At 36.8% G+C, this 144179-nt stretch overlaps 1 protein-coding gene across 1 annotated transcript; it reads left to right on the forward strand.

The window, feature by feature from the left end:
• Nucleotides 1-19628: 19628 nt before the first annotated feature.
• On the forward strand, nt 19629-120647 carry usp54b (ubiquitin specific peptidase 54b). Its single transcript, XM_030121937.1, has 19 exons — nt 19629-19838; nt 37302-37394; nt 50587-50721; nt 54680-54793; nt 56877-56959; nt 61992-62097; nt 70100-70246; nt 77505-77654; nt 78169-78361; nt 78573-78755; nt 79137-79356; nt 84887-85276; nt 86814-86941; nt 87804-87962; nt 101757-101904; nt 109548-110380; nt 111200-111327; nt 112991-113122; nt 118360-120647. Exons 1-19 carry the CDS (start codon nt 19683-19685, stop codon nt 118444-118446), a joined length of 3585 nt encoding a protein of 1194 aa, XP_029977797.1. The 5' UTR covers nt 19629-19682; the 3' UTR covers nt 118447-120647.
• The last annotated feature ends 23532 nt before the right edge of the window (nt 120648-144179 follow it).

Raw genomic sequence — 144179 nt, forward strand, 5'->3', positions numbered from 1 at the left:
TCCCATTTCTTTCTTTAATAAACAACTGTTTTGATGATTGATCATCAATTTCACAAATTTCTTACAAACAAAAGTCTAAATTTGATGATTCCAGCTCCTTCAACATGAATATTTTCTGGTTTCTTTCCTCTTCTGTTGCCATGAACTGAATATATTTTGGTTTTTTACAAAATGAGACATTAGAGGACAGTATTTTAGGCCATTTTCTCACTTTAAAAAAACAAACAAATAACTGATTAATCAAAACTGTTAGTTGCAGCTTCATGTCTTAAAGTTTCTTAGTTTTTTGTACTTCATTCCTTTCCTTCACTCTTTGTTCTTCAACTGACAGCTATTTAAGATAAGATAAGATAAGGTTTTGCTTTAGGACAGTTTACAGTGTTACTGCAGCAAACAGCAGGAGCACTAAGAACAGTACAAAGGTATTTGAGTCATCAGTTTTAAGTTTAATTATTGAAGAAAAACGTCCAAATTCTCAGATTTGATCCTCTTTAATGTGAATATTTGACTTCAGAACCAAACATTTCACATTTGGGGACAGGATTTTGAGCTTTGGGAAACTCTTTTTCACTATTTTATAAAGTTTTATTAAGCAAAGAAGTTGGTTTCAGCCTTTCCTTTCCTTTCCTTTCCTTTCCTTCCTTTTTTCCTTTTTCCTTTTTTTCCTTTTTTCCTTTTCCTTTCCTTTCCTTTCCTTTTTTCCTTTCCTTTCCTCCTTTCCTTTTTTTTCCTTTCCTTTTGCTTCATTTCCTTTTTCCTGAAGTTTCCTTTTTTTTTTTTTTTTTTTTCCCTTTCCTTTCCTTTGTTTTTGTTTCTTTTCCTTTGTTTTTGTTTTTTTTTTTTGCTTCATTTCCTTTTGTTTCCTGAACTTTCCTTTGTTTTTTTTTTTGCTTTTCATTTTGTTTTCCTTTCCTTTCCTTTGTTTCTTACCATTTTGTTTCCTTTCCTTTGTTCCTTTTCATTGTTTCCTTTCTTTTTGCTTCCTTTCCTTTCCTTTCCTTTCCTTTCCTTTCCTTTCCTTTCCTTTCCTTTGTTTCTTACCATTTTGTTTCCTTTTCATTGTTTCCTTTCTTTTTTCTTCCTCTCTCCTCTCCCTCCTCTCCTCTCCTCTCCTCCCTCTCCTCTCTCTCCTCCTCTCCTCTCCTCTCCTCTCCTCTCTCTCCTCTCCTCTCCTCTCCTCTCCTCTCCTCTCCTCTCACACCCCCAAACCGGGTTCCTCTCATCCTCATTTTGACCTAAGCTGTAAAAAGCTTGCATGTTTCCCAGCATGCATTGTAAATAAGGATGCTTATGTAATAGCCTAAATATTAAGCAAATATCACACCCCTTTATATTCCTACTAATAGGATTGGGCGTGCGCATGTACCGCGGCGATAATGGGTTGCATCTAGGTTACAGTGTACGCATGCAGTTCTCACATGTATGCTGTAATGTTGGGGAAATGACCTTGAAGGTTGCGGGAAAAAAAAAAAAAAAAAAATCGTGAGTGTGGGCAACATGCTCACACATGGCGCTACACGTGTTCCGTGATGTGGTCGTCGTGAAAACACACGGTCGTATATAACCTGTCTGTAGACGGAGAGTGGGGAAGAGGGAGAAGCTCAGAGGGGAGGATGAACTCTGGGCTCTCCCTATTGTCAGCTCGGGCTATTTGAAGTTACACATAACCCAGTTACAGGGAAACCACTGGATGTGTGAGCACACGCATGTACAGGGAAGTTTTTCGGAAACGCAAAGCGAAGAGACAGAGATGAATGGAGCGAAGAAGCGCAGAAACTGAGTGAGAATGGAAAATAGAGGTCAATGGAAGAAAGTGAGAGACGGAGGCGGGAAGAAAGTGACGGAGACAGAAGGAGAGCAGGACTGGTGTTTAGAGGTGATACAGGGTGTCCGCAAAGTCTGGACAGTTTCACACAAAAAGACCCATCTGTGGAAAAGGTTGCAATATGAAAAGTACATATTGGAGTGTTTTTGTCTCGTTTAATACACCTGTATATAGTCATGTCCCCATCTGGATTTTTTGCTTCTGATCGGATTTTTTTGGGATTGGTTTTGCTGATATTGATCTGATACCGATCCGATACCGACTTTTTACAATGAAATTTTGATTTAAATTTGGAGTCATTATTTATAGGACAAGGTTCAAAGTTTGAGTTACATTTTAGTGACATTAAGGGCAAAATTCAAGTTCTTGGTTATGGACTGAAAATGTATCAGTTTAGGGTCAAATTTTCTCAGTAATCTGAATCTGAAATCATTTATGCAAAATCTTTTGTGGTTTTCAAATCACTGAGCCTTTATTGACACAAGGTTGAAACTAAAAAACATGAAATTTGGCCTATGCACTACTTGATTTAACTATTTAATTTCTGTCAAAAATTAAACCTAACATGCTTTCTTCTCTTCATCTGTGAGTTTTGAATCCTCCCCAGGATGGCTTTCATCTTGGCATCTTAGCCCTATCAGTCAGTCTGAAATAAAAAAAAAAAAAAAAATCAATTAGGCATTACTCCATAACATGTGTCAGAGTTGTTTTATTAGTTGAACTACAGGGTGTCCCATAAGTCTCCATACATAGGAGACATAATACATATGGTTCTAACATGTATTTCTTTATTTTATTCTTTATAGTTCTTCAGCAGTGGAGGACACACACTGAAATGTGTTCCCGACAAAATGGCAGTCATATAGAGCATATTATATAAATAAAAATGGTTTATGTCAAGAAACGTTTATTTTTCCTATGTATGGAAACTTATGGGACACCCTGTATAAACTGCTATATAGAAGCCTTCCTAAAGTGATTCTGGCTGCTTAAATTGGCGTCATCATTGACAGAGCAAGTCCAAATCTAACAAATTGGTGGGCAGTTTCAAAAACAATAAAAAATTTGGTTGTAAAAAAAACTTGATCTCACTTTAGGATAGTAAATGGGCCTAAATAATATAAACTAATTGTAGCCCATGTAGGTGGGCAGAATTGATTAAATTTTGGAGGCTAGATACTGAAAATTGAGTGAATGCAAGTTTTTTTTTTTTTTTTTACAATGGTATGTATTTTTTTTTGTCACAAATTAAAAACTGATGGGGGTAGGGTTAGTAAAAGTATTGATTTGACTTATCTAATATTAGAATATATTTAATTGTTGGGTAATGCTTTATTCACAACAGAAAAAAAGAAATAGAATGGTGTATAATACATACAGATTTATGATAATATAAACTCTACATAAAGAATTTTAAGTCAAATTCTCACCTAGAAGCCAAAAAATCCAAACCAAATTGTCACAGGACGTCTTCTGAGGAACTGGCTGATATGACATCATTGACTTTGAACTGAAATGACTGACATCCCTACCGGTATGTGGGCACCATTAAGGCCCATTCATGTTCGCTTTATGTATGCAAATAGGTACTTGTCTTTCAAATGTTATCCCGTGTCACTGCCTTCATACTTCCATGTGACCATTGCATTGGAAAGAGCGTCAGTCCACCAGAGGCACCACTCTTAATTAACACACTGGCCCAATACTGTGAAGAAGAGTAGTTTTTTGAGAAGTTTTTTGAGGAGACAAGAAGAAGCAAGTCAATAATAAAACATGGTGACGACAAAGGATGTATTACTCATGTGGATACTAATATTGATATTGAGAGGGGTACTTATTGTAAATATAGTAGGTTGTCACTAACTCAAAATCGTCATAATGCTGATGCTAGGTGTTATGTCTGTATCAGGATGGATAAAATGCAGAGGATGAATTTCCCTACAAAGATAATTGAGTTAACCTTTAACCTGTTTTTTGAGGAGAAGGAAAGTCAATAATTACAAATATGACAACAACAGAGGAGGTATTACTAATGTGGATACTAATGTTGATATTGAGAGGGTCGTTATTGTATATATGTTGGTAGTTTTTCACCAACTCACACAGTCGTTTGTTGAAAAGTTCTGGAATTGTCTGGAAATTGATTTCTTCAGATCTCAACACTGCTCCCTATGGTTCCCAGTGGTGCTGCTTGGTATTTTTGTTTGGGTTTGCATCTGCAAACTCCCAGAGGACGGACAGAAATACAGACATAATGAATGCAGAGGACGGACAAAATGCTCTGTGTGTATGTATGCGTCTTTACAGTAGAGCATAAATGGACTCTGAGTTGCATGAACCACATCCAGACGGTACTGGATTTGTTTCCATGTTGGCTGTAGTGTAGCCTCATCAATGGTATCAGTGATCTTTTACTTCAGGTCGTTGATGTCCCGCATTTGTTGGATACACGATATCTTTAACATAACCCCATAGAAAGAAATCAATAGGAGTGATATCTGGTGGATGAGGTGTCCAGGGAATTGGGCCATCCCTTCCAATCCACTGGTCTGGAAATATTTGATTTAGGAACCCAATGTGGTGGTGCACCATCTACCTGGACAATGATGGTTGGTTGAAGGTCATCCAGTTGTGGTGACACATATTAAGACAAAAGGTCAAGGTCAACATTTGAGTCATTGATCTCATTGAAGCAAAATGGATCAATGATTCGATTGCACATGATTCAACAATGTGATTAAAAACTTGTGATAACCACCGAGTGCATAAAACAAATCTGATTAACACATCTCATTAGTTTCTTTTGTAATATTTCTTTTAAATTGTAACGAGACTTTGTGGACACCCTGTATATACGCCTATGGAATGAGATAAGGGAGGAGGGAGGGGGGGACGGAAGGGTGACAGACGGGCCATTGTCCTTGGGGACAGTATCAGGTCTTTGTTCGACCCTGCTCCACACTGGTGACACTGTCGCCGAGTCATAACCCACAGCCCCAGTCCAGTCAGGGTCCACAACAAGGGCAGGAGGGTCGATTCCATTTATGTCTGAGGCCAATTTTAGGCGTTTAAATGGAGCTCCTCATTAGATGGGAAGAACAATAATCATAAAATGTGGAAATCTGCTACAAAAAGGGGCATCAGGCAGGTTTTTATTGTTACATGATGATAGATAAAATCATATTGGAATAGGTAACAACAAATATTGAGTATAGCCTTTACTGATATGATTTGACCACCTTTTGATCTTATTTGAAGTTATGTTTTTGACCATTTTGCAGATTTTTGTTCTATATTTGGTCCCTACCAACCTGAAAACAAAACACTATAGATGATTTTTTTTTTTTGACAGATATTTGATTTCCAAAGTATGAATTAGAAAACTCATGAAGGACAAATAAGGCCACAATGTAGGTAATTAATAGAAACATAGTTAGAAAAATGCATTTTTCCATTTCTATCAGGTAGTATCTTTCTTTTTTGTTATTAAAAGAGAAAACAAAAATCAATCGTTTTTCAAATTTGGTTAGTGTTTTGACACTGAAAAAGAAAAACGCCTTGAAATTCAACTTTAATTCTTCTGTTTTAAACAGAAAATCAATTAACCACTGTTTTTTCTTTTGTTTCTGAAAAGAAAATGCAATTACCAACAGATACACTGAAAAACAACTAGTTTTTTTGATTTTTGAATTTGCACATGATTAATTTTTTTGTCATTTTTTCGTTTTCAGTCACTTCGTTTTCTGAGTCATTTTTTTGTTTTCTGATTGTGGATTCTCAACTGAATATGAAAAGAATGAATGATACAGATTTGAAGTCCTTGCCTTTTGGTCGAAACAGAAGTAAATCTACAATGTTAATGTCAGTAGACGATCGACAACATTAAACAGCTCCAATCCAACCTCAAATGGTGGCAAAAACAACATGGCGCATGAGTTTTCTTTTGGTTTCATGAGGATGTTTTTGGTTTTTTACAGGTGAATGGAACTGATTCCAAAGATCACAGTCAGCTCTAACAATCCCACAATTACGTAATAACTGTGACAGCCCCAGAAAAGCCAAGAAATAGCAGGTTTTAAGATGCTTTTGTAGACTTGGCTCTCTCTCCTGTCAGTTGAGGTGTTTTCTCACTTTCCTCTCACTTTTTTTCTTTCATGTCCCTGCGCTTCCAGCTTCTCTAACAAACCCGTTCTTTTCCCCGACCCTTCCGCCGTCATTCCGGATCGGTAAACCACATGCAGAGCGTTTGCAGGAGTTTATCCGAGGACAGAATCTGAAGTGTGGCATGATGTCTGTTTGATCCCCTGTCGCCTCCTCTCTGATCCACATCTCTGCGATTAACGTAAACATCCAGTAAAAAATACCCATCCTGCCACATACTGAACATTGACTGAGAAATATCTCCACGTACGACAAACAGATAAACCAGTTTTTCTATTTTTCTCCCTTAATCTGAGTCCCATTACTGTTTTTTTTTTTTTCTTGTTTTTCACTATCATTCTGGTTCCAGCTCCGGCTTTTCCTTTATCTTTCAATTTGGTGCAGCACATTAGGCGTGTTTCGGTGATAAATTCTTACATCAGAGGACATTTTTATTTCCACTTGTGATTGGTTTGTAATGAGGGGCTTGTACTGTAATAACAGCAGGGTTCCGTCCAAATGGTGGAGTATTACGCTTTAAAACCGGAAAGCCGAGCGCAACACAACAAATTTACCAGCACTTTCTCTGAATCCTTCTAAACATGATGCTATTATTTGAGGTTTTTTATTGTTGTATAAGCTGAGATGCTTTTTTTTTTTTAGAACTGTTCGGTGGGTGGTCTGGGTGGAAATATCACAGCATTTCCAGGATGGATTACTGTGTCATTTCAAACACATTAATGTCACATTTACAGTTACGGGAAAAATTATTAGACCACCCTTGTTTTCTTCAGTTTCTTGTTCATTTTAATGTCTGGTACAACTAAAGGTACATTTGTTTGGACAAATATAATAAGTAGAAAAGCACTCGGAGAGCACAGACCTCCGCCAAGGCAGATCATTCTCCCCCTATCACCACCAAAATTTAATCATTTGTGTCTTGTGCCAGTGTCAACATATCCTGTAAATTTCATCCAAATGCATCCATAACTTTTTGAGTTATCTTGCGAACAGACAAACAAACAAACAGACAGACAGACAGACAGACAGACAGACAGACAAACCCCGATGAAAACATAACCTCCGCTGTTACACTTGGTGGAGGTAATAAACAAGGGGTGGTCTAATAATTTTTTCCGCGACTGTATGTTAGCTTTTCTGAGGTAAGACGAGCAGCCAGTTCTTTTATCCACCATCCAACAGAAGGTATGTCCATACTTTTCCATAAAAGTGCGATTAACTCAATGGCATTCTGATGTAAAACTATTAAAGTGAGTAAATGTCACAGCATTTTCAAGTGAAACAATATCAGATGCCACTGCACATAATTGTTAAAAGGTCAAAAGTTAATTAAGTTTTTATCGTCTCTGTAGGGAAATATTCTTCAAGGTCTTTGTAAAAATGTTAACGTCAACCTCGTCGTGTAGAAGATGGAACTCAGGAACAAAGACGTAACGCTGACAAATAAAAGCAACGTGATATCTAGGGATGGGAATCAATAAGAATTTAATGATTCTGATTCCATTATCGATTTTGCTTATCGATCCGATTCCTTATCGATTCTCTTATCGATTCTCATTGGGTGAAGGAATAAAAGAGTACAGACAGGTGTGTTTGCATGAACTGTCTTTTATATTTCCGTCAACACAGAAAATATAACATATGCAGTATGGACAAATAATAATAACAGATGATGCCCGGTTTGTGGGGGGTGTACAGTGAAAGTGAAACTACAGACTCTTTACTAATTCCTCTATTGCGCATTTCCACTACATGGAACAGGTTTGACTCTGCCTGTCTCCCGTTGTTGTGCACCTCATTTCCTTTCCCCTACCTTCGGAAACTTGTATCTGAGGGGGTACGACGTTTGTTGAACGCACCGGAACCAGAACTGGGCCCGGATGACGTCCTGGTGTTCACTCTGCCACTAGATTCACAAGCACCGCTAAGTAGTGAATCAAATGAATCACATGCTGTGGACAAATGTTTGAACACATTGGAGAGATTTCACCCTTTTGAAGAAATGGAAGCTTTGACAGTGTTCCAGTGGACCTGGTGTGGTCTGTTTGGACCGGTTCTGCCTCAACGCCATGTTGGCTATGTTCTGGCCAAAACAATGCAGCATATGCGTGACGTCATTGTGCATGCGCAACGAAGGCAGAATCGATGAGCGTAATCGTTAAGCAGGCAAGCAAACGAGTCCAAGGAATCAAGCTACTGGGATCTGGTTCTCAAAAAGAACCGGTTCTCGATTCCCATCCCTAGTGATATCATGAAATTGCGTAAATATACGGCATGTTACCTGTACGCATTACACTTTTCGTGGGTTGGTTCATGCCCCGTCAAATACCACGTACTGAGGGTTAGGGTTATGTGAACCGGAGATCTTGGCGTAAATTGACATGCGATCAAATGGCAAAAAGTCCAAAATACCTCTGTATAGCACGCCAAATGCTGTAAGAACTGGCGTGACCTACAACGCAATTTCATGAGATGAGTCTGAATAAAACAGTGAAAATGAGGCTTTTTCAGCTTTGGGTCTGCAGCTGAACTCATTTGGCTACCAGTTTTCCAGATTGACCGGCCTAATGGGGCATCGTACTTAACCTGGGATGAGTCTCTGAGCCTTGGACTTAACCTGTAATGATTGACCCACTGCATTTTAATGAGTTTTGTATTGACATGAACTTCAGCGTTTTCATTGTGAAGTCAAACACCATAGCATAGATGTGGGCATAGTTTGGTTTAAAGCCAAATGGATGTTTATGCACACAGCCAAAAAGGAAAACAGGAATGTTATTTTTGTCAACATGTTCTACTGTTTGATGCCAGCAATGTGAATTATTAAACTACTTTAATATCACAGTTATTTTTGAGATGTATAACCACCAGCCAAATGGCCCTGCACATTACTTGAGGATTTTTGTTAAAAAAATATTCACTTGTATTGCCATAATGCTTCAGTAATATCACTAGCAGAAATAGTAGTTCTGTTGCAGAAGAAGTTTTACCCTTAAAAACCCAAACAGCCACTGGTGACGAAAAGCATCTACTGATTTAAAATGTGTAATAATGTCTGATCCACTAATCCTATCAATCCATGTCAGTAATTGGCGTAAAATACGGTTTTTCATCTTTTCATGGTCATCAGATATGACCCATTTGGACGTTCAGAGGCTCTGTAGTTACTGTGGAAACACTGTCATCTTCTGCAACATTGATTCACCAGTGAAACCCATGGAGTTGGATCAATGACAATGGATGGAGGCACTGGGTTTATGATCAGTCAATGACAGATTTTACTGAAAAAGTCAGATTTTCTTCAGTTTTCTCCTTTCTAACTTCAACTTTAATATGAGCTTTTACAAATATCTACGAGATAATTGATGAAATGAACAAAAATTAATAATAAATCAACAGAATAGGAAGTAACATGAACAGAATAAGCAAAAAACTGAAAAAATTGAAGAAAAAAATAAGAAAATAAGCAACAAAATGAACCAAAAAAATAAAATAAGTAAAATGAATAAGAAAAATAATAACAGTTAATGATATTTTACTGAAAAAGTCACTTTTTCTTCAGTTTTCTCCATTTCTGATATAAAGACCCGCAACTTTAACATTGGCTTTTACAAAAATCTACAAGATAATCGATGAAATTAACAAAAATGAATAAATCAACAGAGTAAGAAGTAACGTGAACAAAATAAGCCAAAAACTGAAAAAAATAAGAAAAAGAAAAAGGCAACAAAATGAACCAAACAAATAAAATAAGTAAAATTTATAAGAAAAATTATTGATAATAGTTAATAATTTATTTCACTGAAAAAGTCACTTTTTCTTCAGTTTTCTCCCTTTCTGACATAATAACCTTCAACTTTAACATGAGCTTTAATGAACATCTACATGACCAGTGAATTAAATACAGGAAAATACTTGATTTTCACTAGAAAAAAATGCAAAATGAAGAGGATAATATTATAATAAATGGTGATAAACCACTTAGGAAAAGTTAAGTATAGAGTAAAAATATTTCGGAACTGCCACAAAAGCAGCACTGGGTCTTTATGGTTGAGTTTTATCTGGAGTAAAGAAGTGCCAGTATATGTGCGCAGTGAAAACAGCTGCCTGGCCTTAATCCTTCCAGCTGTGCACTCACAGCTTCTTATTGATCCACAAGTGATCATGTATTGCCACGCTGACACTACATCCAACACATACAAACACTGTAATGACATTATTGACCTTTTTTTACTCTAAGTCTGGATGTGGACCCTCCTTTGCTGTACGTTCTTACATTAACAGAATGTTAGACATATGCATCTTGTGACTTGATCGTAGGTATGGTAGTCTCCAACAGAAGGAGGGAATAAGGGAGTAAGGACCAGGGATGGCTGGGAAACGGTGAGGGCAAAGCAGCATTTATGTAGACAAAACGTCCGATTGAAACTGTCAGATAAACTTTGACATATATTTCTGCGCAGAGTGAGCTTGGTACATTTCTTCCCCATCACTAGTCGCTTTTCCATTGGACATCTGCGCAAAACTTTACCGATATTTACTAAATATCAAAAAACACAAGTGTGTAATGTTGGTTTTTCCATTAAATCACAAATGCAGTGATTTTTTGTTTATTTATTATCGCGAGATGACACGAAGTCATTCCACAAACATGGTGACGAACGTAAATATGGTGTTAATTTACAGATATATTCATTATTATTATATATTACCCCTCTATCTCATACTAAATTAAAAAATGATTGGGTTTCCTGGTGTGTCCACACATACCGACATATGTCTCTTCTTCTTCACTTGGTGTAATGTACGTCAACATCAGTTTTTTTAATTCACCTGGTACCAGGCCTTTATTCTAAGCAGATTTGTTTTATTTCTAATTTCTGGTGTTGATAAGTAGAAACGGTCCTATTTATTACCGACCCTTGTTTTTATTCTGTGATGTTCAAAGTACTGCAATGCACTGTTCCATAACACCTCTTTAACTATTAAAAAAAAAAAAGCAACAACCCTCTAGTGTTTCAGTGGATAGAACCATTTATTTCTTAATGGAGCTTTGTACAACCACCAGGGAGCTGGTGTAATAAGACACATACCTGCAGTGACTGAAACTGGACAGTAACACTTAGGATGAATAATATAGAAGAAAAAAACAAACAATGAAAATGCATAGGTATAGCACGCCAAATGTCATAAGAACTGGTGTGACATACACCATTTAGTGAGAGCAGTCTGGTACTTTTTATACTTAAAAAAAAAATCCAAGTATATGGATTTTTTTTTTTTTTTGCCACTTATCTGTAAGGAAGCAAATAAGGTAACTTCACTGACATTGATTTTCTACATAACAAAAAAAATGTTGAAAAATTGCACAAAAGTAAAGTCTTATGTCCAATAACACGTTATGGAAGTTTTTCTCTGCTGCTGGTGAATAATGAAATAGAGACATCTGCTGGCCGACAATATTTTATTTCTTTGTCAAGAAAGGTCAGTTCTGCACACAAGCGGCGATTGTGAAGAAAAGACAAAGAGCTTCTCACAAGGTCCACCTTTTATAGGGTGAATCACATTTGCAAGTGACACCTCCAGTCTCCTCAAAGGACCTTTTGATTGAATGATGAACTCATGGCTTTAACAATCAGTCATTTTGTTACCTTGCAAGAAAATGTACACACGCAGTAGGGGGATTTGGGTAAGGATATAGAAAAATTTGCATGCAGTGGGGGGTATTCGGGAAAGTTAGCATGTAGTGGGGAAGAGTAGTCAGGAAAGGATACGGGAACAAAGAAGGGAATCAGATGAAGAAGTTAAAATTCCATTACACACACTCAGGTTAAAATTTTGAATTTCAGAGTATTTCTTTGATTGTCCTATAAAGGGTTAAAGGTCACATTTCAGAGGAAATACAATCTTTCACAGCTTTAACCAGATGTTAGACAGCTTTCCCCCAGTAACATAATATCAGACTTCTCGCTTTTTATCATACACATTTTCCTGTGATGTGACAAACTCAGATTGGATTATGGATGTGCTGCCCCCTGGTGGACACAGATTCAGTTTGGGTTCATGTGTTTGTCTGTTCAGAGCTACCGTAGTTGTCATAATGCTACAGATGTCTTATCAGTTTAGTTACAGTTAAAGACCAGTTACTTTTGTTTTGGCCCTACAAACTATCTGTCTGTAAGTACTGTTATGTAATAAGATGTTAAATCACTGCTCATAGTCAGTTGAGGCTCTTTGTGTTACTAATACTTTTATTTTTGTGCATTAACGGAAGACTCTAATAGCGTTAGCATGCATATGGGATTTTCAATGTATTTCAGCATCGTGCTAATCACTACCATTAACTGACGTTTTTATTTGTATTTTTGGAACTGTGGCTCACTGTAAGTGAATGTTGTGTATAGTTACATAATACAAAGCAATGATACATTGTGTTTTGATGTGCTACACATTTTTTTGCTCATAAAAAATGAAATTATACATGATTTTAGTTGGTAGTTGACAAACACTTGTGAATACAGGATAATGGTTTATTATTTTCATGATTGGTGTTTTTTAAACAGTTGCTGCTTGAGGGGGGGTTGTTACTGCTTTTACTGTTTAGTCTGTTATAGCTTCCAAATATTCCATTATATTTCCATAAGTGCATCTGAATTTTGTTGTGTACCCTGTGTGTACACAATGACAAAGGAATCTTTCATCTTTAACCCTTTATAGTTCACTCATAGATTGGGATGTAACGATATAAAAATTTCATATCACGGTTATTGTGACCGAAATTGTCATGGCTATCATTATTATCGCGGTATTATTGAAATTGTGCTCAAAATTTTCAAAAAGTACTAATACACACTGAAATAATTTAACCAAGTTGTATTTAAAAAAAAAAAAAAAAGTATAAATAATAGACACAGTGTACCTTCTGTTGCAGAAACATTCAAATATTAACCCTTAGTGGTCTGAGCCTATTTTGGCCATTTGTCAGTACTTTTGATTTTGCCTTTATATACTATATAAACAAATGTTTACTATACCCATGTTTGGTATCTTTTTTTTTTTCAGCACAACTTCATTTACATCATCTGCCTATTATTTTTTCACTTTAACCTACTATAAAAACATAAAAGGCAGGAACCCCCCCCCCCAAAAAAAAAAAAAAAAAATCTGATTTGAAAAATGTATATAATTTATTGCATAAATAACACACAGATGCTTAACAAACCTTTTCAAAGACTTTAAAAGTGAACATTGGTTCCAAATATTAGGTAATATAAAATTAAAATTGTAATAAATTAAAACAGTACTCAAATATTTGATATAAAAGCATATCTTTACATAAGTGTTTTTTCCTCTAAAAGTGTGGTAATCAAACACGGTTATCATGATAATTAGAATTTAAACGGTAATACTAACTGTCTGCAATTTTACTGCGGTTTATTGTTATACCGGTAATCGTTACATCCCTACTCATAGAAATACTCTTAAATTCAAAACTTCAACCTTAGTGTGTTATTGGAGGACCTAACAAGAATGTGTTACTTTTGTGAAATTATTTATGCGATGAAGAAAATCAAGGTCAGTGAAGTTACCATATTTGGTTCCTTACCCATAAATGACAAAAAAAAAAAACACGTTAGGTGAAAGGAACATCACTTTTACAACATTATTTTCACTGTTACTATCAGACTAGGCATGTTTTTTACAAGGTTAGAAGGAGATGAAGAAGTCAGAAGTCAAATAAGCAACACAATGAACGAAACAAACAAAATGAGTCAGATAATAGATATTAACAAAATGAATAAAACATATGAATATAAACAACAAAATGAACAAAATTATTAAGAAAATGGACAAAGATGCACAAACATAAGCAGCAAAATCAATGAAAAATGAACAAAATGCGATAAAACAAATAAAAACTGAAGAGAACAGGCAAAAAAATGAACAAAAATAAACACTAATGAGTACCATGATGAACAAAAAGAGCAAGATAGATAGATAGATGTTAAACAAAAAGAATGACAATGATGAATACAAGCAACAAAATGAGCAAAAAATAAGGTACAAAATGGGCAAAAATGCATAAACATGTAAGGTGAAAGGATCATCACTTTTAGAACATTATTTTCATAGTTAACGTCAGACTAGGCATGTTTTTACAAGGTTAGAAGGAGATGAAGAGTCAGCGTCTATTTCTACATGTAAAATTCCGTGGTAACATGTGGAAATGGGCGTCCGTTCCGTGTGCGGCGTTCGTCTCGGCTGTGACCACAGGTCGCGGTTTCCTTATGCCACCCAGGGCAGGGTCAGGGAGGTTGATTGACTTGTGCCTTGACTCGCTCTGGCTTCTAGGAACTCTCCACCATCAATACCACATCATCATCATCACAAGCCAGACTGTGTGTGTTGAGTGTGTGTGTGTGGTCTCAGTTAATCACATGGTTCGGCTTTTCCCCCGCGTGCCTGCTGCTGGCCTATTTCCATGGTAACTACGCGAAGATGCGGGGACACGATCACATGAAACCTCACACACGTACATGAAGAGACTGCGCACGCCGGGCCGCCGGGAACGGCGCCGTGCGAGGGCTCGCCGGGGCTGGAGGCGAGTCGTACAGAGGATGTGTGATCGCACAACTCCAAACCCTCAGCGGGAGACACACAACACAACAACAACAACACACACTGTTACGCTGAGACAGAAGCTCAGGAGGCTGTTCTGGAGAGGAAAAATGGCACCAGGGGCAGGCGGCCAACACATTTAGAAAAGCATTAAGTACAGATAGATAGATAGATAGATAGATAGATAGATAGATAGATAGATAGATAGATATAACTATGATAGAGTATGAATATAAACAATAAAATAACAAAATAATTAACAAGATGGACAAAGATGTGCAAAACTTAGCAGCAAAATCTAGAAAAATGACAAAATGCTGATAAAACTGTAGAGAATAGGCAAGAAAAGGAACAAAAGAAACATATTAAAGAAGTACCTTTGACGAATAGAAAACCAAAATAGATAGATATTAACAAAATGAGTAGAAATTATGAATAGACAACTAAATGAACACCAAGAACACATGAATGCAAGCAACAAAATGAGCAAAAAATGTACAAAATGTACAAAAATGCCTAACATAAGAAGCAAAGTCCCTGAAAAATGAATAAAATGTGATAAAACTGAAGAGAAAGGCAAGGAAAATGAAGAAGAAAAAGAACACAACATAGGTACCCTTGATGAACAAAACGATAGATAGATAGATAGATAGATAGATAGATAGATAGATAGACAGACAGACAGACAGACAGACAGCCAGACAGACAGACAGATAGATAGATAGATAGATAGATAGATAGATAGATAGATAGATAGATAGATAGATAGATAGATAGCTAGATTTAAGCAAATGAGGCAAGGCAAGGCAAGTTATTTGTATAGCACATTTCAGCAACAAGGCAATTCAAGGTGCTTCACACAGGACATTGAAATGAAAGAACAAAAGAAACACATTTAAACATTATAAAAGAAACATAAAAGGTGATTAAAAACAGCAAGTAAGAAAACACATAAAAAAAAAAAATAGAATAACATAAAATAAAATGAAAACACACATATTAAAGTAAAAGTTGCAGTGCAGAGTTTCAAAGAGATATAAAGTTTAAAAAGTCAAAAGCCTTTTGAGTAGAAATTATGAATATAAACAACAAAATGAACAAAATGGACAAAGATACACAAACATTAGCAGCAAAATCTATGAAAAATGAACAAAATGCAATAAAACTGTAGAGAATAGGCAAGAAAATGAAGAAAAATGAACAGAAATAAGGACCTTGATGAACAGAAAAAGAAAAATAGACATAGATAGATAGATAGATAGATAGATAGATAGATAGATAGATAGATGGAGTTGCATAATGTTTCGACCACATTCACTCCTGTCATCCTCATCACGATGACCCCCTTCCGCCCCCACCCCCCCTCACCACCCAATCCCATGAGGCCATCCCAATCGCCACAGTGACGGTCCACGCCGCCTGCCTGCTCGCTGCAGCATCCCAGCGCCCTCTGGCCTTTTGCCAAGGGGGCGCTGTGGCAACGCATCCCAGCAACCAAGTGAGGGAGCTTTGCCAAAAACCGGGGAAGCTATAGGGGAAACAGCGGAGGGTTGGGTTGGCATGGGGGTGGGGGGGCGGGGGGGTGCAATGCGGATCCGTTAGCTACTGCCCTGTGGTGTTATGCAACTTCATGTACACACACCCACACAAACTGTGGGGTGGCAAACACACAAACACACACATACACACACACACACACAATACACACACACTCCACACACACACACACACACACACACTCACACACCACACACACAGGCTGCCTGTTTTTTTCAAGCAGACACGGAAGCGATGCTCGAACCAGCATAAGCTCCAGATAATGCCCCAAGTACCGATTATGAAATGACATAACAGATTTCTCCAAGCGGTCCAGAGTCATATCACTGATCAACGTTACCCAGACCGACACTGCTGTCTTTACGGTGCATCACGTGGTGGATAGCTGACCGGAATCTAACGTTAAAGTGGAATTACGCCATTTTGGGACACCAGGGGGTTGGAAAACATCAAACAAGCTGCCGGATACACAGCCAGTGTGTTGTAGCTAGCATGTTAGCAAACAGCTGTCTCATCACACATGTACCCGATGCAAACGATCATCATAATTAAGCCCGACGTGGACATGCTGCACTTGTTTACCTGAATGTTGAAAGGCTGCCCATGGGGGATGGAAAGAAAAAAACGAAAGAAAAAAAGCAGTGAACTCAGCTGAAGGTTCATATATATCCTCTGAAAGTGGACAAAAGACACTAACATATGGGTTTTGTCTTCAATTTTTAAAGTTTCAATTAGTTATTATGACATATTTGGCATCCAGGAACAACATCCGACAGCCATTTTGTTCTTTTTTTATGTGCAACATTGACTAAGATAGCATGTTTTCTAATGTGTTTGCAAAAAAATAAACAGAAAATGCACATGTAAAAGTAGTCTAGCTCCTATTTTTGGTTGGGTTTACAGCGTGTACGTGCTAATCTTTACGCTACAGAAGCTACCAGGCCATAATTTGAAGGAAGTTTGTATTTATTTTGTAAATTCTGTCGTTAATAAATAGAAGTGGGTCTAGAAATTTCTTATAAATGTTACTTTCTTGAAGAAATTTATAGAAGTGTACGTGTGTTTCTAGCATGTTGAAGTTTAGCCATATTATTTTGTTACCCAAGCTATTTCAGATTTCTTTACAATACACTAAGTTATTAAGATGTATTTAGAACCCAATTTTCCAGTGCTGATTTGGAGTATAAATAGCCTGGCAGGAACATTATTTATCAATTAATATTTACGAATAACATCCAATGGCCATTTTGTTCTTTTTTTATGTTTAACATTGACAAGATAACATGTTTTTCTGATGTTTGCAAAAAAAATAACAGAAATGCACATGTAAAAGCAGCCAACCTCCTATTTTTGGTTGGGTTTACATGCTAATCTTTACGCTACAGAAGGTACAGGCCGTAATTTGAAGGAAGTTTGCATTGTGGGAGGCCTTTATTAGTAAATTCTGTTGTTTAATAAATAGAAATAGGGTCTAGAAATTTCTTATAGATGTCACTTTCTTGTAGAAATTTGTAGAAGTGTACGGTGTGCTTAGCTAGCATGTTGAAATTTAGCCATATTATTTTGTTACCCATGCTATTTTGGATGTCTTTACAATACACTGAATTATTAAGATGTTTTTTGGAACCCATTTTTCCAGTGCTGATTTTGGAGTGTAAATTCCCTGGCAGGAACATTATTTATGAATTATTATGAATTATTATTTACGAATAACATCAACAGCCAGTATTTGTTAATTTTTTGGTGTGCAGCATGACAAGATAGCATGTTTTCTGATGTGTTTGCAAAAAAATAAACAGAAATGCACATGCAAAAGGAGTCAACCTCCTATTTTTGGTTGGGTTTACAGCGTGTACATGCTAATCTTTATGCTACAGAAGGTACCAGGCCGTAATTTGAAGGAGGTTTGCATTAGCGGGGCACCTTATTTTGTAAATTCTGTTGTTTAATAAATAGACATGCGTCTAGAAATTTCTTATAGATGTTACTTTCTTGTAGAAATTTGGAGAAGTGTACATGTGCATTGGAACTCATTTTTCCAGTGCAGATTTTGGAGTATAAATAGCCTGGCAGGAATATTATTTATGAATTATTATTTACGAACAAAATCCAATTACCATTTTGCTCATTTTTTGGTGTGCAGCATTGACAGGTAGCATGTTTTCTGATGTGTTTGCAAAAAAATAAACAGAAATGCACATGTAAAAGGAGTCAACCACCTATATTTGGTTGGGTTTATGATATCGTGTACATGCTAATCTTTACCTTAATAGGTACAAGTTTCATGATATAGTCCATGGCTGATGCTGTATACATTGTGAAGTTAAGTTGCTAATATTTAGATCACCGGCTGATGGGCCATCTCTGTCTTTGTTGTGTTCGTTAGCAATTTCGTCAAACATCTCCTCTTATGAAACTACTGCTCGGCTTCATTTCAAATTTTATATGTATCTTTCTTGGGACAATGTCGACAAAATTTGTTCACATTTGTGATAAATTTTGATTTTTGAATTTTTGAAATATTAAAAATTTGTCTTTACTTATAATCCATATTTTGGTGGTTTATAACAATGACATTTTTAGAGATATCAATCTAGTTACTATTGATCACTGATAGGAAGTCATATATGGACTTTCATTTGGGCCCATGACCTTTGACCTTGAGTGACCTTGAAGGGTCAAACTCAGGGTCACTAATGTCTAGATTTCAACAGTCTTCTTTTCCGAAACTACTGGTCAGATTCATTTGAAATGTTATATGTATCTTCCGTAGGACAATGTCTATAAAGTTTGTTCACATTTTTGAGAAATTTAGATGTTTCAATTTTTTTAGGAATTTTTCAAATATTAATAATGTGCCTTTACTTATAATGGTCCATATTTTGATGGATTATAACATAAATGTTATAGGTATCAATATAGTTACTATCAAACACTGATAGAAGTCATATATGGACTTCGACTGAACTAGTCGAGTTCTCCTCCAGTGAAGTACCGCCCACCACAGGACTCTCTAACATACCAGTAGAACCTGGCAAATTCAACTTGTTATTGATTCTGGGTTTTTTTTTGGTTTTTGTGTCTTGCAGGACTGAAAAGGAGCTAATAGAGCATCAAAGGCATCTCCTCATGGGAGCGACACTCCACCTAAATCAGCGTTCTTCTCACAGAATCTGCTAACGGATGCTTTGGACCAGTTCTCCTGCTAAATCCAAGGACCTAAAGAAAGAAAAGAAAACTCAACCACCGGCTAAATTTTTCAAACGTTCTAAAGTGAAAACACGGCTGTTGAGGGGGAGGGTTGTATGGGTACCGAATCCCATCCAAGACACACTCGATCTACACCCACCACCGCCGCCGCCGCCTCCCTTTCATTCCTCTTCCTCCCTTCATCTCCTCCTTCTCTACTTTTTCTCATTCTCCTTCTTGCTCTCTCATGGGAGTGACATAGAGGCCGTCGCTCGCTCTACTGCCCCGCCCCTTCCCCCGTCTCCGCGGAAACGGGGGCGTCCAGGTAGTGATGTCGTGGAAGAGGAACTACTTTGCGTCGGGTGGCGGAGCAGTAGGCGGGGTGCAGGGGCTGGTGAACCCGAGAACCATGACCTCCATCGCACCCAGCAAAGGCCCTGAGCACGAACCAGGACAGAACAGTTGTTTCCTGAACAGCGCTCTGCAGGTCAGTCATAAAAAAAACACACATATTTAAGATGTTTATGATTGTCCATGAGATTCACATAATCTCTGTTCATGAGCTGGGATTTTTTTTAGTGGTTATCATGTTGAGATGTGATACAACACATCAGTTAAGTGTTTCTTAAAGGTGCATTTAGTAGAATTTAATGACTCTTGCAGTAGTGGCTTTTCCATTGGTCATCTGCGCAAAACTTACCGATATTTACTAACTGTCAAAAAACAGAAGTGCATAATGTCGGTTTTTCCATTAAATCACAATGTGATGATTTGTTTATTTATTAACACGAGATGACACAAGAAGTCATTCCATAAACATGGCAACTAATGGAAATATTGTGTTGATTTACAGAAATATTCATTATTATTATATATTATCCCTCTATCTCATACTAAATTAAAAAATGATTCAGTTTCCTGTTTCCATGTTTGTTTTTAAAACTCTTCTTCTTTGCTTGCTGTATCGTCCATCAACATCGGTTTTTTGTATTCACGTGACTCTAGTTGTGGAAAAAGGTCTTCCATTGCAGTTTTGTGTGATATACCATTTGCACTACACCCAAAAGAAACACCTCTTGCCAGCGCAAAAACGTTTAATCGAAAAATGAGACTTTTGGCGAAATTGTCATTTTTTCATTAAGTAAATTTTTATGCACAAGTTATATTGAGGGTCAGTGGAAAAGCGACTACTGATTGCATGGTCCTAGATACCTCTGACTTCACCTTCCACTTACAAACATGTCATAAAAGCTGAAGCGATGTTATTGTTTTCTCCTCTGGACACAGCTCTAATTGAAAAGAATTGGGTTTGATCCTGAAATGTCAGTTTTTTTCTACACTGTGAATTGGATTATGAGGCGTATGAAGGTATAAAATTATTATGTGATGTTTATTATCTTTGCTGAGTTGTTGTAAATGCTTTAAAGGGTTACCTGTATTAATTCTACTTTGAAATATTAAAAATGACCTAAATTATCATCATAGTGTTTAGAATTAAGAGTTGTGAGGTTCTACTGAAGATGCCAATGTGTCGAATTGTAGAGATATGAACTGAATCTTGGGGGATTTATGTGACCACTAGAGGGAGTAGTGAGCCACTTTGACAGTCCTCTAATGGCGAAAAAAAATAAAGCAAGGCCAAGATGAGGTTGAGAACCACAAGACACAACTTTCAGATTAATAGAACAGACTGTGATAAAAATAGAAGCTGTTGTTTTCTCCACTAGACACAGCTGTAAATGTAAAGAATCTATATTATAAAAGCCAATTGGCCTCTGTGTGTGTGTGTGTGTCTTGGGATTCCACACTAAATCTGTACAGAGCTGACTGCTGCAGTTTGTCATACTTATGTATTTTTGGTCCAGGAACAGACTAGTGAAAATGGCAAGTTGATAGGACCAATAGTTTGAGAGATATTAGAAATTTTGGAATACAATAGCCTTACAATCATGTTACTACACCCAGAACGCTTTGGCAGTGACTGCTGGACAAATGCGATACAGCATGCACGAATACACAACAGCATAAAAACTACCACATCTAGAACCTGTGGATGCCCATGGGTCAACGCGCTAGTGGAGTTTGATGCTGAAATGTCAGGTTTTTTTCTACACAGGCGAGTTTGATTCTGAGGTTGATGAAGGTATAAAGTTATTATGGGATGTTGTTATTTTTTGCGAACGTGCTGTTTGTTGATCCACGGTTCAGACTAAACTGTGACAGTTCTGACCTTGTTTGTTGGATTCAAACAGATCTTTAGTTCAGCTACGACAACACAAACCAAACAGAACACAGAGGTGATTAGTGGTTTTACTGTGGCTGTTTTCAGTCTAAAAACAGAGCTAAGCTAACAGAGCTAAGCCAACAGAGCTATAATGTAAACTATCAGCTGATGCAGCACATGAAGATTATAAAGACCCAGTGGTATTTTGAGCGACTGTTAAAATAAGCATCTATGATTTTAGTTTGAAAAAGAACACCTGATGATTCCATAATACAGATGTGTGTAATATTTTATTCAGTCTGTGGATACATGTTGTTGATTTGTTGGTGATTTTGGTCCTAAGTGTGTTCTGGTACTGGACTGCCCCCTGCTGGTCAGAGTTTGGAATTTTAATACTACATTAGAACAACTATAAAACCTGTGATACATTTGGATGAAAACCTGTCTAGTGTTTGGTTTGACTCAACTACTGTAAAGCCGTTGTGGTTAACTCACAGGGACCCAGTGTGACATTTGTGGCAGTTCCCAAATGAATTTTTCTCTATATTAACCATACTTAAGTGGTTTATCCCCATTAATTGTAATATTATCTTCTGTATTTTGTGGTTTTTTCAGTGAAAATCAGCTATTTTCCAACATTTAAGTTACTGATCATGTAGATGTTCATAAAGGGTTAGAGCAAAGTTGAGGATTATTATATCAGAAATGGAGAAAACTGAAGAAAAGGGACTTTCTCAGCAAAATCTATCATTATCTGAACATAAACCCAGTGTGTCCATCCACTGTCATTGATCCAACTCCATGGGTTTTACTGGTGATCAATGTTGTAGAAGATGATGGTGTTGCCATGGTACCTACAGAGCCTCTGAATGTCCTAAAGGGTCATATCTGATGACCATGTAAAGATGAATAACTGTATTTTACACCAATTATTTACATGGATTAGTAGATCAACAGGGATTAGACAGTTTAGATCAGTAGATGATTTTGGTAGATGATGGATGTTTGGGTCTTTATGGGTTAAACAGAACCTAGTCTATCTGATGACATTAAGGGCTTATTATGAGGTAAATGAAAACACAACAGTTGATACCTGCAGGTGAATATACACTAATGAAAACATAATTATGACTTCTAGAATGTTTCTGCGACAAATGAAAGGAAAAACCTGATGGAAGTGGGTTCTCTGAGGACAAAGCTCTCATCTGTACAGCACCCAGAGCTCGTTGAATCATTCGATAAGTATGAAGAAAACATGCTGCGATCTTTAGAATCACTAGATCTCAGTGTGACTGAACACCTATTGGATGTATTTAGATTGATGTGTCAGACTGAACTCTCTATAACATCATAAAAACACAAATCCTGAGGTCTTATTAACACGCTTTATGTTAATTTTTCCTTAAATTTGTCACATACCTGTAGGGTTCAGAGAGGGTGAGTCTTTCCAAAATTGTTGTGTAGTTGTATTCCTTTCTTTAGACCAGTGGTTCCCAAAGTCCTAAACTGGAAATTTGGCATCTCCCCTCATTTTTGTGAACATAACTCCACATATAAGAGCATTTTTATGTCTTTTTAAATGTTCAAAATGTATAAGAATGAAGATTACACTTATTTTTTGTCAAATCAATATGATGAAAATGAAAATTTAAACATAAAAATGCGACAAGATGTGATGAAATAGTCAAACATGATGAAACAGTTGTAAAATTATTCAGTATGTGGAGTTAGAACAAGATGGAAAGAAAATGAGATTGATTTGAAGTCAAAGATGCAAAAGTCGTAAAAGATTTAAGATCAAAATAAGATGCAACAAGGTAAAAATTATTTAAAAGAGAAAGATGCAAAATATGAAAGTGACGTAAGCGATGCAGCAAAATGAAAATGATTTACAGGTAAAAGATGCAACAAGCTGAGAACGACAAAAGGAGTTTAATAGGTGAATCTACGACAAGATGAAAACACAATGTCAAAGATGCAACCACATGAAAGTGATTAAAAAGTAAAAAAAATACATGAGACATTAAAGATTCAACAAAATGAAAATTAAGGTAAAAGATGCGACAAGATAAAAACCATGTCAAAGATGTACTGAAATGCAAGAAAAATGGAACAACATGAAAACACTGAAGATGCAATGAGACAAAAATTATCTAATAAAGATGCAACGACATTAAAATGACATAAAAGATGCAACGAAACTAAATAATTTAAAGGTGAAAGGCGCAATGAGATTAAGGAGAGTTTAATAGATAAAGTTACATTAACCTTCTCATGTATAGTGGTCACTCCAGTGGACAGTTATTCTACAGCTGTTCTCTTGTATATTCATGGATTTGTTGTTTTAGTTCCATGCCAGCCAACACAGTGGACGCTCATGCATCATCCCATAAACTGGAATTCAGTCCATTACTGTAACTTTGCTGTTCTTGATAAACCTAATCTGCAGTAACATGTTTGGGTGTAAAGCAATGTTAATTGTTATTAGACTGTAATTACTGGTTGTTGTTTTTTTTCACAAAAAGTTTTTGTTTTTTTTGCATATTATCTCCATGAAGTGAATAATAAATAGTTGAGTAATATAATATAATAATAAATAGTATTAGAGTATGTTAAGTTGTGAGAAAACATGATTAGCAGCATTAAAAACGTTCTTATTGCATAGTTTTCCATATCACTTTCTGATATTAGGTTTTAAATACATGTTTCTTTGCTTCAAAAATTAAATGCATGACCTCCGGCTGAGTGGACATTTTTGTAACTCCTTAAAAACAAAAAAAAAAAACAACAACCTTGATTGCATTGTTTTTTTCACGCCTAGAGAGCAACAAAACACTCAGGAAATATTGACAAAGGTTCCATAATTCAAGCATGAAAGGGTTAAGATGAAAATAATAAAGATGCAACAAAATTAAAATCATTTATAGAAAAAGATGTAGAAAGATAAAAGAAATGACAAAGATGTAACAAATGCAAGAAGACAAAAGATTCAACAAGATGAAAACACTGAATATGCAAGACAATAAAATGATTTGATAAAGATGCAACAAGATGAAAATGACTAAAAGGTCTAACAAGAAAATTAGTATAAGATACAATAAGACAAAAAAAAAGATATTTTATTTGCAACACTAATTTGACAGTTTGTAGAAATGTATAAATTAAGTCTAGTCAAATGTTTTTCCTGTAAAAAAAAAAAAAGCACTGAAAACATTTTGGAGTCTCTGCTGTAAACGTTGGACACTTCTGCAGAACAAGCCTCATAGGAAGTTACTGCAGTTTTACTTCAATGCACCAAGAGAAACCACAAATAAAAGCAGAAAAAGTGCGCATCCACTGCAGCAGTGGTTATTAAAGTTTGCCAAGGATGAGATTAGCACCATATTAGCGTGTGTTTGCGTGTTTGGTTGGGTTTTGGCCGTGTTGTGGACATCCAGTTTGATGTAGATGCTACACTGATGCTGCTGCTGCTGCCGCTGCTGCATCTGCCTTCGTTCAGTCGTTCTTCACACACAAAACACACACTTCCCTCCTCCCAAGACTTCCAGCTGGCACAAATAGACCTCCACTCGCACACTAGTTCCTCTCGACTACTGGCTTGAACAGAAGGAAAAGCGAGAGGAGAGGGAGGTCGGAGAACGAAGCTGAAGAAGGGAGGTCTGTGATGGGGCAGAAGCTCGGGATAGATGAAAGAGAAGAAAAGTTGCTGAGGGACGACAAAGAGAAGACCGGAGGGATGAGACAGCATACAGTATGAAAAAAGCCAAGAGAACAATAAAGGCGATACCGTCGGGAGAAACAGCGGGATTAAAGAGTCAAATAAGGTAAGGGTTGAAGGGGGGAGGTGGGGGTGTGGGGGGGTGTCCGAAGCCGAGCATACAAGGCGGAGGGAAGGAGACGGGGATGGCGTGAAGGACGGGAAGTTCATTTGTGAAAATGAAGAAAACGCCTCAACAAAGCAGCAAATCAGCTTCAGCGAGGAGGGAAATGGGCCACTTCAAGGACACACATGTACTCACGCATGCACGGACAGAGGACGAGGATGTTTAGCAGGACACGGGATAAAACCAGACATCATCACAGCATCGACAAGTTCCTCCTGCTGGATGACACAGGGGAAAAGGGCTACAGCAGAAAATGATAGTTAATTAAGTTAGGGCTTCATCTTTGGGTGTAGAATCACCTCTTACAAAACACAGTCAGGTTACAACCAAACCATAACAAGTTGTTCCTCTAGTTTTCTCTGGAGGTTTGGTCTGTGTGTGATACTTTTCATCAGTGTATCTGACTAGAAAACCCTGCAATTTTCATCATTTTGCACCAAAATTATTCCATTTTTATTGTCTTGATACAGTTAGCGACCATTTGGGAAAATGAAGAGACACATTTCGGAATTGGTAGGAACCAAAGACAGAGCAAAATTCTATTGAGTGGCCAGAAACATAAGGTTAAAAGGTCATACAAGGATATAGAATCATGATGCATAATCTGAAGTATAGTTTTCCCACCAGTTTACTGGGGTTTTTGGAGGTTGTGTGATGCTTTTCATCAATGTATCTAGGGATGGGAATCGAGAACCGGTTCTTTTTGAAAACCGGTTCCCAGTAGCTCAATTCCTTGGAATCGTTTGCCTGCCTGCTTAACGATTCTGCTTATCGATTCTGCTTTCGTTGTGCATGCGCGATGACGTCACACGTACGCTGCATTGTTTTGGTCAGAACGTGGCCAACATGGCGTTGAGGCAGAAACGGTCTAAACAGACGACACCAGGTCCACTTACTTGTAAGACTGTCAAAGCTTCCATGTCTTCAGAAGGGTGGAATCCCTCCAATATCCTCAAACATTTGTCCACAGCATGCGATTCATTTACAGGAAGGTCACGTATTTGATACTCTACTCAGCGGTGTTTGTGAATGTAGCGGCAGAGTGAATGCCGGGCCGGTTCCGGTTCCGGTGTGGGCAACAAACGTCACAACTCCTCAAATACAAGTTTCTGAAGGTAAGAAGGGAAAGGAAATGAGGTGCACAACAACGGGAGACAAGCCGAGCCGAGTCGAACAGGTTCCACATAGTAGAAATGCGGCAATAGAGGAATTAGTAAAGAGTCTTTAGTTTCACTTGCAGTGTATGCCCCCCCCCCCCCCCCCCCCCCCCCCCGAACCGTAACCGGCCCGGCGTCATCTGTTATTATAATTTGTACGTACTGTATATGTTATATTTTCTGTGCAGAGATGGACATATAGAAGACAGTTAATGCAAACACACCTGTTTGTACTCTTTTATTCCCTCACCCAATGAGAATCGATAAGAGAATCGATAAGGAATCGGATCGATAAGCAATATCAATAATGGAATCGGAATCGTTAAATTCTTAACGATTCCCATCCCTAAATGTATCTGACTAGAAACACTACAATTTTCATCATCTTGGACCAAAGTATTACAATTTTATTGTCTTGATACAGTTAGCAGTCAATTGGGAAACTGAAGAGACATATTTTGGAATTGGTAGGGACCAAAGACAGAGCAAAAGTCTATTGAGTGGTCAGAAACATCAGCCTATAAGGTCATATGAGGATCTGTTTAAGGTAGAATCACGAGTCATAATCTGAAGTATAGTTTTTCCCTCTAGTTTACTGTGGTTTCTGGAGGTTTTGTCTGTGTGATGCTTTTTGTCAGTGTATCTGACTAGAAACACTGCAGTTTTTACCATTGTGGACCAAATTATTACATTTTTATTGTCTTGATATAGTTAGCAGCCAATTGGGAAACTGGAGACACATTTCTGAGATGGTAGGGACCAAAGACAGCAAAATGTCTATAAAGTTGCCAGAAACATCAGGCAAAAATGTCATATAAGGATATAGAGTCATGATGCATAATCTGAAGTAAAGTTTTCCCTCTGGTTTACTGTGGTTTTTGGAGGTTGTGTGATGCTTTTCGTCAATGTATCTAGCTAAAAACAGTGCAATTTTCATCATTTTGGACCAAAATGATTACATTTTTATTGTCTTGATACAGTTACCAGTCAATGGAGAGACTGAAGAGACACATTTTGGAGTTGGTAGGAAGCAAAGACAGAGCAAAAAGTCTACAAAGTGGCCAGAAACATCAGGCTAAAAGGTCATAGGAGGATCTGTTTAAGGTAGAATCATGATGGTCAATCTCAAGTATAGTTCCTTCTCCTAGGTTCTTGTGGTTTCTAGAACTTTAATCTGTGTGTGATGCTTTTCATTCTGCTATCTGGCTAGAAATTGCTACAATATTGTGACAAAATGTGGATGAAGTGAGGTTCTTAGATTGCAGCAGCCTATTTTATTTTGATGGGGTTTTACAGTCAATCAAAAATATTTCCCACTAGCATAATTCTACAACATCAAAACATCTTTGAAAATACACTTTATGTCCTCGATACAATTAAAGAGACACATTTGAGAGGACTTGTTAGAGACCAAAGACGGAGCAAAAAGTCTATAACGTGGCTAAAAACGTGTTCAGGTTAAGGCTAGGTGATCAGGAGGCCGGTTTTCCTCTAGTTTTCCGGAGGGTTTATCTCTGATGCTTTTTGTTGTTATATTTGACTAGAAACTTAATTTTTGCATTACTTTTTGGACTGAAATTATTACAATATTTTAATCTAGATGAAGTATACAAACTCATCCACAACTGTACGTACAGTTGCTGTGTTTCCATCATTGATCTAGATTGGTGTGGCCTATTTTGTTGTAGCCTGACTCAAAAACATTGAACCCACATGTGACAGACTTCAGGTAATTCTTCCTCATTATTTCAGAAGCAGCAAAACGAGATGTAACTCAGACTGTGCAGGTTGATGCAGACGAAACCCAAACTCTTTAGTACAGAAACACACTAAAGTATCGCCTTTAACAGACTGACATAAACTCACTAGCATAGTGACCTTGGCTAGCGTTGGGAGGTTTTGATGTCACAGTAGGAAAAGTAGATCATATATCAATTTAAGATTATAAAGATTGTTGTTGTCCTGTCTTTATTTTACTCCTATCCTCTGATGATACTTTGACAATGAGCTAACAGGGACATATATTATATTATATATAGATATACAAACAGTAAATACTTGTTTGGTGTTGATTTGGTTGTTGTGACCAAAATAAATAGTCAGTGAAGGTAGTAAATGCCGAAGAAGCCAGATGGGTAAATTATTAGTAAAAAAAAAAAGTGGCAGTAATGTGGTGAAAAATGCAAAACAAACCTAGTTTTTTGTATTTTTTGTGATTTAGCACTTACCTCACAACATTAAATCAGAGTAAAAAATGAGCGCAATGTGAGTTTTTACCCTTGGCCACACTGGCCGCAGGGTATTGTCATCAGTTGGTCATCCGTAGGTCCGTCCAAAACCTTTGGCATGCGCTAATAAGTCAGGCTGAGGGTTTTTATGGGATGAAAATGATGTAAAATATGGTTGTTTTAAAGTATTCTTTATGGTCATAATAGGACAAATTCTTCAAATCATTTCACAAATCTAGAAGCAGAACATTGAAAACAGTGGTCATGATACAATAAAAGTCATGATGCATGAATAGAATTAAGTAAAACTTCAAAACATCCAAACAGTGAAACAAAATAAACCCTAAAGACAAAAACTGCCACATAAAGAAAGATCTAAAGAAACAGTCTATGCCTATGGTCCAGGCCTAGACTGTTGTACTTGCAGGACCTGGTTGCAGATTTTGAGCTGAAGGATCAGATTTAGGACCAACTCTGCAGCATCACTAATCCTATTGAATTTATCGTGAGTGAAATGCCCTCCTCCCTGTTCTCCAGTCCCTGAGGGCCCCTTGAGCAAGGCACTTAACCCCCTGCTGCTGCAGCAGAGCCCAGGGTTATGTAGATGTGGGTAATTTAATGAGGCGCTGGAAAGTAAAGTGAACATGCTCAGCAACTTTTCCCTGAGTAAACAGAGGTAAAAGTAAAACAGTAAAGGAGTTGGAGAACATGTCGTGTTGAGGTTGTGGTTCAGAGGCTTTGGGTCTGCAGGTTTCTGCAGTTGTGCAGTCGGTTGTTTTGTTGATTAACCTATATTTTTAACTGATAATTGAAATTGAAGGTGGTTTTCCTTAAGTCATGAAGTAGCCAGTGCACTGGGGTCATCCTTTGTTACTGAAATATTTATGTGTTGACTTGAAAATCGCTGGAAGGTGCTCATGTATGAGTTTTTTGTCCTTAAATTATGCAGTATGACTCAGAAATTGCAGCTAAAACAGAGAACACTTTCCCCAGGACATATTTCTCCATTTGAGCTCAGATTTAATTCTTTTTGTAGGGATATTTTTCCATAAATTGTTAAAGACTCAATATGAGAAGTTTGTGTTGGAGTCTGTTTTATGCTAGGAGTTGGTAGTTGTTTTTTTCTTTTTAGCCTTGGCCCTCACCGCAGGGTATTGTCATCAGTTCGTCTGTCTGTATGCGCAAAAACTTTGGCATGGACTGAAGGTCAAGGGTTTTCAAGTGTAGGAATGTTATGTTTTTTTTGTTTTTTTTTTTAAATCTTACTGGCTGATGGACCATGAGCTATTATGAAGGTGTTGTTTCTGGCGTCGTCTTCAACTTCATTTTCATCTTCGTTTTTGTCTTTGTTAGCAATTTTGTCAAACATCTTCTCCAAGGAAATTACAGGTCGGATTCATTTCAAATTTTATATGTATCTTCCTTGGGACAATGTCTGCAAAGTTTGTTCACAGTTTTGAGAAATTTAGATTTTTACATTTTTGACAAATTTTTGAATTATTAAAAAAATGCCTTTACTTATGGTCCGTTTTTTGATAACTTGTAACATGTAAATTGTTAAAGATATCAATATAGTTCCTATTGATCACTGATAGGAAGTCATATATGGACTTTAATTTGGGTTCATGACCTTTGACCTTGAGCAACCTTGAAGGGTCAATCTGAAGGTCAACAATGTTTAGATTTTAACATTCTTCTTCTCTAAAACTACTGGTCAGGTTCATCTCAAATTTTATATGTAGCTTCCTTGAGACACTGTCTACAAAGATTTTTTCACAGTTTTGAGAAATTTTGACTTTTGGATTTTTGAGAAATTTTTGAAATATTAAAAATGTACCTTTACTTATAGTGGGCCAAATTTTTTATGGTTTATAACATGTCAATGGTTCCAGATATCAATGTATTTCCTATTGATCACTAATAGAAGTCACATATGGACTTTGATTGCATTAACTGAGTTCTCCTCCAGTGAAAGAACCACCCACTTCTGTTTTAGATTGATCTGAATCCAGACCACAGGACTGGAACATAGAACAGAACCTGACAACCTCACACATTCAACTGGGGATTAGTAGTATTGAAGTTTTTCTGCAGCAACAGATGAGCAGAAAAAAAAAGCAGTGAAGAACTCTGGATGTCAGAAAAGACAAGACCTCTAGATAAATAATCAGTGACGATGTTTTAATGCATGTGGGCAAAAGACTTCAGCACAAACTTCATGTATGTACTAAAGAAAACCAAACAACTGCAACTTGTTGTGCAATAGGTTCATGTTTCCACCTGTAGAAGCATTGTTTGTACGCATTTTTTGTATATCCATCATCATTTGCTTGTGCTTCTGAGTCAATTTGTGACAGTGAGGATTATATGTGTGATCATTGGAGCTGTGATCATTTTGCACAATCACTACAGTGATTTTCATTAATTTATTTTAACGTGACTGGCGGACACAGTCAGTATATTTACATGACTATTTGATGAGCACCATCTTAAAGTAATGTTACCTGAAGGGAACTAGCACCACTACTTGAATTGTTCTTGTACTTTCATCCCCTGGACATGAATTTTCAGAGTGAAAATGCACTGGAATATCCATAAATTAATCAGTTTTATTTTATTTTTAGGATTAGATTTTTTTTTTTTTTTGTACATTGTACATTTTTAGGATACCTGGTATTAGTCAGTTGAACAGTCTTTCAACCTTTTTAGCTCAACCTGCTGTTTATCTCAAGTCATTTAAGTTCTATTACTTGGCTGACTGATAATGGGAACTTACTGACATTAATATTTAGAGCTGAAACAATTAATTGACTCAAAGCGATCCAAAAAAATCATTCAACCACAGTTCTCCTGAATCAAAGCTTTGTTTCTTTCATTTCTCTGCTGTTAAACATTGGTTCCACTGTTGTGTTTCACACGGACGCTTATTGTGACGCACAAACAAGCTTCAATTCAGGAAAACTGCAATAGAATATTTCCCTTTAATCAGTTCGAGTCCATGAATTGAATTGTGAATTTTTGCATTTGCTTCAAGCACCTAAACGATTAATCGTTTCAGCTCTATTAATATTGTAGATTTCACACTTTGACACATACAGTCAGGTCCATAATTATTCAGACAGTCACATATTTTCTAGTTTTCCTCTGTTTACCCCCACAGTAGATCTGACATTAACCAATTGAGATGTGGTTAAAGTGTGGACTTAACACTTTAATGGTAGATTTTTCTTTTTAAGTGAGATGTGAAGAAAGTAGATGGTCAGTTGTGGTAGAAAATTATTATTTACAATCAGAGCAGAAAAAATATTTTAGAAATTTAACGGTAGAACATTTAAAATCATAGTCATGGGTAACAAAAAAATCAAAGTTGAAAGAAATTAAGTAAATTTAAACCAAACTAACCAATGTAATGATATTTATCCCATAATATAAAACTATATTCTGACCGTATTAGTCATTACTGTTTTGTATCCCAGACCCCCGTTGGAAAAGAAACACCTGAATCCAACGTGTCCACATACTTTTGTCCACATAGTGTAGGAGGAAGAAGAAACAAACAAAATGATGGAAGAGCCGAGGAAGGCCTGGAGAAAGAGATGGAGGGATGCACTTAGAGGAGGAGAAAAAGAGCGAGATGGATGGCGGCCGGGATGGATGAAGAGAGATGGGCAGAGGGAAAGTGTGCCCTCCTTGTGGCTGCTGCAGTGCTGTGCAGGAAGCCGATTCATCACCACCAAATAAACTCCAGAGAGAGGAGGGGAAACAGAGGGGGAAAGATAGAAGGCATACACTGGCGTCAGCATGCACTCCGTCATCCTCCACCCCCTCCTCCCTCGTCCCTCCACCTATCACTCTCTCCTCGGTATTGCTAAGGTTGCCGTACATATTGCTTTTGTGTTTGTGTGTCCAGGAGTGTCATTTCCCAGCATGCACAAAGCCTGCGCATGTAAACGTACAAGTGTAGGGATGGAAACGGATCAGAATTTTGCCATTCTGGTCCCATTATCAATATCACTTCCCTGTTGATTCTCTTATCGATTCTTATCGGGGTCCAAACTCATTTTATGTCTGGGGCCACATTCAGCCCAATTTGATCCCAAGTGGGCCAGATCAATAAAATAATTGGCATTATAACTAGGGGTGTAAGAAAATATCGGTTCTGCAATATATCACGATATTTCATTTCACAATACTGTATCGATATTAAAAAGTACTGCGTTGATATTTTTAAGTATTTATTCAAACTAGCGGCATTGCACCCGTGGTGCCATTGTACAATAGCATGAGAGGCTAAAAGTGCCCAGCATACCTCACAACATTTGCATATGGACATAAAATTGTGCATAGTAAGGTAGTCAGGTAATGTTTGTATTCATTTGGCGAGTTTGGTGGCGATCGGGCCTGTGAAGGTCCGAGGTGAGGTTGGACCCGGTCTGTGGTGAGCTCAGACCTGGTCCGAGGTGAGCTGGGACCCTGTTAAAATCTCCCAGCATACCTCACAACATTTGAATATGGACATAAAATTGTGCCTAGTTGATAGTCAAGTAATGTTTCTATTCATCTGGCGAGTTTGGCGGCGATCGGGCCTGTGAAGGCTGAGGAACATCCGTACAAACGCCCTCCTGTGCTGCAACATTGAGCGGACATCGAGCAGACATCGGACAGACACAAAATGTGCATTATATAGTAGAATACAGATATTGTGGAGGTTCATTTTTGTTTTTCTTTTTGTTTATATTTTATTTATTATTTTTTTTAACACTCTTTTATTAAATAATGTTAGTTCCTTTGTTGGAATTGCACAAAAATAATGCAATGTTAGTTATGAACTAATACATTATGAACATCTTGTGCAATCCCAACAAAGGAACTAACATTATTTAATAAAAGTGTAAAATAATAATAAATAAAATATAAACAAAAAAGAAAAACGAAAATGAACCTACACAATGTCTGCATTTGAATAAATACCTAAAAATATGGATACAGTAGTTTTTAATATCGATACAGTAGTATGAAATGAAATATTGCCATATATTGCAGAACTTCTTACACCTCTACTTAGTAACAGGCGGAATATTGTTAAAATTGCACTTAAGTTTCTTTAGACATTTGAGGTCATTCTCATTTTATTGTTAGAGTAGTTTGTTAATGTAAAAATTTTAATAATTTCATGTTATTTTTTGTAAACACACCTTCTGCTCAATCAAATTAAAGTTTCTGAAGGTAGAGGAAAGGAAAATTAGCTGCATAACAGCGGGAGGCTTAGAGGAATTAGTAAAATGTCTATAGGTTTCACTTTCACTTTAAGGTTCGATAGTGATGCGCGAGTCTGGTTTTTTTCAACCTGCGGGGCTTTTGTGGAATTATTTGACCCGACCCACGAGTAACCCACTGATCCGTGCATCACTAACGTACGGCACAGAACGTACCCCCTTATCAAACCTGGACGGACCTGTCCATAGACGCACTACAGCAGTGGCAAACATACGACCTGTGGGCCAAAACCGGGCTGCCAAAGGTTCTAATTTGTCCCACAGTATGAATTTGGAAAGTGCAAAAATGATACTGAAGTTATTAAGAGTCAAAGGTGTCATAGTTGTTTTAGTTCACGTTCCACATTCAGCCCATCTGGGATCTACAGTAAGAATAATAGTATAATAACCTATAAATAATGACTCCAAATTTAAACCAAAGTTTCATTGTAAAAAGTCGGTATCGAATCGGTATCAGATTGGTATCAGCAAAACTAATCCTAAAAAAAAATCAGATCAGATTGGAAGCAAAAAAATCCAGATCAAGACATCACTAGTGTGGTGCATTTATGGTGATTTTTTTTTTTTTTTTTTTTTTAAATTTTTACTGAATTTGCCCTTAAAAGTAATATACAAAGCACAGTTCATGTTGTAAGTCTGACCAGTACAGTTACAGTTTAAGGAAACAGTCTAAGGAACTGAGCTACTGGGATCCAGTTGTTGTATAGAAGTGGTTCTGGATTCCCATCCATAGTGTTCTATAAGTGTGTGGTGCTGTAGGTCTGAGCAGAAGCCTCAGGGACAGCCTTGTGTCAATATTATCTTTGAGCACGCCCAATGAATGTACTAACAGCTCTTTCCTCTAATTATGCACTGGAGAGGAGGGAGGGAGGGAGGGAGAGGTGGATGAAGGGGGAGAGGAGGACGAAGAGGAGGACAACGACTAAGAGGAAGAAGAAGAGGAAAATGAAGAAGAAGACAGATGAAGAGGAGGATGAAGAGGAGGACGAAGAGGAAGAAGAAAAGAGGAAGAGGAGCTAGAGGAAGAGGAAAGAAAGAAGAAGACAGATGAAGAGGAGGATGAAGAGGAGGGAGGACTACTAAGAGGAAGAAGACAGAGGAAGAGGAAGGCAAAGAGGAAAAGGAAGAAGACGGAAGAAGAGAAGGATGAAGAAGAGGAGGAGGATAAGAGGAAGAAGACGAGAGGAAGAGGAGAAAGAGGAGGACAAGAGGAAGGCAAAGAGAAAAGGAAGAAGAAGACGGAGGAAGAGGAGGAGGAAGAATAAGAAGAGGAAGAAGAAGACAAAGAGGAGGAGGAGGAGGATGAAGAGGGAGAGGTGGATGAAGAGGAGGAGGAAGAAGAGAAAGAGGAAGAGGAGGAGGAAAAATAAGAAGAGGAAGAAGAAGACAAAGAGGAAGAGGAGGACAAAGAGGAAGATGAAGAGGTGGATGAAGAGGAGGAGGAAGAAGAAGAAAAAGAAGAAGAGGAGGACGAAGAGCAAGATGAAGAGGAGGAGGAAGAAGAGGACGACGAAGAGGAACAGGAGGACTAAGAGGAAGAGGAGGAAGAAGAAGACAAAGGAAGAGGAGGACAAAGAGGAAGAGGAGGAAGAGGAAGACTAAGAAGAGGAGGATGAAGAGGGGGAGGAAGAAGAGGACGATGAAGAGGAACAGGAGGGGGAAGAGGAAGAAGACGAAGAGGAAGAGGTCTAGCTCATGCAGCCGTTAGCGTTCCAGTAGTTTGCTCGTTCCTTCTGCACCTGTCTGTGTGTGTGTGTGTGTGTGTGTGTGTGTGTGTGTGTTCCTCTTTCCGTCTGTCCCTCAGTGTCAGTCTTGTCTTGTCTGTTGTGTGGTTGCAGACAGTGTCATCAGTGGAATATTCACTCAGTGGGAAAAACGCTGAACCCCTCCAGAGCTGCAGAGTCCAAACAGACGGCTCCTTTTACAGGAGATCTATGGAGTTGGTGTTAATAGAAGAGTGGAAATGTCAGTTCAGTGGAAGGCAGAGGAGGAGCTATGAGCACAGATGGATATTAGCATTGGAGTCCAAGTCCTTTCAGTTCAGGTTCCACATTCACACCAGTATGATCTCAAAGGGTCTAACCAGTAAAATAAGAACCCATAAATAATGATACCTCTGAATATTTATCTGTGTTTTAGAGGAAAAAACAGTACAAGTACATGATGAAAATGTTTACATCTACAAACTATGCTTTAAACATGTGACAAACATGAACAGCCATAAATCATTTTTTAACCTTTTTTATTGTTTATTTTTACTTTATTTATTTATTTATTTATTTATTTTTTACTTTTATTATTATTTTTTTTTTAAATTCAAATTTTTATTCAGAACAGTGTCAAAACATGTTCAAACATGTAACATGTTCAAAGTGCTGGAGAACAACTCAGTGACCTGCACGTGTTTTTCATAGGTTGAATCGTCCTGTAAATTATTGTTTGTTGTAAATGTATGAGGTAATTGTGTGTTGTAACTATATGTTGTGTTTCATGCTGTCTCTTGACCAGGATGCCCTTGAAAAAGAGGTTCTTAATCTCAATGGGATCTTTTTCCTGGTTAAATAAAAGTTAAATCAAATAAAAAAAACAAATTACACAGAACATTATTGTAACAAAGTACACTGTTCTTTTTTTTTTTTTAGAAAAAAAAAAGGGTGTCAATATTGCTCACCGAAAGGAAAAAAACCCCAATAATAACAATTTGTGAATCTTTGTAACATGAATGTCATATAAACAGACTTTCCAGTGTGAAACATAGCAGAAGAGTGATTTGTTAAGATCAATGCTTTTCATGAATTTTATTTTTTAATTTATATTTGGTATTTATTTTAAAACTTTTAGTTAACACAAACAACTTTGCATCATATTTTTTCACTTACATTTTTTTTATGTTGCAATTTTACAACTTTTTGGTCCTAATTCTACGGTCATTTTTTACAGTGTAATGATTTTTTCTGATGGTTTTTTTTTTATTGTTCATATTGTTGTACTGACTGGAGTAGCACTCACAATGACAAAGTCTATTCTATTCTATTCTATTCTATTCTATTCTATTCTATTCTATTCTATTCTATTCATATAAAACAATCCACATACAAGTGTGAACATTTTCAGTTATAAATCTCACATTATGTCACAGTTTGATTCATTTGTTTCTTCTTCTTTGTTGGTTTTGTCGCAGGTTTTGTGGCATCTCGACATCTTCCGCAGAAGCTTTCGACAGCTGACCACACACAAATGCATGGAGGACTCGTGTATCTTCTGCGCTCTGAAGGTACAAACACTTTTTCATTTGGTTTGAGGTGGATTTCACCTGAAAAGCCTCTTTAGTTTGTTGGTGGTTTTACTTTTTTTCATTTTCTGTCTGTTTCTGTGAGTCTCATGAGGAGTGAGCAGTTCAGAAAAAAATAAAAAGTGCTGAAGTTTTGCAAAAATTACGACAAAAATAACTGAAAACTAACAAGAGCAGAATAAGTGTAGTTTGAAAAATATAAAAAAAAAACATCCAAAATGTTTAAAAAAAGAAATTAAAAAATGCATATTTGATTTATTTTCATTTCACTTAAGTCTGTTTTGTGAAATTTAATAATAGTGGTTAGAAATAAATATAATAAAATATGACAAATTCCATCTAATTGAGTATTCTTGTACGCATGGCTCGACGGGTGGGGGGGGGTTATACATATTGATATCGTCTGATACTAAAAAATTCAGATTTTTTTCCATATCGCCATGCCCTATTTACATGTATTACTATTTATTTAACATAGATAGTGTGTTCTTTAAAATTGAATAAATATAAATAAATAAATATAACTGATTACAATATTGCAAACATATACAACAGTTGCATCATAGATAACCTCAATGTTAACTTCAGAGTCTTTTTGTAAAAACTAAACTTTGATCACATTCACATTATGATTAATTTAAGAATAGGTTTTTCTGAAAGTGGAATAAATGTAGTAAGAAAAACATAGTAAATATTTTAAAAATCTAAGAAAAGGTAAAATTTTTGTTGTATTTACATTAGGGCTGTAAGAAAATATCAGTTCTGAAATATAGCACGATATGTCATTTCACAATACTGTATCGATTTTAAAAAGTACTGTATCGATATTTTTAGGTATTTATTCAAATGCAGATATTGTGAAGGCTCATTTTTGCTTTTTGTTTTTCTTTTATTTATTATTATTTAAGACTCTTTTATTAAATAATCTTAGTCCCTTTGTTGGGATCGCACAAAAATAATGTTCTGATGTTAGTTCTGAACTTAAACTGTAATGTCTATAAAACATAATTTCAGTTTGAACACATTTTGTGATATAGCATTAGATCCTGTTCTGATCAAATAAAAATGTGTTTAGTGTTAGTGGATATTTTGGGGGCAATTCAATTCTTCAAGGAAATAACCATTTAACAAAAAAGAAACAAACAAAAAAAAAAAATAGCCTTTTTAACAGTATCATGATATATCATGATATATCGTATCGTGATCCTAGTATTGTGATTTGTATCATATTGCCAGATTGTTGCCAATACACAACCCAAATTTGCATTAAAAATAACATAAATATAGCGAGAAAAAACTACTGAAACATAAAAATATGCAACAGTTTTGTCATAAATTACATCAAAAACCATTTAACTATTTGTTTTATGGTGGAACAAATCCAGTAAATAGATTTATTAAATGTCTATTCTTTAGTCGAATATGCACATGAGTATGTATCCATGTGACCTTTACACCTCCAGTGTACATTCCCAGTATGCTGTTGTTCTTTTGTTTCCGGTTTCTACCGTTAATTTCTCCCTGTAGACGATCATGTTCAGTTCAAACTCCTCCGTATGGGAACCAGTCAGACAGAAGATGAAGTGTTCTATCTGTAGCATCATGAAACCCTGATAATGAAGTGGCCTTATGCAGCTCGCTTCCAGCCATTTGTTGCATCGATGATGACAAATCCACGTCTGAGCGAAAGGCTTGTGTGTCGGTGTGTGTGTGTGTGTGTGTGTGTGTGTTGCGTCGATGTGTGTGTTCTACACGCCGCTCTGTCTCCGGCTCTTCTCTGTAATTAATTGGCCGACTGAAAGCGCTGAGCCAGCAGAGCCCACGCTGCGATGATACACACTCCTACGTACGCACACAAATCTTAAGGCGCACACGGGAGGAAGCTCTCAAACACATATGCATCTGGAGAGGCTCGCAAATCTGTTTTCAGCGCCATGGGACGGTCTTTTAGTCTGGGTTTGGTCCACACACAGGCCTAGTCCAGCAGGAGGATGGTGGATCACACACATGCATTAGGCAGTGTCTGTGGTCACATCCAATCTGATATACACTACGAACAAAAAATTTAAGATATTTGGAATTTTTGGGCTGTTTTTTTCAGTTGGGATTCGTGCACAGCGCCTTTTACTTTCGTGTGTGAATTGAATTGAAGCACTTTTTAAAAAAATTTATTATTTTATTTTTATTTTTATTTTTATTTTTATTTTTATTTATTTTATTTATTTTATTTATTTTATTTATTTTATTCATTTTTTCATTTTTATTTTTATTTATTTATTTTTTTAATTTAACACATTTTTTTTAATGGCCAGACATAGTTTTATTTACAAATGGCAAAAATTACAAAAAAAAAAAAAAAAATTACAAAAAAAAAAAAAGAAATATCCTTAACTTTTTGCTTGTAGTGTATGTGAAGTACATTATGTGGACAAAAGTATGTGGACACGTTGTTTTCAGGTGTTTCTTTTCTAACGGGTCTGCGATACAAAACAATAATGACTAATGACAGAATATAGTTTTATATTGGAACTACAAAAGCACTTAGAGAGCGCAGACCTCCGCCAAGGCAGATCAGTACCCCCCCCCCCCCCCCCCCCCCCCCGATCACCACCACAATGTAATCATTTGTTCCTTGTGCCAGTATCATCATTTCCTGAAAATTTCATCAAAATCCTTCCATAACTTTTTGAGTTATCTTGCTAACAGTTGGACAAACAAGCAAAAAAATCCCCCCCTTGATCACCACCAAAATTTTATCATTTATTCCTTGTGCCAGTATCAACATTTCAACATTATTGTGTTTGTATTTATCTGTTTGCTTTTTAATGTGGATCATGAGTCTGGAATAAAGCTTATCTATTTGCTAAATATTTCATCAAAATTCGTCCATAACTTTTGGAGTTATCTTGCTAAAAGACAGACAGACAAATAAAACCTGAAAAAAACATTACCTCCTCCTTGGCGGAGGTAATAAATATCATTACATTGGTTAGTTTGGTTAAATGATCTTTTCAGAGATGGTTTTTACTTAATTTCTCTCAGCATTTCATTTTTTTATCCATTACTATGATTTTAAATGTTCTTCCTCTAAATTTCTAAAATATTTTTCATGCTCTGAGTGTAAATAATTATTTTCTGCCACAACTAACCACCTACTTTCATCACATCTCCCATTAAACTTTAAGGAAATATTGATGTTTGTAAACTTAATGGACATAAATACTGGGACACATCATGTCTACAGCTGTAAGACATGCTTCCTGGACCTGACTGTGTGAAAGTGTGAAATCTACAATATTAATGTCAGTACGTTCCCATTATCAGTCAGTGAAGTATTAGAACTTAAATGACTTGAGATGAACAGCAAAAAAAAAAAAAATAGACCATCAAAAGTCATCAAACCAATGTTCATTTCATGTTCAATTATTATTCATTGTGTATCTTGTATGTGTTTTATGTTGTTTGGACTTTGAATGGCTGCTAATTTGGCCAAGTCTCCCTTGCAAAAGAGATTCCTAATCTTAATGGGACTTCCTGGTTAAACAAAGGTAGAATAAATAAATAAATAAAAATAAAAGGTGTCATAGTTGTTTTAGTTCAGGTTCCACCTTCAGCCCAATTGTGATCTCAAGTAAAATACTAACATAACAAGAAAAGCACTTAAAGAGCGCAGACCTCCACCAAGACAGAGCTGCCCCCCCCCCCCCAATCACCACCAAAATTTAATTGTTTCTTCCTTGTGCCAGTATCAACATTTCCTGAAAATGCCATGAAAATCCATCCATAACTTTTTAAGTTATCATGCTAACAAACAAACACGCGTGCAAACACACAAAGCAAAGTGATCACAATATCTCCTGGTGGAGGTAATAACCTATAAATAATGACTCGGCATTTAAATCAAAAATTTCGTTGTAAAAAGTTGGTATCGGATCAGTATCGGCAAAACTAATCCCAAAAGAAATCGGATCGGAAGCAAAAAAAATCCAGATCGGGACATCGCTAACAGTGACTTTAACCTTTCCAACTCATACAGTTCAGTTTTTTATGTGTCTTTTAAGGCTGTGCTCATATTTCCTTGTCGTATCTGAAGAAAAACCGAATGAGAAATAAACATGTTTGCTCATTTCAACCCCGCAGCTAAACACGCTCTAACACTTGTGCACACTGGGAAATTAAAACGTCCGTTTCAGTCGTGGGGAATAAAGATGTAGGTGTTTGTAAAAGATGACGAGGCCTGGGTGTCGTAGTAAACCCAAGTTCACATCCTGCCCGTCGGCTATCCCTCTGGAAATCACTGCAACACTTTATCTCCCTGAAACGCTCGCAAACATGCAGATGCACACATAAGGAAGAGGAAGAGGAGGAGGAGGAAGAGGAGGAGATGGGATGGGATGGGATGGGATGAGGGGGTGGAAGGAGAAAGATGAATGAATGTGGGAGTTGGTGTAGATGGGTCCTGTCTTCACACTTAGAGCAGCACGACAGCACACACAGACACACAACGGAACACACACTGAAACACACACCTCCCTCTCCTACTCGCTGCCTCATCCCTCCTTCCTCCTCCTCCTCCTCCTCCTCCTCCTCTCTCTGTAGGGTATATTCCCCCTCCATTCTCCTTGGCGCATTGCTGCAGTCAGCACCGCCACCATAACACACACATACACTCACGGATGTCCACACACACACACACACACACACACACATTCCCCTTTTCCCTCGTCTCTAACGCACACACTCGCTGTCAGCACGACTGCATTACCTTTCCCGTTGCCAACACACTCCACCTATTGTTTTAGAACACTCGCACAAATCCACCGTCCTGCTTCCACAAGTCCAACGTCGGGCTTTAATTAGATGGAAAAAAAAAAAAAAAACACTCTGAATTCAATAGAGACGTGGACGTACCTCTGTGAATCGTGTCCATTCATTACATTCACGGCTCATATGTGGGTTTTATGGGTTAAACGAGCTTTTAGATGCTTTAATTAAGAAAAAGTAACACACATCGGTCCAAACCCTTTAGGAGTGTTTTTCAAAAACTATAAAATTTTGATATCACGATTTCAAAAAGCTGTATCTTGGAAGGGTTTTGAGATAAAGTCATAGTGTAAATGAGAAAAATATTGGATATGACCCAAAGTTTATGATGGGAATAAACGTATTCATCTAATTTACATACTGTAACATCACAGGGCGGGGGCCATATTGGATTGGGTAACTTTTAGTAAAATTGAACTTTGAACATATTTACACGGAAGTTTGTTTGTTTTTTTTTTTTTAATTATTTTTATTAGTCATTTTTATTTTTACTTACAAAGTCACAAGAAGAAGAAGAAGAAGAAGAAGAAGAAGAAGAAGAAGAAGAAGAAGAAGAAGAAGAAGCAGAATTCACCAGAAATAAAAAAAAAAAAACAACAATAGGCGAAACCAAAACAAAAACTAGAAAAGCACTCAGAGAGCACAGACCTCAGACATCAGTGCAGACATCAGTGCCCCCAACCCCCTGATCACCACCAAAATTTTATCATTTTTTCCTTGTGCCAGTATCAACATTTCCTGAAATTTTCATCCAAATCCGTCCATAACTTGTTGAGTTATCTTGCACACGGACAGACAGACAAACAGACAGACAAACCAACACCGGCAAAAACATAACCACCTTGGTGGAGGTAAAAAGACCGTAGCTACGAAGGAAAAACAAAAAACAAAAAAACAAAAAACTGGTAGAGGACAAGAACCAAGACAACAGACAAAATATACATGTATTTATTTATATATACATGGAAGTTTTGTATGTGTTTTTTGTTTTTTTAATCTTATCCTTGAAATAAATTAACTTAAACATTAGTAAAAAGTAAAATGCAATAAGTTTTAGTATCTTTTTAGGCAAATCTATCCAAACTAAAACCAAACCAGAAAAGCACTCGGAGAGTGAAGACCTCCACCAAGGCAGATCAGTGAAAACCTCGCTAAAGTGCTGCTAAAAGTATTAAAAATCTTCTACGTCTCTCTCACCGACTGCACTCTGCTGCTCTCTGCTCTGCCCACTTCCACCCCTCCCCCTCAGTCAATGCAGGCCTCTCCCCTAATCTGTGATACAGCAATAGAAAGAACCCAATCTCAACTAAAAGATAATGTTTAAATTTTAGCACAAACTGTTCTGGAGTTAGGATAATTTGAATGACGATATATGTCTATATATATATATATATATATATATATATATATATATATATATATATATATATATGTGTATTAATGCTGTCAAACAATTAAAATTTTTAATCACATTAATCACAGGGTTGGTGTGGATTTATTTCTATTAATCACAATTAAATGTCATTCATTTTTAATCTATATTCAGGGTTTGCACGGCGTCTTAAAAGGTCTTGAAATTACAAATCTGTATTTAATACCTTAAAAAAGTCTTTAAAGGGTATTAGATTTAATATGTTAGGTCTTAATTTACGTTGCCATAAACTTGTTGGCTGTGTTGTGTTTAAATGTGTCCAAGCTGTGAAGAAAGTAACATTAGTCGACTCAGTTCCACCTGTTTTATATTGAAAATAGGAACCAGCTGTTGCTAACTTTACAGCCCCTGGTGAGAAATGACTCAGAACGGTGGGAATCAAAGCGTTGGAGTAAATACATACATTTTCTTAAATTCTAGGAGTCACAAATTTGTGCCAGTATATGGCTGTGAAATAGGCTGTGAAATGGGCATTAAATTCTGTTCTCAGTAGTCTTAAAAAGGTGATAAAAAGTCTTAAATTTAACTTGTAGAAACCTGTAGGAAATCTGAATATTAATTGCGTTTCATTTTGCACGAACAAACACACTCAAGAAGTAAGGGAAAATATCTGCACTTAACGGGTTTATTAAACACCTTCAACAGTTTCAACTAAACAACTGGACCCAACTGGACCCAACTGTTCCATCTTGGTTTTTTTCTCCTCATATTTCTATCCAGAGGACCAACGTGCTGTTTAGTGTCTTCCATCTTTGTGGGTTGGTTCTGCTGCCTGTCATTACTAGGGGTGTAATAAAATATCGGTTCTGCAATATATCGCGATATTTCATATAACAAGACTGTATCGACATTAAAAAGTACTGTATCAATATTTTTAGGTATTTATTCAAATGCAGATATCGTGGAAGTTCATTTTAGTTCTTTTTGTTTTGCTTTTATTTGTTATTATTTAACACTCTTTTATTAAATAATGTTAGTTCCTTTGTTGGGATTGAACTAAAATAATGTTATGATGTTAGTTTTTAGGTGATTTTTTGGGTGGTTTTCTGGATGATTTTTGGGTGGTTTTTGGTTATTTTTGGGTGGTTTTCTGGATGATTTTTGGGTGGTTTTTGGTTATTTTTGGGTGGTTTTCTGGATGATTTTTGGGTGGTGTTTGGTTATTTTTGGGTGGTTTTCTGGATGGTTTTTTGGTGATTTTTGAGTGGTTTTCTGGATGATTTTGGGTGGTTTTTGGTGATTTTTGGGTGGTTTTCTGGATGGTTTTTTGGTGATTTTTGAGTGGTTTCTAGGTGTTTTTTTTTTTGGGTGATTTTTGATTATTTCATTAAATAATGTCAGTTCCTTTGTTGGGATTGCTCAAAAATGTTATGATGTTAGTTCTGAACTACTAGAATATGAACATTTGAACAGGATCTTAAACTGTAATGTCTGTAAAACATAATTTAAGTTTTATCACAGAAACATTTTGTGATATAGCATTAGATCCTGTTCTCATCAAATAAAAATGTGTTTAGTATTTGTGCAGACTTCTGGTGTAATTAAATTCTTCAAGGAAATAATCATTTAACAAAAAAGAAACAAACAAAAAATTACTTTTTTAACAGTATCATGATATATCGTGAAATATCGTATCGTGATCCTAGTATTGTGATTTGTATCGTATCACCAGATTCTTGCCAATACACACCCCTAATTACTACCGGGTCAGCTGACACTGGTTTATGTGACGCTAACTCTGCTGGGACAAACTGACCCACTACATTGACAGAGACGTTCAGAGTCATTCTGCTGCAGATGGGTAAATTGTGTGAAATTTTTAAATCAGATTAACCCATAAAGACCCAGTGCTACTTTTATGTCAGTTCTCAAATGAATTTTTCTCTATATTTAACCTTTCTTAAGTGATTTATTAATATAATCCTCTTTAGTTTGAGTTTTTTCAATGTAAATCATGTCTTTTTCTGTATTAAATTCACTTATCATGTAGATGTTCATGAAAACTCCGAGTAAATTCAAAGGTTATATCACATATAGAGAAAACTGAAGAAAAAGTGACATTTTCAGTCATATCTATCATTAACTGAACATAAACCCAGTGTTTCCATCCACTGTCATTGATCCAGCTCCATGAAAAATTAGTTTCTTTTTTACATTTAAACTTTCCTAATTGGTTTATCAGTATTTATCATAATGTAAACTGCAACATTTTGTATTTTTTTAGATATTTACCTATATTTAACTTTATGATCAGGGAAAATATCAGAGTAAATTCAATGGTTATTACATTAAAACAGTGGAAACTGATGAAAATGTGACTTTTTCAGCCAAATTTCTCATTAACTGAACATAAACCCAGTGTTTCCATCCACCGTCATTGATCCAACTCCATGAAAAAATGAGTTTCTTTTTTACATTCAAAATTTCCTAATTGGTTTATCAGTATTTATCGTAGTATAATCCTCTGCAATTTGCATTTTTTAGGTACTTACTTACATTTAACTTACTGATCAGGTAAAATAGAGTAAATTCAAGGGTTATTACATTAAAACAGACGAAAATGTGACTTTTTCAGTGAAATATATCATTAATTCTACACATTGAACATTTCCATCCACTGTCATTGATCCAACTCCATGGGTTTTACTGGTGAATCAATGTTGTAGAAGATGACAATGTTTCCACGGTAACTACGGAGCCTCTGAACGTCCAAATGGGTCATATCTGATGACCATGAAAAGACGAATAACTGTATTTTACACCAATTATTTACATGTATTGATAGAATTAGTGGATCAACAGGTATTAAACAGTTTAGATCAGGAGTTGGTTTTGGTCACCAGTGCCTGTTTGGGTCTTTATGGGTTAATTATGATGATGGATTAATTTTGACAGCCCTAATATACATAAATAAATAAATATATATCACTCATAATAATCCAGTTGGATGTATTATTTGTTTGGGAGCACTGATCCTACTCAGGTTTATAATAATTCAGGCATGAAAGAGTTAATGCAAGCAGATAAATTGAGTTGAACTTGTTGAAAAATCTAAATGTTATAACTACTGTAAGTCTTGGATGTAGATTCTCTAATAATGGGTGACATGATCCACCAATCATAGAGCAGCGGCCTTTGCATTTGCAGCGCGACACATTCTAAACTTGTTAAAGTGATTTAAGTTTCTGGTTTAATGCTGTAAATGCACTGATTTAAAGCTCATCACGGGCTCTAAAAGCAGCATTTAGTTCATGCGGGGGAATGGGAGTGACTTTTCCATCAGCCCAGGCAGGACTGAAGCGAGCTGCAGATGTCTAAAAGAGGGAGACATAAAAGCATGGATGACTTTCTTCAGATTGCCAACGGATAAAAATGACCCAATTTTGGTCGGTAAGAATTTTCAGCCGGGGAAAAAAAATAAAAAAATAAAAAAGTCATAAAAGTGAACGACTGATTTCACTGAAACACAAGTTGGATACCTGGGAATCTGTGCTTTAACCTCTTTAATTTCTGCAACCTGAGCAACTTATTTAGGACATATAGAGCATGGACACATGGTGGACATATGTGGACGATATAGTTTCAAGGTGATCGTGGACAGGTGTTTATCTAGGGTAGTGAAAAAATGGACCTGGATGTAGAATTTCACTCATTTATTCCTACACATGGATTTCTTCCTCTTTATTTCTTTCACTAAAGGACGCCAAGTTTTAAAGGAGTGATATTTAATTTTAATTTAAATGGAATTGTTCATTTTCCAACATTTCCCTGTGGTCTCCATAAACTGTAAATTCTCTAATTGGGTCTGAACTCTTCATTCCTTCAACTCCACAGGTCCATCTTCAACCCTATTTCTGAGTAATGACACCAGAAAGGTGGTTTGGAGCGCTGGCCCTTTAAATGCACATGAGCCACTCATCCTCTCAGCTTTAAAGGAGTGATATTTAGCTTTTTTTAATCCATAAAGACCCAAACATCCACCGTCAACTAAAACCATCTCCTGATCTAAACTGTTTAATTCCTGTTGATCCACTAATCCTATCAATACATGGAAATAATTGAATAAAATACAGTTATTCATCTTTTCATAGTCATCGAATATGTTTTTGGACGTTCAGGGCCTTTATAGTTACCATGGAAACACTGTCATCTTTTACAACATTGATTCACCAGTAAAACCCACGGAGTTGGATCAATGACAGTGGATGGACACACTGGGTTTGTGATCAGTTAATGAGAGATTTGATGAAAAAGTCAGTTTTTCTTCAGTTTTCTCTGTTTCGATATAATAAACCCTCAACTTTACTCTGAGCTTTAATGAACATCTACATGATCAGTGAATTAATTATAGGAAAATACATAACTTTCACTGAAAAAACACAAAATACAGAAGATAATATTGCAATAAATGGTGATAAATCACTTAGGAAACGTTAAATATAGAGAAAAATGTATTAAGGAACTAACACAAAAGTAACACTGGGTCTTTAAGGGTTAAATGTAATGCTTCATTTTCCATCATTTCCCCGTGGTCTCCATAAACTGTAAATACTCTGCTTGGCTCTGAATTCTTCATTCATTCAACTCCAAAGGTCCATCTTCAACCCTATTCCTAAGTAATGACACCAGAAAGGTGGTTTGGAGCGCTGGCCCTTTAAATGCACACGAGCCACTTCAGGCCCCGCCCCCTCCAGGTTGTTGGCTGTGCTGCTCTGTCCCGTTCAACCAACAACTGAACATTTGAGGTAATGGGCTCCAAGTTTGGACATATTTTCAGTCTGGACTACAACCGCTGCTGCTGACAAACAATTATGGAGAAATACTGGAGAAATGTTCGTCTGAAGTCTGGACCTGATATGAGCAAATGTGGAGACAGAACTAGTTATAAAATGGAACAAATTAAGCAGGAATTCAAACAGGTTGTAGAAATCCACTGGATTTTTGTCCAAATGAATATAAAGATAGTTTTGCAGCAGCTGGAGGGTTCAAATTCAAACTGTATGAACTATTATGGTCCAAATACACGAAGAAATGAAGCACAGACTAAGAAAATTCTCTAATAAAATTCATTTCTCAGAGTATGCCATAATTGTTTGTCAGCAGCAGCGGTTGTAGTCCAGACTGAAACTATGTCCAAACTTGGAGCCCATTACCTCAAATGTTCAGTAGTTGGTTGAGCGGGACAGAGCAACACAGCCGAAAACCTGGAGGGGGCGGGGCCTGAAGTAGTGATGTCCCGATCTGGATGTTTTTGCTTCTGGTGCGATTTTTTTTTTTAAGGATTAGTTTTGCTGATACTGATCCAATACCAAATTTTTTCAATAAAATTTTGATTTAAATTTGGAGTCATTATTTATAGGTTATTATACTATTATTTTTACTGTAGATCACAGTTGGTCTAATGTTGAACCTGAACTAAAACAACTATGACACCTTTGACTCTTAATAACTTCAGTATCATTTTTGCATTTTCCAAATTCATACTGTGGGACAAATTAGAACTTTTGGCAGATTTGTTTTGGCCCACGGACCGTATGTTTGACACTGCTGTAGTGTGTCTATGGACAGGTCCATCCATGGATTATATGGGGATGCGTTCTGCGCCATACGTTAGTGATGCGTGGACCAGCGGGTTACTCATGGGTCGGGTTGGGGCAGGTCAAATAATTCCACAAAAGCCTCGCAGGTTGAAAAAAAAACAGAAATGTGCATCACATTAAAGTGAAAGTGAAACCTATAGATGTTTTACTAATTCCTCTAAGCCTCCCGCTGTTGTGCAGCTAATTTTCCTTTTCCCTACCTTCGGAAACTTTAATTTGAGGGAGCAGGAGGTGTGTTTACCCCCCCCCAGAACTGGGTCTGGATCTTGTGACTAAACCCGATCTGATCCAATCTTCTAAAAAATGCCAGACTGGCAGCTGATACCAATTTGTAGATCGGATCAGGACATCCTTAGCGTGAAGTGGTTCTTGTGCATTTAAAGGTCCAGCGCTCCAAACCACCTTTCTGGTGTCATTACTCAGAAATAGGGTTGAAGACGGACCTGTGGAGTTGAATGAATGAAGAATTCAGACCCAAGCAGAGCATTTACAGTTTATGGAGACCACAGGGAAATGAGGGGAAATGAAGAATTCCATTTAAAAAAGGAAAAATGTCACTCCTTTTGCAGGGTTCTGATTGGTGGAAAGTCTTGTAGTGGTTAGTTTTGCTTTAATCAGCTGCAGGTCGGTCGTACATATTATGGTCTGCAAATAACCCTATGTTACTTTTATCTCAATTATTTGTGGAATTGCTTAATTTTACGACGAAACAACCTATAATGCCCATTTTCCCTCCTCATATTTGATGAATTTCTTAATATTCTGATGACAGACTGTTGTATGGTACCGTAAAATGTGCGTATGTAAACAGAATAAACCGATAGAAAATAAATAAATAAATTAAAAAAAACTCCTGTTCGGGCTGTGAACGCTGCCCTCGAAACACACTTCACTGGCCTAGCTTTCTCCCTGTTTGGTTTCGTTTCAATTTTACTCCTACAAAGCACTTTGAGAGCTGTTTTTGTCGGAGAAAAGTGCACTACAAATGCCATTTATTATTGATAGGTTGTGATATTGAGGCCGTCTGCGCTCTGAGGCTTGGGCTGCGGCGTTTTAGTGGTTTTGGTCCGGTCAGGGATCGTTGTGGGGTCGTGCTTTTTTTTTTTTTTTTACTGTAGTCGAGTCATGTTGACAACTAGTTCCACTGATTGTGTTTTATGGGTCAGCTGACAGAGGAAAAGGGTGATTTACAGGAGGTTTTTACACAAACACAAACACAACCCACTGCAGCTTCTGGCTCGGACAATGCAGTGGTATTAAAAGTATTTATGTCAGAGCCAACGGGATAAAGAATTCATAGGTTTGTGTGTGTTTGCAGAGTATCTTTGCCCAGTTCCAGTTCAGCAGTGAGCGGGTGCTGCCGTCCGATGCACTGCGCAGCGCTCTGGCCAAGACTTTCCAAGACGAGCAGCGTTTCCAGCTCGGCATCATGGACGACGCTGCAGAGTGCTTTGTGAGTCTGCCACCACACATGGACACACATTTAGTCCCTATCTGTAAAACATGCTGTTTTTACTTTGGTTTGGCTTTAATTGTACATTTGGATACTGTTTACCCCGCCCCCCCGAAGGGGAGGGAAGAGGTAGTGTTTTTGGTTCGCTTTGTTTGTTTGTTTGTTAACACTTTAACAGCAAAACTTTAGGTTGGATTCAAACCAAATTGAGTTTATAGATTGCCAGTGACCCAGAATAGATGTCATTACATTTTGGAAACAGTAGGTCAAAGTTCAAATTTTTATGAACTTTTTAAATGTTTTTTACCCCCATTTACTTATAATGGGTGAAATTTCAAAGCCTGTAGTAGCAGAACTATTGGTTGAATTCATACCATATTGGGTTTATAAATTACCAGTGACCCAGAGTTGATCTCATTACATTTTGGGAAAAGTAGGCCAAAGTTTAAATTTTTTATGAATTTTTAAAATCTTTTTTTTTTCCCCATTTACTTATAATGGGCAAAATTTCAAATGTCTATAGCAGCAAAACTATTGATTGAATTCATACCAAATTGGGCTTATAGATTGCCAGTGACCCAGAATAGATGTGATTTCATTTTGGGAAATGTAGGTCAAAGTTCAAATTTTTTATGAATTTTTAAAATCTTTTTTTTTTCCCCCATTCACTTACAATGGGCAAAATTTTGAATTGCTATAAAAACGTCAATTTTGACTCAATTTATTTAAAACATTGCAGAGATATAGAGATTAATTTTAGACATCACTCTGCAAAATGTCTGAGTGATAGCTTTTTTTTTTTTTTTTTTTAACTTTTTTGTTAAATTAAAAACAAAATTTAAAAAATTCCCATTTACTTATAATGGGTGAAAGTTCAAATGTCTGTAGCAGCAAAACTATTGGTTGAATTCATATGAAATTTGGTTTATAAGCTCCTAGTGACCCAGAATAGATGTCACTACATTTTGGGAAAAGTAGGTCAAAGTTAAAATTTTTTCTGAGTTTTTAAAATCTTTTTTTTTTTCCTCATTTACTTATAATGGGCAAAATTTCAAATATCTATAAAAACGTCAATTTTCACTCAATTTACTTAACATGTTGCAGAGACATAGAGATTAATTTTAGACATCACTGTGCGAAATATCTGTCTTTATCATTATGTTAAATTTTTGGTAATTTTCCTCATGATTTGGTTCTTTTTTGTTAATTTTCTTTATTATTTTGCTCCTTGTTAATTTTCTTTATCATTACGTTCAAATTTGGTTCACTTTCATCATAATTTGCCTCCTTTTTCTTCATTTTCTTTATTATTTAGCTCCTTATTCATGTTCTATACCATTATGTTCAATTTTTGTGAATTTTCATTATGATTTGGCTCCTTTTTGTCAGTTTTCTTTAATATTTGCCTCCTTTTTATTACTTTTCTTTATCATTTTGCTCCTTCCTGTTAGTTTTCTTTACCATTATGTTAAAAATTTAGACTTTCTTCACACTTTTGCTCCTTTTTGTTCATTTTCTTCATTATTTGGCTCCTTCTTGTTAGTTTTCTTTACTATTTATTTAAATTTTTGTTCACTGTCTTCATACTTTTGCTCCTTTTTGTTCATTTTTCTTCATTATTTGGCTCCTTCTTGTTAGTTTTCTTTACTATTTATTTAAATTTTGGTTCACTTTCTTCATACTTTTGCTCCTCTTTGTTCATTTTCTTCATTATTTTGCTACTTTTCCCCTTCCACCATTGTTAATTTGTTTTGAATATGACCTACGAGGGTTGGATTTAGACACAATGCTCTCCTCTTCACAATGACATTGAGACTCCATCGATAACAGATTCAGTCTGAACATTGTTTAGTCACATGCTGCAGTTTATACAGACTGTCTTTCATTATGTAAAGTCTTCGAATCTGAAACTCTTTGTAAAATGTCACCGTTCACATGTGTCCGATTCGTGTCTTTGCGTCTGATGTGAGGACCTCCACGGCGTCCATGTGTGCGTCTGTCCGTCCGTCCGTGTGTATGTATGTGTGTGTGTCCGCCTGAGAGGCAGCGTCTGATCGATTGGTCGTAAATGTGTTCAGTCAGGGAATCCGTCGGCTTCTTATGAAATATAGATGCTGCTCCCACGGTCAGATTAACACGAGCACCAACAGAGAAGAACCATCAAACACACACAGGGTTCTGTCGTATATGTAGAAAACGCACGCCTTATTTCTGCTCTTTCATCCATTCTGTTTTATGTGTGTGTGTTAATGGGTAGCTGTTGTTTTTTTTTCCTTTATTGGACTTTAGTTTACATATATTAAAAATATTAAAATAAAAACAATATGGATATTCAAGTACAAATGTACGGCATGTGGACAAAAGTATGTGGACATGTTGAATTCAGGTGTTTCTTTTCTGACAGGGGTCTGGGATACAAAACAATAACAACAAATGTCATAATATAGCTTTATATTGGGATAAATATCATTGTATCGCATTGGTTTGTAAGGAAATATGGGTGTTTATAAACTATATGGACAAAAGTATTGGGACACATCATGTCTACAGCTGTAAGATGTCCTGTTCATGAGGATTTAAGACAAAAACATCAATATTTCCTAAAGTTTAATGGTAGATTTTTCTTCCTAAGTGAAGTAGATGGTTAATTGTGGTAGAAAGTCATTATTTACAGTCAGAACATGAAAAATATTTTTAGAAATTTAGAGGAAGAACATTTTAAATCATTGTCATGGATAAAAAAAAAAAATGCAAACAAAATCAATGTTGAGAGAAATTAAGTAAAAACCATGTCATAATATAGTTTTATGTTGGGATAAATATCATTGTATTGCATTGTTTAGTAAGGAAATAGTGATCTTTCTAAACTATATGGACAAAAGTATTGGGACACTTCATGTCTACAGCTGTCAGATGTCCTGCTCATGAGGATTTGAGATAAAAACATCAATATTTCCTTAAAGTTTAATGGTAGATTTTTCTTCCTCAGTGAGATGTGAAGAAAGTAGATGATTAGTTGTGGTAGAAAATTATTATTTACAGTCAGAACAGGAAAATTTTATTTAGAAATTTAGAGGTAGAACATTTAAAATTATAGTCATGGATAAAAAAACAACTAAATCAATGTAGAGAGAAATTAAGTCAAAACCATCTCTGAGGCATTTTAGAAGCAAAGATAACAATTTAAACCAAACTAACCAATGCAAAGATATTTATCCCAATATAAAACTATATTCTGACATTAGTCATTACTGTTTTGTATCCCAGACCCCTGTTAGAAAAGAAACACCTGATTTCAACGCGTCCACATACTTTTGGCTATATAGTGTATGTACAGTATGAAAAACAGTGTGAACAATAAGTTTTCAGTGAGATATAAGAACTTATTTTTAGACAATAGATCGGGAAAGTCTTATTTCAAGAAATCTTACCAAGATAATTTTACTTCTTCCATTGGCAGATTTTTTTACTTGAATTAACCCAAAAAATCTTGAATTAAGCAAAAAAAAATCTTGAATTAAGCAAAAAAAAAAAAAAATTCTGCCAATGGAACAAGTGAAAATTATCTTGACAAGATTTCTTGAAATAAGATTCTCCAGATCTATTGTCTAAAAATCAGTTCTGATATCTCACTGAGAAGTTCCTCTTTAGGTGATTCTGTCTGATTTTAAGTGTGATGAGATATTTGGACTAGAAATGAGAAAAATACACTTGGTAAGATTTTGATTTCTTCCAGTGTGTTAGAAAAGAAACACCTGAATTCAACGTGTCCACATACTTTTGTCCATATCGTGCATCATCCTTTCATTCAGCGTCAAATGGGATTTTCAAGGATAATATTGTCTTTGTTTTGTTGTCTACCTCTTTAAAAAAATGATTTAACAGTGTTGCATTCACTGACACTACGTACAAACGTCTTCTGAGCCAACGCGTCTGATTTACCTTCTGCTTTTTTTAGGAAAACCTCCTGATGCGGATCCACTTCCACATCAGTGCGGAAAGTCGGGAAGACATCTGCACGGCCAAACACTGTATACCCCACCAGAAGTTCGCCATGACTCTGTTCGAACAGGTGGGACACACACCGTTCACACACAGCTGACACTATTTACACAAGTGGGTGTGACACTGTGGAGTACAGTGCATGATGGGTAATGGTGCAGAAACACTTCCAAAAATGATCAAACTTATACTTGAAAAAGACACAGAACACTCAAACTGTGACTCGTAGTACTTATAAATAAATACCATTCATTTACATGTTTATACTCAGTTTATTCTAAGTCCCGCCTGCTGCACTGGATCTTGATCAAAATTCTCTTACGTTTCTCTTATATTTTCTCTCATTTTTCCATTAAGCGAAAAAATATGAGGTGTCAACTCCATTATTTATTATATCAACCTTTATTTAACCAGGAAAAAACTACTCAGTGAGATTAAAGACTTTTGTAGCAGAGAGCCAAGAGGCAGAAGTTATAGAAAGTAGGAATTTCAGCCAAACATCCACACTAAAAACATACATAAAACAGCATCATAAAAACATGCAGATACATACGTTTTGCTCATTTTGTTCAGTTTGATAATTATTTGGCAATTTTTTGTTTATTTTGTTTTTTATGTTTTTTGGTCATTTTGGTCATTTTTGGTTTTTTTCGTTATTTTGATAATTTTATTGTTTATTTGAGTCATTTTTGTTCAGTTTGTAAATTAGTTGGCCATTTTTTGTTTATTTTGATTTGTTTTTTTTTTTTTTTACTTTTTTGGTAATTTTGGTCATTATTTTGGTCATTTATATAGTTTCTTATTTTGGTCATTTTTGTTGTTTTTGGTTATTTTGATAATTTTGTTGTTTATTTGAGTCATTTTTGTTCAGTTTGTAAATTATTTGGCCATTTTTTGTTCATTTCGTTGGTTTTTTGTTATTTTTTTTGTTTTGTTGGTCATTTTTGTGTGGTTTGTAATTTTGGTAGTGTTTGCTCTTTTTTTTATTATTTTTTTTTTTTTTTGTATTTTTTTTTTTTTTTTTTTTTTTTTAAATTTATTATGTTTAGTTTAAGATTTTCTTTTCCAGACTGCCCTGGCCAAGACAACAGCAGCAGAATGTACAGAAAGTAGAAATTTCAGCCATATATCCACACTAAAAACATACATATACATATATCTTGCTCATTTTGTTGATTATTTTGATCATTTTTGTTCAGTTTGTTTGTTGTTTTGGTCATTTTTGTTCAGTTTGTTGATGTTTTATTCCATTTGTTAATTATTTTGATCATTTTTGTTCAGTTTGTTTGTTGTTTTGGTCATTTTTGTTCAGTTTGTTGATGTTTTATTCCATTTGTTGATTATTTTGATCATTTTTGTCCAGTTTGTTGATGTTTTTATTATGGGTTATTTTGTTAATTTTATAAGAAAACATTTTAAATCTTCTTTTTTATTCATTATTTGTAGTTTAAAAATCTCTTGTTGTGGCCAAGACAACAGCAGCAGAAGTTTTACAAAGTACAAATTTCAGCCAAACATCCACACTAAAGTAAAGCTCTGTTCTAAAACCATACATATAACACCATCTTAAAAAACATACAGACACATGCATTTTGCTCATTTTGTTGATTATTTTGGTCGTTTTTGTTCAGTTTGTTGATTTTTTTTGTTCCATTTGTTGATTATTTTGATCATTTTTGTCTAGTTTGTCGATGTTTTTGTTCCATTTGTTAATTATTTTGTTCATTTTTATTTCATTTTGCTTGTTGTTTTGTTGTTTTGTTCATTTTGCTGATCATACACAAAACACACACTAAACGTCAGTGCTGAAAACATACATATAGAACACTACCAATAATTTAAAAGGTATTAAAGTATAATAAATGCATCTCAAATCGATAGAAATATTGATAGAAATATGAAGAGGAATAAATGACTTTCATATCAGATACTTTTGGTTCAGAAATGAAGCTCCTCACTTCATCAGTCTGGGTTAAGGAACTTGTTGCAGCAGAACCATCTGATTGGCTGCAGTAATGATCCAATGGAAGGCTCTTATGTGTTTAGTTCAGTCCAGGTGGGGCCTGGTTCGTGTCTTTAAAACAACTATTTCATGGTGGAGTTATTGCTGCTTCTGTTGAAAAATGCTGCGTTTGTTGTATTTGTGTTTGCAGTGTGTGTGTAACAGCTGTGGAGCCACATCAGACCCCTTGCCCTTCATTCAGATGGTTCATTACATCTCCACTACATCCCTCTGGTAAGACCAGACACACACCTATATACACACACTAACACACACACTGCAGTAAATCTGGCAGCAAGCTGAGGCTGGGTGGCAGTAAAGGAAGGTACAGCGTGTTCTCTTCTTCCCTGCACGAGTCCCTGCTGAACACTGAGCACAATCGCACATGCATGCACACACACGTACACACACACACACACACACACACATCATGCACACACACACGTGCATCTTTGTGCATATGCAAAAACAGGTGAGGAAATCCACACAGGTGAAGCCACGGCGGCGTGTCCTGGGAGGCGTTACGTAAAAATCACACACAGTCCAAGTCAATGAAATGAAGAACAAGAGGGAGTCGGGGGTAGTGGGGGTGGGGGGGGGTGATCAATCAGACGTTTGATTCAGGAGACTCAGGGGGCGACGTAAATCTATACGCGTAATAGTGGGGTCGGAAAGACAGCGAAACAGAAGGGAAGTAGGAGGCCGTGTCTGTGGGAAAGTGGAACAGCAGAAAGGAAATAAGGGGATTAATGGGGGGCAAAAGTACAAATAAACACAGTTGTACACAGCAGTGCCACCGCGCGCTTTGTTTGTGCCTGTTAGCGCCGCCGAGCTATTTTTACCCCACGCGGAGATCGCCAAATATGCAAAAGTCAACATGGGCGCGATAATCAGAGGGCAAAGCAAAAGATGAAACAGACGGAACGGGTTTGGAATAACAGATACAGGAGGGATGAGGATGATAGTGATGATGATGATGATGATGATGATGATGATGATGATGATGATGATGGTGATGAAGATAATGATGATAGTGATGATGATGATGAAGATGATGATGATGCTGATGAAGGTGGTGAAGATGGTAGTGATGATGATGTAGATGATGATGGTGAAGATGATGATGGTGATAATGATGAAAGTGGTGAAGATGATAGTGATGATGATGATGATGTAGATGATGGTGGTGAAGATAAAGAAGATGATGGTCATGATGATGATGGTGGTGATGATGAAGATGGTGATGATGATTGTGATGGTGGTGAAGATGATGGTGATGATGAAGAGGATGATGGTGATGGTGGTGATGATGAAGATGATGAAGATGATGAAGATGATGATGATGATAGTGATGGTGGTGAAGATGATGAAGATGATTTAGATGATGATGAAGATGATGGTGGTGGTGATGAAGATGATGTAGATGATGATGGTGATGAAGATGATGAAAGATGATGGTGGTGGTGATGATGATGATGGTGGTGAAGAGGATGATGATGGTAGTGAAGATGAAGAAGATGATGGTGATGATGAAAATGATGATGATGAAGATGATGGTGGTGATGATGAAGATGATGATGATGATGAAGATAATGATTATTGTGGTGGTGGTGATGATGATGATGATGGTGGTGATGATGAAGATGGTGATAAAGATGATGATGATGACGGTGATGTGATGGTGATGATGAAGACTATGATGATGATTGTGAGTGCAGTGAGTGTAACAAAAATTACAAAAACTATAAAGCAAAAAAAGAAAATATAATATAAAATTTTACAAAAAGTAAAACAAAAATAGCACTAAAAGTAGAATAAAATGAAAATGGGCATAAAATATGAATATTATAGAATAGAATAGAATAGAATAGAGCTTTATTGCCACTGTTACAGGAACAATAAAAATCCATTTAGCAGCAAAAGACCATAAAAATCTCAAATTTTTAATATCTTATCTTACCTTACCTTACCTTATTATAAATAGATATATAATGGGACCATGGACCTGCAAACTGAATGGATCTAACAATGACAGTGCAATTACTGCATTTCCTAGTCTGATAAAACAGTTCAATAACGACAGAACAATTGTTGCCTGTGGGATTCCAGGGGTTAATAAGAAAACCAAAACAATGCTGATTCACAGTAGGTAGGTGTAATCTCAAACAGGAGCTGCACACAGATTCATTTAATATTCACAGATTAGAATAATATACATGGGAGTGTGTCCTTTAGAGGACAGTTGTATTTAAAATGGATTAAAGCAGCTCAGTGTTGAAATGTTACTGAAGGATGACGCTGAAAAAAAACCCACTACTTCTATGACTTTTGCTTCATAAAGATGATTTGCTGTAATAACATGATACTAAAACATACATGAAACAGATCTATAATAAAGTAGATCCGTATACAGGCTGTTTTCTTTGGTTATTTCTGTAGATTAATTGCAGAAATAATGATGTTTCTCTGCTAAATTTACTCCCTGTAGAGAAATTATTCTGGTCAAAGATCATAATTAGTCACAAACTTTGTCAAGGACACTTCAGCAGGTTCGGCTGTTTTCCATTTAGGGAATCCCTGCTTTTTCTATTTCTATTTTTTTCCTACTTTCACTGCTCCGTCCCGTTTTTATTTCTGTTTCTTATTTCTATTTCTGAACCCATGTGGTGTATGTTCACATGTGGCTTTAGAAGGCGTCTATATGTGTCTGGAGTGAGCAGTGATATAGTGTTATTTATAGAGCACTCTGCAGAAAAAGGATGAAACCGAGTAAAATATCACCGAGAAAATACAGATAAAAGGTCAAAACGAAAATGAAACAACAAGCAGCTCAGTTACTGTTAAAAGTCTGCTCTTCTTTGTTTTCAGATTTTAGACCAGATACTGTTAAAGGTCTGGAAATATGTTGTTGATAGTGTGAAAAAAACGAGTATCTTGTCAAGTATCTGTTGTTTAGTGTCTTTTGTCGTCTTATTTTTAACTCAACGGCTAATAAGACATGAGCTACTGGGAAGGAGACATCATCTACATCATCTTCAAACATCTCCTCTAAAGAAACTATTTGTCAGATTCATTTCAAATTTTGTATGTATCTTCCTTGGGACAATGTCTACAAAGATTATTCACAAGTTTGAGAAATTTAGATTTTTGAATTTTTGACAAATTTTTGAAACAAAAAACTTAGCCTTTATTTGTTCATATTTTGATGGTTTATTACATGTAAATGGTTACAGATATCAATATAGGTACTATTGATCACTGATAGGAAGTCATATATGGCCTTTCATTTGAGTCCATGACCTTTGACCTTGAGTGACCTTGAAGGGTCAAACTCAAGGTCACCAATGTCTAGATTTCAGCAATCTTCTTCAAACTACTGATCATTTTCATTTAAAATTTTATATGTATCTTCCTTGGGACAATGTCTTCAAACTTTGTTCACAGTTTTGAGAAATTTAGATTTTTGAATTTTTAAAAAATGTTTTGAAACATAAAAAAATTTGCCTTTATTTGTTCATATTTTGATGGTTAACAGCATGTAACTGGTTACAGATATCAATATAGTTAGTATTGATCACTGATAGGAAGTCATATATGGACTTTCATTTGAGTCCATGACCTTTGACCTTGAGTGACCTTGAAGGGTCAAACTCAAGGTCATCGATGTCAACATTTCAACAGTCCTGTTTTTGAGAACTACAGGTCGGATTCATTAAAAAAAAAGTTGCTCTCTTGGGATAACGTCTACAAAGTTATTTCACAGTTTTGAGAAATTTAGATTTTTGAATTTTTGACAAATTTTTGAAATATTAAAAATATGCCTTTACCTCTAATAGTCCATATTTTCATGGTTTATCATGTAAATGGTTACAGATATCAATATAGTTACTATTGAGCACCGATAGAGGTCATATATGGACTTGGGTGAGGGTTAGGAAAAACCACCTCTTGCTAGTGCAAAAATTTTGAATCAAAAAACAAAAGTTTTGGCAAAATTGTCATTTTTCCATTAAGTAAATTTTTATGTGCAAGTTATATTCGCGCAGTTTGAAGGTCAATGGAAAAGCAACGACTGTTTCTGTGATTCTGGGACTTCTGAAGGTATACAGTTATTTTGGGATGTTATTATCTTTGCTAAGTTGCCGTTTGTTGATCCACGGTTCAGACTAAACCGTGACAGTTCAGATTCCAAAGAGATCTTTAGTTCAACTATTGACAACTCAAACCGAACAGAAAACAGAGGTGATTAGTGGTTTTACTGTGGCTGTTTTCAGTTTAAAAAGAGCTAAGCTAACAGAGCTAAGTCCATATGGGGCGACTTCTGGGTCCAGACCAGGACCGTGGTCCACCTCTAAGTGACCGCTGGTATAGTTTCTTGTTGTCAACATTTTGTACGGGCCAGTGCTAATGTCGAGCTCTGATAATATCGCATGTCAGATGTTTAATGCTGAATAACGGAACTCACCTTGAATTCTTTAAACAGATTTGGGTGTCTGTCTTGAAGGTGCTTTGCTAGGTTCGTGGTATTCCCCTCCTTCCTTTGAATTCCGCGGTGGCGGCGTTTACACAGTGGTTAATGCGTGTCAATAACCATGTCGTGGTCGTCTACCTGAAATACTTCCACCCATGACCTTTGACCCCTGTTTTGTCCATTAGACGAGGCGGAGCATTAGCTGCAGCTGTTGCCATTCTTTCACGAGTTGCTGTACCTGTTGCATGTGTACTGTCGGTGCGTACTGCCCTCATCAATTCCAGAATAGCAGTAGCCTACCGATGGTACCAATTCTTACACAAGCATCCGTTTTTCCGTTTCTTAAAAAATGAGTATCGACGTTTATTTTTTCATCACAGTATCGAATGGTATTGTGAGTATCGGTTCTCATGACATCCCTAGTCTGCATATGATCAGATCAAACAGGACAGATGTGAATAAGTCTGAATCGTGCCTCAGTGTAAGGATGACATGCAGATCCAGAAAATGTCGCTGCAGATAACTGTTTAACGTCTCCATTTAAGGCTAAACATTTGAGTCTTTTGTTTTTTTTAATGGTTGTCAGATTTCCTGTCTGCAGCATAAACAGATGAACAGAATAAACATCCCAAACTCCCACACAAAAGTCAAAACCACATATTCATATATTCAGTGTCTTCTACTGCTTTATTCTATAGTAGTTCTGCACTCTTTATTGACCACTACACACATTTATTGACTGTATACATGTGTTTTTTTTTTTGTGCTAATGCTTGTGTGCGGTCGATGCTGCAGTAACCAGGCAGTGAGGATGCTGGAGTGCAGAGAGAAACCCACACCGGACATGTTTGGAGAGCTACTCCGCAACGCCAGCAACATGGGAGACCTGAGGAACTGCCCTGTAAGTACTAATGGGTATTTCACTGGCACTTAAAGTACTGTCAGGAATTTGTCTTTGTTTGTGTAGAGTTAAGGATGGTCTTCTTTTTAACTCAGCAGTCGATCGGTCATGAGCTACTGTGATGGCGCTGTGTCCGTCTTCGTCTTTGTCTCTGTCTTCGTCGTCGTCTTTGTTAGCAATTTCTTCAAACATCTTCTCTGACGAAACTACTGGTTGGTTTATTTCACATTTTTTATGTTGCTTCCTTGGGGCAATGTCTACAAAGGTTGTCCACAGTTCTGAGAAGTTTTGATTTTTACATTTTTGATGAATTTTTTAAATGTAAAAAAAATGTGCCTTTACTTATAATGGACCATATTTCAATGGTTTATAACATGTAAATGGTTAGAGATATCAGTATATTTCCTATAGATCACTGATAGGAAGTCATATATGGCCTTTCATTTGGGTTCATGACCTTTGACCTTCAGTGACCTTGAAGGGTCAAACTCAAGGTCACCAACGTCTACATTTCAACAATCTTCTTGTCTAACGAAACTACCGGTTGGATTCAGGGGCAGCTGTGGCCTAGTCGGCAGGAGAGTCGGCTTGTGACCAAAGGGTTGCCAGTTCGATTCCCTGGACTGAAGTAGAATTGTTGGCTGATGTGCCCTTGAGCAAGGCACTTAACCCCTCCACTTGGTCCTCGAGTGGCTGACATGGCAAGCCCACTGTTCCTAGCATGCAAAGTGTGTGATGCATTATCTAGTGATGAGTTAAAGGCAGAAGACAAATTTCGGTGTGTGGTGCATGTTTACAACTACTACTGACAAAATAAAGTTTCTGGTCTATTTAAATAATTATATGTATCATGCTTGGGACAATGTCTACAAATTTTGTTCACAGTTTTGAGAAATTTAGATTTTTGAATTTTTTTTAATGAATTTTTGAAACCTTAAAAATGGGACTTTCCTTCTAACGGTCCATATTTTGATGGTTTATAACAATTAAATGGTTCCAGATATCAACATACTTCCTATTGATCACTGAATTAGTTGAGTTCTCCTCCAGTGAAAGTCCACTTCTACTGGGAGATTGATGTGCATCCAGACCACAGGACTGGATCATAGAACAGAACCTGACAATCTCACACATTCAACTGGGGACTGATTCTGATAGAGATACAGGGATATTGGTCCTATTTTTGCTTTTTCTACCAATTTTTCCAGTAGAACCACAGTCTATCTCTTCAACACAAGCTTTGTTTGCAGTAGAATGTAATGATTGTCATGTTTTCAGAGTACTTTTGCACAATCTGGATGAAAAAAGTAATTAATACATGATCCTCAAGTGAAACTCCAAAGCCAGTGGAAGCAGGGGTGGGTTGTGAAGGAGGCGGACACAGGAACGTGTTGAAGTCCTTTGTCGTGCAGGGTTGCGTGTTGTGTCCCCACATGGGAAAATGCCGCCGCTGAATAGGTTCGGCTTGGCTCCCGATCACCCACGCTGCTCTGCCAAAACGTCCGCACAAAGAGCCTCCTTTCTGGGCAGAGTGGAGCAGCTACCCCCCCCTCCACTGCCGCTGTAACCTCCCTAACACAGTCCTGCAGGAGACACACAACCAGCCCGTGTTTATCTTCCATCACTTCCAGCGCTGATCTTTTGTTAACACCACCTTGGGCTTTGCTCAAACAAAGTGATGGTATTTGGATGAGGCCGAGGCTGCTGGAAGATACTGTAGGTGCTAGATTGAAGATAGGACGGCGTTAGGCTGTTTGCTGCATGCCAAAGGGGTGAGAGAGGAAACCATGGAGCTGTGGATGTTTGGAACATGGTCATTTATCACTGAAATTGACATGTACATTATATGGAACACAGTATATGGACATGTTGAATTCAGGTGTTTGTTTTTTAACAGGGGTCTGGGATACGAAACAATAATGACTATTAGGGCTGTAAGAAAATATCGGTTCTGCAATACATCACAATATTTAATTTCACAATACTGTATCGATATTAAAAAGTACTGTATCGATATGTTTAGGTGTTTATTCAAATGCAGATATTTTGGAGGTTCATTTTTGTTTTTCTGTTTTTCTTTTTTGTTTATATTTTATTTATCATTATTTAACACTCTTTTATTAAATGATGTTACCGTACTTTCCGGACTATAAGCCGCTACTTTTTTCTCGTTTTGAACCCCGTGGCTTATACAGCGATGCAGCTCGAGTATAGATTTATACAGGCTAATGGCCACCAGGGGGCGCTCTAGCAGGAAGTGCAAAAGTGAGACAGACAGGTGGAAGAGGTGATGCAGAGAGGAGAAGTTGTAATCTTAACTTTTAACAATCATTTTGCGTGTCATGCACAAACCCTCATCATGGAAAACACACGAAGAAATGCATATGATGCAGCTTTGAAGTTAAAACCAATCGATGCGTCTGTAAAGAAGGAAATAGGGCTGCAGCACGGAAGTGCCATTGAGCAACAACGGAGGAGAGACGTAGAAGGAGTGTTACGGAGCTGAGGATGTTCAACTCCAGCACTGAAGAAGACGACTGCAGTGGTTTAATGAGCAGAAGGAAGATGAAGATACAGATCAATGACTGTTCTGGGTTTTTGAACCAGCTGTGTTCCTGCTGTTTTACTGCTGTGTTACAGGCACTGTTTGGAAAAAAAGCAGTTAAGGTATGGAAATAAATATTTAAATAATCTGTCTGTTTAACATCTTTCTTTGTAAATAACGTCAACGTCTAACGTCACAACTTGGACACCTGCGGCTTATAGTCAGGTGCGACTTATATTCCGGTGCACCTTATAGCCCGGAAAGTACGGTAGTTTCTTTGTTGGGATTGAACTAAAATAATGTTCTGATGTTAGTTCTGAACTAATAGAATATGAACATTTGAACAGGATTTCAAACTGTAATGTCTGTAAAACATAACACAAGAAAATTTTGTGATATAACATTAGATCCTGTTGTGATCAAATAAATGTGTTTAGAATTTGTGCAGATTTCTGGTGTAATTCAATTCTTCAAGGAAATGATCATTTTTAAAAAAGGAACAAACAAAAAATTGCCTTTTTAACAGTATCATGATATATTGTAATATATCGCATCGTGATCCTAGTATTGTGATTTACACACCCCTAATGACTAATGTCAGAATATAGTTTTATTTTGGGATAAATATCATTGCATTGGTTTTAAATTGGATTTTAAATGTTCTACCTCTAAATTTCTGAAATATTTTTCTCGCTCTTGACTGTAAATAATATTTTTCTACCACAACTAACCATCTACTTTCTTCACATCTCACTAAGGAAGAAAAATCTCCCATTAAACTTTAAGAAAATATTGATGTTTATATTTCAAATCATCATGAGCAGGGCATCTTACAGCTGTAGCTAATATTTTTGTCCAAATAGTTTATAATAGTTTAAAATATTTTAGAAATTTAGAGGTAGAACATTTTAAATCACAGTCATGGACAAAAAAAATGTTGAGAGGAATTACATAAAAAACATCTCTGAGGCATTTTGGAAACAAAGGTAACAATTTAAACCAAACTAACCAATGTAATGATATTTATGCCATAATATAAAACTATATTCTGACATTAGTCATTATTGTTTTGTATCCCAGACGCCTGTTAGAAAAGAAACACCTGAATTCAACTTGTCCACATACTTTTGTCCACGTAGTGTACGTGCACTGGTGGATAAATTCTTACATAAAATACCAACTGCAAGGTGTAAAAACAGTCCGTTTCACATAAAGGTCCTGCATCAAAAGTTACAGCAGCTTTGGTGGTTGCTTTATAACATAGTTCAGTAGAAGAAACTCTTCCTCTTCAGGTTACCAGAAATCAGAATCACATCTGACTTCACAGAAGAGGTAAACAATCAAATTGTATTTATTCTATTTTATTTATTTATTTAATTTTCTGTAAATTGTCTTAAGAGTCTGGTTTCGACTGGCTCTACATCTAAAGTGTCATGACATATCTTTTGTTAAGATTTGGCACTATATAAATAAAATTTGATTAGCTGATTGATTTTCACATAGTAAAAAACATACACATGAATACATGTTGGTTAAAAATTGTGATGGATGGTTACCAAGAAACCCTCAAGGGGCTTAACAAGTGACAACCTCCAGATTTCAAAGATTATTTACTACTGCAATTAAAAATATGGAAAATATTTGCAAGCTGCACAAAAGTACATTTTCAACAAATAAAATTCCACAGTACACCAAAGTTAACCCTCTGGTATCCCGTCCAGTAAGGCCCTTACTAAGCACCAAGTGTGCCTTTTTGGCACACTTGTGGAATAATGTCAAAAAATTTTTTCATACAGTTTGTTTTTAATTATTTTACACTTTTTTCTATTTCATCAACTTGAGCTGTAAATAAAAATACCAAATACTCAACAACTGTCAAATTTTTTCACCCTTTAAATGCCGTGTTTGTAATGTAAACAAACCATTTTTTGGATGCAAAAAAATTTATTTTTTTCAATATACTACATAAAAAGTGGATCACATATTTGATTTTTTCATCCTGGCATATGTCAGTGATTAACAGCAACATTGGTTAATTTGCATTATTATTTTTGGCGCTAGGTCAAATGTTCAAAAATACTAGTATCTGTCACCAAGTGTGCCAAAAATGCACACCTATAAATCAAACTATTAAATATTATATATTGATTTATTTTTCTGCTCTAATTTGATTTTATTTTTGTAAATCCGGGTCAGCCCTAATCATACATGTCAAATGGAAGAAACAGTGCGTTTTAGGCACACTTGGGAGAGAGATGCTAGTCTGGTAATTTTCTTTTGTTTACAATGTGCACATTTTAGTTGGTGGCCAGAATTTTAAAGATCATACAAAAATGGACAACTTTTGAATTCTAACCTTATTTAAATCTTGAGAAATAATATGAAGTTTTTTAACATGAAGGGCAAAGTGTGCATAAAAGGTGCACCCGGATACCGGAGGGTTAACAATGTATCCCATGTGGAAAATTAGCAGTGAAAACATTCTCCTGGTACTGTAGTGTACCGACCCGAACCATAGCACTCAGTGGACATACGCTAAAAGATGACTTTGTTAAGAAAAGCTTAATGAAGTTTACTATTTTTTCCAAATCACTAAGCTAGCAGTTAGCATTAGCTCACATCAGCCCCCTTGGATTCCTGTAACTCCACCTCTTTGGGCCAAATATGGTCATTTCAGGCTCCAGGAAACCAACTTGGCAACAACCAAGTCACAACAGGAACAGGAATTCAGACCCAAATAGCTGACGTCGACTCCTTCATCCACTAATTATATCCAGTGTATGTTGATGATAGATTGCGCTGCTGGCTTAGCAGTTGGGCTTTTAACACACATTTCTCTACATGAGTCATATTTCTGAGAATCACTACAGTCTTCCAGTATAATCTCCAGTGTCTGTCCATTTCCTACATCTCATTCTCTTTAGTTGTGATTCTGTTTTACACTTCAGCGCTCGTACATCATCAATAGGCCTGCCTCCTCAGCTGTCAGACGTCTTTTTTATTCCTCGTGCCGTATGAGTCACGGGGAAATATAAGCACAAACATTTTCCTAAAGTTGTTTCATTTTGCTGCGAAGAATGCACCGATCAGCATTCTGCAAAGCTCCAGTATCATTTGACCAGCAGCACTATTATATAACCCACGCTCTCTCGGAAAAGGTCTGCAGAGCCACAGCAGAAAGAGAAACGAAAAATCTTTGCATATGAAATTCAGAGATGAGAACGGCCCGATCAATGTTGCATTATGAAGCGGAGTGAATGTGTTTGCGCTAGCGCTTGATGAATGATGTTGTCGCGGGCGGTGAGACAGCACAGAGAGCGTCCATGTGTCCCACGCTAACACATAAACCCTGGTGTCGGCTCTGGCTGTTTGGCTTCTGGCTCCTGTTTGTGTCGGTTTCTGAGAATCGAGAGGCCGACTCTGGCAAAATACCTTGGTGCCACGTCTGGTGCCAGCGCAAAGACAGCCCGCCGCCCACAAAGGGAGAGCTTTAGTGTGTGTTTGTGTGTGTTTTAGTGTGTCAGTGTTGCGTTTGGCCCAGCGTCCGGTTGCCGGGGTGTTCTCAGGCTGTTTCCGAGCGCGTCCTGCCAGCGCGGCGTGCGTGGCGGTGCGTGTGCGTAGCGCTGAGGCCTGTGCTTGTGTGTTGCACCAGCTCTGCGGTGGGTCATGACTCAAAGGAAGGATTCAGAACACACGGTTCTGAACTCAACAGAAGGCCCAAGGGACAAATACAACTCAGCACAGCGCTTCTTCCTCTGTCGTTCTGTCTCTTTCAATCCTTTCATTGTCTCTTTTCCCTGCTTTTATCTCGGCCCCTCACTCTCACTCGCCTCAGTTTATACTTGTGTGGATCCGCCGGCATTGCTCGTGCGCTCGCTGCTGCCAAATAAAGGGATGGTTTTAGCGTTGTGCACCGCTGTCACACTCTGTGCCTCATAACACAGGATGAATAAACCTGTTTGATCACACTTTTTTTTTTTCTTTTTTTTTTTTTTAGCTCACCAGCTGATAGGTCATGAGCTAATGTGCAGGTGCTGTGTCCGGCGTCATCATCATCTTTGTCAACTTTGTCTTCGTTAGCAATTTCTTCAAGCATCTTCTCTGACAAAACCACTGATCAGATCCATTTCAAATTTGATTTTTAGCTTCCTTCGGACAATATCTACAGAGTTTGATTTGTGATTTTTTGACACATTTCTGAAATTTGCAGCAAAAACAATTGTCGTTACTTATAATGGTCCATATTTTAACGGTTTATAACATGGGAATTGTTACAGATCAGAGCACTGACAGGAAGACCTATATGGACTTTCATTTGGGTCCATGACCTTTGACCTTTAGTGACCTTGAAGGGTCAAACACGAAGTCATCAAAGTCTCTTTCTCTCAATCTTCTTCTCCAAAACTTGTAGTCGGATTCATTTAAACTTTTACGTGTAAGCATCCTTGGGACAATATCTACAAAGTTTGTTCTCAGTTTTAATTTTTTACAAATTTCTGAAATTTGCAGCAAAAAAATGTACCTTTACTTCTAATGGTCCATATTTTGATGGTTTATAACATGGAAATGGTTACAGATATCAATATAGTTACTATTGATCACTGATAGGAAGTCATTTATGGACTTTCATTTGGGTTCATGACCTTTGACCTTGAGTGACCTTGAAGGGTCAAACACAAAGTCATCAAAGTCTACATTTTGACAATCTTCTCCAAAAATTGTAGTCGGATTCATTTCAACTTTTACTTGTAGCTTCCTTGGGACAATATCAAGAAAGTTTGTTCACAGTTTTGATTTTGGAATTTTTGATGAATTTCCCAAATATTAAAAATGTGCCTTTACTTCTAATTTTCTGTATTGTAATGGTTTATAACATGGAAATTGTTATAGATATCAATATGGTTACTATTGATCATTGATAGGAAGTCATGTACGGACTTTCATTTGGGTCCATGACCTTTGACCTTGAGTGACTTTGAAGGGTCAAACTCAAGGTCACCAATGTCTACATTTCAGCATCTTCTCTGAAACTCCTTGTCAGATTCATTTAAAATTTTACTTGTATCTGTATCTATTTGACAATGTCTACTAAGTTTGTTCACAGTTTGGAGAAATTTAGATCTTTGCATTTTTTCGGAATTTTTGAATTATAATAAACGTGCCTTTCCTTCTAATGGTCCATATTTTGATGGTTTCTAACATGTAAATGGTTACAGATATCAATCTAGTTCCTATTGATCACTGATAGAAGTCATATATGGACTTTGATTGAATTAGTTCAGTTCTCCTCCAGTGGAAGTCCCACCCACTTCTATAGTTAGATTGATCTGCATCCAGACTACAGGACTGGAATATAGAACCGAACTTGACAACCTCATAATTTCGACTTATTGATGTTTGATAGAACATGACGCTGACGTACAAGGTCATTGGTCCTATTTTTTTCCTCCCTCACAGAGTAATTGCGGGGAGGTGTTGCGTATCCGCCGGGTGCTGATGAACTCTCCGGAGATCGTGTCCATCGGCCTGGTGTGGGATTCGGACCATTCAGACCTGGCAGAGGACGTCATCCACAGCCTGGGAACCTGCCTTCGTCTGGGAGATGTAAGGCCTTAAACTCACTGTATGTACAATCACATGCAGATAACGGTGTCCGACAGACGCTGGTATCCGCAAGATAAATGTCAATAATCTGAAAACATAAGCTACAAATGTTTATGGGAGCGCATTGCAAGCTCAGCCCATAAAAGTATATGATCAAGGACCTTTTATTGGCAGAACATCAGTGCAAGAAACACATTTAGCTCAGCACTTCACAAGCCCTCTATAAAAACAGCCTTTAGTGAAAAGTTCTCTTTATATCTGCAGTCAAATGAAGTCATCCGCTGTGTTTCATTTCACATTCATCTGTTAGTACACGGTGTCGCCTCATATTCAGCTCAGCCAAAGACGATCGAAACATTCTTCTGTCTCTTTTCTACTCAGATTGCAACCGAGCCCAGTGTTATTGTTGACATTTGACCTCGATTGTCGCCTGCCAGAGCCTGCTTTGCCTCATTTGCTCACTTGACTTCCATTCAGTTTTATTAAAAATGAATAAAACTGTGGAAATAGGTCACCATCTGCGCCAGCGTCGTGTCATCTCATTCTAAAGTAGCTTAGTAGCAACAAAGCAAAAAGAGCCATATTCACAAGTTTCGGTGCCTCCCTTTCGGCTATGTCATGTGTTTTGGTGTTTTTCCACTTTTCCAATCAGGCAAATGGGTCAGAAATCAGAAAGAGACCAAAGTTAATCGTTGTGTTTAGTAACAGTCATCTTAGCTGCCATGCAAGAAAGATGTTTTCAGCTTTTTTTTTTTGTTTTAGCATCACTCAGGTGAATTTTTTGGAAACTTGCATTTTAAAAACGTTGCAGTAAACCAGGGGTGTCGAACTCATTTTAGTTCAGGGGCAATGTACAGAGTAATATGATATAAAATGGGCCGGACCAGTAAAATAATTTAAATAATACGAAAAAAAAATTATAAATAATGTCAACGTCAAAGTTTTCTGTATATTTTAAAGTGAAAAAAGTAAAATTCCGTAATGAAAATGTTTACATCTACGAACTGTACTTGAACATAACATGAAGAAATATGAACAATCTGACAATTCTTAAGAAAAATAAGTGCAATTTTAACAATGTTACGCCTCAGTTTATCATTTATACATGTGCATCACACAAATACACAAAACATTTAATAACAATTCCACACATTTTTCTTAAGACATTTCAGGTTGTTCATATTTTTTCAAAAGGCTAGTCTGTAAATGTAAACATATTTGTATAATTTTACTTGTTTTGTTTTTTACACTAAAACAAAAAGGAAAATTTGCTGTTTAAATTATTTATAGTTTATTATGATAGTATTTTACTGGTCTGACCCACTTTAGATTGAATTGACCTAAGATTATTTTAACATCCTTGATTGTTCATATCTTCAGGGTATTTTTTGCATTTCACAAATTCATCCCAGGAGCCGGATTGTACCCTTTGGCGGGCCGGATTTGGCCCCCGGGCCGCATGTTTGACACCAGTAAACTGTGGGATCCATAGAGTTTCATAATTTTAAGTGGTTCTATTTAGTATTGATATTTTAAACTCTAACCAGCAGGGGTCAGCCTGGTACCAGTACACATTTAGGACCAAAACCACCAAGGAATCAACACAATATATTCACAGACTGTATCACGTACTAAATAAAGTATAGAGCTCATTGTTTCCACACATCTGTATTATGGTATCATCAAGTTTTCGTCTTCAAACTAAAACTCATAGACACTTATTTTAACAGTCGCTCAAAATAACACTGTCTTATAATCTTCATGTGCTGCATCTGCTGATAGTTTACATTATAGCTCTGTTAGCTTAGCTCTGTTGGCTTAGCTCTGTTAGCTTAGCTCTGTTTTTAGACTGAAAACAGCCACAGTAAAACCACTAATCACCTCTGTTTTCTGTTCGGTTTATACTAAAGATTTGTTTGGAATTGAACAAACAAGGTCAGAACTGTCACAGATTAGTCTGAACCGTGGATCAACAAACGGCAACTTAGCAAAGGTAATAATATCCCATAATAACGTTATACCTAATTCACCCATGTAGAAGAAACGCTGACATTTCAATATCAAACTCCATTCTGTTCATTTAGCAAATGAAACAACAGTTATTCTATTTTTATCACTTCTTTTCTTTTACTCTAAAAATTGTTTCTTAATGGTTCTCATCTATCTGGACACTTTCTGGTGCCCTGGTCAAAGGCCCTGTGGCAATAGTTTTCCTCACCATGGAAAACTGGCAGAGTGACTTACTACTCCCTCTAGTGGTCAGAAAATTCAAGGTCATTTTTAATCTTTGAAAGTAGAAGTGGTGTTATGGAAAGGTGAAAATCTGTGTCTCATTTGTTCTTTTCATGTTCAATAGAGAATCCACAATCGGAAAACAAAAAAATGACTCGTTATTTCATTATTCATGTACAAATCAAAAAATGAGTTGTTTTACATTCTTTTGATTGTATGCACAAATTAAAAATTGGAAATAAACAAATCGACCGAATGTCGGGTTTCATGTTGACATTTTTGATATCCGATTTGGTATGACCCGGAAGTTACTGACTTCTTTTTGTGTTAAACTGGACGATCGAAGGTTTGCTAGTATTCTGTCTAATGCATTCTGCGATAATGGAGAATTTTGTTTTGTTCAGAGGCAGCAAACATGTTACTCTGGAGGAAGACGACATGACAACTGAAAAAAATGGTCCGGATCTTCCAGGTATTGTTGTTTTGTCTAGTACAGTGCGTCCATGGAAGACAATTTAGAAGACACTTTGCGAAACACACAAAGAACTCAGTAATTTCTGGGTCATACCAAATTGGATATCAAAAATGTCAACATGAAACCCCACATTTGGTCCATTTGGTTTTTTCCAATGTTTAATTTGTGCGTACAACTGAAAGAATAAAAAATAACTCATTTTTTGATTTGTACATGTATAATGAAATAACGAGTCATTTTTCTGTTTTCCGATTGTGGATTCTCAAATGAATATGAAAAGAACAAATGATACACAGATTGGTGAAGCCACTTTTCGAAGCTTTTGACATATTCAGCTACCGTACCTTCCGGAAAACACCTGTGATCAGATCTGTTAGCTCAATGCTACTTTCTTCAATCATTAGCTTTTATTTGCTACTTACTGAACTAAGTCAACAAAGGCATTTCACACTTTTTTGGCCATTATGAGTACAACACACACTTCATTTTTACCCTAACTGCCAATGCAAAGAGATTTTATTAAATACACACAGTATTTCATGAGGAAGTGATGAGAACGTTCGCTCTCTTAATATTTAAGATGTGGTCTAGTCTCAGGTGTGCGGAGTTTGCCTCCAAGCAGAACTTGTGAGGTCAAACTTTAAAAATGGAAAGCTGAGTACATGATATTCTTACATTGAACTCTGCTTTAAAATGGGAAACCACTGCTCCTACGTGACTAACAACTCAAACAGTCTCCTGCTCCAGTTTTCTAGAATTGTTAATGTCATTAATTTCCCTGTAATAAAAAATGAAAACGGTCCTTTCCATACATCCCAAAAAGACATAACTTGTAACTTGGATCTTCCAACGTTTCTTGTTGTAAGGTCTTCATTTGAAAACACCAGTTATATTTTTACTGTATTTCTAGTCACATTCATATTAATACTTTTGTTTCTATTGTATTCTATTATTTTGTAGTTTATTATTGGTCCTGTAGAAGTTTTACTTTCCCCCTAGCCCAATAAGAATTTTTTTAAATTAAAAGAGCAGTTAGGGTTAGCAGTTAGGGTTTGGATTAGGTTTAGGGTTAGAGTTAGCGGCTACGGATATGTAAACCGGAGATCTTGGCGTACATTGACACGCTATCAGATGGTGTTCAATAACACGCAAAGTATGAGAATGTGTACGTATGTGCACATGTGTACAAATGTGTACAAATGTGTACATGTGTACAAATGTGTACGTATGTGTACGTATGTGTACACCAAATGCCATTAGAACTGGTGTGACTTACAACACGATTTCATGATTGTTTTAAAGTGCTTTATAAATAAAGTTAGATTGGATTGGATCCTAACAGACACAGCACCTAGCATTAGTATTAGCATGTAGCACATTAGCATTAGCGAGCTGCCACTGGAGGTGCTATTTTACAAATGTTCAAAATAAAATTGAGTAAATGATACATATACACAAAACTGAACCCCTACAACGGTTAAAGGTTATCTCACTTTATTATCCATGTAGGGAAATATGGTCGTAGCATTTTACCCCTTCTTAATACATACAGCACGTAGCATTAGCATGTTGCACATTAGCCTTAGCGAGCTCCCACTGAAGGCGCTATTTTACAAATGTTCAAAATAAAATTGAATAAATGATACATATACACGAAACTGAACCCCTCCAACGACCTTAACCTCCGTTGTGAAGTTAAACGTGTCCAAAAGCGACATAAAACACACCAACACTGAACCGCAGGCTCAGATACAAGGACACACACGTGCTCTGAAATACTAACTCATAAACCTTTGCGTGTGACATCATTGCCCGCCGCAGCTCCAGTAAAACCAGCCAATCGCGAACCATCGCTCTCTGTAAAACTTACAACACACGGGACACAAATATTCATCAGCCCGTCTTCCATTAGTCTCCAAACCAGCTCTGGATGCCGGTGCTGCAGCTTTCACACCTCTCACATGTGTCCCGACCCCCCCCAGCCGCCGCCGCCGCCACCACCACCGCCCCTCGCTGCTCCGTGTCATGACTGACTAATGTTGATGCATTTTAATGCCACTTTAACATCTCCAGCTGCATTCTGAAGTGATATCTATGAATAATGGATCAGCGAATATGAATATGTGTTACAGTGACTCAAGTTTCCCCTCTGTCTTCTTGCCTCTCTCGTCTCTCGCCGTTTTCGCGTGCCGCTCTTGCGAGACGACGCTTGTTATTAGGTTTGAATCCAAGGCCTAATCTATTGCATTTCCTGCTTTTGTTCAGTCCTTAGATGGGAAAAGTGAATCCATCTGCCTGGTGCGTCTCCCTCCTGTTCAGACTCCACTTTCAGCCTTTGTCTTCGTCTGTCTTCTACATCTGCTCTCTTCTTCTTCCTTCCTCTTCCTCTTTGATGATGCTTCTCACCTCAGTGACGCTGATAAACAACTATATATAGTGATTATCCTCGAAAAATGCAAATTATTTGCTATTTCCAACTTCTCAGGATATTTTTGTTGGCTTTTATGCGTCAGTGTGCACCCGTTTTTTGCCGTCAAAAGTTCCAAAATTATCTTTCATTGTATTGTAACTCAAGTGATCTGACATGGGACATGACGTCTGCACCTTCTGCTGGTTTTTAGCTCAACAGCCGATGAGCTAGTGTGAAGGTGTCGTCATCGTCTTTGTCATTGTCTTCATTTTCGTTAGCAGTTTCTTCAAACGTCTTCTCTGACGAAACCACTGGTCGGCTTCATTTCAAGTTTTTTATGTATCTTCTGTGGGACAATTTCTACTATTGTTTGTTCACAGCTTTGAGAAATTCTGATTTTTAAATTTTTGATGAATTTTTAAAATTTGCCTTTCCTTCTAATGGTCCATATTTTGATGGTTTATAACATATAAATGGTTAGAGATATTAATATAGATACGATTGATCATCGATAGGAAGTTACATATGGACTTTGATTTAGGTTCATGGCCTTTGACCTTGAGTGATCTTAAAGGGTCAAACTCAAGGTCACCGATGTCTAGAGTTCAACAATCTTCTCCAACTTTACAGGTCAGATTTGTTTAATACTGTTTATGTAGATTCTTTGGGACAATGTCCACAAAGTCTGGTCTCAGTTTTGAAAAATTTTGGTTTTTAAATTTTTGATGAATTTTTGAAATTTCAAAAGCATTTGCCTGCACGTATAATAGTCCATATTTTGATGGTTTATAACATGTAAATGGTTAGCGATATTAAAGTTACTTTTGATCACTGATAGAAGTCATATATGGACTTTGATTTGAGTCCATGACCTTTGACCTTGAGTGACTTATAAGGGTCAAACTCAAGATCACCAATGTCTAAATTTCAACAATGTTCTCCAGAATTACAGGTCGTATTCATTTAAAACTGTTCAAATAGCTTCTTTGGAACAATGTCTACAAAGTTTGATCACATTTTTGAGCAATTTTTGAATTATTAAAAATTTGCCTTTCCTTCTAATGGTCCATATTTTGATGGTTTTTAACATGTAAATAGTCACAGATATCGATATAGTTCCCATTGATCACTGATAGGAAGTCACATATGGACTTTCATTTGGGTCCATGACCTTTGACCTTGAGTGACCTTGAAGGGTCAAACTCAAGGTCACCGATGTCTAGATTTTAACAATCTTCTCCGAAACTAAGTCGGATTCATTTATGTATGTATGTATTTTCCTTGAGACATGTCTACAACATTTGTTCACAGTTTTCAGAAATTCAGATTTTTTAATTTTTTGACAAATTTCAAAAATATTAAAAATGTGCCTTTACTTATAGTGGTCCATATTTTCATGGTTTATAACATGTAAATGGTCACAGATATCAATATAGTTACTATTGATCACTGATAGAAGTCATATATGGACTTTAACTGAATTCGTTGAGTTCTCCTCCAGTGAAAGTACCACCCACAGGACTCTAACATAGAACAGAACCTGACAAATTCAACTTGGTATTGATTCTTAATAGAATATGATGCTGACATGCAGGTACATTGAAACTGTTTTTTATTAGATCATGATGGGCGTTTCTTTATATTTTTAAATGTGTAGCAATTACGTGATTGATTTAACCCAATGATAATACGGATAGATGAGTCGATAACGCCCACAGATCCATGCAAATGCTGAAGGGGACTGGGATGTAAAGGAGGTCACAGGGTGCAAGCATTAGTGTAACTGACAATGCCAATAGTCGTCACGTTGGTATGAATGTATGAATGGGGAATGTGCGAACAGCTGCAGCATTATCTGCAGCAGATGACCTTAGTGAGACATCGGCACGAGCTTTTTGCATTACTTCAGCACGAGGAGGTGCAGAACGTATGCAGCAGCGTGCAGGAAAGCCAGGAGTTTGAGGAATAGGCTAGTGTGGGAAGGATTACTGCATAGTAGGTGAGCAAAAATGTGCTTGGATCCACATTAGCTCCCGTGTGCCTTTCTCCCCACCTCCATACACCAACTGTACACCTCTCCCTCTCTTCCCTGCATCCCTGTCTCCTCCCTCCTCCCTCCCTCTCTCTCTCTCTCTCCATAGTTGTTCTACCGTGTGACAGAGGAGAGAGCTCGCCAGGCGGAGCTCTACTTGGTGGGCATGGTGTGCTACTACGGCAAGCACTACTCCACCTTCTTCTTCCAGACCAAGATACGCAAGTGGATGTACTTCGACGACGCCCACGTCAAAGAGGTGAGGCTCAGTTCGGCGTCTGCATGCTGCAACGCAGAGGAGGGTTGTGCGAGCGCAGTCCGGCGTCTGCTGCAGCTCCCCTCGCGCCTACGGGACGACCAGATGTACGTTAGTTTAAGAGCAGCTGCAGCGTCTTCAGGTTCATTTTGTGCGTGCAGTCCAGTCCAGGTTGGGCTTAAAGTGAACCCGATTAGTGATTCTTATTGGGATTTTGACTCTAAACATGAGGAAAGTGTGAGTTTATGTCCTTGACGTTTCACCAGCACATATTAGATTGTGAAACTAATGAAGAGCAGTTATGATGGGATGTCATTAAGGACACACAGCTGCACAAGGTCTAACTGTTCTTCTGCTGACCTTCTGCTTTGGTGAATCTGTGTAACTTTAGATTTTCACTCCGATGCTTTTTCTTTCTGTGTTTGTGTGTTCACCCCAAACCCCCCCCCCCCCCCCCTCCCCTCCCCTTCCTCTATCCCCACCTCCCCTCCTCTCCTCTCCCCCGCTGCACCCCCAGATTGGCCCTAAGTGGAAGGACGTGGTGTCTCGCTGTATCAAAGGCCACTATCAGCCCCTGCTGCTGCTCTACGCTGACCCCCGTGGGACGCCGGTGATACTGCAGGACAGCCCCAACCCCTGTTCCAGCTCCAACCCGCAGCTGGAGCTCCAGCACTGCAGCAGCAAGGCTGGCTACGACAGCGAAGACTCCGGTACAGCAGCGGCCACACACTCTGCCACAGATCAGATTACTTTGTGTTTATCGTTCAGAGTGAGGGTTTAGCTCTAAAGCCCTGACCTTCAACCCTCTAATCCAACCCCTGACTCTGCACGCTGCCGAGCCTCCACTCATTTTCTTTCTTTGAAACATATAGAGAACGCCGGATTAACAAAAAAGATCATCTGCTGTTGTCGTTGCTTCAGGTCGGGAGCCGTCCATATCCAGCGATACCCGCACCGACTCTTCGACAGACAGCTCCAGCCACCGCACCTCCCGCAGCCGCTCACTCCACCAGTCCACGGGAAGCCACCTGTCCAGCGAATCGCAGACCACGGTGGTCTGTAATTACGACATCAGCACACCGCCGCACGGTGCTGACGTTGGAGGTAATGCTGCATTCACATCTGGCCGAGGGGACTCAACTCCATTCATTAAGTAGCTGCAGCTGAGTTTCAAACTTTCGGGTAAAGACACCTTGACAGCTCCAGCGCCGGCCGCAGTGGGTGCAGGGAATAAAACTGCGGTACTTGTTGTTAGTTCAAGTAAAACAAACGAAAGTCGATTAAAGTCCGAGTTCCTTCTGTTCTGTCGACTTCTTTAGCATTTCCTCACTGCAGATTCTCCAGGTTATGTGGCTCGTTAGTGGTTACTCTCATATTTATTTGCACTGATGCCTGCATAATTACCCCCTGTGGGATAAATAAAAATGTTATTGGATTTACCCCCTCCCCCCCATCCCCATCCCCTCCTCCTCCTCCTCTCCTCAGAGTCAGCGGTGGAGGGTCCTCCCCGTCCTCCCTCTCCTCCTCTGCCGGAGTACAAGGAGACGGCCGTCTTCCTCCTCTCCTCCCGCCGGCCTCTTACCTCCTCCTCTTCCTCGTCGCGCCCCCTGTCCTCGTCTTCGTCGTCAGGGGTCGGAGGCTGCGAGGGAGGGGCCGGGGGGCCTCACTGGGAGGATGAGAGCACCAGCAGCGAGAGCAAGTCCAGGTATGGCGCCTCATTCACACGGACACATTCAAGTTTTAACCCAGGTCCAACTGATTTTAGTTCAGGTTCCACATTCAGAACCAATATGATCCAGAACAGGCTGGACCAGAAAAATAACAACAGTGAAATGATATAATGAAAAGGTTTACATCTACAAAGTTTTCCAAACAAAGTGAATAACCTGAAATTTTACCAATATTCTGCTTCAGTTTATTTTTTACACATGTACATTATAACTTACAGATCACAGTGGATCTACAAATACACAAAACATTTAATATCAGACAGAATATTGATACGATTACACTGATTTCTCTTAAAATATTTCAAGTTGTTCATATTTGTGCAGGTTATTCAAATTATGTATTTTTTAAAATTTTATTTATAGAACTTTTCAACATTTAACAAATATAACATTTATAATTTCAAGTAATGTATTTATATACAAAGACTGACACCAGACATGATGAACAGACAGAACCCATAGAGAAAAAAAGACAATACAAACAAACAATTCTGGTACATTTAAGGAAAGAAAATAAATATATCAACAAAACAGGTCAATGACAATATAAACAACTACAATGTATTTGCAGTTCCAGTCCAGGTAACATATTCACATAGTGTAAAACAGGCTCTCATATTTTGTTAAATTTGTTGACAGAGTTATTTAAGGTGCACCTCATTTTTTCTAACTTTATTTTAAGCATGATGTCTCTGATCCATTGATTGTGTGCTTCCATTTAAAAAGAATAGTACGCCTAGCTAGTAAAGATGAAAAGGCCTCAACTTTTTGTAGGTTAGCTGGAGGGATTCAGTCATCTGTGCATGAAATGAGACCAAAAATAGCAGTAAGAGGAGATGGTAGGTTATTCAAAGTTTTTGTGAAAGTATCGTTTGTAAATGTGAAGATTTTCATGGAATGTGAATTTTTTTTTTGTTTTACCCTTAAATAAAGAGAAAAGCAGATAGGTCATTATGTATGGGTTTTTAAGATGGTATTTTACTGGTCTGATCCACTTTAGATCATATTGGTCTGAATGTGGAACCTGAACTAAAACGATTTTAACATCCTTGATTATTCATATCTTCAGTGTAATTTTTGGACTTCACAAATTCATCCCACGGGTCGGATGCGACTCCTTGGGGGTCCAGTTTCGGCCCACAAGCCATATGTTAGGCCAGTGTTTCCCAACCAGTGTGCCGAGGCACATAAGTGTGCCATGAGAAATCATCCAGTGTGCCGTGGAAGATTATCTAAGTTCACCTGATTGGTACTGTAAGAAAGTGACGTGATACAGATACGTACGACTGCACGTGCCAGTGATCCACTCTACAACAACAGTTTCCCTTTGCAAAGTGAAAATGAAGGTGAACCAGCCCCAATGCTGTGTGTTCTGCTGATAAACCCACCCACACTAGTGTTGCATGGACCTGCGGGTCACATTTGGGCGGGGGGCATATGCCTCTATTATATGAATCTTCAATTCCCCCAAGAATATCAGTTCTGTGTTCAACTAAACAGGCCCAGGTTTCACACTGAGGAAGTAAATTGAGACTAGATTTGCACTGTATTTCAATAAATATACTTTTTGTAACATTTTTGTTAGGTGGTGTGCCTTGTGATTTTTCTAATGTAAAATATGTGCTGTGGCTTGAAAAGGTTGGGAAACACTGTTTTAGGCTATGCTCAGACAGCAGGTCTTAATGCACAATTCGGATTTTTTGGTCAAATCTAATTTTTTTTTGTAAATGGACTGTACTTATATAACACATTTTCTACACCTTCATGGTGCCCAAAGCGCTTTACAAAGCCTCACATTCACCCATTCACACACACACTCATACACCAGTAGGCGGCTGCTGCCATGCAAGGCGCTGCCAGACCGGATTGGGAGTGATTTAGGGTTCAGTGTCTTGCCCAAGGACACTTCAACATGTGGACAGTCAGAGCCAGGATTTGAACCGCCGACCCTTTGGTCCTTGGACGACCTGCTCTACCAACTGTGTGCTCATTCATATTCCACATTAAATGCAACTTTTATCAGTTTTGTGTATGAACTGAATGTGACCCTGAAGTGACCCACATACACAAAAGAGGTCCTGACGGAATACGTGATCACGGAGACACACACTGTGTTTACAGAAGTAACACTCCTGGGACGCAGAATTATGATGTTTGAAGGTCGGATAAATGCGACCTGGCCGTTCAGACTGAAGTCGCATTGCAAAATATCAGATATGTATTGGATTTAGGACCACATATGAAAGTGGCCTGGGTTGGATTTGAAAAAAATTGGATTAGTGTTGTCCAAACTGTCTTTAACAGATCGGACACAGGTCACATATGGGCAAAAAAATCAGATTTGGGCCACATTTGCCTGTAGTCTGAACGTAGCCTTAGACACCTGTGTTTTAACCAAATGGCTACAGTTGTAACCTACATCAACCTCAACCTTTGAGGCATTTAATGCAAAACCACAAATAGCTATTTAAGACTGTTTACACATTTGACCTGCTGTCCGTTAGCTTTGTGTGCATCAGTGTTGGGTGTTGCAAAGAACCATCTGCTTCACAGTGGAAGAAGCTGAAACATCTGTAGAAGGAAATGAAGTTGTGATAATTAGAAATACATCAACGACTGTGATGCAAAATTTTAGCAGAACATGATGAGTTTAATGGAAAACTTCAAGTAAGTATTATTCAAGTTAGATCTTTGCTAGTTTATCCTTTTTAAAATCAGTCATAGTTCATTAACATGTATTTAAAGTATTACATACATTTAGTTTTCAGTGTAATATGACTACAGCTGGAAACAGTAAAGATGCCTGGAGGTGAAAAATAGAAGAAAAGGCTGAAAATTACAGTGAAATTGCAGTGAAACTATGGTCAAATTCAAAGACAAAAGACATTTCTGTCCCTGTTCGCCCCTGAATTTGTAGTTTCAGTCGTTAACAGCACAAAAAGGCAATAAAGTACAACATTTTACAAAACATGTTGAGGTTATTTATTTATTTCTCCTTAAAATCAGTCGTAGTTCTTCCATTTTGGCTTAATAATACGTATTTAAAGTATTACATATGTTTAGTTTTCAGAACATTTAGTGTAATATAAGTACAGCTGGAAACAGTAAAGATTCCTATAGGGAAAAATAAAAGAAAAAGGCTGCAAAGAACAGGGAAATTACAGTGAAACGATGGTAAAATACAAAACAAAAGCTGTGTCTGATCTTGTTTTGCCCCTGAATTTGTTGTTTCCAGCACAAAAAGTTAAAAAAAAAAAAAAAAAAACACAAATTTTAAAAAAAGTCGAGTTTAGTGCAAAATTTTAAGTAATTTAAGTCACTATGCAAAACTACCAGGAAGCTGTTGCAGATCCACTGGTTTCATCCCATGTGGTTCACTACAGTGGTGGGCATGTTAGTGTCTCCAACTTACATTTATCTCACAGTATGGCACCGATGTAGACTTCTAAGACTTCTAATAAAGAATATGACTGCACAGCACCCTGCAGGTAAAACCTTAATTAAGTTGCGTAGCGCTTTAGAGAGCAATAGGAAAGTACAGTAAACATAGTTTTCCCTGGACTATTGTACACTGACAAGGAAATAAAAAGCAATTTATTTAAAAGTCCTCTGCAGAAACCAATATACACAATAAAACTAAAATATGCACTAGCAAAAAAAACAAACAAACTGGTGTGTGTATACTTCAAAGTCTGCAGTATTGTATTAGTCAACAGTTTTATTTCCTCTTTTTTTAACCCTTTAACCCTTGACGTGTCTTTTGTGAGCGTTCTGAATGTGTCATTTATTTCACATATTCATAGAGATGTAACCGTTTGCTCAATAGGAGAAATTTCAAAACATGCTGATAGAATAGACCTTGTTCTTTCCCTAGACATCTGACCATGCTCAGTACAGCCCCCCGCCCCCTGTGTAATTGGGGTAAAACACAGAGCAGTGAGTGAGACCGACTCACTATAAAAAATAGATGGTTTGGGCTTTTTTATTACGCCGTTTTTCTTGTTTTTAGTTTTTACTGTTAACAGTGTGGTGATGATTTTCCTTTTTTTTTTTTCTTTTTTTTTTTTTACTGTGTTTTTACTGAGTTTTGACGGTGGAACTGCTTTATGGACTTCAACCAGGTCTCAAAAAACATTTGGACTGATTTATATACTGTATATATATATATATATATATATATATATATATATATATATATATATATATATATATATATATATATATATATATATATAAAAAGAGCTAAAAAAAAACCCCTACTGGGTCTAGAGTCAAATACTTGTTGCTGATTTTCTTTCTTTTTTCTTTTTTTAACTTCATTTTAGTCCATTTCTTGCTTATTTTTTCAAGTTATTTATTATTTTGTTATTTACACTGCTGTTTACAGTGTTGTTGTAATTTTCCTTTATTTATTTATTTTTACTGTGTTTATACTGAGTTTTGTCAGTGTAACTGCTTTTTGGAGTTCAGCCAGCTGTTAAAAAGCAGCTGGACTGATTTAGAAAAAAAAAGAGCCCGAAACTAGAACTACTGGGCCTAAATTCAAATCCCTGTTGTTGTTCAGTGTGTTCCAGTTCACAGTTCATAGTTCAACATCCTAAATCTCCTATTGATGTACATTCTGAGTGCCTTACATTAGAAAAAATCTAAATCTTACCAAGTGTATTTTTCTCATTTCTAGTCCAAATATCTCATCACACTTAAAATCAGACAGAATCACCTAAAGAGGAACTTTTCAGTGAGATGTAAGAACTGGTTTTTAGACAATGGATCTGGAAAATCTAATTTCAAGAAATCTTGCCAAGATAATTTTCACTTGTTCCATTGGCAGATTTTTTTTTGGCTTAATTCAAGCAAAAATGTCTTGTTTTATGTGTGATGAGATATTTTGACTAGAAATGAGAAAAATACACTTGGTAAGATTTTGTTTTTTTTCCAGTGTGTCTGTGGAACATACAGGATAATCAAGTCCAGTATTTTGTTTGTTTTTTGCTAACTTTTGTCCATTTTACTGTGTTGTCTGTGTCGGTTCTCATTTGCCCTTGAATTAAGCAAAAAAAAAAAATCTTGAATTAAGCAAAAATAAAAAAATTCTGCCAATGGAACAAGTGAAAATTATCTTGACAAGATTTCTTGAAATAAGATTCTCCAGATCTATTGTCTAAAAATCAGTTCTGATATCTCACTGAGAAGTTCCTCTTTAGGTGATTCTGTCTGATTTTAAGTGTGATGAGATATTTGGACTAGAAATGAGAAAAATACACTTGGTAAGATTTAGTTTTTTCTAGTGTATTTAGTCCAGACTTGTCAAACTTCAGTTCCTCTCTGTCTTTTTCTGTTCTTCCACCTGTTTTGACCCTAAAACACACAGTAAAACAAAACCACTGAAGAAAAGGAACACAAACACATACAACAGCTTTAATGAACCTGAAACACACAACAGTTCACTGAAATAATGTCTCAGGGGTCAAAGGGTTAAAATCCTGCCACATCTTCTTCCTTTAGTTCTTCTGGAGGACGCTACAGGCCAACCTGGAGGCCCCGGAGGGAAGCCCTGAACATAGACAGCATCTTCACCCGCCAGAGAGGCTCGTCTCTGGGCTACAACACCTTGCCCGGCCCTCCCGTCCCTCCGGAGCCCCAGGACTCCTTCCCTTTGGCCGGACCCGCCCCGCCCGCACAGCAGGGGCCGCAGGAGTTGGAAGGGAGGGAGGTCGGGGAGCCGGAGGCGGGGTTTGGGCTGGTCGGGCAGCCCAGATCTGTAGGGGGCGGTGGGCGGACGATGGGTCCCCCTGCCCCTCCGCCTCTGAGAGGGGTGGAGCACCAGCCACGTCTGATTCAGAGGATGGAGAGTGGCTACGAGAGCAGTGAGAGAAACAGCAGTAGCCCCGACAGGTAACACAGCTGTCATGAAACCAATCAATTACTAAGAACGGGAATTGATTAGAATTTGGTGGTTCCAGATTATCGATATTGCTTATTGAGTTGATTCCCTACGGATACTCTTTGGATTAGAGACAAAACTATAGTATAAATGGCTTTGTTTGCATTATTATTTTTTTTATTACTATTAGTGCTGTCAAACAATAAAACATTTTGTCAGATTAATCACATGGTTGCTGTAGATTAATTTCGATTAATCACAAATAAATATTATTCATTTGTAACCTATATTAATCGCATTATATTTTTATTTTAAATGAGCAAACAGACTCAAGAAAGAAGGGAATATATATTCACTTAACATGTTTGTCCAAGCTGGGCAACGCGTTAGCTGAGGTGCTAGCAGAATCCTCGACTAGCGAATGCTTTGTGTGAATGGGGTATTGGAATCTGGAACTGTTTCAGTGAAAAGAAAACTCCTTCCTGCAGAGTGTATCTAATACTTTGTCGGTCGATTGTTCCGTCTTGGTGTTTTTTTCTCCTCATATTTCCATTCAGAGGTCCAACGTGCTGTTTACGTCTTCCGTCTTTATGGGTTGGTTCTGCTGCCTGTCACTACTGGATTAACTGACCATTTGTTCATGCAGTGCTAACTCTGCTTGGACAAACTGACCCAAATGCGTTGGCAGAGATGTTCAGAGTCATTCTGCACTGGAGATCGATTAATTGTGTTAAAATTTTTAATCAGATTAATCATGATGATGGATTGATCCACGTTAGTGCGTTAATTTTGACAGCCCTAATTATTAAACCTGCATTTAACCAGATAGTGTTAAATTCAAAATTTCAACTTTAGTCTGTTATTGGACATTGTCATCCACCTCATTGTCGGTTGCCGTGACAACAGTCTCCCTCCTTTTACCATTAAACATCCGAACGGCACTTGCTAAGAAGTAAACGTACATAATAAAACAGCTGTTATAAGGTCATAAACTGACAAAAATCACTCACATTCACTATTTACAGCTTCAAAATTTGTATAAAATCTCTCTGAATCACTGTAGAGTTTTATAAAAAAAAACAAACAAAAAAAAACAACATGCTTCTGGACCTCGATAGAACCTGGAGGAGTTTAATGTTAGCGACTATGACAGAGGATGCCTTGCTTTAGGCTCCGCCCCCTTTGCTAAGCACCCAATCAGACATGTTCCATTGGTGCAGTTTAATGGGATGCAGTGGTTAAATGTTTGTACATGTTGGAGATATTTAACCCTTTGTTGTCACTGTTATAAATAGTCCTACTGTCATCTTTACTGTTAAATAAATCCAAATAAGGAAATGATCTGACGATGCATTTGACGTGATGATGTCATAGAACATATAAGCAGAATCATTAAGGAAACAGACTCATGATTCCAAGGAGCTGAGCCACTGGGAACGTCCTGAGTCCCATCCCTATCAATCATTGATCGACTTTATCCACCATCTTCTTCATGAACATTTGTTTCTCTTCTTATCTGTTTCTGTTTCCGTCTCGCCGTTGCTGCAGGGAGGTGGGACAACAAAAACGGGTGCTGATGTCAGGACCTTCATGGCGCTCGGTGCCCAAGTCAAAGAGCAGCGGTGCCATCCTACAGGAGCTGCCCTCGCCCAGCTGGGGAGGGGGCACCAACACAGGTACCCAGTCCACTGCTTATTCTGCATGAAAGATTTAAAGAGCTCATATTTGTCTAAACCCACTTTTCTTAGTCTGTGGTTCATTTCTTTGTGTATTTGGACCCTAATAGTTCATACAGTTTGAATTTGAATCCTCCAGCTGCTGTAAAACTATCTTTGTATTCATTTGGGCAAAAATCAAATGGATTTCTACAACTTGTTTTAATTCCTTCTTAATTTGTTGTGTCTATAACTAGTTCCGTCTCCACAGTTTCTCATATCAGGTCCAGACTTCAGACGAACATTTCTCCAGTATTTCTCCATAATTGTTTGTCAGCAGCAGCGGTTGTAGTCCAGACTGAAAATATGTCCAAACTTGGAGCCCATTACCTCAAATGTTCAGTTGTTGGTTGAACGGGACAGAGCAGCACAGCCAATAACCTGGAGGGGGTGGGGCCTGAAGTGGCTCATGTGCATTTAAAGGGCCAGCGCTCCAAACCACCTTTCTGGTGTCATTACTCAGAAATAGGGTTGAAGATGGACCTGTGGAGTTGAATGAATGAAGAATTCAGACCCAAGCAGAGCATTTACATTTTATGGAGACCACAGGGAAATGATGGAAAATGAAGAATTCCATTTAAAAAAGAAAAACATCACTCCATTAAGTGGATATTGTTAATGTGAAGAAGTCACCTGCAATAAATATGATACAAATTAATGACATTAAGAATAATTGTGATAATAGTAATTAAACTAATTTTCAAGTTTCAAATATGTAGATTACTTTATTGATGCTGCTATTGATCAGTTATTCCAGTCAACAATCCAAACGAGACCAAAATGATCTGAAAATTTGAACGTCTGGTCTTCTGTATGTGTTCAGGCTCAGGGCGCAGTGAGCTGGACGAGCTTCAGGAGGAGGTGGCGAGGAGAGCCCGCCAGCAGGAGCAGCAGAAGCGCAGGGAGGCAGAGCGGGAGGCGGCCATGGGATTTAACCCTAAACCCAGCAAATTCATGGACCTGGACCAGCTCCAGCACCAGGGTATGGATGAAACAGGGTGGAAGAGACAGGAAGGGAAAAGACGGTGTGGATGATACAGGAGTCATTAAAAAACATCTGTATGTGTGTCCTCTAATGGGACCAGACCACGGAGGGTTTTACAGATCCTTGAAGAGTCTAATTATTGGATTGTCAGGATTGGACATGTCTCAAATATAACAGTAAAACAGCCTGAGTCTCAATTTTAAATACATTTTAGGGAAAATTTGTTTGGTTCACTATGTAAATGAAACAATTTTTTCTTATGTAAAAGCAGATTAAAAAAAAAAAAAGTCCTATAATATACTGTTTCACACAGTGTTCAGTTCTACAAGTTTAATTTGATGCATACAGCAATGTAATGTGGTTATTTTTCTAGACCAGGGGTGTCAAACATACAACCCACCAAAGCATCCAAACCAGCCCTTCATTACAAACTTCATTCCTAACTGGTTTAAGTTCAGAGGTCACGTACAGACCAATGTGATCTCAAGTGAAATAATAACAAAATAACCTGTAAATAATGATAACTCCAAAGTCTGTTTTTGGTTTAATGTGAAAAAAGTTAAGGCTAATGACGTTAGTTTTGTCTTCTTTTAATGTAATTATACTTTTCTTTTTCTTGTGTTCAAAAAAGTTAAATTACGTTAGAAAAATACATTTACAAACCATTCTTTCACAATAACATGTGAATAACCTGAACTATGAACATGAAATGTCTTAAGGAAAAAAAGTGCATTTTTAACAATATTCAACCTGTTATTAAATGTTTTCTGCGTTTGTGGATTGACTGTGACCTGTAAGTTTTGTTAATAATAAGCCAGTGGTCCCCAACCTTTTTGGCTCGTGACCCCATTTTAACATCACAAATTTCTGGCGACCCCAGACATTCAAAACAGAGACTTTTTTTTTTTTTTTTTTTTTGCTAAAATTAATTGGTTTTTGATCATGTAATAGTTTGCTATACTATGTTGCAAATAAACATTAATTTTAGAGGACATTTAGTCTATATAATGTATATTATTGTGGACGGAGGCAGTAAATCCAGGTGTAGATTACTGCACAAAGTGAGAGTTAGATTTTCCTTGGGCAGGATCTGTCCAGTCAGTCCAGCTGTGATTTACAAGGAGGACAATTAATACTGAACAAACAAGAACTCAAACTATGAATTATGAAAGAGCTTAAACTGGCCACAATGAACATTTGACAGATAAACAGAACCACGGTGCTTCAGTTTCAGCTTCAGTTTGTCATGTCTTTATGTATTATGATTGTCTCTCTCAACTCACCATATATTTTTATTATCAATTATTTTTATTCTTATCTTTATCAATTGCTATAAATTTCAGGCGACCCCATGTGGGTTCCCAACCCCAAGGTTGAAAAACACTGTAATAAGCTGAGTCATAATGTTGTTGAAATTGCTCTTATTTTTCTTCTAATTTCAAGTTGTACATGGTTGTTCAGATTATTCACATTTTCATTTTCCACACTGAAACAAAAGCCTTTATGTTATTTATGGGCTATTATGTTATGGTTTTACTGGTCTAATCTACTTAAGGTCATACTGGGCTCAATGTGGAACCTGAACTAGTATGAGTTTGACCCCCCTGTTCTAGACCAACACTTCTAGATCACACATCGCAAGTGTTGCTGCTCAAATTTTCGGCCACTGCAGGTGTGTGTATTACTTTTTCAGTAAAACTGTCATTTGTATAAACTTACAAGAAGACTAGGTTCACACAATTAAAGATAAACAGTAAAAAAAAAAAAAGTTTCAGTTCCAAGCCGTTTCCGTGCTTGTTGTCGCTGCGTCCATAATGCAGCTGCATGGAGCTCTGCTTCCCACAGTGCGAGTCACGATAAATTTCCGAAAATGCCCAAGTGACCTACCGGCTCTGTTTGTAAGCAAATGGACTGTTTATGGGGGAGTACACTTCAAAAATTGTTCACCGTGAGGGAAGAGATTCAGGTGCATAATCAAGAAAAGACTTACGGATTAATGATATTCAGGCTATGGCTCAGGTTTAACAGATTTGATGAAAAATTGGTGATAAAAGTCATACACAGCTTTAAATCTAATGTGGATTAGGGTTCAGAAAGCATCGACTTTCCTTGATATCTTTGTGTTTTTCTAATGTTTCTTACAGTGGTGTTAAACAGGGTTCCTTCAGGGCCTTAAAAAGTCTTAAAAGTCCTGAATTTACAAATCTGTATTTAAAACCTAAACAAAGTCTTTATAATGTAATACATCTGATATGGTACACTACCAGTCAAAAGTTTGGACTCACCTGCTTTTTCTTTATTTTCATGACTATTTCCATTGTAGATTCTGACTGAAGGCATCAAAACTATGAATGAACACAAATGGAATTATGGAGTTAAAAAAAAGTGTGACATAACTCAGAGCACATTTTATAGTTTAGATTCTTCCAAATAGACACATTTTGCTTTTATTACTGTTTTGCACATTCTTGGCATTCTCTTGATGAGCTTCATGAGGTAGTCACCTGAAATGTTTTCCAAAAATCTTGAAGGAGTTTGCAGTGATGCTGAACACTGGTTGGACATCTGTGTTTCAAGGTTATAATAGTTTTGGATTTTTACCTCCGCCAAGGAGGTTATGTTTTGCCAGGGTTTGTTTGTTTGTCTGTCTGTCTGTTTGTTTGTCTGTCCGTTAGTGTGCAACATAACTCAAAAAGTTATGGACAGATTTTGATGAAATTTTCAGGGTTTGTTGGAAATGGGATAAGGAAGAAATGATTAAATTTTGGTGGTGATCGGGGGTGGGGGGGCCCACGGGGGTGGGGGGGGGGGGGGGGGGGGGGGGGGCGCAGACCACAAAATTTCATCAAAATCTGTCCATAACTTTTTGAGTTATGTTGCACACTAACGGACAGACAAACAGACAGACAGACAAACAAACAAACAAAGAAACCCTGGCAAAAACATAACCTCCTTGGCGTGGGGGGGGCCACGGGGGGGGGCACTGATCAGCCTTGGCGGAGGTCTGCGCTCTCCGAGTGCTTCTAGTTCGTTATAGTTTAGTTTTATTTAGTTTTGACTTTTTTTTCTCTAATTCAGTTAGTTTTAATTAGTTTTCAGAGCAGGTTTACTAGTTTTTATTAGTTCTCGTTTTTTTTCTAAATGCTCAGTTTTAGTTGAGTTTTAGTATTTTTAAAATATCTTTAATCTTCTTCACCATTGAATTCAAATAAATCCCAGACAGGACTCTGCTGCTTTCTCCCAACTTTAGTCTCCATCCTTCCAGGTAGAGTGGGGACCAGAAGACGACTGGAAACCACAAGTGAACACAAGTGACGGACCGTTAAATAATATATGGTGCCAGCAGATAAAATTGCTTGAGGGAAATAAATCGATTTCTTATCAATCTGACATTGACAAAGACGAAAACGAAGGGAATTTTATCCATAATTTTTATACGTTTTAGTTAGTTTTGTAAGCACGCAATACAGTTTCAGTTAGTTATTGTTTTTTTCTTTTAATTATAGTGTGATGGTTGGAAAACGACAAAGACTTTGCGGAGAATGGATTTGCTTTAATCAGGCGATCCGTTTATTTGTGCACAAATGAGAAAACTGACAGACGAAGCTTCGCCCTCTCTCAAGAGTCAGTTCTACCTAATACAGAAAATCAGTCTAACTTATAGAGGCCTGTGCTAAGCTTACATGGGACTGGTTAATACTAAATATGACATATGAGGCTGTCGCTAAGCAGAAGAAAGAATGTCAGATGGACACAGGACAGAATATGAGACCTTGGAGTCGTTCTGGGAAGTTTGAAGAGTTCCTCTTTGTTATTGAATTCCAGAACTGAGAGCTCCTGCTCTGCTAAAGGCTAAAAGTTCAAACTGTACCTTGTGCTATCGTTAGAGATAAAGTATCTTACAATATGCAGAATGGAGAAGCTGACTGAGAGAAACACTGATGTTTTGAAGGACACAGGTGTCTTACAAACTAGCAGTTGTGAGGAGATACAGACAATTCCAAGAAAAGAAAACTTATGGTCAGCATCAAAATCAGTATTAACAATAGTTTTTATTTATTTCAGTTAACAAAAATGTTTTTACAGTTCTAGTTTTTGTCATTTCGTTAGTTTTTGTTAACAATAATAACCTTGCTGTGGTCCATACCATGTCATTTAAATGACAAGGTGAGTCCAAACTTTTGACTGGTAGTGTAGGTCTTAAGTTATGTTTGCATAAACTTGTTGGCTGTGTTGTGTTTAAATGTGTCTAAGCTGCAAAGAAAGTAACATTAGTCGACTCAGTTCCACTCGTTCCAACCCGGCAATTGAAAATTAGGAACCAGTTATCGCTAACTTCGCAGCCCCCACTGAGAAATAACTTGAAATGATGGGAACCAAGGCGTCGGAGTAAATAAATACATTTTCCTATATTCTAGGAGTCACAAATTTTTGCAGGTATGGCCGTGAAATAGGCTGTGAAATGGGCATTAAATTCTGTTCTAAGTAGTTTTTAAAAGGTCTTAAAAAGTCTTAAATGTAACTTGTAGGAACCCTGGTTAAAACAGTCGTAAAAAGTCCTAAATTGAACTTGTTGAAACCCCCTCAACGATGTTTTGTTTAAATGTGTCCAAGAAGCAAAGAAAGTAATGTTAGTCGACTCAGTTCCACTCGTTCCAACCTGACAATTGAAAATTAGGAACCAATTATCACTAACTTCGCAGCCCCCGGTGAGAAATGTCTCGGAACGGTGGGAATCAAGGCTTCAGAGTAAATAAATACATTTTCTTATATTCTAGGAGTCACAAATTTTTGCCAGTATGGCTGTGAAATAGGCTGTGAAATGGGCATTAAATTCTGTTCTAAGTAGTTTTTAAAAGGTCTTAAATGTAAGTTGTAGGAACCCTGGTTAAAACAGTCATAAAAAGTCCTAAACTGAAACCCCCCTCCCCCAACTGTTAGCGAATATTTCTGAATCTACAAAATAAGAGACATACGTGAATAAATAAAAGGATAAATATGGCTGAATACTAGGGCTGTGTATTGGCAAGAACCTGGCGATACGATACAAATCACAATACTAGGATCATGATACGATATATCACGATATATCATGATACTGTTAAAAAGGCAATTTTTTGTTTGTTTCTTTTTTAAAAAATGATTATTTTCAGGAAGAATTTAATTACACCAGAAATATGCACAAATACTAAACACATTTTATTTGATCACAACAGGATCACAATATGTATAATATGTATAATATATCACAAAATGTTCCTGTGTTAAAACTTAAATTATGTTTTACAGACATTACAGATTAAGATCCTGTTCAAATGTTCATATTCTTTTAGTTCATAACTAACATCATAACTTTATTTTTGTGCAATCCCAACAAAGGAACTATTATCTGCCTCTGAAACAGTAAAAAGGGCTTTTAAGATGCTTCAAATGACCATTATTTAACCCTCCGGTATCCGGGTGCGCCTTTTAGGCACACTTTGCATTTCGTGTTAAAAAAACTTCATATTGTTTTTCACAATTTAAATAAGGTTTGAATTCAAAAGTTGTTCATTTTGGCATTATCTTTAAAATTCTGGCCGTCAATTAAAATGTGCACATTGTAAACAAAAGAAAATTAAAAGACTAGCATCTGTCTCCCAAGTGTGCCTAAAATGCACTATTTCTTCCATTTGATCTGTATGATTAGGGCTGACCTGGATTTACAAAAATAAAATCAAATTAGAGCAGAAAAATAAATCAATATATAATATTTAATAGTTTGATTTATAGGTGTGCATTTTTGGCACACTTGGTGACAGATGCTAGTATTTTTTAACATTTGACCTAGCACCAAAAATAATAATGCAAATTAACCAATATTGCTGTTAACCATTGACATATGCCAGGATGAAAAAAACAAATAATTTGTGATGCACTTTTTATGTAGTGTATTGAAAAAAATTAATTTTTTTGTATTTTTGCATCCAAAAATACTTGGTTTGTTTACATTACAAACACGGCATTTAAAGGGTTATAAAATATGACAGTTATTGAGTATTTGATATTTTTATTTACGGCTCAAGTTGATGAAATAGAAAAAAGTGTAAAAGAATTAAAAACAAACTGTTTGAAAAAAATTTTGACATTATTCCACAAGTGTGCCAAAAAGACACACTTGGTGCTTAGTAAGGGCCTTGCTGGACAGGATACCGGAGGGTTAATAAAACAGTGTTAAATAATAATAAATAAGATATAAACAATAAAGAAAACCAAAAACAAAAATGAACCTCTGCCATATCTGCATTTGAATAAATACCTAAAAATATCGATACAGTACTTTTTAATATCGATACAGTATTGTGAAATGAAATATCGCAATATATTGCAGAACTGATATTTTCTAACACCCCTACTGAATACCTCTAGAAATAGCAGAATTCATCCTGTTTTGGCCTTTGAAGGTTAATAGCGAGCTGCCATCAAAGCTGACAGACGTAAAAATCCGCTTCTCTCGTGTGCACTTTGAGCCTCGCCGTTGGGTTTATTGTGGACGGAGCTTTTGTTCGCTCGGCCCACCGTTTTGGGTTTCAATCTCATTTTTCACTTACAAAATACAAAAGCCGGGCAAATCTGTGACATTGCAATCGGAGAATGGTCATTTGTGCTGTTATTTGGGCTGATGGAGTGTATTCCCCTGTCGGAACACCATCGCCTTAAGGTCGTATTATCACCTGTTGTCTGATTCAGCAGTGGCCGTGACTTGTACGTCCGTGCTTCTGTCTGTCTGTCTGACCTCCTGTTTGTCCTCAGCCCATCTGTCCGTCTGTCCCTCCTTCTGTCTCCACCGTCCACAGCATTTGACTATTAATACGCCGTTACTCTGCTCTATATGTTTAGTTTTTGTGTGTCATTATCTATTATCTGTCAGAATGTATGCCCGTGGTGCGTTCACTGACCAGCACTGAGTGGTAAAAACTCCACTTCCCCACTATTATATGCCCTTCTGTCTTTGTGTTTCCATCTGTTTAGGTCTAATAGAATATATGGACAAAAGTATGTGGAATTCAGGTGTTTTTTTTCTCACAGGGGTCTGGGGTACAAAACAATAATGACTGATGTCACAATAGTTTTATACAGTTCGCAGTTTATATAGTTTATTTGCTTCCAAAATGCCTCAGAGATTTTACTTAAATTCTCTCAACACTGATTCAAGGAAATATTGATGTTTATAAACTATATGGACATAAATATCAGGACATATCATGTCTTCAGCAGTAAGATGTCCTGTTCATGATGATTTAAGATAAAAACATCAATATTTCCTTAAAGTTTAATGGGAGAAAGTAGACGGTTAGTTAAGGTAGAGAAATATATATTTTGTCCTTTTTTGTTCATTGTGTTGATTATTGTGTTAATTTTGTTGATTAGTTTAGTCTTTTTTTACTCATTTTATTGATTATTTTGTTAATTTTTGTTCATTTGTTTTGTTAATTTTTTTGTTCATGTAGATTTAAGATTAAAACATCAATATTTCCTTAAAGTTTAATGCGAGAAAGTAGACAATTAGTTAAGGCAGAAAAATTGTATATGGACAAATTATATAACATTTTTCTACCTTAACTAACCGTCCACTTTCTCCAATTAAACTTTAAGGAAATATTAATGTTTTTATCTCGAATCCTCATGAACAGGACATCTTACAACTGTAGACATGATGTGCCCCAATACTTTTGTCCATATAGTTTATAAACATCTATATTTCTTTCAATCAGTGTTGAGAGAAGTTAAGTAAAATCCATCTCTGAGGCATTTTGGAAGCAAAGATAATTTAAACCAAACTAACCAATGTAATGATATTTATCCCAATCTAAAACTGTGTTGTAACATTTGTCATTATTGTTTTCTATCCCAAACACACTTAAATTCAACGTGTCCACATACTTTTGTCCACATAGTGAATGTGTTTCCTCATGTCTCTCTCTGTCGACAATTCTAAACATAAACACAGAAATAGTCATAGATGTACCTGATATGTGCTGGATATCTGAATATAAGGCATCGTCTTAGTACAAATATGAAATCTAAAACACTCCAGACCCACAAACAAACAAACAAACAAACAGCAGGAGGCGGGCTTTGCAGAGTGGCAGAGCTTAAACATTTGCATTAGAAAGACTCGAACACACCTCGGAGCGTATTTTTGTACTTTTTTGTGTTTTATTGTCCTGAAAATCGCCAACATACTCATTGAGATCTGAGGACAGGATGGTCCTAACGGGTCCAACAGCAGTGATCAGGGAGTGGATCCAGATGATCAAAACAGAAACTATTCAGATGTTTAAGTGGAATATTTGTAAGAGATTTTCCTGTGAACTCAGGGATTCAAACTGCAGTGTTTGGTGGTTTTTTCAGCATATTGTCATTCATGTGGTCTGGGAGGAAACAAGACTTCTGCATCTCCGATTTTACCGTGTCTTATTACCTCCACCAAGGAGGTTAAGTTTTTGTCAGCGTTGGTCTGTCTGTCTGTCTGTGTGCAAGATAACTCAAAAAGTTATGGATGCATTTGGATGAAAATTTCAGGAAATGTTGATACTGGCACAAGGAACAAATGATTAAATTTTGGTGGTGATCAGTGGTGGGGGGGCCACTGATCTGCCTTGGCAGATGTCTGTGCTGTCTTTTGTAGAAAAGCATTTGTAGAGACCCCCCCCCCCCCAAATCACTACCAAAATTTAATCATTTGTTCCTTGTGCCAGTATCAACATTTCCTGAAATTTTCATCCAAATCCGGGGCCCTGATCTGCCTTGGCGGAGGTCTGCGCTCTCCGAGTGCTTCTACTAAATGCTGCATTCCAGGCCGTTTTTTGAGCCCGTAAGTCACGACTTCAAACCACGACTCACGACTTTGTAACGTTCCAGGCAAGTCACACCAAACTGCCTGAGCGCAAGGAATTGTGGTAGTTAGATGTAAACACACCTACATGTCAGACCGTACATTATGCTCATTTACAGTCATTTCTATCCCAGAGGTGTTTGCTCTTTGCTTATTTGTGGGAAACAGCTCAAAAATGGCACATAAGGCAAGAGAAGCTGTTCTACCTTTCATGTTCTGTTATTTGTATATTTGGATACGTATTTGGAATTAATTTATTCTTACACTCATTGGACTGAAAACTAGCTAACACTAGAGTAGCTGCTGATTATACAGAACATTTGCAGATAAATAATATCAGAGCAATACCTTGTTTTAATAAACAATCTGCATAAACACCGCATCCATGGGGGCCACCACTGCTACATGATGTCAGAACTCGGAACTGGGAGTACATCGATCTACTACGAGTTCACGGGTGGGAAGTCACAGGTTTGACTGACATTCCAGTGCATTTTCACCAGTAGAAGGATGGAAAAACACGAGTTACAGGTGGACTGGAATGCAGCATAAGTCTGAAGGAGATCTACCCCCTGATGCAGTTTTAGTTTAATCACAGGTGTTTTCAGACAGGTAGGAGGGTTGGATATGTGATGATTGACAGCTGTAATGACCGGGTTCAGGGAATCGGCTCCAAAATTAAGCAATGGTGGAAGTTAAGGTTGCACAATACCGGCCCTGATATCAACATTTTTAGCTGGATCGGGGATCGGTAAAAGCAACCAATCTGTAAGACTGATCGTTCCTCTTGAAATTTTTGCGACACGGGCTACGTCGTGCATGTCGAACGTAAGGACCTGTATGTGGAGGACGTGGTGGGATATGTAGTTCTGTATATAAAGCTGTGGGAAAGCTTTATCTCTAGTCGCTTTTCCATTGACCCTCAAATTGTGCAAATATAATTTAAGCATAAAAATTGACCTAATGGAAAAATGACAATTTAGCCAAAAGTCTCGAACTTGGCCCCCGGGCCGCATGCTTGACACCTGTGCATTACAGGCACTGGTCCAAAACACTGCTCTGGAATGATGGATAAAACTACAAAAACCAGTCTTTGTAAACTGTGGAACTCTTCCAGTGTGTGTTTTTTCCGTGCCGTGGTCGAACATGTGTGTATGTTTCCACTTGTCTGGACCTGACATTGCCGTTCCGTTAGCGTGTCTGTGGACGTCTTGTCCAAACTGCAGGTGTGCAGGTTTTCCCCTCCAGCTTAGCGCTAACTACATCTATATCAGGGATTATTGTGTAGCGTCCTGGCCGTCCTCCTGTGTGTGCGCTTTACGGTTCAGCCTTATGTAGCTGACACACAAAGCCCTGCCAGTACAGCCAACCTTGACCAAGTAAAAGGACGAGCGGACACCGAACAGATGGCATCACTACCGTTGACATTATGTAACAACAATTTGGTTTCCCCACGTCCATATCGATGGTTTCGGGCCTACTCCAAACTATTTGTCTCCGTTTTCTAGAGGTCGTTACAGCCAACAACAACATCATCATCAACAACAACAACAGAGCTGCCTTCGACCTTCTTTATTCACCTTCAGACTCTTTTAACCCACAAAGACCCACAACTACTTCAGTAACAGGTCCCAAATGAAGTTTTCTTTAATGATTTATCACCATTTATTCTAATATCATCCTGTGTGTTCTTGCATTTTTCACTGGAAATCATGTATTTTCTCATATTTTATTTTCATGAAAACAGTAAATTCAAAGGCTATTGGAAGAAGTGAAGGAAAAGTGACTTTTTCGTGCAAAATATATCAGTACATTTACATTTACATGTATGCATTTGGCAGACGCTTTTTTTCCAAAGCGACTTACAGGGGAAAACCAAAATTAAAAAAAACAAAAAAAACAAAATAAAATATAAGAATAGATTAAAGATCTACAGCAGCTGTACAGTTAAAAACAGTGTCATACAGAAGATTAAAAAGCAAAATTATAGACTAAAAATACAATAGATTCAGAAGACATAAAAACAGCTGTACAATTAAAACAGTGAAATAAAAAAAAAATGACAACATAAAACAAACATCTACAACCTTATTTTGTTTATGGAGGCCATTTTTTATTCATTTTACTTAATTTATTTATTTTTGCTCATTTTTTATTCAAACCTTTTCAGTTTAAGGCTTATTTTGTTCATGTTACGTATTATTCTGTTGATTTTTCAATTCATTTTTGTTCATTTCATTGATTACTTTGGCTGTTTTTTTGTTCATTTTATTCTTTTTTTACTTCATTTGAATCAATTTTTTGCTCATTTTTTCCCACATTATTTATTATTTTGTCAGTGTTTTACCGCAGTGTTTCCATAGTAACTACAGAGCCTCTGATCGTCTAAATGGGTCATATCTGATGACCATGAAAAGATGAAGAACTGTATTTTACACCAAATTTACACTATCATTAAAAGAGAAGAAATGAGACTACCAAAGCCCATGTGTCTGATGGTACTGGGAAACTCCATTTCTGCTGAATTATCTCCATGTATTGATCGGTTTAGTGGCTCCACATGTATTACACAGTGTATATCAGTAGATGGTTTTGGTGGACGGTGGACGTTTGGGTCTTTCTGGGTTAAATTTCCTCCAGTCCAGGTGACGGCTGCTCTATCGTTGTCCACTTATACATCTTCTTTTTAACCAACTAACACCATTCAGGGTGCGTTCCCCAGCCTTGGTCCTGGAGGCTGGTCTTGGTCCTGTTTCCCTCTCTGGTGTCGTTGCTTAATGAACGTAGCCTGGACTTTGCTCCTCATAGATGAACTTTGACTCACTAACAGTGTAGTAACGTTCACATTTACACAGTGATGCTTTGACCACAGAGTTGCAAAGTGGATGGAACAGCTGCTTCTGAACGTGTGGACCGAAATATTTAACGAAAAGCCTGGACAATTCACCAGCGTTACAGACAGTTACACAGATTAGAGTAGATTACAGTAGATTAGAATAGAGTGTAATAGATTAGATTAGATTAAATTAGATTAGAGTAGAGTAGAATAGAGTAGAATACATTAGATTAGAGTAGTAGAGTAGATTAGAGTATGATAGATTAGATTAAATTAGATTAGATTACAGTAGAGTAGAATACAATAGAGTAGAGTTGTAATAGATTAGATTAGATCAAATTAGATTACAGTAGATTAGAGTATAATAGATTACATTAGATTAGATTACAGTTGTGTAGAGTAGATTAGATTACAGTATAATATCTTAGATTATATTAGATTAGATTAGATTAGATTAGATTAGAGTATAATAGGTCAGAGTAGAGTGGATTAGAGTAGATTTAATTAAATTGGAGTAGAATAGAATAGATTAGAGTTGATTAGATTACATTAAATTAGAGTAGATTAAAGTAGATTACATCAGATTTAATTAGATTAGAGTAAAATAGATTAGACTAGAGTTGATTAGATTAAATTAAATTACAGTATAATAGGCTAGATTAGAGTAGATTAGATTAAATTAGAGTAGAGTAGAATAGATTAGATTTAATTAAATTAGAGTTGATTAGACTGGATTAAAATACATTAGAGTTGATTACATTAGAGTATAATAGGTTGGATTAGAGTAGATTAGAATAGATTAGATTAGATTTAATTAAATTAAATTAGATCAGAGTAGATTAAAGTAGATTAGAGTATATTAGATAAGAGTAGATTACAGTATATTAGATTGGATTATATTAGAGTAGATTAGATTACATTAGATTAGATTCAACTTTATAGTCATTACTCAAGTGCAAAGTAACTGAATACAGTTTAGCATTAAACCATAAGTGCAGTCAGTAGATATACAGTATGTACATAAATATAGGAGAGATTTTAGGGGTGCTATAAATATACTAAATGATTATTATAAATGTTACAATATACAGTATTAAGGTCCAATTAATATGTTCATAGACATAATAATTAGGGTTAACGATTAGCGTGATTAGCGGCTAGCACGATTAGCAGTTAGGGGTAGGTTTAGGGTTAGCGATTAGTGGCTAGCGCATTGACATGCCATCAAATGGCATTCGATAACACGTGAAAGGATGAAAGTGTGTACATATAGCACGCCGAATACAATAAAGTGGTGTCACATACAACGCAATTTCATCAGATGAGTCTGCAGTATGACATGATGTAATAAATAACGTCATACAATATGATGCATTACAAAAAAATATGATAAAATATACAATATGATACAATAGTATACAATATGATATAAGAGCATATGATGTTATACTATAACATTAATATATTATAATAGAGTATAATACATACCACAGTTAGATACTTTATTTGTTAGTTTGCGATCACACACATCGTATGAGTTACAATAGACAATTAAATTAATAATTATTGTACTGGGTTAATAGTCTCCGTTCCTTCATGTTAAACTAGTTCATAAACTTGTTATCCAGGCTTCAGTCCACTTCTGCCATAAATACATTTCAGTTAATTGTGTGTTCGTGCGTTGACAGGAACAGACGCTCTTCGCCGTCACACAGCGAGCAGCAGTTTTAGCTCCGCCCACACTCGTACCTTCGCTGTCTCCTCATTGGTCCACTGTGTCGTGTGCAGCTGCTGACTCAAACTGACTGAATGAACTGGATTTGAACTACCAACTTGTCCATCTTTGCAGCTCTGTCCTTGTGTAGACTGACAGTAGAGGAGCAGTAGTGAATGCATGCCCCCCCCATAACCACTCCTTCTGCTCTGCTTCTCTTTTCTCTGTCTCCTTCACCTGTTTGTTCGGTCATTTTTGGTCTTTACCCTCATCTTTTTACTCTCTTCTCTCCTTCTCGTATTGTCTTTTCCCTTCTCTTTCTTTCTCTCTCTCTCTCTCCCGCTCTGTTGTTAACATCCTCAGCTGTGCTCAGACCCCTGCATGAGGCTAACGCTCATAGCGGATTGGCTGTAGCTGCGTGCATGAGGAGCACTGGGGGCCCAATCAAACGCAGGCAGGAACAGGAAATGGAGCGGGACACAGGAAGCGCCCGCCCACAGGGGCCTCGCAGGTACAACACTGTCCTCCCATACCTGTCCACTACGGCACCAGCCTGTCTGCCTGTCTGAAAAACACCTCCTACCTCCTCCAGTTCTATCCTTCCTCCTCTCTTCCCTTCCTTCTGTTTTTCCTTCCTCTTTTCCTTCTCTATTTCATTCCTACCTTCATTCCTTCCTTCATCCTCTATTCACTTCCTTTCCTTTTTCCTTCCTTCCTCCACTGTTCCACTCCATTTGTTCCTTCCTTCTTTCCTTCTCTATTCCCTTCCTATTCTTCCTTCCTTCCTCCTCTGTTCCCGTCCTTCTATCTTTCCTTTCTCCCTCCCTCCTCTATTCCCTTCCTACCTCTTTTCCCTTCCTACCTCTTTTCCTTCCTCTTTCCTTCTCTATTCCCTCCCTTCCTTCTTTCTTTCCTTCTTTCCTATCTCCTCTATTCCCTTCCTTCTTTCCTTCCTCCACTATTCCTTTCCTTCTTTCTCTATTCCCCTCCTTCTTTCCTTCTTTCCTTCCTCCACTATTCCTTTCCTTTCCTTCTTCCTCTATTCCCTTCCTTCTTTCCTTCTTTCCTTCCTCCTCTATTCCCTTCCTTCTTTCCTTCTTTCCTTCCTCCTCTATTCCCTTTCTTCTTTCCTTCCTCCACTATTCCTTTCCGTTCCTTCTTCCTCTATTCCCCTCCTTCTTTCCTTCCTCCACTACTCCCTTCCTTCTTTCCTTCCTCCTCTATTCCATTCCTTCCTTCCTTCTTTCCTTCTTCCTCTATTCCCCTCCTTCTTTCCTTCCTCCTCTTTTCCCTTCCCTCCCTTCCTTCATCCTCTTTTCCTTTATTTCTTTCCTTCCTCTTTTCCTTCTCTCTTCCCTTCCTTACTTCATCCTCTTTTCCCTTATTTCTTTCCTTCCTTCCTACCTTCCTTCATCCTCTATTCCCTTCTTTCTATCCTTCCTTCTTTCCTTCCTTCATCCTCTTTTCCCTTATTTCTCTCCTTCCTTCCTACCTTCCTTACTTCCTCCCTCTTCTATTCCCTTCCTTCCTCTTTCCTTCTCTCTCCCTTCCTCCCTTCCTTCCTTCCTTCATTGTCATTTCCCTTATTTCTTTCCTTCCTTCCATCCTTCCTTCCTTCCTTCCTCACCCCTCCTTCCTCCCTCTGTTGTGTGTCCTTAAACCCACCTCAGGACCCCTCAGTGTGTCCTCCTGGTGCTGCCTGTCCAAAAAAAAACCCAACCCAAAACTCCTCCATGTGTTTGTCTTCAGTAAATCCAGTCCTGTGTTAACCCCTTACTGCCTACATTTATTTACAATTATACAAGATAATATTATATGTGTTGTTTCTGTTATGATGCAGATCCTAATTTAAGTGTTGGTTGTTGTTTTGGATCTACCACCTACAATAACTACGATGCAAATTAGTGACATTAGGCGGTATAATTTTTGTTTGTTTTAGTCTTTATTTGGTTCCTTTTCTTCACTAATTTGTTCATTGTTCTACATTTTCTTGGTTATTTTGTTGACATTTGTTAATTTTTTGGTTATTTTCTGCATTTCCTCCACTAATTTGCTCATTTTGTTTATTTTCTTACGTATTTTGTTCATTTTCTTGCCTACTTTGTTCTTTTCTTCACTCATTTGTTAATTCTCGTTCATTTTCTTTTGAATTTTGTAATTTTTTTTTTACCTTATATAGTTCATTGTCTTGCCAATTTTGTTCACTTTCAGGACTAATTTGTTCATTTTTTGTTTGTTTTCTTGTTTATTTTGGTCATTTATTCATTTTCTGGTTAATTTTGCTCATTTTCCTGCATATTTTGTTCATTTTCTTCACTCCTTTGTTGATTTTTTTTTATTTTGTTGCTTGTTTTGTTCATTTTCTTGCTTATTTTGTTCATTTTTTGGCTTTTTTTTGTTAATTTTCCTGCATATTTTGTGCATTTTCTTCACTCCCTTTTAATTTTTGTTCATTTTCTTGTTTTGTTCATTTTCTTCATTCCTTTGTTAATTTTTGTTCATTTTCTTACTTGTTTTGTTCATTTTCTTCACTCCTTTGTAAATTTTTGTTCATTTTCTTACTTGTTTTTTTTTCCTTTTCTTGCTTATTTTGCTCATTTTTGGCTCATTTTGTCAATTTTCCTGCATATTCTATTCATTTTCTTCACTCCTTTGTTAATTTCAGTTCATTTTCTTGCTTATTTTGTTCATTTTTTTAGACTTAGACTTCCTTTATTGTCATTGCACAAAAAAAAAACACAGCAGTGAGATTTTGGCAACGAAATGTCGTTGCTTGGCTTCTGGATTCCACAGAATTTTTGGCTCATTTTGTTCATTTCCTGCATGTTTTATTCATTTTCTTCACTCCTTTGTTGATTTTTGTTCATTTTTTGGATCATTTTGCTAATTTTCCTGTATATTTTGTTCATTTTCTTGACATTTTTTTTTTTGTTTTTTTAGTTCATTTTCTTCCTTGTCTTATTCATTTTTCTTGCCTCATTTTGTTCATTTTCCTGCATATTTTGTTCATTTTCTTCACTCCTTTGTTAATTTTACTTCATTTTCTTGCTTATTTTGTGCATTTTTTGGCTCATTTTGTTCATTTTCTCATTTTTTTACTTGTTTTGATTATTTTGTTCATTTTCTAGATTAATGTGTTAATTTTTGTTTGTTTTAGACTGTGTAACTTTAGCTATGAATGAATAAATGACCAATACTACAAAAAATATTTTTGTATACTTATATAGATGTAAATATGCACACACATATATATACTGTATATAGCTCTGAATATATACAGTATATACCAAATATCCTTATTAAACACAGAACAGCAATTTGTACAATATGTGCTAGACAGATATAATCAATATGATAACTGAAGAAATGCAGATATATAAATATACAAATATATTGTTGTGTGAGAGTGTTGAGCCGCCCCTCATAACAGAATCAGTTAAATATTGAGTTGAATTGATGCCAGTGGTGTAGAAGGGGTTAACCCCGTCAGCGTCCTGCTGTTTGCTCGTATGTGCAACTGTTTTCTGAGTCGACAGTAAAACCTCTTATCCCTGCTGTGTTTGTGTTTGTTGCAGTGCAGTAAAAACTTGCTTTGCTCGGCTCTGTGATGCCATCGAGAGTAAAAAAAAAAAAAAAAAAGAAGTGAGATGGAGTTTCTCCTGCTTCACTGCTTCCCCTTCATAGTGTTTTTTTTTTTTTTTTTGTGCTGCCGAGGCTCCCGTCAGCGCTGCCTTTTGTTTTTTGCCGCTGTGTTTGTTTGTGTGTGACGTTGAAATCCTGCCGTCCTCCTGGTGTGTTCGCTTGTCGTGTGCGAGAGGTGGAAAAATGAGATTCAACAGCTTCATAAAGAAACAGAAAGCACACATTTAGAATCTGAGGAGGTTCAGTTGTTACAACCAAACCGTTTGTTCATTTTATTAATTTGTTCATTTTTATTTGTTTTTTTGTGTTGATATTGTTGACTTTTATTCCTTTTCTCAACTAATTAGGTTAGTTCTCTCATTTTCTTGATTATTTTGGTTGTTTTGTTCATTTTCTTGCTTATTTTATAATGTTTTTTGTTTTTGTTTTTTTTTTAACCAGTTTTCATTTTCTTGACTAATTTGTTGATTTTATTTTCTTGCTTATTTCATTTTTTTTTTGGACAATTTTGTTGTTTTTCTTGACTGATTTGCCAATTTTTTTGGTAATTTGGATCATTTTATGCTTATTTTCTGCCTGTTCTTGACTAATTTGTTCGTTTTGTTTATTTCCTTGCTGACTTTGTTCTTTTTTTTTTTTTTTTTCCAATTTTGTTCATTTTCTTGACTAATTTGCTCATTTTCTTAATAATTTTGTAAATTTTTTTGCTTATTTTTTGCATTTTCTTGACTAATTTCATTTTTTGTTTGTTTTTTTTGTTGATTTGGTTCACTGTTCTTCCTTTTCTCAACTGATTTGTTTATGTCTCCTATTTTATTAATTATTTAGATTTTTCTTGTTAATTTTCTTGCTTTTTTAAATTTTTTTGGCCAATTTTGCTCATTTTCTTGATAATCTTGATCATTTTAATGCTTGTTTTGTTTATTTTCTTGACTAATTTGTTCATTTTGTTTATTTTCTTGCTTATTTTGTTCATTTTCCTGCATATTTTTGTTAATTTTCTTCACTAATTTGTTGACAGAGTTGCTCCCTGCTTCACTGCTTCCCCTTTGTTGTGTATTTTTATTTTTATTTTTTTTTGTGCTGCTGAGGCTTCCGTCAGCGCTGCCTTTTGTTTTTTGCTGCTGTGTTTGTTTGTATGTGACGCTGAAACCCCGCCGTCCTCCTGGTGTGTTCGCTTGTCGTGTACGAGAGGCGGAAAAGTGAGATTAATAAAGGAACAGAAAACACGTGTAGAATCTGAGGTCCTTAAATGCAACGAGGTTGAGTTCTTAAAGCCAAAGCGTCACCACATGGACAGTTTAATCATCATCACACACACAAGCGTCATGTGGGTTTGTCCAACAGATGGACTTTGTCACGACTTCTCCATCCATCCAAAAGATTATGGATAAAACCTGGAAATTCCCTGAAACTTTATCTGCTCATGAAGGATGTACTTAAGAAAACACAGCGTCATTAAACGCACAGATTAGAGTAAAAGTATGAGTCATATGTAGGTGGACTTTAACCCTTTCATGCATGAATTGTTATTAAACTAGTTTTTTTTTTTTTACATAAAATATATCCAATTGGATTTTTTTCTATATCTTTTTTTTTTTTTAAGCTTAATACCCAGATATTCATGGAAGTGGATTCCATACATCGACAGTTTAACATGTAATGGTTAAATTAGATAAAATAACTATTAAGAACTATTAAACGTGAAAAAGATAAAGTCTATATTAAAAATGATGAGAGCAGAAAAATAGTTAAACACACTGAAAATAAGTGTAATATATGAAAGGGTATTTAGAATATTGTTCATTTTCTTGATTATTTTGTTGATTTTTCCTTCAATTTCTTGAGTACTTAGTTCTATTTTTCATTTTCTCGATTACTTTGTTGATTTTCTTACTTATTTTGTTCATTTTCTTCACTTGTTTGTTAATTTCCTTACTGATTTTGTTCATTTTCCTCCATATTTTGTTAATTTTCTTCACTAATTTGTTCATTTTTGTGAATTTTCTTGATTATTTTGTGAATTTTTTTAGTTATTTTGTGCATTTTCTTCCATAGTTTGTTCATTTTTCTTAATTTTCTTGTTTATTTATTCATTTTCTTGCTTACTTTGTTAATTTTCTTCACTACTGTTATTCACTACTATAATTAATTTTTGTGAATTTTCTTAATTGCTTTATTTAATGTTTTTGTTATTTTGTTCATTTTCTTGAATAATGTGTTAAATTTTGTTAATTTTCTAGTTTATTTAGATAATTGTCTTGCTTATTTTGGTCATTTTCTAGACTAATTTGTTCAGTTTTTTTCATTTTCTTGCTTATTTTGTACTTTTTCTTCACTACTTTATTCATTTGTGTGCATTTTCTTGATTACTTTGTTAATTCTTTTGTTATTTTGTTCATTTTCTTGAATAATGTGTTAATTTCTGTGAATTTTCTATTTTATTTAGATAATTGTCTTGCTTATTTTGGTCATTTTCAAGACTAATTTTTTTCAGTATTTTATTTTCTTGCTTATTTTGTTCATTTTTCTGCTTATATTGTACATTTTTGTTGGTGTTGTGATTATTTTGTTCATTTTCTTGAATAATGTCTTAATTTTTGTCAACTTTCTAGTTTATTTAGATAATTGTCTTGCTTATTTTGGTCATTTTCTAGCCTGATTTGTTCTTTTTTACATTTTCTTGTTTATTTTGTTTATTTTCCTGCTTATTTTGTCCATTTTTATGATTATTTTGTTCATTTTCTAGATGAATTTGCTCATTTTTGTTTGTTTTAGACCATGTAGCTGTAGCTATGATGATGCTTTTTGAACCAGATGAAGTGATTCGATTACATTAGTCTCTGGTTAAACAGGAAGTGATTGTATTTGAATCAAAGTGTTTCCAGGCTTAAAGTGGAAGTGGAGGAGGTAAAGCTCTGCACTCGGCCTCTTTTATTACTTCCCTCCTCTCCTCTATTGATCAACACAAGCCTCTGATTTATAGCTCGCTGCTGCAAAGCCTGCTGGGTAATTACTAAGGCTGGAAGAGGGGGAGAGTTAATGTGGGGGATGGGGGCTGGTGCTCACATACACACATAAAAAAAAAGACACAAATTTACACACATCCAGCGTCGCACATTTCACTAATTTACTCCCGAGCCGAAGTGCTGCTCAGATAAAGTCCAGAATGTGTGTCATGTCTGTGAGAGGATGCACTAATGTCCAACATACATCATCTGCTCCACATTTCAATGCATGCACGTCGATACGCTGATATAGAGTCCCTGAACGCAGCATGCTGTTATTATCCAGCTGTGATGAACTGCATCCACTGTCGCAGATCTGGGATCAGATTCAAGTCGCATGTTTGTGTTTGGAAAAGTTTGGTGAATGTGTGGATCTGAGCTGACGGTAGATTCATGAGCAGCGTGGCCGATGAACCTGTATACGGCTAATGGAGCGACGCTGCTAATGCTAATGACACCAACGCCAACAGCAACAATACTAATGCTAACGCTAACGGCACCAACGCTAATGCCAGTGCCACCAGCACCAATGCTAATGCTAACGCTAAGGAAAACACCACCAGCATCAATGCTAACGCTAACATCACCAGCACCAATGCTAATGCTAACGCCACCAGCATCAATGCTAACACTACCAGTGCCATTTCCCCAGTTCATTTGTTAATCTCTGTACTTTCACTTGCTTATTTTGTTTATTTTTGTTTCTTTTCTTATTTGTTTTGATTATATTGTTTATTTTTTTGCTTATTTTTTTAAATTGTTCATTGTCTTGATTTTTTTCAAAAAATTTGTTTATTTTGTTCATTTTTGTTTATTATCTTGATATTCTGTTAATTTTCTTGCTGATTTTCTTCTTTTTGTTTCCTTTTTTGTTTGTGTTTTGATTTTGTTTTTCTTTTTGATTTTTGTTTATTTGCATTCATTAAAAAAATGTTTTGCTTATTTTGTTCATTTTTTCTTATTTTTTAATATTTTGTTCATGTTTTTGTTTATTTTAGTTTATTTCTGTTCATTTTCTTTATTAATTTGTTAGTTTTCCTTTATTGCTTATTTTGTTCGATGTTGATCATTATCTTGATATTTCGTTAATTTTCTTGTGTTCGTTTTCTTGCTTATTTTTTGTTTTTATTATTTTGTCCATTTTCTCATTTATTAATATATTACATTTTTCTTTATTATTTTGTTGCTTTTCTTGCTTATTTTATTTTTGTTCATTTTTGGGGGGCTTTTTCTTGATTAATTTTATTATCAAATTAATAAAATTAATTTGATATTGTCTTGATATTGTGTTTATTTTCTTTTGTTTATGGTCAACAAAGCAATGACACACTGCTGCAACCGCTGAGCTGTTTGTGTGTGTGTTTGCGTGCGTGTGTGTGTGTGTGTATTTGTTTGTGTGTGTGTGTTTTGTGCTGTTGTGACCTTCCCTCCGTGCACTAACTCACCTGACGTCACAGCCGATCCTTTTCTTTGATTGACAGGCTTCCTCTCTTGTTTCCTCCAGTGAACAGCCTGGCCCGGTCCAAGTACTGCTGACGCCCAATCAGGAGGAGGAAGAGGACCAGGCCACGCCCACCCAGGACGCCGCCCTGGGCCCGGGCCCGGGCCCGGGCCCAGACCCGGACCCGCCCCCTCCGCCCTACCGGCCCGCTCCCCCCCGACCGCCGCTCACCCTCAGCATCGCCCACCCCTGTGCCCCGTCGGCAAGCCCGACGGAGGCGGAGGAGGTCGGGTGGGGGGTGGAGGGGGAGGGCGGTCTGGGGGCGTCAGGGGTGAGGCTGTGTGAGCTGCTGCAGGCAGGGGGGGTGAGCGTCAGACCCCTGGGGAAGCACTTAGCCATCTCCCTGCCCTCGCTTCCTCTGCGTCTCTGGGATACACCACACACCGCACATGCCGCACACCTCGAACCCACGCACACACGCCCCCCTCCCCCCCCTCCGCCGCCGCTGCCCTCCACCCCTCCCCTGTCGTCCCCCCTGGAGAGGAAGCCGGCCCCAGCCCCGGCCCCCGTGTGGCAGCCCCCGCCCGGGCCGGATTCCCCCGTTGACGCCGCCGCTCAGCATCGGCCGCGCTACAGCACGCGCCACTGGTCGTCATGGAGTCTGGACCGGCCCGACGCCGTGGTGACGCCGTACGACACGCCCCCAGACCGCTGCGTTCCCATCAGGCCGCAGCCGCCCACACACACATACAGCTACAGCTGTCAGTCCTCTCCTGGGCACTGCAGCTCCCAGCATGCCCCTGGGCAACGCAGCGGGTCATGGTGTGAGCGTGAGGAGGCGGAGCTTACGGAGCTGGACTCACTGTACCAGGCCAGTCTGTTGGCAGGAAAAACAGGTACGCACACCGTAACGCAACAAGTACACAAACATGTAACAGGTACACAAACACATAACACAACAAGTACACAAACGTGTAACAGGTACACAAACGTGTAACAGGTACACAAACGTGTAACGCAACAGGTACACAAACTTGTAACAGGTACACAAATACGTAACACAACCGGTACACAACCATGAAACGAGTCAGTTACACAAGCATGTAACAAGTACACAAACACATAATGCAACAAGTACACAAATATGTAACGCAACAGGTACACAAACACGTTACAGATACACAAACATGTAACAGGTACACAAACACTTTACAGGTACACAAACATGTATTGCAACATGTATTTTGTAGATGTATGTGTTCTAGATCTGTGTGTTGAAGATGTATGTGTTGTAGAATGGTTATGTGTGTTCTTTGTGCTGTGGTTCTGATCTGTGTGTGTGTGTGTGTGTTCTATGTGCTGTGGTTCTAACCTCTGTGTGTGTGTGTGTGTGTGTGTGTGTTCTATGTGCTGTGGTTCTAACCTCTGTTTGTGTGTGTGTGTGTGTGTGTTCTATGTGCTGTGGTTCTAATCTCTGTGTGTGTGTGTGTGTGTGTGTGTGTTCTATGTGCTGTGGTTCTAACCTCTGTGTGTGTGTGTGTGTGTGTGTGTGTTTTCTATGTGCTGTGGTTCTAACCTCTGTGTGTGTGTGTGTGTGTGTGTGTGTGTTTTCTATGTGCTGTGGTTCTAACCTCTGTGTGTGTGTGTGTGTGTGTGTGTTCTATGTGCTGTGGTTCTAATCTGTGTGTGTGTGTGTGTGTGTCCATCTGTTCCAGGCTGCAGTCCATCTGAGAGGCTCATCTCCAGGGTGGGGGGACAGTTCCGTTCGAAGACCCCCAACGCAGACATGGAGAGGAGTGTGTACGGGGCCGACTGCACCAGCAGCCCCACCTACCTCAGCCAGGTCTGGACCACCTGGGCCCTTCTATTGGCTCTAGATCTACGTCACATCACAGACTGTTACTGTCTCCATTTGATTTATTAGTTTGTTCACTTCTTTTTTTCATTGTCTTAAATATTTAAATGTTCTTCTTTTTGTTCATTTTCGTAATTATGTGAGTTATTAATTTAATTTGTTGATTAGGTTTTTTTTCTTTTTCTTCATTTCTGTATGTAGTTTTTTTCTTCATCCTTTTCTTGAATATTTTCTTCATTTTTTCTTTCATTTTTAATGTTTATTTTGTTCTTTTTTCTGTATTTTATCATTTCCGTCATTTCTGTCAATTTATTTTTTATATATATATATATTTTTTAATATTCTTGTTTACTTCACTCATTTCTGTCAGTCTTGTTAATTTTGTTTTGTTTTTTAATATTTTATTGTTTACTTCCTTCATCCCTGTTAGTTTTGTTGTTTATTTTGTTGTTTTTGCATATTTTCTTGTTTACCTCCTCCATCTCTGTCAGGTTTATTGTTTATTTTGTCCTGTTTTTGTATATTTTCTTGTTTACTTCCTTCATCCCTGTTAGTTTTATTGTTTATTTTGTGGTTTTTGTATGTTTTGTTGTTTACTTCCTTTATTTCTGTTAGTTTTCTTGTTTATTGTGTTGCTTTTGTTTATTTTCTTGTTTACTTCCTTCGTCTGTCAGGTTGATGGTTTATTTTGTTGTTTTCGTTTATTCTCTTGTTTACTTCTTTGATCCCTGTCAGTTTTATTGTTTATTTAGTTGTTTTTGTATATTTTCTTGTTTACCTCCTTCATTTCTGTCAATTTTGTTGTTTATTTTGTTGTTTTTGTATATTTTATTGTTTACTTCCTCCATCTCTGTCCTGTTTATTGTATATTTTGTTGTTTTTTGTTTATATTGTTTACTTCCTTCATCCCTCTTAGTTTGTTGTTTATTTTGTTGTTTTTGCATATTTTTTTGTTTATCTCCTCCATCTCTGTCCGGTTTATTGTGTATTTTGTTGTTTTTTTTGTATATATTATTGTTTACTTCCTTCATCCCTTTTAGCTTTGTTGTTTTTGCATATTTTCTTGTTTACGTCCTCCATCTTTGTCAGGTTTATTGTGTATTTTGTTGTTTTTTTTGTATGTATTAGTGTTTATTTCCTTCATCCCTTTTAGTTTTGTTGTTTTTTGTATATTTTCTTGTTTACCTCCTCCATCTCTGTCAGGTTTATTGTTTATTTTGTCCTGTTTTTGTATATATTGTTGTTTGCTTCCTTCATCCCTGTTAGTTTTGTTGGTTTTTGTATATTTTCTTGTTTACCTCCTCCATCTCTGTCAGGTTTATTGTTTATTTTGTCCTGTTTTTGTATATATTATTGTTTGCTTCCTTCATCCCTGTTAGTTTTGTTGTTTATTTTATTGTTTTTGTTTATTTTATTATTTACGTCCTTCATCCCTGTTAGTTCTGTTGTTTATTTTGTTGTTTTTGTTTATTTTCTTGTTTATTTTCTTGTTTACCTCCTCCATCTCTGTCAGGTTTATTGTTTATTTTGTTGTTTTTGTTTATTTTATTGTTTACTTCCTTCATCTCTGTTAGTTCTGTTGTTTATTTTGTTGTTTTTGTTTATTTTCTTGTTTACTTCCTTCATCCCTCTTCGTCTTGTTCGTCCTCAGCCGATGCTGTTGCGGGATCAGCGTTTGGGGGCGGAGCCTGGCGACGCGGAGAGCCTTCGGCGAATCGGACGCAGCCTGAGCGGGACGATGGTGGCGTCTCGCCGCGGCCGGCTGACGGCCACGCGCAGCCTGGTGAGTGTGTGTCTGTGGTCTGCTGCCTCCCTGTGGCCGCTGTGTGAAACTGCACCTGCCCTTTTACGCTTTGCTTTGTCCCTCTGCTCTTCCTCCTCTTCCTCCTCACTTCCTGTCTCTCTCCAAGGTGATGCAGGCTGATGTCAGTGCCTCCCCTTGCTTACTTCCTCTCTTCTGAGTCCCTGTCGCTATTCCATCACCTCCTCCATCCTCTTCATCACTACTCCTCTTCATCACCACCTCCCTCCACCTTCACAGGTAAAACACCGGCTTTGAACGCGAAACCCAAAACCACCATCCGGCTCATTTTCATCAGTATTTCCTTCATTTTGTTCATTATTCTCTTTGTTTTTGTTTATTTTCCTGACTATTTTCTTGATTATTTGCTTCATTTTATTTTCATTTTGTACTATGTTCTTAATTTTCTAGATTATTTTATGTTTTCCCAGTCAATTTTCTTTATTATTTCTTCAGTTTACTTTATATTTTTGTACTTTGCTCCTCATTTTCTTCATTATTCTCTTTGTTTTAGTTAATTTTTAATTAGTTGCCTCATTAACTTCTATATTTGCATTATGTTATTGTCATTTTGTACTATTTTCTTAATTTTCTTCATTAGTTTGTTGTTTTTATATTATTTTCTGTATAATTTTCTTCATTTATTAACTTTATTTCATTCCTTTTGCTTATTTTGTTATTTTTTCTTCATTATTTCCGTAATTTTCTTTATTTTGTCATTTTTCTTGTTTACTTTCTTTAATATTTTCTTTACTTTCTTGATTACTTTGTTTTTTCCATTTATTTCCATCACTTTTTTGTTTAGTTCTGTATTATTTTTCTTACTCATTTTCCTGATTGTTTACTTTCTTGATTATTTCCTTTATTTTCTCTATCATTTTGTTCTTTTTTTTCTTAATTTTTTCTTTGTTGTTTTGATTATATCCTTCATTTTGTTAATTTTGTTCAGTTTTTCTTTGTCCTTTTCATGGATATTTTCTTCATTATGTTCATTTTCTTTGTTATTTTGTTTATTTATATCTTTTTTCTTGATTATTTTTTGTATTTTCCTATTTGATATCACTTCTTTTATTTTATGTTCTTGATTTTTCGGTTAATATTTTTCATTATTCTGATTGTTTTTCCGATTATTTTTATCACTTTGACTATTTTTCTTCATTTTCTTATTTATTTTTCTTCATCTCCTTTTATGTTTTGTTCTTTTGTCTTTCTTGTCTTTGTCATTTTCTTCATTTTCGTTATTACTTTCATTTTCCTGGTTGTGAAACCCAAACCCAAACTGCTGATGTTCACCTACTTTCAGCGCCAGGCGGGTGTGTTTTCTGAGCAGCTGTTAATCAGGTCGAATACCAAATGATGGATCCCTCACCGCCGTTTTCTGGCCAACGTTTCACCACATTCATCTGGCGTTAAAGTAGGCTAAGCCCTTATTTGCAAAGAGCCACTTCCTGCACTGATTTGTAATCTGTGTAGAGCCGGAGGTGATAATCTGTGTCCAATGCATTAAACCTATTCCACAAATTACCCACAATTCCACAGGAGAACCTCTGAAGAGCATCTTATTTAGCTGAAATTAAAGATGGTACATGAACTGAATGGACAGAGGCGTCAGCTCCGGTTTTTACACTGAGTTCACCTGTTTTTAGTTTAACACATGAGGATATTTTCCCATTAATTAACATGTTAATTTAAAATAAATATTATGATTATAAACTTGTATCTTAGTATAAGTGAAATTTTCCTGATTATTTCTTTAATTTGAGTTTTTTTTCTTGCTTATGTTGTTCACTTCTTTTATTATTTGTTCCTTTTTTATTTACTTACCTTCTTTTTTTCTTTTCCTTGATTACTATGATCATTTTAATCATGTTCTTGGTTCATTCTCTTGCTTATATTGGATATTTTTATTCATCTTCATGATTATTTTGCTCCTTTTTTTGTTCATTTTCCTAATTATTTTTATTAATTTTTCATTTAATCCTGTTCTAGGTTCAATTTCTTGAATATTTTGTTCTTCTCAGTTAATTTTCATGCTTATTTTTGCTCATTTTTGTTAATTTTCCTAATTATTTCTTTAATTTGTGTTAATTTTCTTGCTTATGTCATTAATTTATTTTATTTTGTTTTATTTTTCATTTTCCTAATTGTTTAGCTTCTTTTCTTCATTTTCTTGATCATTATGATCATTTTGCTCCTGTTCTTGTTTCATTTTCATGTTTATTTCGCTTGTTTTTACTCATTTTCTTCATTATTTTCTTGCTTATTTTGCTCATTTCATCTTCCTTATTATCTTAATTTTTGTTCATTTTATTGCTTTTTTCCCCAATTTATTTTTCTTTATTTAGCATTCTTGAACTATTTGTTCATTCCTTGATTATTAAGATCATTTTGTTTATTTATTTATTTTTTGGATTGTTTATTTATCTTCATTTTTACTCAGTCTCTTGATTATTTTGTTACTTGTCTTGAACATTTTGCAGTAAACTGAATGTCTTTCGGTTTTGGATCAACTTGGGTTTTGTTCAACACTTTTTACTAGGGATGTCCCAATCGGTATCGGTAGCTGATCTGGTATTTTTTAGAAGATCGGATTGGCTTGGATTTAGTCAGGTGATCAAGCCGATCTGGACCCGGTTCTGGGGAGGGGGGTGGGGGGGTAAACACACGTCCTGTTCCCTCAAATTAAAGTTTCCAAAGGTAGGGAAAAGGAAGATTCACTTTGTGGTCCAGTAGTGATGTGTGAGTCAGTTTTTTTCCAACTGTGGGGCTTTTGTGGAATTATTTGACCTACCCCGCAAATAAACTGACATTCTTTTGACCCCAACTGTTAGTAACCAGCTGGGAACGTACCCCCATATAATACCTGGACGGACCTGTCCATAGACGTGCTACAGCAGCGTCAAACATATGGCCCGTGGGCCAGAACTGGCCTGCCAAAGGTTCTAATTTGTCCCACAGTATGAGTTTGGAAAGTGCAAAAATTGTACTAAAGTTATTAAGAGTCAAAGGTGTCATAGTAGTTTTAGTTCAGGTTCAACATTCAGCCCAACTGTGATCTCAAGTAAAATAATCACATAATAAACTATAAATAATGATTCCAAATTTAAATCAAAATTTCATTGTAAAAAGTCGGTATCGGATCGGTTTCGGCAACACTAATCCTAAAAATAATCGGAATGGATCGAAAGCTAAAGAATCCAGATCGGGACATCACTACTTTTTCCCCATTTCATGACATTTTTTTGCGTGTATGAAACCACATACACTGAACAAAAACATAAATGCAGCACTTTAGTTTTTGCTCCCATTTTTCATGAGCTGAACTCAAAGATCTAAAACTTTTTCTGTGTACACAAGGTTTATTTTTCTCAAATATTGTTCATAAATCTGTCTAAATTTGTGTTAGTGAACACTCCTCCTTTGCTGAGATAATCCATCCTCCTCACAGGTGTGGCATATCAAAATGCTGATTAGACAGCAGGATTATTGCACAGGTGTTCCTTAGGCTGGCCACAATAAAAGGCCACTCTAAAATGTGCACTTTTATCACACAGCACAATGCCATAGATGTCACAAGGGAATATGAAGGAATATGCAATGGTCATACAGACTTCAGGAATGTCCACCAGAGCTTCTGCCTGTGAGTTGAATGTTCATTTCTCTGCCATAAGCCATCTCCAAAGGTGTTTCAGAGAATTCATGAAGACTGTGTGAGGAAAATGGTCACACCAAATACTGACTGGTTTTCTGACCCCCCTGGACCACCCAATACAGTAAAAGTGCACATTTTAGAGTGGCCTTTTATTGTGGCCAGCCTAAGTCACACCTGTGCAATAATCCTGCTGTCTAATCAGGATCTGGATCTGCCACAGCTGTGAGGTCGATGGATTATCTCAGCAAAGGACAAAGGAGAAGTGCTCACTAACACAGATTTAGACACATTTAAGAACAACATTTGAGACAAAATTTGGGAGAAATACGCCTTTTGTGTACACAGAAAAAGTTTTAGATTGTTGAGTTCAGCTCATGAAAAATGGGAGCAAAAACAAAAGTATTGCATTTATGTTTTTGTTCAGTGTACATTCGTCTTGTCTTTTGTTGTTGTGCCTCGTTTCCGTGTTGTGTTATTTCCTCAGATCTGACCTGAGATCAGCTGACCCGACGCCTCTCTGACCCGGTTCTCCTTCTCCTTTTTCTCCTTCTCCTCCTTCTTCTTCTTCTTCTTCTTCTTCTTCTTCTTCTTCTTCTTCTTCTTCTTCTTCTCCTTCTTCTTCTCCTTTTTCTCCTTCCTCTTCTCCTCCTTCTCCTCCTTCTCCTTCTTCTCTTCTCCTCCTTCTTCTCCTTTTTCTCCTTCCTCTTCTCCTCCTCCTTCTCCTCCTTCTCCTTCTTCTTCTTCTTCTTCTCCTCCTTCTTCTCCTTCTTCTTCTTCTCCTTTTTCTCCTTCCTCTTCTTCTCCTCCTTCTCCTTCTTCTTCTTCTTCTCCTCCTTCTTCTTCTTCTTCTTCTCCTTCTTCTCCTTTTTCTCCTTCTTCCTCTTCTCTTCCTCCTTCTCCTCCTCCTTCTTCTTCTCCTCCTTCTTCTCCTTTTTCTCCTTCTTCCTCTTCTCCTCCTCCTCCTTCTTCTTCTTCTCCTCCTTTTTCCTCTCCTTCTTCTTCTCCTTTTTCTCCTTCCTCTTCTCCTCCTCCTCCTCCTCCTTGTTCTTCTCCTTTTTCTTCTTCTCCTTCTTCTCTTCTTCTTCTTCTTCTGCTTCTTCTTCTTCTTCTCCTCCTTTTTCCTCTCCTTCTTCTTCTCCTTTTTCTCCTTCCTCTTCTCCTCCTCCTTGTTCTTCTCCTTTTTCTTCTTCTCCTTCTTCTCCTTCTTCTTCTTCTGCTTCTTCTTCTTCTTCTCCTCCTTTTTCCTCTCCTTCTTCTTCTCCTTTTTCTCCTTCCTCTTCTCCTCCTCCTTCTTCTTCTCCTTTTTCTCCTTCCTCTTCTCCTCCTCCTCCTCCTCCTCCTCCTTGTTCTTCTCCTTCTTCCTCTTCTCCTCCTCCTCCTTCTTCTTCTTCTTCTTCTTCTCTCCTTCTTCTTCTTCTTCTCCTCCTTTTTCCTCTCCTTCTTCTTCTCCTTTTTCTCCTTCCTCTTCTCCTCCTCCTTTTTCTTCTTCTCCTTCTTCTCCTTCTTCTTCTTCTTCTTCTTCTTCTTCTTCTTCTTCTGCTTCTTCTTCTTCTCTTGTCTGATCCAGGAGCTGTCGGGCGGCGCTGGGAGTTTCTGGCTTTGTCTGACGGGGGTCAAGCTGTCGTCCGACCAGAGCCCCGCCCTTTTCCACTAGCGCCGCTGCGGTTGGTCGACCACCTTCGCCTTGACAGACCTGGAATTGGCTCAGGAGGATCAACTCAGCTCCCGCCCTTCCTCCTCCTCTTCCTCCTCCTCTTCCTCCTTTTTAGCCCTTAAAATGACATGCACACGCCAACACATGCACGCACACATGCACATCTGCACTGACGTAGAGCCTCCCTCGGCGCCTGCAGCACCCCGCTTAGCCCCTCCTTTGCCTTCGCCCCGCCCCCTTTGACCTTCTACTCTGTCTATGCAGTCACTCTGAACCCCAACTACAACCTCAGCCCCGCCCCCCCACCCCCCAGGACTGTTGTTTCTCATCTCCCCCTGGGTTTTTGCCTGCGTCGTCGGCCCGGCCTTGGCAGGAAACGCCGCTTTTTGAAGCGACGTTCGCCACCATTTCGTCTTCTTCATTTTTATTTATTTATTTTTTTGGTTCTTTTTGCCGGGCCTGATTTGGGACCTGACTCCGCCCACACAGGATCCTCAGCTCAGGGGGAGGCTCTTAACAAGTAGCCACGCCTCTTCCTCTTTCTTCACGGGCATTTCCTATTGGACGCACACGTAGCCGAACTGGGTCTGTTTCAGATGGACAGCCATATTTTTTCTGATTTTGCTTTTGTCGGTTTTATTTTTTTATTTTATTTTTTTTTCCTGTGTGCGCACACAGTAAAACCCGCCCGAGACTGAACTCTAATAACTAAAAAGTCATGTACAGAAAAACTCATGTATGAAACCTGTATGTTAATTAATAAGACCTTATGGAATGTTGATAATGATAATTACTGAATATTGATAAACTTAAAGTGGTACTTCCTCATGTCTGCATTTCAATAGGAGTGGAGTGCACTTCACAAGTGTCTAGCTGGAGTCCCCGCCCCCCAAAAAAACGCTCGCCGACCTAATGACAGCTCTCCCGTTTCTACCGGGAGATTAAACAAAGACAAGCGCTTCCTTTTTCTCTGCCTCTTTCCTTTTGTCTTTGCTTTGTTTCCTTCTTTCTTTGCACCAGAAATGGGCCAGAACGAGGGGAATGTAGGTTAGTAAACCCACCTCTAGGCTTTTATCAATGAGACCACTCAGAAGTGCACTTTACGAAGGCTATTAGACTGAGAAGTGCTCTTCGAAGGAGCCGGAAAACACGAGAAAAAAAAAAAAAGGAAAGAAAAGAAAAGAAAAGTGGACGGCGTTCGTTTGTTTGTTTTACTCGAGGCCTCAGGTGAACTTCACTTTATTTTTTTCCTCCCTCCTTCCACTTCAAACCTCGGACGTGAACGGACAACGCTCATCTTCAGCCTGAGACGGAGAAATGTCTACTACGAACATGCTTTCTATGATATATATATGTATTAGAGGTATATTTTCAGCCAGTGAGCTATCTACTTCACAGAGATGTCAGTGATTAACGCCCCCTTTTACTGAGTAGCAGTCTGACATGTAGATGACATTTATTATTCTACGCTTTATTCTATTCAATAACGGCGTCCTCGTTGTAGAAAAGCGGCCGACGCGAAGGTACCGAAGGATTTAACGATCGTTGTAACTAAACCAAAGGTTGGCACTTAACTCAGAGAGCGTATTTATTATTAACGATGCTGTTTGTGTGGTTTTTTTTGTTTGTTTTTTTGTTTTCGTTCTGACTTTTCCGTTCGTTTCCTTTCGGGTTCTGGAAGTGGGAGAATGTAGCCAATTGTAGCGCATGAGTCCGCTATGCAAATCAATCCCCCCCCCCCCCCAGTCAGGAGGCAGACACAAGCCCCGCCCCACCTTGCCCCTCCTCCCCAGACCCCGCCCCCTCCCCCCCGGCCTCTGACCTCTGACCTCCGACCCCTCCCCCAACGGGCGCTCTCTCTCTCTCTCCTGGACTCGGTCAGAGATGCCGGAGAGGTGGAGGAGATCTCACGTTAATGCTGCTGGTGAACTTCGTTGTTCTGCATCTACTGCTACGTTTTATCGAACGCAGAAAGAGAGCGACGAGGACGGACGGACGAACGGCGACGACGAGCGCGAATGAATGTAAACTCTGCGACGGTTTGCGACAGATGGTCCGAGGGTTTAACTCCGGCTGAGAGTTCAATGTTTGTGGGTTTGTGTCAGTTCTGGGCTTGGTGTTGCTCGGGGAAAGAGGGAACCTGTATTTTTGCAATAAAGTTATTACCAATGCACTCCTACAGGGGGCGTAACCACCGGAAACATGTCTGTGTCGTCTTTGACCCGGAAGGAAAAGTCACATTCAACAGATGCAAGGAGCGTCCCAGGATTTACCGACGCAGGTTTGATCAAAACTTTAAAAAATAAATTTAAAAAAAAACCTCATCTTATTTTTCTATGTGGTTCTCAGTCTATAATCTGGTTTTTAATCAATAAGTAACCATCAAAAGTTTACACCAATTATTAAATATACGCTAAAAAGATCAAATATTAATAACTAGAAGCACTCGTAGAGCGCAGACCTCCGCCAAGGCAGATCAGTGGGCCCCCATGGCCCCTCCACACCACCGCCACACCCCCAATCACCACCAAAATTTACTCATTTGTTCTTTGTACCAGTATCAACATTTCTGGAAATTTTCATCCAAATCCGTCCATAACTTTTTGAGTTATCCTGCACACAGACAGACAAACAAACCCACACCGATAAAAACAACCTCCTTGGCGGAGGTAAAAACACAATAAAACAACTTATGTCTTACTTTTTTTGTTTTTGAAGAAAAACAGTAACGGTGTCAGTTTAATATAACTGTAAAAGGTTTATGCCAATAATTAAATATGCATCAGAAAGATAAATTTGTGATATAAATAATTATCAACAAAACCATATAAAAGCTTAAATACTGTATAAAAAGAATTAAACATGCATTAAAAAAATTCTTAATTAAAACACCAAAAAATAAACTTTTAACTTTCATTTGTTATTTCCAGGTGGTTTTCAGTCTATAATCAGGTTTCTAATCAATTTTAGGAGAATGTCTCAAAATTGTCACCAAAAAGTTCTTACCGGTTTTTATCACATTAAACAGATTCAAGGTGCGTCCCAGTATTTACCAACACAGGTTTGATCAAATTACAAAAAAAAATACACCATAAAATAAACTCATATCTTATTTTTCTATGTGGTTCTCAGTCTATAATCTGGTTTTAATCAATAAGTAACCATAAAAAGTTTATACCAATTATTAAGTATGCATTAAAAAAAATTTAATAAAAACACACAAAAAACCCAACTTATATCTTTTTATTTTTTTTAATAAGAAAAACAGTAACAGTGTTAGTGTAATGTAACTGTAAAAGATTTATACCAATGATAAAATATGCATTAAAAAGATAAAATATTAATAAAAACACAAAAACCCCCACATATCTTTATTTATTTATTTTTTTGTTTTTTGAAGAAAAATGGTAACAGTGTCAGTGTGATGTAACAGTATAAGGTTTATGCCAATAATTAAATATGCATAAAAAACATGCATTTGTGATATGAATGTCAACAAAAACTTAAAAAGCTTATATACAGTATGAATTTGATTTATATATATACAAATAATTAAACATGCATTTAAAAGGTGAAAAGAAAGAAAAAACAATAAAACGTGAATCACAAAAACCATAAATTCTTAATAAAAACACCAAAAAAGTTACTTTTAACTTACTTTCATATGTTATTTCCAGGTGGTTTTCGGTCTATAATCAAGTTTTTAATAAATTTTGGAAGAATGTCTCAAAATTGTCAAGAGTTTTTACCAGTTTTTATCACATTCAACAGATTCAAGGTGTATCCCAGTATTTACCAACACAGGTTTGATCAAAATTACCAAAAAAAAAAAAACAAAAACAAAATCACACCATAAAATAAACTCATATCTTATTTTTCTATGTGTATCTCATTCTATTATGTTTTTTTTTTTGTTTCGTTTTTGTTTTTTTTTTTTTTTTTTTTTTAAGTTTTAAGGAATAACTGTCAGTGTAATGTAACTGTAAAAAGTTTATTTCACAGATTAAACATGCATAAAAAAACCCAACATGAACTCTTAATAAAAACACCCAAAAACTAAACTTATAACTTACTTTGTTCATATGTTATTTTCAGGTGTTTCTCATCCATAATCTGGGTTTTAATACATTTTTAGGGAGAATATCTGAAAATTGTCACCAAAAAGTTTAAAACAGTAGCAATATCAGTGTAATGTAACTAAAAAGTTTATACTAATAATTAACTATGTATAAAAACAGGTGAAATTATTAGTAAGAATCTCACAAATTAAAATACAATATATTTTCACACTTAACCATGCGTAAACGGCAAAACTTATAATAAAACACTCCAAAATAAACTGTCACACATTGGGCCTCATTCACTCAAACTGCATACATGACACCTGTGCACCGGCCATTTTGTCCTCAACAACAACGGGAACGCCCACAAACGTCACATCCGGCTAGAGCCGAACGGGGGGGACTAACAGGTCACTGCCATTACCCATAATACCTAAAAGTTGCTGTCTGCCCTTTTACACAGTAAATAAACAACAAAATCAAAGTTTTACATTTTACTAAATAATAAAACGGAACCACAAAGGAGGAGAAAATGGATTCAAGCTATAGATACAGTCGGCAACAACGGGAACGTCCAAAACGTCATATCCGGTTAGAGCTGGGAGGGTGGGACAAACTGGTGTTAGCCATTATGCTAAAGAGCTGTTGTGCACGCTTTTGCACCACAAATAAACAACAAAAACACCAATTAAAGTTTTACATTTTACTAAATAATAAAACGGAACCACAAAGGAGGAGAAAATGGATTCAAACTATAGATACAGTCGGCAACACCGGGAACGCCCACAAACGTCATATCCGGTTAGAGCCGGGGAGGAGGGGGAAACAAATTGGTGTTAGCAATTAGCCATAATGCTAAAGAGTAACTGTGCCCTTTTGCACCACAAATAAACGACAAAAACACCAATTAAAATTTTACATTTTACTAAATAATAAAACGGAACCACAAAGGAGGAGAAAATGGATTCAAGCTATGAGAAGAGAGGAGGAGTTTGGCAAAAGTGCAGTCAGCTCTTCAGTTCAGGTCAGTTTAATGGAATGTGAACCATTTACGAACAGTCGTAGATTATGTCAGGGGTGTTCAGGAATGTTAGATTAGTTGTTTAAATGCTAGCTTTGTACTACATTTGTAACTTGTGTAGATTTCCTTGTAACACATACAAAAGTACACATTCAGTACCTAAGTAGAAGTACAGATACTTGTGTTCAGAAGTACTGATTAAAGTTCTTTACCGAGAATGGTATATGTAAAAAAAAAAAAAAAAAAAGTGCTGGCTCTCATCTACTCCAAACCTAAAATCAAATCTAACCCCCTTAAGGACATTTCTACTGCCTGTGTCTGTGCAAAGCTAAAAGAACCTCACATCATATCGGACCAACAACTACATTAATTAACATTAATTCATCTAATTAATGTCAGGTATTGAAATTATGTTCGGTTTAATTCATATCTACAGCAAAAGTGACCTAGTCCTGAACCAGGTCCTTGTCAGAAGGCAATAGCCACTCAAAATACTCATGACAACTTGTTAGCGTTAGCAGAACAAGTTGAAATTCTGCAGTTTTTACATTCTATGAAAGGGGGGGGGGGGGGGGGGGGGTGCTTTCCCCCTCGGATATTTCCCCGCCCCCAGCTGTGACGTTGTTGCTGACTGTAGGCGCATGCTCGCAATTTGTGATTAGCATGCTACCGCGCCCCCATCTATCTATCTATCTATCTATATGGAAGTCGCTTGCCTAGAGTTTTTTTTTTTTTTTTTAATTTTTTACAAATATTGTCAAACACTTACCACATGACACAATACACACAATACATGAGTGGTGATACAGATACAAAAATAGAATACAATCATAGAATGATTGTACAGAATCTACAGAATACATTTTCAAAAACTACTACTACTAATTATAATAATGGTAAAAATGTGCTAAATATCAAGTAAAATATTAAAAAATAAACTAATGCAACAATAACAATAACACTACTAATATAATAATAATAATGGTGAAAATGTGCTGAATTGCAAGTAAAATATTAAAAAATAAACTAATGCAATAATAATAACAATACTGCTATTAATATAATAATACATTTCCTGTGTGTTGCAAAAAATAAATCAATATTTATGGTATAATATTTCATCATATGTTTATTAAAACCAAATATTTTCCACTTCAAATTAAATTAAATTCGTCCATTGATCAGTTGAGTGGATGCAGTTTGTCCATCTGCCACTAGATGTCAGCAGAGACGCATTAGTGAGCAGAACCAAATGTCTAATTTGGATGTACTCACAGCACATATAACACTAAGAAAAGGGTGATTTAGATAAAATGGATCTTTTTTTCCCTTTTTTTTTTTTTTTTAACATGTTGTCACATAATAGTTTCTTAAACAATAATGAATTTAAAGGTTTTATTTGATGTTACACTTATATCATCAAAAATTTAGTTTTACAAGACAGTTCGCTGGTATTTATTGAAGGTCAACAGGAAATTAATGTGATAAATGTTGATAAAGTCCTGTACTAATTTAATTTATAGTTTTACATTGTTCAAATTATTCTAAAACTTGAATTCTCATTGATGTAATTGGATTTATTATTAGATTTATTCAAAATATAAGCATTTTCATTACATGGAAACATTAAAATCCTTTTACATTTGTACATTTTAGGTCATTTTACTTAAAAGTCATTAAATTACAGAATACAAAATGGTATTAATGAATGAATGAATGGATGAACACATATACAGGATAAATATTACATTTCAAAGTGAGTAACTGAAAATGGAATAATCTGAGGTCACAGGTTTATTTCTGTTTATCTTTTTTATTTATCTGATTTACCAAAAAAACAAAAAATAAAAAGAATAAAATAAGTAGAAATGAAAATGTTTTCCTCAATTATGTCATTTTTAACCCTTTAAAGTCAAACTATTGTTTTTGCCCACTTCCACATGAATTCCTTTCTACATTTAAACTTTCGTAAGTGATTTATCAGCATTTATCATAGTTTTATCCCCTGGATGTTGCATTTTTTTAAGATACTTTCAGATTAAATAGAATAAATTCAAGGATTTTCACACAGAAAACTGGGAAAAATTGTGTTTTTATCTTTATAACAAGCATCTACAGCCACTGTTATTTGTCAAACTACATGAAAAAGTGATTTTTTCTCCGACTTTTACCCTCTCCTAAGAGTCTTATTACCATTTATTATAATATTACTGTTTGAATTTAGCATTTTTCAGTTAAAATAATCTGTTTTCCTATATGTAATTCACTGATCATGTAGATGTTCATAAAAACTTTGTATAAATTCAAAAGTTATTATAAAAAAACTGAACAATAAGTGACATTTTCAGCAAAATATATGATTAGCTGAACATAAAACAAGTGTCTACATTCACTGTTACTGATCAAACTGTATTTTACACCAAATATTGACATGTATTGATCGGATTAGTAGATCAACAGGTGTTAAACATTTATATCAGTAGATACTTTAAGTCATTGGAGGTTGTTTTTATGCCTTTGACAGTTAAATAAATCCTTTATTACCTTGAAATATTCAGTCAAATCATCTACTTTTAAGTTCTTTCAACTGAAACATTCATTCATGGTAAAATTAAAGTCAGTCTTTAGTCTTCGCTGATAATTTGTTACAATAAAAATGACAAAATATTCTGTTATTTTATTGTTTATATTCATGTTCTGTGGGCTCCTTTGGATTTTTGTGGTTTTATGACTATTTACTCACATTTATCAGATGGATTTTTCACCATTTTTGACATGTTTTTCAAAATATAACAGGGTAACATTAAAATGCAGACATAATATTAACAACATAATGTTTCCATGGTAACTACAGAGCCTCTGAACGTCCACATGGGTCATATCTGATGACCATGAAAAGACAACAAACTGTATTTTATACCAATTAAACCAAATCATTAGAAGAGAAGAAATGAGACTACTAAAGCCCATGTGTCTGATGTTGGGAAACTCCATTTCTGCTGAATTATTGACATGTATTGATCAAATTAATGGATCAACAGGTATTAAACTGTGTATATCAGTAGATACTTTAGGTCGATGGAGGTTGCTTTTATGTCTTTGACCGTTAAATAAATCCTATATGATCTTCAAATATTCAGTCAAATTTTCTATTTTTAACAGTTTTTTCAACTGAAACGTCCATTAATGGTCAAATTAAAGTCACTTTTTAGTGTTCAGTGATTATTTGTCACAATAAAAATGACAAAATGTTTTGTTATTTTATGTTAATATTCATATTCCAAGTGTTCCTTTGGATTTTTATAGTTTTATGTCTATTTACTCGTATATCAAATCATTAGAGGAGAAGAAATGAGACTACTAAAGCCTAAGTGTCTGATGACGCTGGGAAACTCCATTTCTGCTGAATTATTGACACATATTGATCAGATTATTGGTTCAACAGGTATTAAACAGTTTATATCAGTAGATTTGTGTATTGGTGGTCGTTCAATGTTAACGTCTGTAGATGTTTTATTTTTTTCTCCATCGTCGTTTCTTTTCCTTCTTCATTTCTTCTTTCTAGTTTAATAAACGGCCTGGACTCTGGACAAACACCGACGGCGTTTTCTGGCGTGGTGTCGGCGTCTCTTAGCAACGCCCCCCTCATTAGCGTCACCTCATCTTGATCCTGTTTCTAATTAATCGTCTAAACTCGTCGCCTGGTCCAGGTCATGTTCTTCTCACCTGTTTGAAAATAATCAGAATAAACGTGGATGTTCTCCACGTAGAACCAATCATCTGTTACTGTGGAGACTTTAGGACGAATAAACCCTGAGTTTAGAAAAAACACCAGCAATCACTACATGAACATTAATTAACAGTAATTAGAGAAGAGTAATGGAGTTAAATAAATGACAGTGGTTGTTTTTAGGTTCAGGTAATCATATATTTTAGCTGAAGAAGTCATGTTTCTTCAGTTTTCTCTGTTTTAATTAAATAACCTTTGAATTTACTCTGAGCTTTAATGAACATCTACATGATCAGTGAATTAAATACAGGAAAATACATGATTTACACAGAAAAATATGAAAGTCACTTAAGAAACATAAGCGTAGGGGGAAAAAATCACTTTTTCATGTAGTTCAACAAATAACAGTGGATGTATTTGCTTGTTTTATAGATGAAAAACTCAAAGTTAAATGTGGAGAGAAGTTCACTTTTTCATGTAGTCTGACAAATAACAGTGGATGTAGACACTGGTTTTATGTTCAGTTAATGATATATTTTGGTGAAAAAGTCACATTTTCTTCAATTTTCTCATAAAATAATCTTCGAATTTACTCTGAGCTTAATGAACTACTACATGATCAGTAAATTTAATATACGAAAATCCAAAATTCAAAGGGTAATATTAAAATAAATGACTTAGTAAGTCACATGGTAAAGGTTTAACCCTTTCATGCATGAATTATGAGAACCTTAAACAAGATTTTTTTTTTCCTCCGCGATTTTATTCCTCTTTTGGCATGAAAAAAACAATGTGATTTTTTTTTTTGTTTTTTTATGAACCTAACCCAAAAATGTACAGCTGGACACCATGTGTTTAATTTTTGAAGCAAATAAACATGCATTCATTGACATACTGCATGAAAACTATGAAATAAAAAAAAAAAATAATGACACAAATCTGATGTTTTCTCACATTTTAACATACTATAAAACTAGTTATTACTAATATGTAAAAAAAAAACACCCAAACTTTTTGTTTAAAAAAAAACAAACAAACAAACAAAAATATAATTACAGTCTAATAACAATTAACAATTGATTTACACTCACATATGTTACTGCAGATCAGGTTTATCAAGAACAGGAAAGTTACAGTAATGGGATGAATTACAGTGTATGGGATGATACATAATCGTCCACTGTATGGAACTAAAACAACAAAACCCATGAATATACAAGAGAACAGCTGTAGATTAGATGTCCTCTGTAGTGACCAGTATGCATGAAAGGGTTAATGTAGAAAGAAGTTCACTTTTTCATGTAGTTTGACAAATGACAGTGGATGTATTTGCTTGTTTTATAGATGAAAAACTCACTTATTCTTCAGTTTTCCCTTCAATAATTCATGTATTTACTCTGATATTTAACCAGATCAGTAAAATAAATATAGAGAAATACCTAAAAAAATGCAAAATGCAGAGGATTATATTATGATAAATGCTGATAAACCACTTATTAAAGGTTAAATGTAGAGAGAAATTCATTTTTTCGTGCAGTTTGATAAATGACAGTGGATGGAGACGCTGTTTTATGTTCAGTTAATGAAATATTTTGATGAAAAAGTCACTTTTTCTTCAGTTTTCTCTGCTTTGATAAAATGACCTTTGAATTTACTCTGAGCTTTAGTGAACATGTACATGATCAGTGAATTAAATAGAGGAAAATACACTGGAAAAATGCCAAATCTAAAGGAAAATGTGATAATAAATGAAAATAAGTCACTTATTAAAGGTTAAATGTGGAGAGAAGTTCATTTTTTTCATGTAGTTTGACAAATAACAGATGTATTTTCTTGTTTTCAAGGTGAAAAACTCATTTTTTCTTCAGTTTTCCCTTTAATAATCCTTCACTTTCACTCTGATGTTTTACCTGTAAATGCAGAGGATTAAACTATGATAAATGCTGCTAAGTCACTCGGTAAAGGTTAAATGTGAAGTGAAATTCATTTTTTCTTGCAGTTTGATAAATGACAGTGGGTGTAAACACATGTTTTATGTTCAGTTAATGATAGATTTTGATGAAAAAGTCACTTTTTCTTCAGTTTTTCTCCATTTTCTTTTCATAACCTTTGAATTTACTCTGAGCTGCTATGAACATTTACATTTACATGATCACTGAATTAAATATAAGAAAGACAATCCAAATTTAAAGGGTAATATTATAATAAATGGCGATAAGTCACTTATTAAAGGTTAAATGTAGAGAGAAATAAATGTTTTCATGCAGTTTGACAGATGAAAGTGGTTGTAAACACTTGTTTTGAAGATGAAAATGTCCCTTTTTATTCACTTGATCTGTTTTGATACAATAACCTTTGAATTTACTTTGATCTTTAATGACCATCTACATGATCAGTGAATTAAATATAAGAAAATACACTGAAAAATGCCAAATTTAAAGGAAAATGTGATAATAAATGACAATAACTCACTTAGTAAATGTTAAATGTAGAGACAAGTTCACTTTTTCATGTAGTTTGATATGTTACGCCCCGGCCTAGGGGTTCACCAGGGCGAACATAATAGGCTCAACTTTTGTCCCCTCCCAGCTCCCAAGCACACACGTCAGTCAAAAACTAAGATTTACAATATTTATTATCAGTATTTTGTTCAACTAAGGAAGGGTTAGGGGAGGGAGCGGCTAAAACAACAAACAAAATATCTTCTTTTACAATTTACTAACTTACCTAACCAAAATAAATGCAGGAAATAAAATACAGAAAACTTACCTAACTACCTAACAAAAACAGGAGAAAAGGTGAAAACAAAAGAGCCGACCTCCCCTACCAGAAAAAGGTTCAATTTAACAAAACTATTTACAACTACAAACAATCAGATTTTTCCAGGGTCGAAGACTGACGGTCACACACACGAACACAGGGTTGGGAGCTGACAGGAGGCAAGAGCGAGCAAGGATGGGAGCTCCAGGGCCATCTTTAAAGGGCCGGGCAATCATGATCCACCAATCAACCACCTGCAACAAACGGAAACAAAAGGGCACAGCACACCTACAGGACAGGGGAGAACACACACACTAAACAGAAAACACACACATATACATATAAATAGACAAATTATGACCCAGGGTCATAACAGATAAATGACAGTGGGTGTATTTGCCTGTTTTATAAATGAAAAACTCACTTTTTCTTTAGTTTTTCCTTTTAATAATCCTTGAATTTACTCTGATATTTTACCTGATCAGTAAAATAAATACAGAGAAATACCTGAAAAATGCAAAATGCAGAGGATTATATTATGATAAATGGTGATAATTCACTTATTAAAGGTTAAATGCAGAGAGAAATTCCTTTTTTCAAGCAGTTTGACAAATAACACTGGTTGTAGACACTTGTTTTGAAGATGAAAGTGTCACTTTTTATTCACTTTCATCTGTTTTGATACAATAACCTTTGAATTTACTCTGAGATTTTATGAACATTTACATGATCAGTGAATTAAATAAAAGAAAATACACTGGAAAAATGCCAAATTTGACGGAAAATGTGATAATAAATAACAATAAATCACTCAGTAAAGGTTAAATATGGTGAGAAGTTCACTTTTTCATGTAGTCTGACAAAGAACAGTGGATGTAGACACTGGTTTTATGTTCAGTTAATGATATATTTTGGTGGAAAAACTCACATTTTCTTCAATTTTCTCTTTTTGATAAAATAACCTTTGAATTTACTCTGAGCTTTAATGAACTCCTACATGATCAGTGAATTAAATATATGAAAATACAAAATTCAAAGGGTAATATGAAAATAAATGACTTAGTAAATCACTTTGTAAAGGTTAAATGTAGAAAGAAATTCACTTTTTCACGTAGTTTGACAAATAACAGCTGTATTTGCATGTTTCATAGATGAAAAACTCCCTTTTTCTTCAGTTTTTCCCTTCAATATACTGGTATTTTATCTGATCAGTGAGTTAAATATCTGAAAAACATCTATAAAATGTAAAGTGCAGAGGACGATATTATGATAAATGCTGATAAATCTCTTCACAGTAAAGGGCCGATGTGGATAAAAGTTAATTTTCTGTTGTTTTTTGCAGAGAACAAACGTCAGCGTTGAGTGAAACTAAAGGACGACCAGTGTCAGAGGAACAAAAGAAAAAAAACCTTGAAGTTCTGTGACAAAAACAGGATGATTCAGAGCCAGTGAACAGTCGTTATGTGTCCTGTTTCCACCTGAATGTGGTCCACACCTGGAGGAAACCCAGTCACCTACACCCACTCACCCACTGCTTCCACAGGAGGAGATGGCACGAGGAAGACGGTTCAGAAAAACAAAGACTGGAACCATGAAAAGACGAAGCAGAACATGGAGCAGATGAAGAACCAGTGGATTTACATCTGCCATGTGAGTACAAGTACACGGAGTACACACTGAAAATACTGCACACATAATAACTACAGGCTCTGACCAACCTGAATGAAGTATTTCACATTAAAATAGGACTAATGACTGGGTTTTTAGGTTCAGTTAATGATGAATTCGACTGAAAATGTCACTTTTATCTGTTTTAATATAATAACCTTTGAATTTACTCTGAGATTTTACAAACATCTGCATTAAATATACGAAAATACACAAAAATGGCACTAAAATGTAGAGAGAAGTTCAGTTTTTCATGTAGTTTGACAAATAACAGATGTATTTGCTTGTTTTCAAGGTAAAAACTCCTTTTTTTTTCTTCAGTTTTCTCTTTAATAGCACTGGGTTACAAAAAAATGTTTTTTGCAAGTTGTCTAGGTTTTTTCAACTGAATTAGGACCATTTTGCACCGCTAAATCCAAAAATGACATCTGTTTTACTCCATCAGGTCAGAGTTTTTTGCTAATTTGATTTTGAAAAATTTGATCTTCTCACAAAATTGATTACATTTTTGTGACTTTATCAGTTGATTTTTTATATAGTTCACACCCAAAATAGGTTTTAAGAGAAAAAAAATCATTTTCCAACTGGATTCCTGTTAGGTACAATGGTGTATTCAGCGCAGATGTAGCAGAATACATCAGGCTTATTTTTGCAAGATCTTCTAGTCGAAGCCATTTCATTCACCTGTAATATTAAAAAAACCATTAATCATAAATTGGCAAAAGTAAAATCTTCAGAACTCATTTATTGCAAGAAATATGAAAGAATTTTGTATCATATGATGTGAAAATGCCCATAAACGTAAGCAAAAATGTTAAAAAGCCAATATGTAGCATAGTTCAGAAAGCTGACCTGATTGAGCAAAATTAATGTGATTTTTGGATTCAGCACACCAAAATTATCCTAAATCAGCTCCAAAAACTTAAACAATACATTTGTTGTTGACCAGTGTAATTGTTAAATTTACTCTGATATTTTACCTAAGTTAAACATAGTAAAATACCTAAAAAATGTAAAATGTAGAAGATTTTTTCATAAATGCTGATAAATCACTTAGTAAAAGTTAAATGTAGAAAGCAATTAATTTTTCATGTAATTTGATAAATGACAGTAGATGTAGACACTTGTTTTTATGCTCAGCTAATGATATATTTTGATGAAAAACTCACCTTTCTTCACTTTTAATAACCTTAGAATGTACTCTTTACTTTAATGAACATCTTCATGATCAGTGAATTATATATAGCAAACTAGAAGCACTCGGAGAGCGCAGACCTCCGCCAAGGCTGATCAGTGCCCCCCCCCGTGGGCCCCCCCCCCCCCGATCACCCCCAAAAGTTAATCATTTATTCCTTATCCCATTTCCAACAAACCCTGAAAATTTCATCAAAATCTGTCCATAACTTTTTGAGTTATGTTGCACACTAACGGAGAGGCAAACAAACCCTGGCAAAAACATAACCTCCTTGGCGGAGGTAATAAATCACTCAGTAAAGTTTAAATGTGGAGAGAAATTCATTTTTTCATGTAGTTTCACACATATCAGACGTATTTGCTTGTTTTCAAGATGGAAAAACTCACTATTTCAGTTTTCTCTTTAATAATTATATCATTTGTGCTGATATTTTACTTGATCAGTAAGTTAAACATAGGAAAATACCTAAAAAAATGTAAAATGTAGAAGATTTTATTATCATAAATGCTGATAAATCACTTAGTAAAAGTTAAATGTGGAGAGAAATTCATTTGTTCATGTAATCTGATAAATAACAGTGGATGTAGACACTTGTTTTTTATCTTCATTTAATGATAGATTTTGATGAAAAACTCACCTTTCTTCACTTTTAATAACCTTAGAATGTACTCTTTACTTTAATGAACATCTTCATGGTCAGTGACTTAAATATAAGAAAATACACTGAAAAATGCTAAATTTATGGAAAATGTGATGATAAATGACAATAAATCACAGTAAAGGTTAAATGTGGAGAGAAGTTCATTTTTTCATATAGTTTGACACTTGACCGATGTATTTGCTTATATTTCAAGATGGAAAAACTCACTTTATTTTTAGTTTTCTCTTTAATAATTGTTAAATTTACTCTTTTACCTGATCAGTGAGTTAAACATAGGAGAAAAAAAGCAAAATGTAGAAGATTTTATTATCATAAATGCTGATAAACCACTTAGTAAAAGTTAAATGTGGGGAGAAATTCATTTGTTCATGTAATTTGATAAATGACAGTGGATGTAGACACTTGTTTTTATCTTCATTTAATGATAGATTTTGATGAAAAACTCACCTTTCTTCACTTTTAATAACCTTAGAATTTACTCTTTACTTTGACGAACATCTACATGATCAGTGAATTAAATATAAGAAAATACACTGAAAAATGCTAAATTTACAGAAAATGTGATGATAAATGACAATAAATCACTCAGTAAAGTTTAAATGTAGAGAGAAGATCATTTTTCTTGTGAACACATAACAGATGTATTTGCTTGTTTTTCATGATGGAAAAACTCTTTTTTTTTTCTTCAATTTTCTCTGTAATATTTGTTAAATTTACTCTGATATTTTACCTGATCAGTAAGTTAAACATAGGAAAATACCTAAAAAATGCAAAATGTAGATTTTATTATCATAAATGCTGATAAATCACTTAGTAAAGGTTAAATGTGGAGAGAAATTAATTTTTTCATGTAATTTGATAAATGACAGTGGATGTAGACGCTTGTTTTTATCTTCAGTTAAGGTTAGATTGTGATGAAAAACTCACTTTTTCTTCACTTTTTTCTGTTGTAATATGATAACCTTTGAATTTACTCTGAATTTTAAAGGTGCGGGAGACTTTCATGACCAATTCTTTCGTGAAAGAATCTGTAAAAGCCGCTAAAACACTTTTCACTAATTCTATATGAGATTTATTCCGAATATGACTACTTCAGACTCATCTACATGTAAATCACAAGAAAAGGTGACTTATTCAACAAAAATATCAATAACTGAATGTAAAACCCAGTGTGTCCATCCACTGTCATTGATCCAACTCCATGGGTTTTACCGGTGAATCAATGTTGTGGAAGATGACGGTGTTTCCATGGTAACTACGGAGCCTCTGAACGTCAACGTGGGTCATATCTGATGACCATGAAAAGATGAAGAACTGTATTTTACACCAATTATTGACATGGATTGATAGAATTAATGGATCAACAGGTATTAAACAGTTTAGATCAGTAGAAGTTTTTTTTTGTTTTTTTCGGTGGTGGATATTTGGGTTTTTATGGGTTAAATGATATGAGCTCAGTCCATCTTTTACTTTTTCTTCATTTTATGCAGAAAATTCAACTGCATTTACATCACGTTGCTCAGATTAGTCAAATATTCCTGAATTTCAACATGTGTGCGTCGCTGCTGTAACAGTGAAGCTGTGAAACCATAAAATGTACCCGTTAAATGGATGCATTCTGACTCTTAATATCTCCATCCTCTTCCTCCTCCTCCTCCTCCTCTTCCTCCTCTTCCTCCTCGGGTACCGGTGATGCTTTCGTCTGAGCATGTGTGTCGCTGAAGACGCCCGTGCGCACGTGTCGGCGGACTCACGTGCGTCTCGGCGGCAGACAGTGTGAGGCGGCAAGGCATCGGCAGCTAAAAATAGCATCAGGAGGACGAAGGAGGGGGGGGTTGGGGGGTGGTTGAGTGGAAACCAGGAGAGAAATAGAAACTCAGAGGTTATTTTTACTTCCATTGCATCCTGGGAGTGACGTCTTCCCCCCGTAAAACTCTCCTTACCTTTTTTATGTTTGGGTCTATTTTGGTATCCATGCGGCGGCGGCGGCGTTGGCGTTTTCCTCAAAGACGTGACTCGCACCTGAAAGGAACAGACATCACATCTCCTACTGTAAAAAAAAAAAAAAGTTTTCTGAGCAAATTTCTGCACAAGGAGAAATAAAAACACCCATACGAACAAAACCCGTCCTTGACACAAAGCCCTGTCGCCACGGCAACCGCAACTGGCCCATTATTGCCTGGCAGGAGACTGGGCTCTTCCATCCATTCATTAATAATTTCATCCATTCACTCAACCATTGACACTTTAAGTCCGATACAGAGGTCTGATAATGGATCCTTTATGTCATGTTTTACAGCTGGGTGGGGTGGGGGGGTCAAACATAAGGCCCCAAGACCAAAACCGGACGTCAAAGGGTCTTTCGTCAATCTTTTCAGCTCTAACTACATCTATAAGTACGAGTTAATGGAGTGATACTTAGGTTTTTTTTTTTTTTTTAAGAATATGTTTATTAAATTTTCATTTTTCAAAACCAAACAGCTCAGCACCACAGTCAGAATAAAAATACAGATTTACAGTTAGCACAGAGACAGATTCCCATCACATTCATATCGATATAATAAGATAAAAGTCCATTTAAGAGCAGATGAAAGCTCGAAACAGAACTGAGGACACATTCAGTATAGACCAAGAAAGGTTTATGTCGGAAATATTGATGTTTTGAACTGGACATCTGACAGTTGTAGACATGTGTCCCAATATTTATGTCCATATAGTTTAGAAACATCAATATTTCCTTAAAGTTTAATGGGAGAAAGTAGAAAGTTAGTTAAGGTAGAAAAATATTACATATTTTGTTCATTGTGTTGATAATTTTGTTGACTATTTCGATCTTTTTTTTTTTTTACTCATTTTATTGATTATTTTGTTTTTTTGTTCAGGATGATTTAAGATAAAAACATCAATATTTCCTTAAAGTTTAATGGTAGATTTTTCTTCTTCAGTGATGGTTAGTTGTGGTAGAAATTTGTTATTTACAGTCAGCGAGAAAAATATTTCAGAAATTTAGAGGAAGAACATTTAAAATCATAGCTATGGATAAAAAAAAAAATTCATGTTGAGAGAAGTTAAGTAAAAACCATGATCTCTCAACACTGATTTTTAATTTCTTTTTTCAATCCATGACTATGATTTTAAATGTTCTACCACAAAATTTCGAAAACAAAACCCAAAAAACAAACCAAAAAAAAAGAATAACAGGATATCTTACGGCTGTAGACATGATGTTTCCCAATATTTATGTCCATATAGTTTTAACATCAATATTGACCAAAATCAGTGTTGAGGGAAATTAAGTCAAAACCATCTGTGAGGAATTTTGAAAGCAAAGATAATTTAAACCAAACTAACCAATGCAATGATATTTATCCCAATATAAAACTGTATTCTAACATTAGTCATTCTAGTTGTGTATCCCAGACCCCTGTTAGAAAAGAAACCCCTGAATTCAACATGTCCACATACTTTTGTCCACATCATGTGTCCATGAATAACCCAAAAACATCCTGACTTCCCTGAATGTTTCCCCAAACTGAGGATACCGATGTGTAAAACATGCCACTGCAGTTCCCCTTCAGCAAGGAACAGTTCAGTTCAGTTTTGTATATTTCATAAATCGACATAAATATTGCATTTCCACTTTTCACAGGAGGGTTTTCTCTGACCGACGTGACCCCGACTAAAGGACAATAATCCAAACCTGTGGCACAGAGGAAACTCTAACTTATATGAGGGTTTGGGTGAACAGGACATACGGGACATAGGACCCCCCCCCCCCCCCCCCCATCCTCCAGGAACTCCCAGTTAAACAAAGGATTCAAGTTTCCAGTTTATTTGTCATGTGCGTTCAGGGTACAAGTACCATGGCAATGAAACACAGTGTGCCCTGGCCCCACCCAATATCGAAAAATAAATAACAAACAAATAACAATCACAATCACAGCAACAATAAAAAAAAAAAAAACTTAACAATAAATAGCACTAGCCCTCCTATTGTAAAATAAAAACACTAAATAAATAAATAAATAAATAAATGCGATTCTAAAAACTGAAAGTCAGGCTGCAGGTTTCCAGCTCCCTCCTTCTGGCTGAGCTGCTGTTCATCATCCGAATAGCCTGAGGAAAAAAACTGTCTCTGAAGCGAGTAGTCCAGGCTTTGATACTTTGTAAACGTTTCCCTGACGGTAGATAATAAGAGTCTGTGTGTGGGATGACTGTGTCCTGTATGATGCCCAGAGCCTTTCTCCTGCTGCGGTTTGTGTAGAGGTCCTGTAGTGATGGTGATCGTGGTGCTCTAATGATTTTAGATGCCGATGTAAATGTTCTGATCAGGAGTGTGTGGTCGTGGGCTGTAATGTTCCCAAACCACACCAGTATACTGCCAGTCACAAGGCTTTCTATTGTGCTGCGATAAAAGTTCATGAGTGTTTTGTTGACATACCATATTTTTTCAGATATCTCAAAGTACAGTCTCTGGTGTGGTTTGAGCTTACTGGTGGACTGGCTGTAAGTTATTGTCGTTATATGGCTTCCAGCATCGTCTGTTGTCATCGTCTGTTGTTGTCGTCGTCTGTTGTTGTCGTCGTCTGTTGTTGTCGTCGTCTGTTGTCTGTCGTCGTCTGTTGTCGTCGTCGTTGTCTGTTGTTGTCTGTTGTCGTCGTTGTCTGTTGTCGTCATTGTCTGTTGTCGTCGTCTGTTGTCATCGTCTGTTGTCGTCGTCGTTGTCTGTTGTCGTCATAGTCTGTTTTCGTCGTCTGTGTCATCTGTTGTCATCGTCGTCTGTTGTCGTCGTCAGTCGTCATCGTCTGTTGTCTGTCGTCATCTGTTGTCATCTGTTGTTGTTGCTGTCGTCGTCTGTTGTCATCTGTCGTCATCTGTTGTCATCTGTTGTTGCTGTCGTCGTCTGTTATCTGTTGTCATCTGTTGTTGTTGCTGTCGTCGTCTGTTATCATCTGTTGTTGTCATTGTTGTCTGTCGTCATCTGTCGTCTGTTGTTGTTGTCTGTCGTTGTTGTCTGTCGTCATCTGTCGTTGTCATCGTCTGTTGTCATCTGTTGTTGTCATTGTTGTCTGTTGTCATCTGTCGTCTGTCGTTGTCATCGTCTGTCGTCATCTGTTGTTGTCATTGTTGTCTGTTGTCATCTGTCGTCTGTCGTTGTCATCGTCTGTCGTCATCTGTTGTTGTCATTGTTGTCTGTTGTCATCTGTCGTCTGTCGTTGTCATCGTCTGTCGTCATCTGTTGTCATCATCATCGTCTGTCGTCCGTTACAAAAATTTCAACCGTCTTCTTCTCCGAAACTACACTTCCGATTGACTTCAAACTTGGTATACAGCTTCTTTATGATGACGTCAACAAAAGTTAGTGAAATTATTTGGATCCGGATCTGATTCTGGATTTGGTGCGACTTTGAAAAATGTCCCCATTATCAGAGATAGGAAGTGGATGGATGCAATAACTCAGTAAATATAAATGATATCCAGTGTAAATTTCTCCAGTCCAGCCCTGATGGGGAGATGACCCAAACATAATGTCCACATGCTGATCAGGATCTTCTTCTGGATCCGGGAACTTACGGAAAATTGAACATGGGCTCTTATGGGGAAAACATTTCAATCGCCTTCTTCTCCCAAACTCCAGTTCTGATTGACTTCAAACTTGGTATACAGCTTCTGTATGATGATGTCAGCACAATGTACTGAAATTATTTCAATCCAGATCTGATTCTGGATTTGGTGCGACTTTGAAAAATGTTCCCATTATAACAGATAGGAAGTGGATTGATCCAATAAATCAGTATCAATGATATCAAGTTGGAATTTGCATTTTTTCCAGATCTGATTGGAATATGACCAAAACATGAGCTATTTCTGTAATAGAATAAATACACAGAACTGGGCGATAATAAATGACATCTGGATACATTTCCCAACACTACAGGGCCATTGGGCCGATTTTTTGATGATGCTGCTGATGTGAACAGACCAGGACAGCGAATCAGAAATGTGGATGCCTAAGAACTTGAAGCTGTTGACAATTTCGACAGCAGTGTTGTTTATGTAAACAGGAGGATGTACTTCCTTATTGGTTCTGAAGTGGATTATGACAGAGGATGGCAGTCCAACTCCTGTACACATTCAGATCCATCCACAGCGCTGCTCCTCAGTACCTGTCACACCTCCTCCACATCACCATTCCAGCCCGTTCCCTCAGGTCCTCCTCCTCCTCCATCCAGCGCCATTGGGGGGGGGGGGGGGAATCCTTCAGCCCAGCTCTGGAACTCCCTCCCACCATCCATCTGTAACAGCGACTCTCCCCACATTCCAATCCAGACTCAAAACTCTTCAGAACATCCTACCCACCACACGTTTTACCCTCCATTTTACATTCTCATTTTTATATCAATTTTTCTTTTGTTTCCTTCTTTGTATTTTATGCATTGTCTGTTTTATCCTCTGCTGTACAGTGTCCTTGAGTGTCCTGAAAGGCGCTTATAAATAAAATGCATTATTAAAAGTTGATGTCGAATGAAAGCCACGACGTTGGAGGTGAATATAAAGGAGGCAGACGGAGGACGTTCATTGTGTTTGTTTGTAGCTGATGGTGTTGGTGGAGTTTGACTGTGACAGATTAAAAGCTGACGTTCCACCGAGGGTCTAATAGAACCCTTCCCATCACGTATGAATGAACACAAACGGGGGGAAACGACGCTACGCCCGGAAATCAGCCGACGCCGATAATAATAATCTGTGCGATAATTGCTTGTTGGCAGATGTGGCTGGAGTGGGTGTGTTTCCAGCGCCCATTAAACGTCCTTGTCTCTGTCTCCGAGCAGAGCTGATGAGGACGTTTCAGAGGGAAAACATCCTCACGCTCTGCAATCAGACCAAGAATAAGAGGAAGGAGCATCTGAGGTGGGCCACGTTACCGACTCAGAGACACCATGTGGACAAAAGTATGTGGACATGTTGAATTCAGGTGTTTCTTTTCTAACAGGGGTCTGGGATACAAAACTATAATGACTAATGACAGAATATAGTTTTCTATTATGGCACAGGTGTCAAACATGCAGCCCGGGGGCCAAATCTGGCCCGCCAAAGGTTCCATTCCGGCCCTGCAGGATGAAAGTGTAAAAATGAACCTGAACAGTCCAGGTTGTCCAAATCATTTTGGTTCAGGTTCCACATACAGACCAATGTGATCTACAGTAAAAATAACAACGCAATAACCCATAAATAATGACAACCACTAATTTTCTGTGAAAAATTATATAGAAAAAATTGAAGTGAAAAAAAAAAGATTACACGTGAAAATATTTACATTAACAAAACAATTTTTTCACAGTAAAATGCAAATAAGTACATAAATATAAACAAAGATGAACAACCCGAAATGTGCAATTTTAACAATATTTTGCCTGTTGCTAAATGTTCTGTGCATTTATGGATCCACTGTGATCTGTAGTTGTTAATAATAAGAGATGGAATATTGTTGAAATTGTTCAAATTTTTGTTCCAAACTCCACAATTTTAACAATATTCTGCCTGTTACCAAATGTTTATGTAACATTGTGTGTAATGTACATGTATAAATAATAAGTCGAGGCATAATATTGTTAAAATTACACAAATTTTTCAAATGAAATTTCTTTTTTTTTCAGGTTATTCACATCTTTTTTGTAAAATGTAAATATTTTCATAATTTAATCGAGGTATTTTTGTACTAAAACAAAATGAAAAACATGGATTTGTCATTATTTATAGGTTATTAAGTCATTATTTTACTAGCCTGGCCCACTTGAGATCAAATTGGGCTAAATATGGCCCCTGAACCAAAATGAGTTCGACCCCCCTGTATTATGGGATTAGTATCATTGCATTGGTTAGTTTGGTTTAAATTATCTTTGCTTCTAAAATGCCTCAGAGATGTTTTTTTTTTTGTTTGTTTTTGTTTTATTCAAGAAAGGAAAAACAATATACAGGGTTATTCAGAGAGAACGAACCAATTCATTACGCAATATTTTAATAAGGAAAACTAATAGAAAACTCCAGCCAAGTCACAAGTATTCTACTCATAATCAACTTTTATTTCCCATCTTACAAGTGTTCAGTGTGTCCACCACCTGTAGCACGGACAGTATCAATACGATAAGAGAATTCCTCCCAGACGCGTTTCAGCATATCACGATCCACTGAGTTGATCACTGTTGTTATTCGATGTTTACGGTCATCAAGGTTAGTGGGTGGTGGTGGAACATAAACTTAGAAAACTCCTCTGTCAAATGGTCACTGACTCATTCCATGACGATGCTTGAGAACTGAAGCAATGCGTCATGAAATCGGTTCACTCTGAATAACCTGTATTACGATTTGTTGGGGAAGGTGGGGGGGGATCCCTCTGGTTTTTACATCCCTACTTCTGCTCAATGAATTTCATCCTGGGGGGGGGTACAACCAGCCAATGTAAATAACAGCAAGTTTTTAGTTTTCTTTCACCTATGTCAGTGTTTTCCATGGGGTTGGGACTCCACGTGGGGTCGCCTGGAATTCAAATGGGGTCGCCTGAAATTTCTAGTAACTGATAAAAATAAATAAATAAATAAAATAAATTACTAATAAAAAATATATGGTGAATTGACAGAGACAATCCCCCTCCATAAAAGACAAACTGTGAGTGTGAAACTGCAGCACTGTGGTTCTGTTTATCTGTCAAATGTTCATTGTGGTCGGCTTCAGATGCTGCAGCTCTTTCATAATTCATAGTTTCAGTTCTTGTTTGTTCAGTATTAATTGTCCTCCTTGTAAATCACAGTTGGACTGACTGTACATATCCTGACCAAGGAAAATCAAATTCTCCCTTTGTGCAGTAATCTACACCTGGATTTACTGCCTCCGTCCATAATAATATACATTATATTGACTAAATGTCCTCTAAAATTAACATTTATTTGGAACATAGTATAGCAAACTATTACAGGATCAAAAACAAATTAATTTTAGCAAAAAAAAAAAGTCTCCCTTTTGAATGTCTGGGTTCGCCAGAAATTTGTGATGTGAAAATGGGGTCACGAGCCAAAAAAAGGTTGGAACCACTGACCTATATCCTACATTACTGACACTAACGTTCACCTGAACCAAACTGTTGACAGTCTCAGAATTGGTGAACATCCCCATGCACCGGGGCGCCGATAAGGGGGGGGTAAACATGACAAATTCATGGGGCCCAGCATTTGTGTGTCCAGTGGATACAGGTTAGAAGTTGGGAAAATTTCGTGTAAGATCCGCTGTATAATAGAGGAAAAGAACCAGGAGTCGGACATTGAAAGTATGTAAAGTTTCACTTTCGTTTCACACCAGCGTTAGTTATGGACTGCACCCCCATGTATATAACTGCCCGCCCCCCCCCCCCTTCGTTTTTTTTTGACAGATCACACCCTGCATATATATAAAATTGTATGTGCAGTTGGAATTAAATTATTTGGAATTAAATTAAATTAGTTTAGAGTGGCATTAAAAAGGGCATTAAGTTAGATTTGTTGATACCTGCAGAATCCCTGTATGATGCTCTGACACTAATAAATTCAAATAACTAATGGTAAATCATGCAGCTTCAGTGTTGACAGTAGTAACAGAGCGGCTGCTAATCAATGTCTCACCTCTGTGTGGCTTTTTTGTTGCGTTTCACTCCAGGAATCCACACATTTATTTATTTATTTAGTTATTTTCTCCCCCTCCCCCTCATCGTCAGTGTGTGGTTTCCGCTGGTCTCTTTTCCCTCTGTTTTCCATCATGTTTCCCTCCTCTCATATCATCCTCCTTCATCCCCTCAGATCTGGAGGCTTAACTGTACTCTGTCAGTCCTGTGGTGGATCCAGTCCAGGCCCACGTTATTAATGAGAAGACACCAGAGGCATCGATTGAAACGGCACCAGGAGGTAAAACACAAAAGACATTTAGTTTGAATGTCAGACTAAATGAGCTGGAGCAGTGGGCGTGGCTTAACTCCAACTGGGTCCCATTCCTCCAGTGATGGTTCAGGTTCAGGTCCACTAGGATACAGACTGGACTACACTAGATTAACATCTGTAAACTAAAACACATGAGTGACAACATTAGACCATTTACACTGCACTCCTGTTCTGGGAATATTTCACCTGTATTCCAGAACGTCGTCTGTGTAAATGAACTGGTGGATCATTTGGTTCCACCTCTGGAACTCCTCTGGAGGTTCTAACAGAACCCTGATGAAGGTGGGGTCAGGATTCTGGAACACTATGGAAAAGGAACACCTCTCATTTCACAACCAAGGTGTGACGTTTTGATGACGTATTGCATGTGCGACCCCCGTGCCAGGAGGATTTATAAATGAGTGTTGGCCGTGGACAGTAAACAAACATATCAACGCCACCAGACAGATGTGGAACCGGGGAGACGCTCACATCCACCAGCTGTTGGGACTATGGGTGGAGGACTCTATCCATGCTAACATTTGTGGAACGCTGAAAGACTGGAGAGGTTAGCAACACTGATATGCTCGGGGTGTTTCCAATGTGCAAGTCATACGTCACATTATACGCTGTGTCACCACCCTTTGATTGGTGAACGCAGGTCCGCTGTGTGAAAGTCCAGCCTGTCTCACC

This window comes from Sphaeramia orbicularis, chromosome 19, assembly GCF_902148855.1.
Source record: "Sphaeramia orbicularis chromosome 19, fSphaOr1.1, whole genome shotgun sequence".
Lineage (NCBI taxonomy): Eukaryota > Metazoa > Chordata > Actinopteri > Kurtiformes > Apogonidae > Sphaeramia > Sphaeramia orbicularis.

Bases quoted from the DNA above. Each gene is read 5' to 3' on its own strand.
- usp54b (XM_030121937.1), top strand. From the start codon at position 19,683: ATGTCGTGGAAGAGGAACTACTTTGCGTCGGGTGGCGGAGCAGTAGGC. The intron at 50,722-54,679 runs GTGAGTCTGCCA...TGCTTTTTTTAG, and splicing joins ACGACGCTGCAGAGTGCTTT to GAAAACCTCCTGATGCGGAT. The intron at 56,960-61,991 runs GTAAGACCAGAC...TCGATGCTGCAG, and splicing joins ATCTCCACTACATCCCTCTG to TAACCAGGCAGTGAGGATGC.